The 144,179-nt window shown below is 42.7% G+C and overlaps 2 protein-coding genes across 2 annotated transcripts; one reads left to right on the forward strand and one right to left on the reverse strand.

Annotated features, from left to right (window-relative positions):
• Nucleotides 1-18,956: 18,956 nt before the first annotated feature.
• Nucleotides 18,957-22,281, forward strand: LOC147884639 (Acyl-CoA N-acyltransferases (NAT) superfamily protein). Its single transcript, XM_087397643.1, has 4 exons — nt 18,957-19,592; nt 19,682-19,734; nt 19,823-19,987; nt 21,842-22,281. The coding sequence occupies exons 1-4, from the start codon at nt 19,137-19,139 to the stop codon at nt 22,071-22,073; spliced, it is 906 nt and encodes a 301-aa protein (XP_087253769.1). The 5' UTR covers nt 18,957-19,136; the 3' UTR covers nt 22,074-22,281.
• Nucleotides 22,282-55,047: 32,766 nt separating this feature from the next.
• DRL1 (KTI12-like, chromatin associated protein) lies at nt 55,048-117,979 on the reverse strand. Its single transcript, XM_087397611.1, has 9 exons — nt 117,759-117,979; nt 117,397-117,500; nt 88,373-88,429; nt 88,200-88,285; nt 56,607-56,692; nt 56,177-56,292; nt 55,971-56,021; nt 55,739-55,827; nt 55,048-55,627 (listed from the first exon to the last, which is right to left on the reverse strand). Exons 1-9 carry the CDS (start codon nt 117,904-117,906, stop codon nt 55,462-55,464), a joined length of 903 nt encoding a protein of 300 aa, XP_087253737.1. The 5' UTR covers nt 117,907-117,979; the 3' UTR covers nt 55,048-55,461.
• Between the last annotated feature and the right edge of the window lie 26,200 nt (nt 117,980-144,179).

Genomic DNA, 144,179 nt, shown 5'->3' on the forward strand with positions numbered 1-144,179 from the left:
AGCCTCTGTGAGGCTTGCCCATGGAGAGGAGTAGGTGTCGGTGATGAAGGAAGTGGTCTCTTGAGGATGCTGAGGCCGAGACCTGGGGTGCAATGAGGGTTGTCAACATGGCTTGGGCTCTTGGGTGGAGGTCAATTGTGACCGTTTCATCGCCTGGGAGGTCATCGATAAAGATGGTCTCTTATTGAACCCTTTTGCCCTTGTCCTTAGGATCCACTCGCTAGAGTCATAGTTGATGGCTTAGGAATTCCTGCATTTGTCAATCCTCGTATTGTGCGAGCAATTGACTTGGGTCCAATTGCACAAGATAGTTGGCTGGAGTGGCACTGGGCTCTGTTCTTGCTTGCTTGGGCTTGACCTATGCTTCTTCTTGCTTTGTCTATGTCGGTCCCATGGCGGGCTTTTCGACCAACCCGTAGCTAATAGGCAGATGCTGTTGCAACATGTGCTAAAGAATTGGCATGTAGAGCATCGGGTTGCCAATGACCTCTCCGTGTGTTTTAAGATCATACCTCATTTGATTGCAGAATTAATCTGCCCAATTTGTGACTTAATGGTCTGCCAGTCGTAACAAGATATTCAGCATGATTGACTGGTGGCAGTTGGTGTGCCTTACTTGCGTCAACCACTGTAGGGCCGTTACCAATCTTTCCACCTCTAGCTTGATAATTTCTATGAAGTGGATGCGCCCTTTGTTTTTCTTACGGTCGTAGTGGCAAATTTTGCTGAGGGCCTCCATCTTCTTCTTCATTGCATACTTGTCGATGATGATCGGCAGGCCCAAGGTGGCTCGTACCACATCCTGATTGACGTGGTAGAAGTGGGAAGTGCCTGTTGCATCTCAAAGGACGCCCACATCTGTATTGGAGTTATAGGCTTGGAGGAACTATCCAAGAGCCTCATGTCCAAGTGGCATGGAAGGCGATTTGCCACTGCACTCAGACCTGCAACTGCTAGTGCTTCTTGCACCGTTGGCTCCTTTAGTGCCGCGCATAAGCTGCTACTGTGTGGTAGTGGAGCATGTAATCATGACCCTCATCGGTGTAGCACGAGTGAATGGCACATGCATCTAATTCTTGGAGCCAGGCCTCCCCAAGCGGTGAGTGCATTTGAGAGCGCACAACTTTCTACTGTCCTTCTGTAGGAGTCGGGGTGCGCTTTCTTGATGTCCTTTAGGGGGATTTGCCTAATGTTGTCGGACCCTCCTGGGTAGCCGGTCGCGTAGATACTTCCTCCTCCCCTTGCAAATACTCGATTGGAAATTTGGAGGGCATGTGGATTGTGGCCGAGGGCGTGCTTTGTGAGTTGGAGGGACCAGTGGCCTACAGAATAGGGGGTCGAGGGTGGAGTCCCAGCTCCATCTGGAACTCGAAGATTTCGTTTTCCAGATCCATGGAGAAGAATGAGGGTAATCGGGTGATGAGGGAATCGGTGGAAGAGGAAGAGTTTGAGGACATAAACTAATTGCTGAATGGCTGTGTGGAAGAGGGAAGGGGGCTATGAGAATTCTGATAGAATTTTGGCAAAGTGTGGGGAAAACTGCTATGGTGATGACCTGGTGGGATAGGGCCGCTTTATTTAGATTTTTTAATCCCCATGGTCGGCAGGATGTCATAAGGCGACAGTCAACAAGATCTGTGGATGGAAATGGTCGACATGATCTATGGATGGCGACGGTCAGTGGGAAACGCTTATGGTCGTGACCGGCGTGAATGTGGATGGCAATGGTTGACGGGATCTATGGATGAAGACGGTCAGCAGGATCTTTCGATGGCAACTGTCGGTGGGGCATTGTTATGACGACGGTCAATGGAATATTGTTATGGTGACAATTGGCGGGATACTATTATGGCGACGATTGGCAGGATAGCGCTATAGCAACAACCGCCAGGATACTATCTGAGAAGAGTAGGGAAAGGGAAAGAGGGGAAAAGTGGGAAGGAGTGGGGAAGGTGGAAGAGAGGAAGGAACGGGTGGGGTGTATAGGTGAGAAGTGGGATGGATTGTGAGGTCAGCATGCGAGATTGCAAAAAAAAGCAAAAGTGTTGACCATGGATGTGCATATTTGTATGTGCAAGGCAGTGACTTGTGGGCTCGGGTGCGTTGGGTGATATGCCTACCATTTAGACTCACCTAGACCTGCACTCGATGATCATGAGGAATGCGATGTACTAGACGGAGGTCATGCTGCCGCACATAGCATGTTAAAAGCTATGTAGAGAATGTGTCTTGTGCCTTACCTTGGATGCCAAAGGTACATTGGCGTTATGACGAGTTGTTGTGGAATGGTCCTTTGTTGCAGGAGAAGTGGGTTCTTGTGGGACTTCCTTTGACGCATACATTTTCTCTCGTGAGTCGGACGGCACCGCCGGAGATGGTATGATCACAACTACCCTTGAGGGTTCCGCCCTCAGATTTGGAGGGAGGTTCTTGTGTGATGTGCCACATTGTAGGGGTCAGTTCTTGTGTTGCTCGTTTGCTACCTTGGGCGATTTTCGTGTTAAGTTGGACGATTCGTGGTAATAGAGCATGTTCAGGATTTTGGGGCTGGTTTGTTGTGGTCAGTTCATCTTGGTAGGTTCTTGTGGTTCTGCATCTCGGGTCGACATAGGTTCTTGTGTTGCTACCTTCAGAAACTCCGGAGTTTGTAACTTAAACTTTGGCACCCAGACGACTTGCTTGCCTTTGGGGAGAACATAAAAGCATATTTCTACTGCCTAGTGAACAACCGTTAGACTTAAGTTCACAAAACCCAAGGTGCTTATGAGTTGTCCATTGATAGCCCTTACTGAAGTGATGGTGAGGTTTAGGGGTACCTGTAGCTTTTCCCATACCTCGCAGGAGAGAGAAAGTTGTGGCTCGCTCCCGGATCCATGAGTACTCTGATGCGCATGCGCGGGCCTTGCAGTTGAACATGCAACCTAGCTGGTTCTATTGTTAGCTCATCTGCTAGTCTTGGCTATTTAAGTGTTGCCTTAAGTAGTGTCATTTGCTTACACTGTTAGGGCTAATCGGTTAAGGGCATCATGTCCACCTTATGTGGGATTTGCACACGTTGGCAAGGGTTGCAACGCTTGATGAATTCTGCTACGTCTCTGAAGAGAGTCGGCCACCAAAGGCCATCTTGGAGCACCTTATGTGTTGTAACATCAGTGGTGTCAAATGCCCTCCTACAATTCCAAAGTGGGCTTCCTCGAGCACCTCGATGTATTTGTGCTCGCCCACACATCTTCGCATGATGCCATCCTTGCCCAAGTGGTATAGTTGGCCTACAATTAGCTGATACGACGGTGCATCCTTAGTGAGTCTGTGGGCTCTATCTTTCTTAAGAGCTTGGCTAAGGGGTAGGCCATTGGCTAGGTAGTGATCGATCTCGGTGGCCCATTCAGGTATGCTATCGATGAAGAAGAGGGAAGTGTGTGTGAGGTCGTCTTCGATTCCCATCGGGGATTTGCCGTTTGGGATTCTCGATAGGTACAGTGACGATTGTGAAGTCAATCTCCAAGAGGATTAGCATCCACCTGGTGATGCATCCCGTCATGCATGGCTTGTTGAACAAGTATAACGATGCTTGGTGGTCCACAAAGAAGACGAACTTGTTAGCTAACAAGTAGAGCCTAAACTTCTTGATTGCATAGACCATGGCCAAACCTTCCCTCTCAATTGTTGAGTAGTTGACCTCAGCCTCATTCAGTTGTTTTGGCAACTCGCAAAGTACACTGGGTAGTCCAGGTTATGCTCCCCTGGTTGGGCTAGCACACACCCAATAGTAGCAAAGTTGGAAGCATCGATGTGGACGTGGAATATTAGATCCCAGTCGGGTGCTCGTAACACCAGTGCGGTGGCTAGGGCTAGTTCGAGGGTTTTGAAGGATTTTTGGTATTCCTTGGTCCACTCAAAGGATACTAGTAGTTTGTATAATGGGTGGGCTATGTTCGCGTAGAACAAGATGAACCATCTATAGTAGCCTATGTGGCCAATAAATCGTTGGACTCCCTTGGCATTGGTTGGGGGTGGTAGGTCCAAGATGAGTTTGATTTTAGAGATTCCATTCCAAGAACTACACCATGTTTGACCTAGAATTGGCACTTAAGAGGGTTCAGGGATATGCAGTATAATCAGCACTTCTCCAAGACGAGTCTAAGGTATTTTAGGTGATCATCCCACATCGATTTGACGCACATGTCGTCTAAGAAGACTTCCACAAAGTCTCTTAGGTACTCCTTGAATACTATGATCATCATCTCTTGGAAGGTGGCAGGTGCATTGGTCAACTTGAATATCATTACTCTAGCTGCATACACACCCCACTCGGTTGCAAAGGCTGTTTTATGTTGATCCTGTAGGGCGATAGACACGATTGTAACTAGAAAATCCGTCTAGGAAGCCACAGGCTTCCTTCCTGGCTACCCTTTCCAGGACACGTTCCCTGAATGGCAAGGGGTAGTGGTCACACCTAGTGGTGGTGTTAACTTTTTTCAAATCAACGCATACTCTAATTTTTCCATTTTTCTTCAGGACTATCATGATGGGTGACACCCAGTCCGTATGCTCAATCCCATAGATGAATCCCGCATCTATGAGTTTTTGGATTTCCTCTCTCACTATGAGTGTGTACTTGGGATTCATAGGGTAGGGGTGTTGATGTACCAGCTTGGCATCGTCTAGCATGGGGATCATGTGCTACACTACTTCAACAAGTACCCCTTTCATATCAGTGTATTTCTAGGCCATGCAGTCATTGTATTCTTGTAGGAGAGCTATCAAAGCGTTCTTCTCATTGGGGGTGAGATCGTCAGTGAATGAATACAGGTTGGGGGTCCTACCCTTCTGGAGCTAGGTTTACCTCCTTGATCGAGGCTGGTCTGTCGTATCCTTAGGAGCACCCATCTTCTCGAGATCTCTTGGCCTGTTGGTATAAGATCTTGCGATCCTTGATCCTGTGGGCCTTGTAGTGGGCTCGTACTTGTCGTAGGTCTTCTTTCTCTTCAACCTTCTCCTCTATTTCTACAAGAGAAGTGGTCCTTTTGGCCTTAGCCGAGCATTTGGATAAAGGGAGTTTCGGACCTAAAGGGGGCTCTTTCATTGCGCTTATAGAGCGAACGGGGGAGGTTATCTTGCTCACCCTAGCTCCCCAATTGGAAGAGAACTCATGGTGAGCGGTCGTGGCACCTACGTATGATAGCCCCTGATCTGATTTGACCCTTACTATTCCTTTGTTCACCTCATGGGGTCTGAGCAGGTTAAACATTCTGAGGGGGACCACCAGGGTCAGACCCTCGAGCTCGAGGGTAGTGATCTGGAACCCTATCCTCTATGGAACATCAATGTTGGCTAAGATGTGCATCTAGCTCTGAGAGAATTTCGGCTCAGGAAGAGGTGCATACTAGAATTTGTCAGACTCTTTTTCATCCTCTTCCCTTTCACAGGGTTGGAATAGCTTCATGGATGTGGTCCGAGCAGTTGTGTCAGATTCCATGGCGAAAAGGTGTCCTGACAATGGGTGGGCCTTGTAGGTATGCAAGTCCACTCGCATGATTTGTTCCTCGTGCCGCAAATATATGTTATCGGTACGCCAGTCGTGTACGAGCCCAGACATTTGTAAGAAGGATCTGCCTAGGATAGCTTCATATCCTGGCTACCGGGTGAAGTCCATGACTATGAACCTGATGGGGTACATGAATCCGAATACTTTAATGTTAATGCTAGTAAGGACTCCCAAGGGTTCTACAATTCCGCCATCAGCCAACTTCTCTACCAAATAGGTTTGCTCGAGTGCAGGTTTTCCCCACTTCACCCAACATTCCTTGGTACAGACACTCACTCCTGCCCCCCCATCTAGGATGGCATCAACCTTGTGGTGAATCAATGAGTCAAAATGAAAGCACCAAGAACTCATAATGAACAAATTACATACAAACCACAATCTTACAAACTTCTTTCTCAAGTATCCTTATCTAACTTTAATCCCATTTTCAAATGGATCTTTGTGAAATACTTGGGACAAATAGATAAGGTCAGCCATCCTCAATAGAAGATGATTGTTCTTGATAGATTATGGGAATAGCAGCATTCATGCCATCACCCTCCAAGTATTGTCCTAGCTTATTAATGGAAACCTTGGGTAAGTTCTGCCCCTTCTCTGTCGATGATTGGTTGGTTGGTAGGGCCTGGGGGTAGGAATGGTCAGTTCATCTAGTTGGATAGGTCTTGCCAAAGGATGGGATTCCCTCTCAGCAGGGAGACGATTGGCCTTTTTGACCTCGGTCGATAGGAAGGCAGCCAGCGCAGGACTATCGTAGGGTTTTGGTGAAGACTCTCCTTCCATGGATAATAGGTCCTCGAAACCATAAAGGTCTCCTTCTTCATGTAGGTTTTGCAATACTGGGTCCTCCTAGAACATTTTTTGCATCAGATCCAGAGCCTCTGACTGATCGAAGCTGAATCCTACCTCTTCTTCCACCTTTTTCGGCACTTTGAGTGCTTTTGCCCCTTGGTGGCCTGTCAGATGGGCTGGATGGATAGTATCCGACCCTCTACTCGCCTTGAGTCTATGCTCAAATTTTCTTGGCAGTCCCGTACCAAGTTTTGAGCCTCTAATATGCATTGCTTCTCTAGGACCGGGTCAAGATAGGTTTTCATATAGGAGGGCGGGGGTGCTAGGCCTTGGGGCTTGCCTGGGCTTGTTTACCTCTGAGCTCGGTGGTACCTCTGGGTCACCTTGGATAGAAGCATGTTCGAAGGCAGAGGAGGTGGCAAGGGTGGCTGTCTCCTCATCGGAACTGTCCTGGATGAGCACCTGTTCAAACCCATCACCTACAGGAGAACTTTGGAGGAGGCCAGTTTGCTGTCCTAACCTTCTCCATGCTACATCAAAGCCTCTGCTAGGTTTAGGGTTCTTTTCTAGCATCGTCACTAGAGCAATGGTTAGCTTTGTTGCCTTCCTCATCATCTTTGTTGTTTCCTCTGATGATGCGGTTCTTGATTTTCCTCTTTCTCCCATGGATTTTCCTCTTCTCCACTACTTTGAGAGATCTTCTACTCAGGAGGGAGTTATTTCAGCAACTAGGTCAGGTAAGGCTTTCCAGCCTTCTCCCTCCCACCGATGAGAATTGTTAGATGGAATGTAAGGGACTTAATGGTTGGCCTCATCACCACCAAATGCAGCTGATCCATAATCACCTTCATCTAGGTGTCACTGGTGGGGGATTTGTCGATATTCTCTTTATTCAAGAACACAAGTTGGATGCTAGAGATTGTGCAAAGTCAAGTACACTTTTTCTTGGTCAAACCTTTTCATCTCCTACTTTGGGAACTAGGGGAGAAATGTGGATTTAGTCTTAGATTTCTTTCTTCCCCTTGTGGCTGAAGATGGTATCATCACCATAGTTACCACGGAATGGCATTCTGACATATGGAATGCCATCTAATGGTCAAGTCTCCCCCGCAAAATGATCTGATGATCTCATCCATCCTATGTGTGAGGAAGGCTCGTCTCTTGTGGCATATCAATCGCCACTGAAAGATCCTGTGTGCCTGAGGTGATGCCAACAGACCCAAGGCTCACTCCCGTGTGAGGTGGGCTCAAATCTCTCTACACTCATCATCAAACCAAGGGTTTTGAAGCATCTTCCCATCTCGTACCTGTGAAGATTGGGTCATAGGAAAGGATCTGGTGGCAACATCCTGTATCACTGTGATAAGGGTGATTGAAGCGTGGGCGAGGTCTAAATCACCCTCCAATATAGGGTTAGAAGCTCTCTGGCTAAGTGGCACACATACACTAGATCAAGGGCATGGCCAAAGTGGATCTAGGTATGGGCTATGGTAGGAACTCTCCTTGGTGACTGGTGTAGTAGCAAGAACACCAAAGGCCAGATATGAGTGGTCGGCTTTGAGTGGGGGGGGAATAGTGAGGTCATGTATCCATGAGACAAAAGCCAATGGACCCAGTAGCTAGTCCACTGTGCTAGTCCCGCCTCCATGTGGGAAGCATGTGAATCCCTTAGATGATGGCCATCTCTAAAGGCTATTATAGATGATAAGGTCATGGATAGCAGCTCCCAGCTCAAGTAGGTGTCACCCGTATGTTGTCACATGTGAAGTATCTACATAAAATCTCAGAATCCCAAGCTCTGCTGCATCTAACTCTGGCATCATGTGGGGGTCTCTCTCATATGTGAAGTCAAGTAAGCCCACTTGCTTATCCCTCGTCCTTGCATTGAAATCCCCTAGAAGGAGGGTGTCTCCCTGTCTGGAGAACTCTATCGTCTCATAAGGACTCTGTCCTCTGTAGTGACATCTTGGGCATATGATGATGTGTCTGGAGGGAAATAACATACTGCAATGAAGATCGGTTGGACATCTAGTAGTTGTACTCGTATCCACATGTGACATGCATGTTCCTCTCTTCGTACCACAGATACGAGTGGTCTCAAGTGTGTTTTTCTTTCAGAGGGGAAGCCATCCATCCCCATCACTGATCGGAGAGTGTGGTACACTGATGCATGCTCCCTATATGATGTCTTGAGGCACACACTACCAGACATGTCCTCTAGGCTACACATTCTAGCCATAAAGCCTTACATATATAGCTTAATTGGTGCACTAATTATTACCACCATATCATAGGAACCACTACTATGACAGTTAAAACCATTGTGATCATACAAAGTGCCGACAATCTTAACCATATTAAACTATTTAAACCACATGTGTAACATTTAGAATCACAGAATTCTAACCATCAAATGCTAGAAAACCGTGATTTAGGAATTAAACCCATTGTATATATAAAGAGCATCTCCATTCATCCATAGCTACATTATTTCTAAGTATATATAAAGGAGCCCATAAAATTATATGTATATAATGATCAAAGGCAAGCAAATTAAATGCAAAAGGGTTATAAGATTAATGACCATTTAACATAAATGGAATTACCCATACAAGTGAGGGACTCTTACAAGAAACATTTGACATGCATATATATTCATAACCAGATAACCTTGCAAAGTGTTTCTAGGAAATGAGATGCGCTCTAAACCTTCCTTCCTAGCGTCAAATAAATTCTTCTAACAAAATGTTATGTTGGATGGTGTCAGGTTAGTATCTCTCCTTCAATTAATATGACAAATTTCACAAAGTTTGATGAGTATACTAGGGTATTAATATTGTTAGTGTTATTTCAATTGATATCTAGATTTTTGGAAATTTTTGTAAAGATAGTACTAGAGAAAGAAGTTTATTATTCGATTGAAATGCTGCTTATGACAATTTGAAGCATTATACTGCTATACAAAATAATGCTTAGAATTTGATGTGTATTGAATAAATTTGTTGAATTAAAGTTCAACAATGTAGAGAAGTGGTTAGCATATGTTTTCTACACACACACACAAACACACATACACACACATTTTTTTTTGTCAGGGCTAACACACACACACACACAAATATTTTTTTGTCAGGGATACATCCTCTCTCCCTCTCTCCCCCCCCCCTCTCTCTCCCTCTCCCCCCCCCAACACATTTTTTTTGGTTAGGGCTACATCCTCTCTCCCTCTCTCCCCCCCCCCTCTCTCCCTCTCCCCCCCCCCCCCTCTCTCTCTCTCTCTCTCTCTCTCTCACACACACACACACACACACACACACACACACACACACATGCCCACATGCATGCATGCACCCACGCATGCACGCACCCACGCATGCATGCGTGCATGCGCACACACACACATGCATGCACGCACCCACGCATGCATGCATGCACCCACGCATGCACATGAATGCGCACACTTACACACACATGAATGCGCACACACACACACATACTTTCTACTCCTTCCTTTTCATTGTCTTTTCTTCTTTTACCCCTCCCCCACTCTCTTTTCTTTGCTTGTTTTTCCTATATTATCTTTTTTCCTTTTGCTAGAGCTCATATTTCTCCAAATTTTTCAATTCATTTATAATTATTTACCTCACTTTTCCCCTTTTTCCATCAGCTCCTTTATTATTGCTTATTATTCCCTTTCATTGTGCCCCATTTTCCTAAAATTTTCCTAATTATCTCCTATTTTTGTACTTTTTAATATCCTTTATTTTCTCGTTACTCCTTTCTTCTTCTTTTTTCTTTTTTCTTTAACTGTCTCTTATTTTCCTTAATCTATTCGTATTTCCCCTAATTTTTACTTATTTTTCTTCCTTTTTCCTAAAATTTCCTAATTGTTTGTCGTTTCTGCTTACTTTTCTTTAATTTCTTCTTAAAATTTTTCTTATCCTCTAATTTTCCTTATTTATGACCGAAAGGTTTTTTTTTCTCTCTCATTAATTTTTTCTAAATCCCTTTCTATCCTAAACATCTCATTATATCTTTTTCTCTCCCTTCCACACCCCCAATTTATTTCCTATTTATTCTTCTATTATTCCTTGGTTTTTTCCACTAATCTACCCCGCTCCCCAACTTTATCTAACTATTTGGCCCTTGTTTTCCTGAATTTCTTTGTTATTTGTATTTTTTCTTTCTACATGTCTCTCCCTAACTATTGTCTCTCTCTCTTCCCTGACTAAATGACTCCCCTACCTATAAAGCACCCTGGCTTCCTAGTTAGCTCTCACCTGCTCCCTCTGTGCATACATCTCCACTGATGCTGCCTCCCATAGTCCGCGTACCCACCCGTACCCCCATTGCCCATGTCTTACTTAGAGGGCCTCCCCGCGCCAGTTAGTGGTGTTTGGGGAGCCCTACTAGTAGGATCCTTTGGTAGCCCCATGCATGTAAAATGCTGAGTGATGCCATTTTCCTAGTAGTGGACTACTGCTATGGTTGCCTAGATTTTCCAGATTCCAGCACAGCATTCCACTACTAGACTACTTGAACTAGTAAATTGAAGATATCATTCTCTGAAACTGCCCAGAGCGGCCTTCATTCCCAAGTGTTGAAGACTTGCATAGCAAGTTCCAGGAGGTGTAGCTTGTTCACTTCTGCCTGCAGCTCATCAACTCAGACACGGGGGGACATTCTTCCCTTGAAACGAGCTGATGCTGAATGGGCAGCCTCCCCAGCCTCAACGAGATGTGGGAAGGCCCTCTTACTCATGCATGCTCCTAATTTTACACTGACTGCGATGGTGCCCCAGCTCTTCTCTCTATCACACAGTCTCTGTGCCCCCATGCCCGCCTCCAAATTTTGCGCGATCTTTAACTGACTTAGAGACTCTTCCCGTGGACCATCAACTGTCTCCTCAAACTTTGTGCCCTTCTCACCGAAGATTATGGACTCTCAAGTCTGCCTCCAAATTTTGTGGTCTTAACTGACTCAGAGACTCTTCTTGGCAGACTGTCAACCGTCTCCTCAAACTCTGTGCCCTTCTCACCGAAGATTGACTCTCTCCCTCTCCCTTTCTCTTCATATTCTCTCCCTCTCCAAACTCTCTCTCTCTCTCTCTCTCTCTCTCTCTCTATTACTGCTCTACTCCATGCATTAAAACAACTTCCCTTGCTCCATGCATTAAAATCACTCCCCCCCCCCCTCTTCATTAATTTCAAGAATCCCTTTATAAATTACTTTTATTTTACCCCTCAATTCTTCCTCCCCCTCCCTCCCACTACCCCTCCCCCTCCCCCTCCCTCTTCTCTCTATTATAAAAATCCCTATTCCCTTTTTTCCTCCCTCTTATATATTTATTCAATTTCCTCTTATTATATCCCTTGATGATTCCCCCTTATCTTCCCTTCAAAAACTCCCTTTGCAATTTCCCATAAGTATTTTTTCCCACCTTCCACATTCTCGTTTCTTTGATCAAATTTTCCTATGCCTTTCCCCTTCCCTCTTTATTTGCCTCAATATTAATTCACCCTACCATTTTCACTGTTGTTGACTCACCCCATTCCACAAGTTATAAATCCCACCTTTTTTACTCCTTTAAATACCACATCGAGCTGTTTAAGTCTGTGTTTAAGCCATTATTTTATTGTGAACCTGATAACAAGGGAGGGGTGTTTATGACACTTGTCTTCCCAATCAAAGTTAAGCTGGTTCTTACCATGTTTTCTTGTTGGATGGTGGTAGGTATGCAAACTCTCCTCTTCAATAAAAGAAATGCTTTTGTCGGGACTTCACCAAGCTCTAATTTTGTGCTCTTTTTTTTTGCAAAAACATTATTGTCATTTCTTACCAAAACTCTTATATACTTTTTATACAATTTCATAGGTGTTTTACCTACACAATCAAACACTTCCTTAATTCTATAAAGTTCTCTTTCTATCCTTTACGCTCACTCCTTTGTCTTTTCACTATGCAAAAGAGGTGTTTGTCTTGTCTTCCACACACATGTCCTTTCCCCTGCAACTCTGGATGGTTGCACATAGTTCACTTTAGTCATCAAACCTTTTTGCCTCTTGACTCCTTTCATTAAACTTGTTTTACTTGCAATTTACATAAATCTTGTTACTAATCCTCTTCTTGTCTTTGCAAAAGTATTCATGGGATACTACACTTCAGTCCAAGTCACTCAACATCCCACTCTAGACACCTTCTCCTATATCCCAAGTAGTACACTCAACTATCACAACCCCTTCACTTAAAATAAACCTAACTCTTGTTAACTCCCCCCCCCCGACTACTCCTCTTCCCCTCCCTCGACTTTCTTTACAAAGCCTTTAAAAGGCATCCTTCCATGCCTCTACTCATAACTTGCTCTTGCTCTAAGCCATTCCCCTCCTGTTGTCCATACTACGCAATCCCTTGCCGCCCTTGTGCCTACTGTACCTACTACCTATGCTTCTCCAAAATCCTCAATGAGCTCGTTCTCTCTCACTTGGAACTTTGCCCACCGTCAGCTATCTATTCCATCTTAGGCCACTGCCCCCACACCGATTCTGGCTCTTACCCACTCCTTCTAGTTTGCTGCTCTTTGCCTCGACTATCGTGTCACATGCTCGATTGCCGCACTCATTACTCCTTACCTCCATTATGTTTCACGCCTCACTGCCTTGACTATGTTGTCTTATCATCTCCTCGTACCTTAGTCCTCGAATGCAGTGCCTTCTTCGCCATCTGCCTACAGTCAGATAGTCTCATTGCTTAAGCACTACTCGACTGCAGCTCCTTAATTGTCGCTTCTGACCACGCAAATCACTGTGTTGCCCACGCTTTCAGTATTGATACCCTTCCAAATTATTTGATTTATAGGTACCTTTACATTTGCCTTTATATTGATTATTTCCTCACATAACCACAATCCCCCCCCCCCCCCCCCCTTCTTTTCTTTTTCCTAATCCTTCTTTTATATTTCTACTCCCTTTACTTGTGCCACCTCACCCCCTCTCCCCCCCCCACACACGTTTCTTTACATTTTCGAATTCCCCCATCTTTTAAAAAATTTTAACACGCCTCCCCCCCCCCTCTTTTTCCTTTTTTAAATTCTTTAAACTCCTAAATCTCCTTCTTTAAATTCGTAAATCTCCTTCTTTAAATTCTTTACACTCCTCCTTTAAATCCCTTTGAAATGCTAAATCTCCTTCGTTAAATCTTTTAAACTCCTTTAAATCCCTTTGAAATGCTTACATTCATTCTTCTTTCTTAAAGTAATAACCTTTTTTGCTCCTCTTAAATCCCTCTCTCCCCTTATAATTACCTTTTAAGTCCATTATTCTTAATGATTGTTCCTTCCCTTTGTAAATTTCCCTTCACATTAAATTTATTTGCATAAATTAACTCTCTTTTTTCCCTCTTTCTTCTTTCCAAAATTTTGTACAAATTTCCCTCTATTTTAACAAAAATTGTCTTGATTTTTTATAAATAAGCCCACCTCTTCTCAATCATTATAGCTTTATGGTATGTAGTTAAGTGGTAAATTTTATTGTGACCCCGATAACAAGGGAGGGGTGTTTATGACATCTGCCTTCCCAACTAAGCTCAAGCTGGTTCTCACCATGTTTTCTTGTTGGATGGTGGCAGGTAAGCAGACTCCCCTCTTCAATAAAAGCAATGCTTGCTACGACTTATCAAAGTAAAACTTGTTTGTATTGTCTAGCATTCTACAAATCTTTTGTAAATTGTGCACCTCTTAATTTTGTTGTGATGTTTCACGGTAGTGTTCTCTTTTGTGTCCATTACCGAAATTATGTTCATTTCACTATGAAATGGGGTTTGTCGAGTCTTCACATACACACAGTCATGTTTCCCTTATAGACTAAAAGTGATTGACTATAGACTTTAAGCCATGATAAATCATGGGCATAAATCATGAGCATTAAACATATTCAATATTAAAACACTTAATAAACATGAAATGAGTTGTCAAATTGGAAAATACATTATATCTGATGACAGCACACTCATCAGCAACTTCTATATCAAAGTGAAACAACAAAATGGCATTGGACAAGGTACTCTTGATGACACAAAGAATGGGGTATACCTAGTAATATGTTATTGTAAAGTCACAATACATGACAAGACAAAAAACAAATAAATTTACACTAGACGGAACATTAGTATGTGCAAATTTTGTTATACTTAATTGTGACATGGATAACAATTGGGGAGATGCATTCTAAACCTTCCTTCCAAGCATAACATAAATTGTTCTAACAAAATGTTATGTTGAATGGTGGAAGGTTAGTATCTCTCCTTCAATTAATATGACAAATTTCACAAAGTCTGATGAGCATATTGGGGTATTTATATCGTCTGTGTTATTTCAATTGATATCTAGATTTTTGAAAATTTATGTAAAGACAGTACTAGAAAAAGAAATTTACCATTCGATTGAAATATTGCTTGACAATTTGAAGCATTGTACTATTATACAAAATGATGCTTAGATTTTGATGTGTATTGAATAAATTTGTTGAATTAAAGCTCAACAATGTAGAGAATTGGCTTGCATATGTTTTCTAAACGCGCGTGCACGCACACACACACACACACACACACACACAGTACACACACACATACTATCCCCTTTTTTCCTTTTGACCATACTCATTACTTTTCTTCCCTTCATAATCCTTTGAAAACCCTTTTAAACTACCTTTCCCCCTTTCTCACTCTCTCTCTAGAATTTTTCCCTATCTCTCTCTACCCTTCTCTCCCCTCTCTTTCTCTTAAATTCCCCTAAAACCTCTCAATTTATCCCACTCTAGCACCTTTTTTAATTATCATAATTTTCTCCTAATTTTTTATATTCTCCCCTATTTCCCTATTTTTTCTTTCATTTTTTTCATAATGTCCTAATTTTTGCTAATTATTTCCTAATTCTCCCTATTATTTTCATTTTTTCTCATTTTCTTTACTTTTAAAAATTTTCCTAAAATTTTTTCTAAATTTTTCTTAATTTTAACTATTTAATCAGCAATTTGCTGATAACACAAATCTTACTATGAGAAATACTTCTCAAGATTTAGCTTTGGCCCTAAATTGCTTGGACACTTTTTGCTTAGCCTTTGACTCTATATTAAATAACTCCAAAATAGCATATGCAATATTGTCAGGTAGTACTGATCAGATCTTACTAGATCAAATAGGGTCTAAAAGAAATCCCAAAGGCAAAGCCTATTTGGTATACCTATGGGATTTGATGTCACAATGAAGGAGAGGTCAAACTAGTTCCTGAAAAAGATTTAGGAATAAACTTGACAGATGGAGGGGATTCCAAGCTAACTTAGCTTTAAGAAGGGTAGCACTGAATCATTGTATCTACCATATATCTATTTTTAATCTCTCATGTCGGTGCCCTTCAAGGTTTGGTCCGGAGAAGTTTATTGGGTTGTGCAGATCATTTCTATGGGGAGGTACTGATACTGGAAGGAGGATTTCCAAGATAAGATAGTCTTTTTGTACCAGACCAACACTGAGGGAGGACTGGGGATAATTGACATCCAACAAGCAACCTACAAATTGGCTACTACTTGGGTGTTTAAAGCAATTGTGCAACCTGATTTGGACTGGGAAAATCTCCTTTTTAGAGATTCCAACTATATTAGGCCCTTGAGAGTTTCCAAATGGAAAAATTATCGAAGACTCTCTGTTATTTGTAATCCTAAGCCCTATTAGACCAAGGGGAGTCATCTTTGGAAATCTCTATGGTAAGCCTTTGAACAAATACAGTGTCAAATTTTATTCTCTGGAAAGAAAGCTTTTATTAGACTAGACTCAATATGGGTTTCTATCTTTTTAATCAAAATCCTCTTAGTGGTACATATATGATTAAAGCATGGATACTTTTCAAAAAAGGCCTACAAACATGGGATTAGGTCTAGCACAAAAGAGATTTTAGGTGGAAAAATTGGCAAGAAATCAGCAGAGAGTTTAAACTTTCAAACCGAGATCAAGGATTGGTTATGAACAAAATTTAGTTGTGTGTGGCAACAAGGCTTCACCTTGAAAGGAGGACATATCCTGAACTTTCGAAAAAAATTCACTTGGATTGGGAGTTCTCATCTTCTTCCTATCCCAACTCCTTATAGTGACATAGAGGATAATGTTAGAACCCTCAACCTTAGGTGGAAAATATCAGATAATAATTCAAGTGTTTCTTCTCATTTGGAAAAAGAAGATTCTAAAAAAAATCTCCACCTTGATTTTGCTTATCCTTCACAAAAGAGTCTCGACTCACTGCAAAAGTGGAAAGATAGCTATCACTTATTTTTGCTTCAAGGTTTTGTCTGTTTTGCTGCAAGATTTCCCTTGTTGAGACTCCTCTAGACACTATAGTCTAAATGGAACTTTACTGTATAAATCTTCTCTTAATGTAAATGCAAAACAATTCTCTTCCCAAAAAAAATTATAAATTTATTATGGAATGAAAGGTCTTTTAAGCCTCATCATGTGTTATATGTTAGTACATAAACTCACATGTAAGACATAGGCAAAGGGAGGGCTTTCTTTTCCATAATAGTTTTGGCTTGGGTATGGGTAGTTCTACTCTACCTGGGTCAGACCATGACCTCATAGTCACTATGTCTATAAAGACCGACTCATATCAAGGTAGCTTAATGGCCAACTATACTTACAACTATTTCTTTACCTTGCTGATTATGCCACTATTGGATGGGGTGGATCTGCTTCTTGAACACACACCCTCAAAAGCTAGTCAACATATTTTAACTTGCTTTAAGGACACTAAAAGTTTGGACAAGATTCTTTCTACTACAAGCTCGAAACTCTTTCCTTTGGGCTCATTGCTACAACTGCTTTCGTTTAATCATTGGGTATGCCTTTTGGCCACCCTAGATCACAATGCTAAAGATTGTCACAGAGAAGTCAATGAGGTACTAGCTCATATCCTGAAGCCCTTCATCAAAGATTTTTACCAACTTTTGCATTAGAAGGATCTGCATTAGCTAATGCACTGCAAACCTTCTATGAGCTTGATCCTATTTTTGTCTTCACTCTGGTGACTCCTTCCACACCACATATTGGTATCATCTTTTGCATAGACTCAGCCTCGTTGGCAGCTGTCAAGGCCTTCCAATCGGCGAACCTATATACTGGAGGCTAGTCTAACTAGAATTGTCCCCAAGGTTTCTAAAGCTTATCCTTTTCTTCCGCCCTGACAAATTGAGGTGGAATTTGCTAGCATAAATTGTGGACCTTGACAAATAAGAGTTTGTTGGCTCCTATTATGGCAGAGACTTAGGTGTTCTTAGCAAATCTCCTGGCTAGATGTTTGGAAGAATGCAAAACACAAGTGCTTAAGGATATTCGACATTTGGAAAGGGGAAAAATCCTCAAGGCAACATTCACTATGAACTTCCTTGACACTTCCAAGTGTTCTTTGCCAGTAGGCATCTATGGACGAACAAAGGGTACAATGATCTTCAAATAGCAAGACAGTGAGTATTACGTGTGTAGAGGCCTTATCTCAAGTGTGCTTGCAAGAATGTGTATAGGCCTTATCTCAAGTGTGCTTGCAAATTCTTGGATAGTCGGGCACATTGCGAGTCTAGTATCACAGGGTTTGACCATGCAGTCTGGTAAATTGTCAGCCATTTGGATCTTTTGTTCCCTGACAGGCCCATTACTTTCCACATGCCTCTCCTTTGTTCCTGCTTAGGAGGTTAGGCAAGGAAACTGGTCTTGGTGCAGATATCTTTCTTATATTTTAGGGAATACATGCTAGAGGGTCTCAAGGAAAAGAAAGACAGTAATCCAGACACTCTTTTCACCACGTATGGACAATAATAAAAGGGAATAAATAACATCTCCACTATGATAAGACCTTGTACTAACTCTAACACCATCATGTCACCCCCACCTAAAAGGCTAGCACTTCCACTGGGCACATCCAACTCCTTTTCTTTCACCACCTATTGTCATCATTTTTCACATTATTGCACTTTTTTTTAAGAATTCGGACATCATATACGTACTACTAATCTAGATATTATTGAGCACAAGAGTTCAAGGAAACTACTACAGAAAGGGCTCAACCATATACCTACAGTACCCATAAAGATTAACGTTGCTCTCATTGCTATCTATGATTGCTTAGCGAATCCAACTGCTTTGTCTAATCCCACTAGGAAAAACTTATTTTCCAGTCATATGATAGAATCAAGGCACTCATCATCGAGGTATTCTGTTTCATGAGATAGCCATTGTATTGGTATATTATGTACCTTTTGAAAAAAGAGTGTAGAGATAATCTTTTTTATCTCTTGTACCTAACAATGTTTACTCTTATGTGCAAAAAACTAGCATATGGACAACATATTGATTGATTTACCTATGATTATTGACACACACCAACTCTCTCTCTCTCTCTCTCTCTCTTTTGGGGGTGAAAACACACTTTTTTTAAAAGTGAAAACTTTGAAGGCTTTATATTACAAGATAGCTATACTAGAAAAATGGGTAGGCCAAAAGATTATGGGGTGAAAAAAAACACACACTTTTTCTTCTTTTTTTGGGGAATGATTTATATTCGTGTGTGTGTGTGTGTGTTTTCCTTACATGAGAGTGATGTGTGTAAGCAAGCCCTCGTCTTGAGACTGATGGAGCATGCTCTCACCATCATCTACTACAATCCATTGAGCCACCATTGGCTTGGAGTTGTGTCTCAACCGAGTCGTTTGATGCTTTTGCGGAGCTCGCCATGTGACACTCCCCCATCACGATCGTTTTCACCATGCATTGCCACTCCCTTCACTTCTGTTGCTTCATCCCTCTCCTTGACCCTTCATTGCCTCATCCACAATTCGCTTCTAAGCTTCCTCCTAAACGAATTCGCCCCTTTAAAGATTTCCTTCCGCACCACTATCACAAACACACTCCTTTTCATTTCAGCACTCGTTGTGCTGCTTCGCGCAATGTTGGCATCGAGCATCGGCCTGAGGTGGACGGGGACGCCAAGCCCCTTTCCGCTGGAACGGACATTCAAGTTCTGAAGCCAGCCACGGAAGCTCTCCCGGAGGAACAGCAAGGACGGAAGCCGCAAGGTTACTTGATCAGCGCGAACGGATGGGAAGTTCTCAGAGTTCATCATGATGAATCGGATTTGCTTCGACAGTTTGCAGAAGTGCAGGCTAAAGCGTTCCACGTTCCCACCTCCGTTTTCAACGATTTCTTCTTCACTCTCTTTAAGGTTGGCTCATTTACTGGGAGCAATTATGCGTAAGTGTTGTTTGCGGCCCAGTTGACTTTTGTCAATTTATGAAGCTCCTGATGCCGCAGGCTGAAGTCTTGAGCAGTCTTCTCTACAAGATGCGGAATGCAACTTCAAATAGGTGCGCAAGCATTACAAACGCCTGGATTTAAGCTCTTTGTTCACGCTTTGGAATCGGCCATTGTTATATATCTTGTGGACTCCGACAGGTACGCATGCCTCGTTGCTGTTCCTGAGTCCATGCACTTAACCAGAAGAGAGGTTGTAGGCGTAGTTGATGCAGCAGCCATGGCAGACAGAGATGTTCTCAGATGTCTCCCTGGTGTTGACGAATACTTATATATAAGTGGTATGGCCGTGGATGCCAAATACAGGTAGCTGTGAGTACTTTCCCTTTTGTGTGTGCATGCACTTTCAGGTTTGAATAATTTGCTATAATGTCGTTGTTACGGGTAGTTTTAATTGTGTGACGGTAGCGCATGCTTTTATCCGAAGTAGTGCTTCTCAAAAGAGTTAGGGTGAATTGGGAGTTTTGGAAGGTAAAGATTCCCAATGTGTGGTTTTTGAGCTGGAGAATTGGGAGTTGAAAGTCCATCTCTACCAACCACTCCATGTGTATACGGTTAGTGAAAGGTAAATAAGGAGTTAACCTAGTTGAATGAAAAAGAAAGAAAAGAGTTAATTTAATGAAAGGAGTAAGGGTTAATCAATTTGAATAAAAAAGAGAGCATTATGTAATGGTCCAATGAGGGTCACTGCAACGTTTCAACGTTTCCTTTTTCTGTCGTCTGTTGTTTCTCATTCACGATATATATAATTTGCTCAGCGTATAGTATATGCATATAGTTGAATAGGTAGACAAGGAGTCAAACACCAAGGAATTAATCCAAGCTATATATAAACTACACAGTCGTGCTCTATATGTATGGTAAGCAGTACAATTATCTTTATGCATCCAACATATGTATAAGCATAAGTACGTAGGCATAAGTCATGACTATACATAATCATTTTGGCCTTGGCCCTAATGACGTTGGTGCCACATGGAATGGTTCCTTGATGGAAGGCATGGTTTACCTTGAGGTGACTATCATGAAGTAGAAACTCTACTCTTTGGTTTGCATGCATGCACACACGCCCACTGTTTGTGGTGACATCCATATAACTTTATATTACAATTAGCAGTTACCAAAAGGGGAACATGCAATTACATCAACAAGTTGAATACATTCAAGAGGCCTACCCTGGAAAATTGAAAGCTGAGAGAGAGAAGAAGAAGAAGAAGAAGTGAGAGAGAGAAAGGGGGAGGAAACTATGGGGACAGAAATAGCAAGCACCAATTGGATGTGGACAATGTACTGTTGCTGATGTCAGTATTGTACTGCTGACATCATTGGTGGCTGCTGCTGCACTGCTGTCCTGTTGTCCTGTCAGCCCTGTGGCTGCTGCATATGGCTGGCAAACAGCAAATCATGGCCTTAGGCCTTACATGGGGGGGGGGGGGGGGTTTAGATGGTGGTCTGGGGGAGAGGGGAAGAGGTGGTTTGAGACGGGGGATGGGTAGCTATGACTGTGACTGATTCCAGGATCGGCCTGTGGAAAGGGAAAAGGGAGGAAATAAAAAGGCGGAGAAAGGGAAGTACGGAAGCAGTCGAAGGAAAGAACAGAGAGAGAAGAAAATGCCCAGAAAAGCACTTGCTAGCTCAGGTCCTGCTCTCCTTGAGGACTTCATCAAATGTTTTGCTTAGGAGGTCAGCAAAGATAGAAACTGAAGGCTCATACCCCAAACAATCTCTTCATTATGTGGCTCCTTATAGGGGAGGAAGCTCATCTACCTACCCTCTACAGTCTACTCTTACCTCATTCTCGGCCTCCTCCCTACTTTTTCGGTCGCAGAGAAACCTTGTCTAAATTATGAATATATTTAAGCAACTTTTTTAATAGTGCAGAGTGTTTGTTAAGGGATCCTCAGGAGACTGGGGGAGAGGTGCGCTTGTTCACAAATGCTTCTGGGGTGTTTTTCTGTTTGTGTCTTTCCAGGGTAATAATTGTGTGTGTGTATTTTCTTCTTCTTCTTTTTTTTTTTTGGGGGGGGGGGGGGGGGTGCGGGGGTGTGGGAGTTGTGGATTTCGAGGTTGCATTCATGATGTTTTTGGGGAGAGGAGACTGAGTGACGTTCTGTGAACTTTGCAACTTGCTCTCTAAGAATTGCTGAATCTGGAAAGCAGGAGACAGAAGGTCGGCACGGTTCTACTTCAAGCATGTGATTTGACAGCATTACAGTGGGGGTTTGAGGTTTTGGTGCTTCAAGCATATGAGGATGATACAGCAGCGAGGAATCTCTATTCAAGAGCTGGCTACAGAGTAATCTCCAGTGATCCGTTGTGGCTGAGTAAATTGTTGGGAAAGAGACGGCGAGTTGTGCTGGCTAAACAGACTCCCAGAGTTACTGTAGATTGATCCATTCATTATTGAATGTGATTTACTCCTGCCTTGTCTTGATAGCAATTGACATCTTACAAAAAAAGATTAAATTCTCTATGATGCTTCAGTCATCTATTCCATGAGGAAAGAAATATCATGTATTTCTAGCAAAGTCCTGTGCTGCTTCTAATAGTTTGTTGCTTGCCTTGTTCTCAATAATTTATATGTAGCTGCTGCTTACCAAATCTCCTTCCCTCTGTAAATGAAATCCCAGTTGTTTCTGTTGTGAGTTGGTACTGATGTGTTGATCAAGTAGCTTCATTGATTTACTTGTGGAAATGTGCCCGAGGGTACTAATAAAGAAGGTAACTTAGTGAGTTCGTGATTGCCCCTCTAAATTCTCTCCTCTGGCCGCATTTTTGGAAATAAACGAGGCTACTGGAAAAATACGAGGCAACAGTCACCTCTTTTCCCTATATCCTAACTTCAGGAAAATAACGAACAGAAAACCGTATATGAGTGAGTTGCACACAGAAACAAATGGTGTGCAAGCACATGGAGTGTCTATTCGTGCAATCAATGGACAAACCTAACTGCACTAGTTTTGCAACCTAAGAGATGGTGCTGAGTTCCCAAGGTATGTCACATCTAGAAATCGTAAATGTGATTTTTTATTATGGCAGTGATACTAAAACATGGCATTCACTTAGAAAATGCAAGCATGTGAGTGCATGTTGACTTTGCAAGGTGAGGCCTTGACATTATACATAGGTCTCAAACAGAGTATCCTTAGGGAGGAAAAATTAAGGATGTCTTTAAACAAAGATTATGGAGTATCCTCTAAAGAGAAAAATATCAGCCTAAGTGAGCATGGAAGGTTTGGAATGTTTGATTGAGTGAGTTGATATATATGTGTGTCTGTGTGTGTGTGTGTGTGTGTGAGAGAGAGAGAGAGAGCCCAAAAAAAAAAAAAAAAAAAAAAGTGTGTGAGAGAGAGAGAGAGCGCGTTTCGTGAGCTACGGTGTTTTCGCTTCTTTTCTAGCTACGGTGTTTTCGCTTCTTTTCTAGGCTTCCATACAGCCCCCCTTTTAGCCCCATATCTTCATTGTACAGTCCGTATGCCCTTCTCTACTGTCCCGTCAGCTCTCTGTACAGGGGCCGTGGAGTCTTTCTCCGGGTTGCTTTTTTCTCCGTACATACTCGTGGAGGCTTTCTTGTACGACCACCGCACAGCTTTGCACTCCCTCTGTACTGCCACCGTATAACTCTGTCCGTACGCTCATTTCTCTGTACAAGTCCGTGGTTGCCTGCTTGTACGACCACCGTACAGCATTGCGCTCTCCTTCCGTACTGTCACGTTGCCTGCTTATACGACTACCGTACAGCTCCATGCTGAAGGTTTTCCGTATAACTCTGCAGGGACTTCGTACAGTCTGCCGTCGTTCCGTACACTTGACAGGGTTTCCGTACAGCCTGCACGACGTTTGTACAGTTTGCAGGGATTCCATACGTTTTGCTTCTGTTGCTTGTAGGGATTTTCTACAGTCCTTGCTGTCTTTTTCAGTGCATCCTTGAACAGGCCTCTACCAAGTTCTCTATACAGTCTTTCAGGTATTGGCGGTTTTGGAGCTTTCCGCTTCTTCAGATAGAATGGCAAACTATGCATATGAGAAAACCTTTCAAATGTGTTACTCTCAATGTACAGGGTATGTGTGATGGTAGAAAATGGAAATATGTGTGGATGCATCTCAACAAATTACAACCAGACGTAGTCGCATTATAGGAGCATAATCGACACATGTATGTGGGTCGGATTGGACATTTTGCTGGTTATGATATTTTTTATGCTGGGAAACACTTTCTTAGGGGTGGCATTCTTGGTGAAGCATGATCTTCAGTCGCTTGTGGCCCTCAATGATCATCAAGGCAGATGGATTATCATACAATGCCTCATTCAAGGAGAGATTTTTGAATTTGCCTCAGTCTATGCTCAACAATCTTCGTGCGAAAGGGCTTTGATTTGGGATGCTATGCAAACTTATCCATGGAGACATTATGTTTTCATCTGTGGTGACTTTAATAATGCTCCATAACAGGGAGATAATACCTCGGGTAACACTCATATGTTAGCCTCTCAAAAGCAAGCATGGTCTCAATTTTTACTTCAGCTTTAGCTTGGTTGATCTTTGGAAGGAATTACAACCCATGCTGCCAGGCTACACCTTTCAGCATAATGCCCAATCTTCTTATTATGCACGCTTGGATCGATGGTATCGAGTTGATTTGCAGCATTGTGATAATGTTACTTGTAAACTTTGGATTGATTATGCCTTCACACATTCGGATCATGCGCCTCTTTGGTTAAGGCTCTCCCTACATGCTTTTCTAGATGACATATTGCCTTGTAGAAGGCTACAGTTGATAAATAATAGTCATTTGGAGCATGCTGATTTTAAAGCATTGGTTTGTGATGCCATTTAGCCACTTTCTCATCAGACACAGATAAATCTTGATTATGCATGGCAAGCTTTTGTTGCTAGAATATTCAAGATTATGGCAAATCTCATATGCGAGCAATACGGGAGTGTTGCTCATGTCAAATACACTTGCCAAGATTTGACAGAGCTTGGTCATCTTAGGCTTGTGTCTTCAGAAGAAAACATGTTTCTATGCTAGGCCAGATTTTTCTTCAATCTAATGATAAAAGAAACCTCATTAAATGGGAAACACGCTCTCGATAGAAAGCTTTTCTTGATAAAGGTTGGTCCTCAAAGCAATTTTTTAACAGCTTGCATTACAAGCGATAGGCACCAAATATTTGCCAGATACGGATGCCTCATGGTGCCTCGTCTGCATCTCGCTCAAAACTTGCTCTTGCTTGTGTGCAACACTTCTCCTTTAATTTTGGACATGTGGTTCCTCCTCCTCAAATTGTTTCTGCACGGCAGCTTCTTTTACAGCATGTTCATCCTATCCATTCTGCAACACAGGCTTTGGAACTGGAAAGCCCCTTCACAGAAAGTGAATCGTCTTATGCAGTTAAATCTTGTGGTAGATGGAAATCCCCAGAATGGGATGGTCTCACTGTTGAAGTTTTCCTGGCTTTTTGGGATCTTCTGACATCTACTTTGCTGCGCATGGTTAATTCAGCTTGGGAAAATTAGCACATGCCAATGTCATGGAAAAAAGGACTTGTAAAGCTCCTTCCTAAGAAGCAATTATGTGATTCACTCTCTAATTGGAGACCAATCACGCTTATGCCTGTCATTTACAAAATCATAGCCAAAATGCTTGCAAACCGTATCAAAGGTTATTTGCATGAGGGGCTGCATCCTTCTCAATATGGGTTTATCCCTCGTAGGCATACTCACTGACAATATTGCAAATGCTTATGTTGGGATGGAATATGCAAAATACACGCAGCAGGATGTTCTACTCTTGCAGGTGGATATTGCAACAACTTTTGATACAGTTCAATGGGAATTTATCTCGCAAACCATGTGAGCTTTGGGGTTTGGAATAAAAATGCAGTAGGTTATCTAATGGCTCTATGAGGACATCAAAGCTGCCTAGAGACATTTCTGAAGAATGGACTCTTCTTTGTTCGGTCCATCAAGGATGTCACCTAGTGCTTTGTTGTATTCCACTGCTATGCATCCTATGTTGCAATATATGGACCATCTGGTGGATACAAGAATCCTTCATGGCTTGGAAATGGTAGAAAATCACAGCATGGTTGCTCAAGCCTACGCTGATGATTCCTTTTTTACCCCAAAGAATACTCAGAATGATCTTTTCGCTTTGATGCAAGCTCTTTCGCTCTATGGCTTGGTAGTTGGTTTTCATGTGAATTTTCAAAAGTCTAAGGCTTCTCCCCTTGCATTCTAAAGACTGGCATGGTCTCTTTTGGGCCAGGGGAAATAATTCCACCCACTCAAATTGTTCGTCATCTTGGTTACCCTTTGGGTTGGGGGATCACCCGTCATCATCAGCAGATTGATTGAGTGCTTGTCAAGCTCAGAAAAAAGATTGAATATTGAAAACTAGCAACCTGGCCATTGCATGTTTGACTTCGAATAGTGCAATTCATTCTAGTGGCCTATATTCAATTCTATTTGCCTCTAATCATGTTCAGTAAAGCAGATCTTGCTTCTTTCATGTATGTAATCATGGAACTCTTTTGGTGATCCAAGCATGGCCAGAAAAGTCTAAGACTGCTTTTAGTGCATTGACTATGTTCACAAAAAATGCATGGAGGTCTTAATATCATTGACATCCAAGTGCACATTCTTGCTCACAAAGGGAAAATGCTGTTGCAATTTATGCAAGGTGATCAGCCTAGGGCTATTATGATTCGCTCTCTATTACAACAAATCAATACTTCTACCTTTGGTCATTGGCAACCCACTCAGTGGGACTTCTTACTTGGTTGCTTTGATGGTACATTGCATAGTTGCCCTTTGATCTCCAGCTTGCTTCTTGATTGGAAGCACGTCCTTTCTCACTTGGAATGGCATGGCTGGGATTCTCTTATAGGAAATTCCTTGAGGGCTAAAAGTATTCACTAATCAAAAGCTTTTCAGCCTCCGCTGGCTTTACAGGAACCTAGACGTTCCTATTTTATTACTTTCAAAGGAATTACTTCTTGTTGCGGATGTCATTCATGATGATGGAACTATTTTGCCTTTTTCTCTCACAACCACACGGTATGGCTTGGGATCTCATTGTCCTCTATGGCAAAAAATTACTTGTATGCTTTCACCTTTTGTCCCAATTCCTCCTTTAGAACTTCAGGATAGGCTAGAGGATTGGATTTTGACTTCCCAAGAGTCCTCCTTTCGTCCTTTGAGGCTATCTCATATTACAGTGTCTGCATTATATAAAATCCTTTTGCCTCAGCCTTGGGTGTCAGATAAGGCTAATTCTATTTGGTGAATGCATCAGCCAACTAAGTGGTGGAGAAAAAGACTAAGGCAACTTTGGGCGTATAAACGTCCTCTTCGGCAACAGGTCTTTTTTTGGAGAGTTCTTTTGGGGGGTTTTCCATCTAGTCAACTACTGGCATGTAGACACATTGCTCCTGCTATGTGTCACAGATGTTTGGCTTCTCAGGAGACCGTGCTTCATTTGTTCTGGTTTTGCACGTCCTCCCCTGAGTTCCTGGATTTTCTTCGATAGCGGCTAAGAACGAGAGTCCCGACTCCTGCTTTTGGAAAATTCTTATGGCTCTTTGGTTTTCATCTGTGCACTCAGGAGTTTGATCTTTTCTTTGTTTGGTTTCGTTATTGGGCATTTTGGACTTTGTGGATAAATAGGAATTGGAAAGTCTATGGTGATCCAACATTTTCTTTATTTGCTTTCTTCAAGCGTTCTCTGCAACAATCTTTTATTGACTGCTTGCAGACTTGCTACATCGATCATGATGTATATTTAGCATATACAAAGGTTTTCAGCACAGCAGCTGATGTAATTTGTAGCTCCTCGCTTTGAGGTGGTTTTTCTTGTATTATAAACAATCATGGCTTTCACTATAAAAAAAAGTGTGTGTGTAGAGAGAGAGAGAGAGGTAGGTAGGGTTTCCAAACTTGAGAGTGAGAAAACAAGGAGATGGCCAAGTGGAATCTAATTATAACTAATTCCAACTTTTTCATATGATGGAAACCTATTCACTCCTACGACTTCAAAAATTCACTTCATCCAATCTATTCACGATTTTCTCACCAATCACTCGCATCGCTAGAGGAGGTGAGAGAGCCTTCTTGAGGTTTCGCGAATTCGCTTCTGCTTCTCGAATTTGGAACCGCCTCAACTTTTTGCCCTTTTGCTTACCTTAATCGTGTCTCACCCGCCTCGCTACAAATACTAGTACCTATTTTCCAACATCGTGGGCATCTATTTTCCAACTTAAAACCGTCTTTAACAAGTGATGTTGAAAAATCGGTACTAGCATGTTGATATGTCTACACTCACATTTTATATTTAATGTTACAATTCATTTAGATACATTGGAAATTGTAATGGCACATAAAAATATAGTAGTCATTCGAGTAACCTCTACAATCTAGATAAGTATTATATGAAGCATTTCGAACCCTTTCAATTATGAGCATGTGTCAACAAAGTGATGCATCCAATATATTGAAGTGAGGCCCTTTTCTCTTTCTAGGTAGATGGTAAGAGAGCATTGGCTAATACAAGTGTGAATGATTTTAATTTTCCCCCTCTTTTTTCTTTTTTTTTTGGGCGGGGAGGGGGGGGGTAAATTTTATTGCTCTTGCTTAGACTTTTCTCGCACACTACTCTTTGAATTCTCATGGTGGCAGAGCAGATTAGGTACACTAGTGGATGTGGTGAGGCCAACATGTGAAATGTAGAACTTGTCTATATTTTGGCATGTGGAGTTCATGTTAGAGCAACTGATGGGAAACCTTAATTGCAACATTATTGCAAATTAAGGAAAAAAAGAGTGTTCCCAAGATGTTTTACAGCTAAAACTGATATAAATGTGTGATTTTTATGAGTTTATATGTGTTGTGCTATAATATGGCATCCTCCATGACCCTTGATCTGAGAGGGATCTCATGGTAGCTTCCTTGACTCCCTCAACCATTAAGGTTCTACTTTCTGCAGAGGACAAACAATAAGTGGGCGGGAGTATTGGACTCATGCCCATGAAGAGCCAAGTTTGGGATTGGATTTAGGCGAGCTTAGGGCTAGATGGCAACCACATTCAGGAGGCCACCATCTATGGGAGAGGATTCTTTTTTCCCCAGTTGAGTTCTCGGCCCTAGTGGAGCAAAGTCTAGTATTTTGTGGCCCACACCTTGTCTCTTTCATCCCCTAGTACCTTTGTTTCACAATTGATGCCACGGATGTGACGCATCATGTACCATGTTTCTCATTGATGCTCTACTTCCCAGGGCCTCTAAAGAAGTGCTGACCCATCCCCCAGTGTTAAAGTCACCATCAACTCAGCAGCCTTTGTTGTGTGGCACAAATGATGGGGTCCCTCAAATCAATGTGATTGTTGAGTGCCCTGAGACCCATGCAGAGGAGATCCTCCTCAAGACTCTTGATGGGGGAGAGCTCCAAAAAAGGGTTAAGGTTTTTGGTCTACCAGGTCAGTGCCTTGTCGTCATAGATAGATGGTCACTTGGCATGGGCTTGTCCCAAAGGACAGGGCAAGGCTCCCCCTCTTTCTCAGGCTTGCCAGGGGCAACGGAGAGAGTTTTGTACTAGACCACCAATAGGAGTCCTAGACCCCCTAGGTGGAGCCTTTCAAGGAGGCTTGTACTAGGGTGGAGAGGAAGAATCCTAGCTAGAGGGCTGCAAAAAATCGCAAGAAGCAAGCTAAACTTAAGCAAAAGATGATGGCAGATTGGGCAACAACTTCCTCACCGTAGGGGGAGCAAACAAATGGATCCCCCTTAGGACATCCGCAAGCTCCTGAGGGTGAGATCTTCTTTGATTTCCTAATAGACCCACAGGAGGCAATGGCCCTAAATACTCAGGCTTCTACAGAGTGGCATCCCACAAGAGAGCTTGCCGCATAGCCCCCCCTACCCATTGCATAGAGCCCCAAATCCCTGCCTACCCCCAAGGATATCCTCTGCCCCCTCCACCCCCCCACTTCCCCCTTTGCCTTTCTCCACACCCTAGCCTCAACTCGTCCCCCTTGTTGTAGTCACTCTCACCACCTGCCCTCCGCCCAATTCTTGTCTGTCCCTCCCCCCATTGCAGTGGTCCTAGGTGTGGCCCACCACACCTAGGTGGTGTGGTGGTCACTCTCACCACTCGCCCTCTGCCCACTTCTTCTCTATCCCTCCCCCCATTGCAGTGGTCCTAGGTGTGGCTGCGTGGGGCAAAGTTGAACTAGGCCAAGTAGTTGGATTCCTCATAGTGACTGAGATTTGGGATTTGTGATTTGGGGTAGTACTTGGCTTTTGATGGATTCTACGAGGGTGCATAGCGAGATATTTAGGCTGTCAGGTGGGCATTGATATTTGATGAGATACTTTCCCTAATGCTAGAAAGTGTGGGTCATAAGGTTCTCTATACTAGGGCTCAACCTAAACTCTCTTTAGCAGGTAGGGCCCTAGTGGCCAAGTAGGTCCTCCTAGCTATAGCTTGGTATATAGCCTCTTGTTGGTGCTTTCACAGAGGCTACATTAGTTAGCTAAAGTGCTTAGTGTGCGATTTCCTATGGCAGGTTTGGATGGTGTGTGGAACATTAGAGCTAGGGGTGCTTGGTAGAAGATCCTACCCTAGGCACAAGGAGGGCTTGACATTATTGATGTTGAGATGCAAGTTAATGGTATGCAATCTCACCCTAGGCTCTGAGTCTTGGAAGCTCTTGCTTTAGTGAGGGCTTCTCAGGAACTCTACCCATCCCCTCATGGGGAAGGGCTTCTTCCTGATGAGGATCCTTTAAAGGGTCTGGAGGGTTTGTATGGCGAACTCATCCACAGCCCAGTTTGACATGCCTAAAGGAGTTTGAGAGGCATCCATTCATAATTCATCCAAAGGTTCAAGATTAAGAGGGACTCATGCTAGGGTAGCGGACACACATCTAGTGGGAGAACGGCCTAGCTAGGTCCTTTGGAGACTTGGAGCTACCTTCCTATGGAGGCAAAGTCATGTGGATAGGATCTTGCTCATCTAAGGGGAGCTAGCAGCCAGATTGTAGAGATTGACACGATGATCCCTAAGGCATGGTGGGAAGGACTGTGCAGCCATGTACCCCCTCATTGGTATGGAAGATTTCGAGTACCGAGGTGCCTCTTTGGATCTAGATTCTACCTATGTAGAATTTACAAAGAGGGACCTGGAGTCCTTCTTTAGCATGAGACAATGGGGACCTTGATGTAGATGACGTTGTGGACTCGCTTTAGTGATAGAGGATTAGGGTAGTGGGCCACTTGGGTGAGGACTGGACCATTGACCCTTTCCTAGTAGTCACGATAGAACATGAGGGGGCAAATTGGCACCTTTGGTTATGGGAGGGCCGATGTCTTTTAGAGATTCGGTGGGATTTGGGTGAGTGGTTTTAGCTCACATCATGCACTAGGAAAAAGAGTGAGTTGCAATTGAATGAACGAAATGCCCAAAGTGTGTGGGTTCTCACTATCCCATGGGATACTTATACGTGAGCCTTGACACTCCTGTCTCTAGTACTATTAATTGAGCAAAGTGAGGATGGAGGAAGTGAGAAAGTTGATAGAAAGGCAAAGGAAAAAGGGGCATTGTTGGGTGAGAAAGAAAGAAAGAGAGAAATTTTACCATAGCCTTTGAAAAACTGAAGGGTCTATGAGACTGCCACTACATTAGATAAGGATCTTTTATATATATATATATATATATATATATATATATATGTATGTATATGTATATGTATATGTATATGTATATGTATATATATATGTAGAGAGAGAGAGAGAGACATCTGCAAAAGACCTCATGGGTCTATGAGTCAAAGTACAAACATCATACTACATTTGGATAACTAGAGAATCGAGGGTGCACAAATCTAGCTTCTCTTGAGTTATTCTAGGGAATAGCTACATTCTAATACCACCATAAGGTGGCCTTGATAACATTAGTTTTAACACTCAGAGTCTTTGGGTTTGGATTTGAAGCTCCTAATCAAGGCTTGACCACAGAGAGAGAGAGAGAGAGAGAGAGAGAGAGAGAGAGAAGGGGGGGGTCTGAGCTTGAGAATTCAAACACAAGTGAGCAACATTTGACATAATCTAATTTTAACCAATTTCAAATTACATATTCTTTGACTAGCTTCATTTATACTTTGAAACACGAATAGAGTATTTGGATTTTAAGTGCAGAAGTTGTGAGAATGTGATCTCTACCAATGTCATCTCCCAAAATAATGGCTTGAATCGAGTACTTTCTCTCATGAGGATTTTAAAAGCTCTTTTCCAATAGGAACAAACAATGATGTGTGTAGCTAAAGTATGCACCTAGAATCTATTCTATACAAGCAACAAACAATGAAGTGCAAGCCTAGAGTATGCACCTAGAGTATGAGGGTAGGTCTAATAATTCATGAAGTATCACAAACGGCCTTGTGAATTAAGGTTAGAGACTCCATACCTAGTGCCTTAGTAAATTTTTTTGCTACATAAGTTATAGATTGTGAACATATACAACAAACAACGAGTAAGAAGGCTATCTAGTTCCATACGAAATTACAAGAAAAACATAAAGCGACATGTAGTGTGCAAGCTAGTGGCTTGTAAGTGGAGTGTGGTCAAAACCCTTCTTAATATATTAGTTCCCATTAAGAGCCTCGTTCTATTCACATTAGCACAAGGATCTACTTTTCTCTCTCCTTATGGTGTAACCACTACTACTTGCGCAAAATTCCTCATCTAACTCTCTTGAGCACCCCAATAATTTTTTGATGACTAGCTATACTTACTACATCACCACAATTAATTTTTGATGGAGTAAGGGGTAATACTCCTAATACATGTAATCACTCCTCCTTACTCCTCTTGCTTTCCATCTCCTATGTTTCTCCTACATGAGAAACCCCTCCCCCCCTAAAACACATGCACCGCCCAAAAAGATCACCACTTTCTCCTTTATTTTTTAATGGGCACATTCCCCAACCTACTTTCATGTGTCCCTTGAGATACTGTTAAATTCCCTCTCTTGCCCTAGAGTGTTGGCATTTGGACTTGGATCATCTTGGTGAGGGCATGGTGCTTTATGTATGGATGAAAAGCATATTGTTGGTGCAACACTTGAAGTGACCAACAAGGTAGCATTGTCCCATGATGAAAAGTATTCTACATTGATTTAATCTCAAGAAAAGTGATGGCTACTATCAAGAGAAATGGGTTATGAATGACATTAAAATTTGCAATATCATAGTAAATTCTAAAGGTTATTGATGAGATCAAGTGATGCTTTGGTTGTAAGAGTCTAGGAAACACTCCAACTGTAGCTCAAGGAAGTTCACAAGATTTATCAATGTCTTGGTGATAAGAAATCAAGAAAGTCCCTGATCATACAATAAGGATGGTTACCTATAGAATTAGAATGTTAGAAAACCTTCATGGTGAAAAGAAATTTTGTAGTTAACATCATAGTCTCCATAATAGAAGAAGAGCAAGTTGAAGAATTTGTATTAAGGCAAAAGAAAAGGGCAACATAGCACTAAGGTTTCATGAATATGATCAAGAATTTACAACAAGAGCCATGAAGTTGTTGTCTCAAGAAATAGGTCTTTGGAAGCATTGATATAAACCAAGAGTGTAGCTTGATTTGTGTTCCAAAAAGTTTAAGAGAAGGAAAAAGAGCTACAATCACAAAGGGAAACCCTATTGGGGTTCTAAAGTAACGTCGAGACAATAGACACTTAGCAAAGGTTTCCCATAAGTAAACTTAATCAAGGAAGAATCCACAAACTCATATATATACAAGCCAAATGAGATATTGAGAAGATGAGCAAACACCTCTAGTGCATAAGACCCAACAAGGCTTACAATGGATAGTGAAAAATATCCATTATTCCACAAACTTACCCTTAAGGGCTTTTAAACTTACCCTCAAGGGCTTTTAAACTTACCATCAAGGGTTTTCAAAATTTGCAAGACTAACATTGCAAACCAATAGCTAGTGGAGGAGAAGCCCATAAGGGCATCCCTTTTGACACATCCAATTGATATATTTGGGAGGCAAGACATACCTAATGGGAAAATCAAATTCAAGTCAAGGGTAGCAAGTTGCTCAATGCTTAGTGGGTCCACTAGGGAATATGTAAGATAGCACATGCATTCATCAGAAGGGATTTTTTAATTAGACAAATTTCCTTTTTTTTGTAGAGTTATACTTATAGAATAGAATTTCATAATTAGACTTTAGAAATTGATCCCTTGAATGCATGTGTTGTTGTATAGGGTTTCTACATAGTGAATCTCCAAAGGCTCAAAGCAACCATCATGTAAGGAAATGGAAAAATATGATTCATTCCTTTAGGACTCATTTTGTCTTATATGAGGAAAAAATGTGTAGGTGTCCTGCATTTCACAAAGTTTGTGAAAAACGGTGTTATGCAATAGAGTATTTTCATATATGCTGAATAGTCTCCATTCTAGCATTTTATTATCACATATCAAAGCCATGACTCATGTTTCTTTGTCATGCAATATAAGAGCCATCATTTATATTTATGTTCTCATTTTGCAATAATTTTGTTCTACCTTTCAGTCCCTTCCATTTGATGATGATAAATGACCACTTCATTATTTTTCTTACCTATTGCTTGTATGAGTACAAAAAGGCCTACATACATAGGCTTGATTATTGTGAAAGCGTGGCCTTGTGAAGGGCCTTTGAAAGAAATTGAGAGCAAAATTCTCATTGGAAAACCCTCAAGATTAGCTATGGCAAAGAAATGGCATGATGTAGTCCATGAATAATAGATTTAATGACTACAACTTTTATATGTAGTACCAAAAATATCGGATGTGATGGTAACCGACTGTGGTAATGGTACCATAATATCGAGTATGTGCATGTGAGAAAGTTAGATGGTGTAGACTAAAGTAGTTAAATTACATAGCAAGGAAACCAAATAGCTACGATAGCTTGCAATAGTTGAAAACCATCAATGCATGGTAATATTGGAGTAACAACCCTTGTAATAGAAATATTAAGCAATAGTAGGTGTGTTGGTGAGACAGCCTAACCAAATTCTATGTGACCATCTCATAGCCATACCTCAAGGCCATCCTTCTCTTCTTCTTTTGTTCTCACCTTGCATTAAGTAAAAGGAATGTTTTCCATGTTGATGTACTTTATATATTAAGGTTTTTAAGTTTTCTGATTGTAAATGGGATGATTCCCTCATACTTGACACATGGACTTTTCTTTTAAATCCTAGATAGGCAAAGAGCCATATACTTATTTGTATACACCCAAATTAAGCCCTTCATGCAGCAAGCTCTAACACATTCTTTGACCTATTGAATATCTTGCCTGTAAAAGATATAGTCCTTGTTACATCTAAAACCACTTCTTGTATAGAAAAACAACCATATATTTCTTTGTATATAGCCAAATTAAGCCCTTCTTAAAGCAAGCTCTAGCACATTATTTGACCTATTGAATAGCTTGCCTTGAAGTATCTTTCAAGAACTTTCTATGTAATCCTTATTGCTTCTAAAAGTGCTCTTTCTAAGAAAATTGTGAATCCCAAAAAGTGTGCATAGACATTTTCTTGTCAAGACTAACCATGGTACCTTTCCAAAAGTATTAATTTTGCATCTTTATTGACAAAATGGCTTCTACATCAAGCTCTTTCTTGAAAAGCACGAAATTGGGTAACACGGGAGCTTCAAATGAAGAATGTCCTTATTAACAATATGTTGTGGAGATTTATCATCAAAGATCAACTAGATGCATTGGAAAAATCGAACAAGGAGAATGATGAACCTTTTTTAAATGTCTATTTGCCACCTTTTGAAGCTATTATCCATTCACAACAATTGTAACTCTTATATGTATTGCATGGAAGACATTGAAATATCACTTAACTACATTCTCTTCATATGAAATACATGAAGCTATCACTATTTATCTGACTAAATTTTGAGGTGTTAGAATTTAATTAGTAGATATTGGCAAGATTAAGACTATAAGACAATTAGCTTAACAATTAGAGACTTACCAAAGCTGCTTCATGATTCAATTACTTCTTTAACAATGAAAGGGGTTAATATAGAAGAACATAAGGGAATCTCAAAATAAAAGCAAAAAGAACTTTGTGAACAAATAAGATGAGTCTCAACAATTCCAAAATCAAAATAATGACTATGAAGTAGGTAATAAAAAACAAAGCTAAAAGATCAAAAAATTCATGCAAAGAAAAGGGATATATTGTAAAAGAATGTCTTACGCATCAAGCAAATGAACTAAGAGTATAGGTAACCATAATTTCCAAAATGTTCAAAATAATCATTTTGAAAATAATATTGTGAAAAAGGATTCTGATACTAAATCTTCTATACTTTGAGACAATTGTAGATCCTTGGCATCTAAATTCTAATGCTAAGGACATGACAAGAAAGGAAGACTGGTTATCATCCTTTTAAAATGTAGGTGGAAAATGGAAACATAACTTTCATAATAACTCTAAAAAATATGATACAAGGCAAAGGCACTATAGAAATTGAGGACATTATAGGCATGAAGAAGGAAATCGATGATATCTTATACATTGATAGCATAAACAAAAAAAATGATAAATGCATTGATATATACAGGTAATTTTGTTTGACAATGGAAAAGTCTCTAATTTGACAATATCCCTACAATATCAAAGGTAATAAAAATAGCTGAAGGCTATTAAAAATGAATCTTTCAATCTTCATAGAGTTCAAGGGGCTTGTTTCAAACCATAACATGACTTGTTTAGTTTATAGACAAATTTCACTTTTCCTTCGACAGTGATATCTCTTGATTTTAAAATATAAACATTGTACTATTAAACAAAATTGATCTACATTTCAAATTATTTTATTTATGACGAGCTTCCAATAAATAAATAAATAAATGGAATTCATTTCTGCTATGGACCTATATCTTGACGTATTCCATACCTTCCTCTCGAACGTAACATTTTTGCAATTAAATATGCATTATATTTATCAATAGAGCCATATCCATTATACTTTGTAGGATATATCCACTTCTAACCAATGACTTATTCACTTTATAGATAGATTTCACTTTTCCTTCGATAGTGATATCTCTTCATTTTAAAATATAAACATTGTACTATTAAACAAAATTGATCTACATTTCAAATTATTTATTTATGATGAGCTTCCAAAAATTAAATAAATAAATGGAATTCATTTTTGCTATGGACCTATATCTTGACGTATTCCACACCTTCCTCTCAAACATAACATTTTTGCAATTTAAATATGCATTGTATTTGTCAATAGAGCCATATCCATTATACTCTGTAGGATATATCCATTTCTAACCAATATTTATTCAGCCTATTGGAAGGGATACTAGATCCCAAATTAGAATTTTCGCAATAGAATTGCTCTTTGCATAGCTTCTTTCCAACAAGGAATTTAAATGTTGCATATATATTAGGTCCTTCAAGAATAGGCATAACATGAATGAATGCTTCATCAATACTTATATTGCTAGAGAGTCGGGTCCTTCAAGATTTTATAGTATTTTGCACTCTTTTGGAAAAATTTCTAGCTTAAAATAATGACACACTATACTTAAATCACTTGACCTGCATCTTTGAAAGACGATGTATTGTATGCATGATTCACCTAATCCTAGATTCCACTACTCATCATCATAGTCCATCCAAGATCCTATAACCTTTTGTATGTTCATCATATCCAACAAAGATATGTATTGCTTTGTCTTCTTTTTCCACATAGATCTACATGTCTAATTCTCAGCTTTTCAAGTGCTCTTGAAAGAGAGTTTTCAAGGGATCCCACTAGTGCTCCTTGGACCTCCATAATACAGTTTTCACAAAATTCTTTGCAAAAGGAAACTTTTGGCAATCCGTGAGATTTCTTCTTTGAATAAAGGATAAATTTTGGATCTTTTGTGCAATAAAAGAATGAAGATATGCATGGTTTTAAGATAAATATTATCTACGCCACTCTTTATGTGCTTGAAAATGAAACAAATACAAATATAATCATTTTTGATGTGGATGGATTGATCTTAATAGGAAATGATAATGATTCTATTGATATTGTCAAGGTTCACTTGGCCCAATAGCTTGAAATGATATATCTTGGATTGCTTCATATTAACATCCACGAAGTATAGTCGCCAAATGCAAGGTAATTAGTGATTGGAGGTGATTAGGCTTCATGATTTATTTCAACAGTTGTAGCCATGGAAGGAGTACAATACAAGCTTAGGGAGTTTGAGCCCCAAATACCCCAAGGTCAAAGATTACAGGCAATAGCACAAGTTGCAGGTTCTAGCTCACAAATTGCAGGTTCCAGTTGCAAGCTGTGGTTAAGTGTCTCGCCAAAGTCAAGCCTTGCCACTCCAGGTTTTGAGCCTCACACAGGGGGTTTGAGCTCCAAATAGGTTAGGGCTTGGAGGCCTGCGGCTAACACAAGTGCTATTTGGGAGCCGATTAGGAGCACCTCCTAATGCCAGGCTTGTCCCAAGCGCTCTCAACTAGGAAAAAAGGGAGCTCATTTTGGGGCCCCGTAAGAAATTCACTATTTTCTCTTTTCTCTCTCTATAAAAGCAAGAAAATATGGATACTTGCATGAGAAATGTCAGTGTGAAAAGGAATAAATATATTCTTTCACATGCTTTACATTCAATGTTCATATAAGAGCAACACTTTTCTGTGCAGGATTTGGCGATTCTGACACCTGCAGACGCATTCGGAACGGCCCAAACCCCTAGAACGGCACTGAAAACGCTGGAATCGGACATCCGGAGGGCCGGAAACGGCCAAAAAAGGCCGAAAAGTGAGATTTTGCGTTTTTCTACAAATTAAATCGCGTTTTTCTGCAAATCTCACTTTTCGGCCTTTTTTGGCCGTTTCTGGCCCTCCGGATGTCTGATTCCAGCGTTTCCAGTGCCGTTCTAGGGGTTTTGGGCCGTTCCGAACGCGTCTGCGGTGTCACAATCACCAAATTCTGCACAGAAAATAAAAATTTTAAAGATTCAAATTAGATCATCTCATTAATGTGACATGCTTCTACGAACATTTAGTACTATTTCTTTTTCTTATTTTCATCTTCTTTTGTTGAATTTTCAATGTTATGTTGGCCCACTCCTGATTGGTTGAGAGCCTATTTTCTCTCTCTTCTAAAAGGCCCCAAAATGAGCTCCCTTTTTTTCTAATTAGTATATGGTTAACACAAGTTCTATTTCCACTAGTAGGCACAGATGGAAAGGTTAGCAATATGCCTTAGCTATGAGCCTAAGAGTCTTTTAATGTAAAGAAAGAAAGAGTGCTAAAAGGAAAAGGGTTGGCCCTCCCTTCAAAAGGTGACTTGTATAAAAGGCCAAATGGTTGACTTTGGTCTTCATTGTTGATTGCACAAGTTGGAATACTCTCCTCTTCCCTTCTCCTTCTCCCTCCGTTTTCCCCTCTCTTCTCCCATCTCCCCTTTCCCTCTTTCTCTCGTGGAAACACATTGCAACAATCCGAGAGCCACTTGAGTGACACATGCAGATGGCTCGTGCCTTGCATTGCTTTTACAAGGAGTAGCTTGAAGTGGAGGCTCCGTCGGCATCCCTTCAACATCCCCACAACATGTGAGTCACCACCGTCGAGATGACACATGTTTGGCACCGTTGCCAGGGTATGGAGGTATGCTTTTGCATTACACTTGCCTTCTTTTGTAATCTACCCATTGCACAAGGCTTCAAGCTTAACTTGGAGCTTTGTTAGTGGAGTTGTAGGAGAGGAAAGAGTGAAGAAGGGTGAGTTTGGATGGAAAAGTTAGGAAAACTGTCATTTTTTATTGGAGAGTCTTTTTTATCTTTTGAAGCTTGTTTTTTACAATTTTAGTGTTTTGAGTTGGTAGGAAGATAGTTTGAAAGATTGCTAAGGAGTGTATGATGTCTAAAGTCACAAAAAACAACCAAGAATGATGAATCATGCTGAATTTAGAAGTTGTTTTGTGTGGTAAAACTCACCCCTCAAGAGATCTTGCATTTTGGCATTCAAAAGTTGTTTTTCTTTCAAGTTTTTTCATTGAGTAGGTCCCCCTAGCACAGAAACTCAAAATCCTTCAAAAATCATCAAAAACCAGTCAGCAACATAGCATTTTTCTATCCTCACGAGTCGGCGTGATAGCGTTATCCCACTAACTGTTGCCATAGCCATATCCTACCGATCAAACTTCATTGACCCGATGCCATAGCCGTATCCCGCCGACCTAACTTTTGACCACGGTCCTAACCCATTACCCTAACTAAATGCATGTCAAAGTTAATTATCCCATCAGGCTGACAGCCATTGACCCATGGCCATAGCATCTATCCTTGCCACCGTCGCTATAACATTATCCCACCGATCGGTGCCTTCAGTCATCCCCACGTCTATGGCCATATTCATATCGCGCCGATCCATATATTCCATCGATCGGCACAGTAAGCTCATCCCCACGATTGTTGCCATCTTGCTATCCCCGCACCCATCGCTGTAAATATTCCATCGGCTAGCACAGTAGTGATTATCTCGCTGACCCCATTATCCCTCCGAGCATTGTCTTAAGCTCATCCCTACATCTGTGGGGATAGCACTTGCGTCCTATCCGACCGAACACATGGCACTACCTATCTCGCCTACTGACGTGTTACGTCCTATCCCGTCGCTCGATGCTTTATTGATATCTTGTCGATCGGTGTGATACCCTATCCCTATGACTGTTGCCATAGAATACCTTTGGGGGGTAGTCCAGAATAAAAATTAAAGGACTACAATTCAGCCTGAGTGTGCCTTGTTAGAGGTCTCATACATGCACTTGTCGTCCTGGAGAATTCCGTCCAAGGATCTCGTGTCGAAAGATAGTGCTTCGAGCTACGCTCAACCCACCTTTCGCCCTAACTGGAGATTAGCTAGATTCCTAGCTCCCACTCGGTAATAGGACCTTGAAAGGAGGATCTATCTAGCTCCGATGAGATGGAGAGCTTGGACGAGGTAATGCAAGACCCTTCGAATCCAAGGGCTTCCAAAACCCCCTTCACTAGTGTGGCCTCTCCCAACTCTCACGCACCTTCTGTAGCATCCAAGTTAAGAGATACATTCTCCAACATGTTCGGACGTTTAGGCCAAACAGAGTCGGCAGACATGAAGAACCCCTTTGTTGGCATGTCTACAAGAAGGGAAGGTGAACAACATCCAGCTTTCGAAACGCAGACCGGGACGAAAACCAGCTTTGTGGACCCAAGGCCCTCCTCCTTCGCAAAGGCACCCTCAATGGGAATGCATGGATGATGAAGATCCATGGATGAAGGACTTTCTAGGGCAAGAACCTAGTCGAGGGGATGCAAGAGGTTCCAAGGAGGGGCGTCTTATGAAGCCCCAACAGTCCATGTGCCACCAACTTTGGTTAACTATGTGGCTCCACAGGTTCCACCCTATCGCCCATTGCATGGAACCATCGTGCCCATGCCACATGACCCACCCCCTCTTGGAGTACGATCGTTTCCATCCGTACCTATTGCTCCAATGAATGCATGCCCGGTACCAGCAACTACATGGATACCACCACCAAGGCCAGGCTTAAGGCCACCGCTACATCCTGTTAGGCCCACAACGGCACTACCCCCACCAGCTACCCAAACAATGTTAACTGGTGAGGCAATGCGCATCTTGGTGAATGCCCTAGGAAGGGGGGCCACACCACCTCCACCTGCCCTAGTGTTTCCCTCGTAGGGATTATGAATCCCTCAAGGAGCCGACCCATAGCCATCTCCAAGTTAATGACCAAATTCCTTGGGGAAGGAGACACGGTCTCCCACGTGGAGTTATTCGAGCAGATATGTGAAGCCTTTGGAGCTCCTGGGGATCTAGAAATGGCCAATGCATTTGGTCTCAGCTTGGATGGCAAAGCATGCTAATGGTATAGGGCTCTCACCTCAGAAGAAAAAGTCAACTAGGAGACATTGAGAAAGGCCTTCATTGTGGGGTTTACCCCCAATCGACATAAATGGAGCCCAATTAACCAGTTGTATGAGGTAAAGCAGAACGACAAGGAATCCCTTTGGGATTACATAGCCAGAATCAAGCACCTCAATTCCCATTGCGAATCGTACGAGCGGTGAATGATTGTTGCCCCGCTTTCTCATCGGATTGGCAGACCCGAAGCTACACGACCACCTGATGGTGGTGATGAGAATCCTACCTCCTTCGATCTATGTAGCAAGATGGATATCCATATAAGTGACAATATGATGGACAAGGCTAATGTGGATAAAACCCTAATTCCATCAGAAATAGCACCATCAGTTAGGTCTTCCACTGTGGAAACGATCAAGAAGGAGACCAACAAGGCCAAGGGCTTGGATATGAGTGAGCTAGCCTCCAATTTACTGAATCAAGTCGGCCAACAATGGAGGTCAGGAACCTCCAAGGAGGCACCAAGCAACCCCCACTTGTTTCCATGAAGAGTGTGGGGGGGGTATGCAATGGCAACCATCCCTCCAATGAGTGTCCTCTCTTGAGGGCAAGGCCGGCACTCTACTACGCACACTTTCATAGATGGGGAGACCATGATACCTCCCAATGCCGATTTCCGAGGTCCATGCCCCAACCCATGTATCAAATGAGACCCCCATTAGCCCTGACGGCTCCACCTAATCCCTTGAATGCACAAGGTGGCCCTTTGGCTAGTTCAAGCCAACTAGCTCCATTACCACCACCCATACTGGGCCCTCAACCTCCACTACCATGTATAGCTTCGGTCAATCAAGTATTGGTAGAGGAAGTGCCCAATGACTCGGAGGAGACAGATCCGGATAATGGGCCCCTCAACTACTACCCTTGCAAGGAAGGAAGTGGCACCCTAAGTCACTACCTCCTGCAAGAGGATCAGCAAGTCCCCATGTCCTAGACCACCACTCCCATGAACTCAAGGGATAGAGACCTAAACTCTGTCACTCGAAGGCCCCCAATCCAATGCTGTACCTGCCAAGGCCCCCATAGGGCAAGTGAATGCCCCTACAAAGGCACTTCAAACCCTCCGGTGTCATGCTTCAAGTGTCAGGGGCCGCATTTCTTGAAGTATTGTCCCTATAGGGATCTTACCCCACCGCTCCTCTAGCCCCACGCCCTTGTGTCTGGGGTGTGGAATCGAGCATCTATTCAAGGATTGTCCCTTGAGAAGACCAACGACCCCAGTCACCCCTCCTAAGAGCACCAGCCTTAACTTGCTTAGTACCGAACAAGGCCAGGTGGCCGCAGTACCCTTAAAAGTCATCACAAGGATGCAAGCCAAAGCAATAGGTAAGGCAATGAGGAAACTGGCAAGGAAAGATAAAGGCCCTTTTCTGCAAGGCCCTGAGATCCCTCAACATCTGCAGACCTAGTCCAAGAAGGCCATAATAATAATGACCATGTGGAACCTTGTAGAGAAGCGGTGGATTCATACTTTTTTGGGTGGTTTGTGGGGTGGGAATCACCTTATACCTAATCTACTCAATCTTCTCCACAGTCTAGCTCTTATGCGCAATGCCCATCTCCACCTAAACTTTTCACTAACTACAAGCTCTTCTGTCAGTGGATGAGACCTCTTGTTCTAAGCATTGTGGGCTCTTGAAGTGCTAGTACTTTGTTCTTTTCCTAGGATGAGATCAAATAACCTCTCTTCTCACTCATTGTGGCATCCCAGGTACGTAGAAACTAACCTTTGGTGATGCACAGTTGCTTCTCTTCTATCTTAGCTTTTGGTGCATCGGCTGTGGTGTATTCCCTACTTTGTTCTCACAAGATTGCATGCTCACATTGTGGGATATAGTTGAGTACATATGTTATGTGGCGCTCATCATTTATGTGGATGGAACCTCCAAATCTCTTCATGGCTTGGCCGTGTTCGTATATAAGGTCTGATTCTAAATAGCTCTTCGGGCCTGATGGCTCAATACAGGCCTAGCCTTTGCGAATTAGTTATATGACTATCTTTTCTCGAGTATCGACTGGTTACTTCAACGCACCTCTCGTGATGTGTTAGCTGGATGTGGGTTCCCACTAGTTGATACGCAATATGGGCTACTATGTTTATATGTCACACATGCTTACTTTCATGGTACTTTGAAAGGCTCGTTACATTTAGCTTAGACTGATTACTCTACCATTTACCATGGATGTGTAGTAGTGTTGATGCCGCCTCTATGGAATGATAAAAGATACTATGCAAACCTCCACACTATGGGTTCTCTCTTGCATGCTACATGCTACTTGCTTTATCTGCTCATGTCCTATTATAGTTTCCTTGCATTGTGTGGGAAAGACTTTGCTTCTGCTCTGGGGCATAAAAGTGTACTTAGGGCTACTGCAAATGTATACCAACAGTTGGTACATGCAACAAAAGTAATGCACTGAATGCCTAGGCATATGCACCCTCAATCTCTAGTTCTATGACACACTCACAACACATGAAGAATGAACATCAAATGCTCAAGAGTACTAGCTCTAGCATTGTCTCCATAGACAAAAATGATCTAGAGTACCAATCAACTTAACCCTATACACATTCTTGTTGTTGAGTGGGGTTACCTTCTCTGTATTATGAAACTAAATGCTCATGAGTTGAGGCTTTATTAACTCTTCTTCACTTCTAGCTTGCTTTACGTCATCAGTAATGTGGGGTGGGGATAGTCACTTACCTTCAACTGTCTTTGCCAACAATTAGCAATACAGGCACCATCTGACTGTTCGCTCTCTCTCGATCAATCATGGTGTCAACACTTTACCACTCTCTTTCCCCTTAATGCTTTGTAATTATCCCTATGTCCCTTTAAATAATGCTATCTATAGATTACCTTGGTTTACATGTATAGTCTACCATATGCTTTCCCCTTAATGCTTTGTAACTATCCCTGTGTCCCTTTAAATAATGCTATCTATAGATTACCTTGGATTACATGTATAGTCTATCATATGCTTGACCGTACATATATTTATATTTTTTGTGACATTAATATATTTAATATAATTTTTATATTATTTCTTCTTATGTAATGGTAGATTTAAGTTTTCTTATGTAATGGTTAATTTAATTTTTATGTAATATTCAGGCTTTCCAGTATGCTTAGTTATAATAGTTAAATGATTGTTGGTGGTCTCCTTTATGCTTAGTTCTGGTTGTAATTGATGTTCCATTTTATTTTTTATTTTTTCTTGCTTGCACCTATAGTTGATTAAGCTGTATCACAACACCCTAGAGATCCATTAGATGGCTTAGGTACAAGTACTTGATTCACATTTGAGCCTTTTCTCCTACTAAAATGGATTGTTGCTTCCTTTCTCTAGGGTTAACCTTTAATTTTTACATGCATGAATCTTGTTTTAACTTTCATACATCCCTCATCAACACCCTTTTCCTCCTTAAAATTTTGGGCTTTATCCTTGGCACTTAGACCAATTTAATCAAGTGCTAGTAGTGTATATGAGTCTAAGTTACTTTTTCCTTTAGGTGCCTTTAATTATATATATATGTATGAATATTTATATCTACCCATATGCACACACTCGCGTGCACACGCGCGCGTACACACACACACACACTCATGTAAATACTCTTATCTATACATGGATATTCTATTATTTAAAAGTAATGATATTAGATTTAGCTCCGTGTGAGTTTTTATTCATTGTTTTGGGTTTACCAAGCTTTATATTTCACACTCCCACACCATAAGCTAATTTTTGTTTGTGGCTGGCCTTATAGAATCTAGTTAGTAGTCTGGTCCCAAGTAAAGCAATAACATGCCAGGGGAACATGCATTACCTGTCTTTAACTAAATAAATATCTATATTTATGTGTGTGTGTGTGTGTGTATATATATATATATACTTATTTATTTATACTTATAGTTTTTTATATATGTGGCTATATAAGTATGTATACATATATTTTTTGGCTCTTTTATTTACTTATTCTTATCAATTTATTGACATGGCTTCTCTATTGTGTTCGATTTTTGCTTCTATCATATAAATGTATTCTACTATATAGGCATTCATAGTACTCTCTCTATATATGTTTAATTTACATACATGTGTGTGTGTGTGTGTGTGTGTGTGTGTGTGTGTGTGTGTGTGTGTGACACACACACACACACTCTCTCTCTCTCTCTCTATATATATATATATATGGATTTATCAATTGCTATTCTATTTCTGCTCATTGGTCTTTAAGAATTGGAATCCTCTTTGGATTAACCAAAAGTGATTGACTATAGACTTTAAGGCATGATAAATCATGAGCATTAAACATATTCGATAAATCATGAGCATTAAACATATTCAACATTCAAACACTTAATAAACATGAGATAAGTTGTCAAATTGGAAAATACATTGTATCCAGTGTTGACAGTACACTCATCAACAACTTCTACATCAAAGTAAAATAACAAAATGGCATTGGACAAGGTACTCTTGATGACGCAAAGAATGGGGTATACCTAGTAATATGTTATTGTAAAGTCACAATACATGACAAGACAAAAAACAAATGGATTCACTCTAGACAAAACATCAGTATGTGCGAATTTTGTTATACTTAATTGTGGCATGGATAACAACTATGCCCTTACCCAAAATGTATAACACGACTATGTCAATAAGCTAATGCATAAAGCAACAATCGACACCAATAAAAAGTAGATGAAAATAAAATCTCCTTGCCACTATCATATTGCTAGTATTGCATCCTCAAGTAAGTTCTCCTAGTAGATCATTCATCAGACAAGCTAATGGTACCCTGCATTGAATATCACATGCACATAGTCCTGTAAGTGTGAATACTAGTAACCAATTAGTAGATAGCTAAAGAGGGAAATTAAGTTTATGTGAGTGTCCATTGGTATACTACGAGCATACCATGTATGTACATGTAAGAATGTGTGTAATTGTGTATGTGTGTGTGAGTGTGTGTGAGAGAAAGTGTGTATGCGTGTGTGTATGATTGGCAATATGAAATCCTTAATAGTGTATGTGTGTGATTGGCAATATGAAATCATTAATAGTGTATGTGCATGTGTGTGTGTGAGGGGTATGTGGTCTGTGTAACAGCTATCTAGAGCACGATCAATACAAGGAAATGGTTTATGATGCCTGTCATTAGCATCTCTCACATCAAAGCAATATTGATATGGATTATGTCTGGGATGCCTTTGTTGGTCGAATGCAATCAGTTATTTGGGATTGTGGTAAATAATACATGAAGATATTGAGACATACTGTTGCTCGGGCCAAAAACACTTGTCAATCTTTGACTGAGCTCAGTCATTTTTTGCCTTTGTCTTTTGAAGAAAGCACATCTTTATGTCAAACTAGACATTGCTTGCAAAGCAATGATCATAGAAAAATTACTAAATGGGAGACAAGAGCACGAAAAAGGGCTTTCTTTGACAAAGTTTGCTCCTTGAAGGTATTTTTTTAAAGTCTGCACTACAAGAGACAGTCTACAAATATTTGTTGGGCCTATAGGCCTGATGGTGCTTGGACTTCTTCTCGATCCCAACTTGCTACAACCTATGTGGATCATGTTTCCAAGCAATTTGGAACTTGCAGACCCTCCTTCACAAGAGGTTCTTGTAGCACAACCTCAATTATTGCAGCATGTTTCTCCCATTGTCTCTCCTGTTCAGGCTCTAGAGCTCGAAAGTCCTTTCATTGGAATAGAATTATCGGATGCAATAAAATCCTATGGCAGATGGAAATCAAGATGGTCTTACAATTGAATTCTTTCTTACATACTGGGACATCCTCAAGTTAAATTTGCTGCCTATGATTAACTATGCATGGGAAAAGTAGTACATGCCGGCTTCATGGAAAAAAGGGCTTGTAAAACTTCTTCCTAAGAAGAAAATATGTGAATCCTTGGCTAATTGTTGGAGGCCCATTACCCTTACCCCTATCATTTACAAGATCATCACTAAAATGGTGGTGGATTGCATTAAAGGGTATTTACATGATGGCCGTCATCCTACGCAATATGGTTTTGTTCCTCATAGGAACATTACTGATAATATTGCAAATGCCTACGTTGGAATAGAATATGCCAAATATACTCAGTAGGATGTTTTGCTATACTGGAAGTTGACATTGCCAAGGCATTTGACACGGTCCAATGGGATATTTCACAGACTATGCATGCATTGGGCTTAGGGCAAAAATTATGACATTATTTATTGGTTTTACAGTGACAGCATAGCTGCTTGCATGCTGTCTGGCAATATTTTTTAAGCATGGACCCTTGATTGTTTGGTTCGTCAGGGCTGCCCGCTTAGTGCACTCCTATATGCCATAGCCATACATCCCATGTTTTAGCACATGGATCATCTCACAGCGTCTAATGTGCTCCATGGTTTGGAAATTCAAGGGTGCAAAACTTTGATAGCTCAAGCTTATGTAGATGATTCATTTTTTACTCCTTAGAATACAGAGCGGGATCTATTTACTTTATGCAAGCTTTATCTTTATATGGGTTGACAGCTGGTCATCATTTGAGTTTCTAGAAATCTAAGTTATCGCCATTGCATTCAAAAGAGTGGCATACTCTTTTATGGCTAGGGAAAATTGTTCCACCCAATCAGATGGCTCATCATTTGGGCTATCCTTTGGGTTGGTCGATTACTCATCGTCGCCAACAAGTTGACTGGGTATTAGCAAAACTAAACAAAAAGCTTGAATATTGGAAGCCAGCAATGTGGCCTCTACATGTTAGGTTACAAATTGTTCAATCGATTCTGGTGGCTCATATTTAGTTTTACTCGCCTCTAATAATGTTCAACAGGGCATAACTTTCTTCTTTTATGTCCACCGTTCTGGAAACTTTTTGGCGTTCAAAACATGGAAAACTACAAGACCTTATCTTAATTCTAATGTATACATGTGTATAACCCAATTCTGATTCGTTGCAACATAGTGTACAACTAGCCACAATAATCTCTTCTCCTTTCCTCTCTTCAACAATGCATAACCTCAAGAATGGCAACCTTATTAACCCTATGAATCACCATTGTCAATCCAAGGACTATACCTCCAAGCTTGATTGGTACAAATACTTTGGTACCGTGTGGAAGTTCAACATCAAGCATTAGTAAGGATTTTATTACATGGTAGTCTACCCCTGGCAAACAAAGTTTCTTCTTTATGACTCAATTGTAAGAGTTCTTTCCATAGTCGTTATTCTTGTTGTCTCTTCATCTAGGCTTGTTTGATGACCTAATATCCAAGTATCCACCTCCATAAGCTACTCTTCAAGCAAAGCGAGGTGTTGTGATCATTTGTATCCTTATGCCTTGACTTTGTTGCCATGATCATGCTCTCCTTAAGGATGTTAGCTCCTATGATTCCGTTGCAATGCCTTTGTACTCCATGTTCAATTCTTATCTAAATTCTAGAATATGGTTGCTCGATCACCTTCTTGAGATAACAAATTCATGATTACCTTATTGGCTCCTTTGCAATTCCTTAGTTCATGCAAGGCATTGTCTTGCTCTTGCATTAAAGCCTCTTCATGGTTCTTCTAGTTTTCTCCTTTATATGATGTCTGATATCTTGCCTAACTACTACCTTTTCTTCTTCAAGTATTCTCTAGCCACTTACCCTCACTAAATCTTTGAAGCCAATGCTTTGATTTTCTCTTCTTCCAATCGTGAATGCATGTTGTCCATGTCGTAAGTTATCACTTGCAAGGTTGTAGTTCTTGTGTGTTCATCTTCCATTGGTTATCTACAGTAGGTGATGTTGCAATGTTCTAGGGTAAAATCTTTCCACTGGGACCTTCTACAATCTTTGGAATCATTTCTACGAAATGACCCTCTTGCCACATATGAAATGCTAACGCCTTAGGAAGCGGAGCGTCCAATTGCTTCCACATGTCGCACTTCACGTCCAAAATGAAGACGGATCGGCTAAAACCGTGTATGGAATATATTAGCTCCCCGATTGCAGAGGAACTGCTTGCGAGAACGGGATCCACCAGGGTGTCGCTGCCCATGATGGACGATGGTGGCAGCTTGAGTGACCATTCATCAGTTTTAGAGCTGTGAACCTGCATAGTCACATCCGCGAAATACCCAGTCTTTGTGATCTCGAAAAGATGGCAATTCAGACAAAGAAGACCTCCACCGACGGTCCAATCACAGACGTAAACAGAAGGACTCCTTTGGCCATCCACGTAGTAGCAATTCATTCTGGCAAATTATTGGGCAGTTCTCTTCTTTGGAGCTTCTTCAAATCTTCCAAACTATATACGGTAGCACCCACTCTAAGAAGCATTAATCCTTTAGTGCAAAACCTGTGCGGGATGGTAGATTTGAGATGTGGAGGGTTGGGCTTTTCTGTGGAGCTGCCTACGCATGCAACTTATAAATAGATGAGTGCTTGCATAGGGTAGATGAAGGATCTTGGAAGTTGAAACCGAAGAGAAGCTCTAGCATCACCCATTTAACTTTGTCAGCTTGGGATATCTACCATCAATGCTCCAGCAACGATGAAGTTGTGGGCGATTGATTTTCGCAACTGGAAGTGGAGCTAGAGACTCTCGGTTTCAATTATCAGGCTCGTATGACGTTTGGATTTCATTCAATCGTCAAATGCTGACACGTGGACAACTCCTCTTGTTAGAGTTAGCTCAAATGTCCACCTCTCATGTAACCCACCAATATTCTGTGTACCCAATGTTGTAAGGCCCCCATATGAGGAGAAGCCATGATGGGTATCAGATATTGGGAGGGATCCCCAGTTTAGACACTGGAAGGGGTCTTAGAGTAGACCAGATGGTTATGAGACGGCTTAGGAGCCAAGAGTAGATATCCGTCTGCACAAAGGGGGGGTTCGGGGGGGCGATAGCCCCCCCGATAGCAGGGGGTCCGGGGGGCGCAGGCCCCCTGTGGGGGTCTGGTGGCAAAGCCTTCATCTGCCCGACGGCATGTTTTCTGAAGGGTCGGTGGTCTTCCAGGCCGACTGTCTATTAGGCCGACTGCCTATTACAGGGCCGACCGTCAACCACTTACACTATATAAGTGGCCACCCCCTATCATCAGATCACCAGTTCTTCACGCTCATAGTCCTCCGTCCAGCATCTGTCTAGATCACCATCGAAGCTCTGTCTGTAGAGCGCACGGGTGGACAGCCAACCATCAGTTGTATCAGCAGTTTGGTATATCAGAATTTTTTGTATTCTCTCCAGCTTTTCCATCGTGTACTTGCGTTTGTTGTTATCTTCCGCTGCGTACTATTTTCTTACACCTCTTTCCTCGATCCTCCTTTTTTTTAATCCTTGTGCGTGGTTAATAGGTTAAAGATAAAGCACTACATCCTTCAAGAAATGAAAATCTAGTGAAACATCAGAACGCTCATTTGTTAGAGCTCAAAGCATACCCATGTTGCGATGCTTTGACACCTGCTTGTGGATTAAGATTCAAGCTCAACCCTACACTCTTAGACTTGTCAATTTATTAAGTCTTCTCAACATCGTTGCCTGCACCACCTATAGAGTTCCACGATGGTCTCTTAAGGAAGCATCCCTATCCTAGAAATAGGATACAACTTATAAGATGTGCACTAGGTAGAGTAGGTAGATCACAGAAAATAATGACTGATGTATGCAATTGCCTTACTTGACTTGGGCACGTGTGACTCGAGCTCGATGATTTGTTGATCGATGTGCCCGCAGAAAGGCTACCTTATTGCCTTGCTACAAAAATATATCTTATATAAACATCAATTTCCCAAACTTGTCGAAAGTACATTCACGATCATCTTTATCCTTAAATTCAACAAGCTTCTTCATCACTTTGTTTTGTTTTGCCTACACCCACTAGACATCTCATGGAGAACTCTTTTCCCCCATCTCAAGTGTAGCCTCCCTAATCCGTAAATAACCAAAGGGTGGAGAAGATACCAAAACCTTAATGGACCCAGGCATGGCCCCATCATTACTCTTAGGCACAACTACAATCCTTAAAAAAAGATGAATGATTTATAGCATTCAAGAGGCCTGCCAAAAAACAAATAAGTCTAACGCAAGAGCTGTGCAGGCATTTAAAGAGGGGATCCTCTACACATGTGGCACTCTCAATGACCAATCAACTATTTCTACCTAGCATGTCCTTAAATCAAAAGAAAATTATTTTACCTTTCAAAAGTTGGTGCATGCATTTAAAGAGGGGATCCTTTATACATGTGGCACTCTCAATGGCCAATCAATCCTTTAAAAAAGATGAATGATTTATAGCATTCAAGAGGCCTGCCAAAAAACAAATAAGTCTAACGCAAGAGCTGTGCAGGCATTTAAAAAGGGAATCCTCTACACATGTGGCACTCTCAATGGCCAATCAACTATTTCCACCTAGCACGTCCTTAAATCAAAAGAAAATTATTTTACCTTTCAAAAGTTGGTGCATGCATTTAAAGAGGGGATCCTTGATACATGTGGCACTCTCAATGGCCAATCAACTACTTCCACTTAGCATGTAGTCCTTAAATTGAAAGAAAATTATTTTACCTTTCAAAAGTTGGAGAACCATCACTATACCCTTCCGACGCATAGGGCAGGCCAAAAAGCTATGTCCGGAGCATTCAGACGCCTTCAAAATCAGAGGTCTTGGCTATGGCGCTGCAAAAATTGCTCGTCACCCCTTACACTCCGTTGGCTCTCTTCCATGGACAATCATTTGTAAACGTTTGAAGGCATTGGTTGGATGAATGTGTTGCTGTCCCTCTCTTTGTTGTTTTGTGAGTTGCATGCATTGGAGCTATCATAAATCGACCATGACGGGGTCGACATTGTTGATCAGATTCTGGTTGGGTTCATGGTTTTGCATGACTGAGTAATGACGATATTGGGAATGGATTCTGCACAAGGTGCCTTGTGTGCAAGAAGTTGTGAACAAATCTGGATATGCGATTCATGTAGTGAGAGCTTATCGATAGGTGTTTGAGAATTGCGACTTACGAGCTCAAATGAGCGAGTGGGGAACAACAATTGCAAAGCTGAAAGACATCTTGGGTGTCAAGGCAGCTCCAAGAGCACCGGCAACTACCATTGGAAGCTATTCCACCAGACCCTGCATTGCCCTCCTAAAGGATTTGGGTGCCGATGAATGAGATCTTTGTTGATGAGAAGGACCCGCTTCATGCGTCAGATCCACACGAGGCACTTCCCTCGTCAGGAACTTCATCGAAACCTCCACAAGAATCACGAGAGGAGGGCGGACGTGTTTGATGGCAATCGTTGTAGCTTTTCCTCAGTCCTCTACTAGCATCCATCCCTCAATCCTCTACTAGCATCCATCCCTCCATGGCCACACTGCCAACGCAACAACTCAATTGCATATGAAAGTAAACAAAAACGTTATTACTCGCTCTAGGATTCCCATATTCATCCCTGGATGTGATCATATTGGACACCTGACCCTTAAGCTTAGCAGATTGCACCTCCTCTCCGATGTCACCTCCACCAACATATGCGCCAAAAGGGTAACATGAAGCAAAAGCCACATTTTCATAGAAATTTGACAACGCCCGAAATGGAGTGGACTTCAAGTTGCATTTTTGGAGGGGGTTTTCCGACAATCCTTGCAATGCTAGACGTCGTTCACATGAATCTTCAATAAACTCTTACCTTTCTGTTAAGAAATTGAATCGTTCGTGGGCTGCCGATATAAGTGAAGTTGTAAACCACCATCTGACAAACCAACCGCTTCATCTTCAACAGCTCTGCCATTCTATGCGATCTGTTGTGGCAAGCACACAATCTTTTGAAAAATCGAAGTGTTCAAGCTTTGTATCCTCATGATGTATGCTACTTGAGAGGATGTCCTATAGAAAAGCACAAATATGATAAAAAAATCTTGCTTGACGATGAAGGTGGAGTCCAGACTTCTGTGAAATTCTTCTCGAAGCTCTCCTTCTAGGCTTCTATAGATGCGATCATGCCTGTCGTGGCATTAAAACGTTCATCATGAGAGTTCACACCAGTTGAGAAGACAAATATCAAATGCATAACCCACTTCTTGATCATGTTCCTAATACTCGTAGGACATGCCCTTCTCCTCGAGGAGAATAAGGACTTGAATGCCGAACATGCTCGAAGACTAGGAAAAGAAGCTTAATCACAAAGAATGCAAGCCCTTTGATCATAGGAAATCGTATGGTTGAAAAGTGTACACATGGCTCAATATTTGCTTAGATAGCCAAAACTTGGACTAGGATGGTCATGTAAACAAACCACAAGCACGAGCAACGAATCAATATAACTCTTCATGCATAATTCGTGGCCAAGACAACAAAATACTTGCAACTGCACATACAAACTCGCTCAAATCTACAACCGCTCTATTGAAAGACGTGGCATCAGCAACGAAACAAATGGAATATTAAGGGAATTGTCTAAAAAGCTTTTATTCTTACATATTTATTGCCATTAGTATATCACTCATTGCACCAAAAGAAAAAAGAAACACATCTACAACATTCGTTATTACACTATTTGGACACCCATAATTTGCAATGATTGCATGCGCTTGCATAGAATAATAATGCAACACGCTAATAGTAAAATGCCTGGTAGAATTTGCATTCCAATGCAAAATTCACATGGCAAAGCATACACACTCACTCATCACTGAAACACAAAATAAAATACCTAACGAGTAACCTTAAGCTCACAACTTGCAAGTGTAGAGTGGGGTATCATATTCGGTTTGCTCTGTGACATAGTGCCAGATATTTAGATGAAATAGGAAGACAAGGGTAAAGCAAAGAGAGAAATCCTTGGCAATCTTACATGTTTTAAATCATTTCCGTATTAATACATTGAGAATGCTAGTGGTACAATGACAGTCTACAACAAGAAAACAATCCTTGTGCAAGCAATTGATTTTAAAATTCAGAGAGAGATTAATCCACTCGCCAAGATTAGATCAAAACCATTATCTACCTTTGATTCTTAAAATATCAATAAGCAACCAAAGGATACCAATACATGGGTTCCTTCTACAAAAATCTTGGATTTCTTGTGTGTCAAATGCATGATACACTCTCCTTTATCGATACAAATGTGCAATAAGCCACTAAAGGAGATGTGGTGAAATGCACAAAACGCATCTATATGAACTTGCCAAGATCTCTACTCCTATTTAAAAATTAGAACATGAGGCAAGGTGCCCATTACATGCTTAGCATGTGTCTCTTTCACACACGCAAACCCACCCAACCACCCATTGTAGTAAGTTTGATTCGGCAATGCTCATGAATAGTAGCAAGTCTAGCCACACATAGGAATGCAGGTTTAAACTCCTTTTTCCAAGCATTGCAATCTGCTGAGGATCAAGACTTTCATATTGAAATGAATTCGAGATCCAAAATTCCGTACAACTAGGTAGCTAATGGTCGTACTTTATTAAACCACCTGCATGTCATAAACTACAAGCAACTAATCACAATCAAGTATGACCAAAAGCCCCCTTGAGAAGTAAAGGTTTTCTTATATTCCATGGGAAATCATGCACAGCATGACCATGAAACACAAAACTTTATTGAAGGCCTATACACAACAACAAAATGTCTCAAAGTTAGATTTCACACTTGTAATTGACTATCTGCACAAGCATTCACAGATTATTGCTCACTATAATCAGGTGACTCATTTTTGTATCTTTCTAATGCCTGAATTGGTCCTTGATTTCATCATGAGGATGAAAGTTCTCTATTCAAATAATCCGCAAACATTCTCTTTGCACTAAGCGCATCTGAGGGTGGTGGAGGCCCTGAGAGACTCGTTTGTCCTGCAAGTTTGAGGAAGGTCCTCTTATGTCGACGAAGTTCTGGGAGTCCAACAGTCCTTTGCATATTGATGTGCATCATCTTGTGTTAAGAAACATTTACATTTATATAAAGACGACTAAACAAGCAGTGATACTGAAGAGAGAAACCATTGAGAAACCAGAGAATTCGAAAGGAGGATATCAGGGGTAATCCTTCACCAATAACAACTCGTCCCATAGCACCACCTAGCCCTTGTGCCTGAGCCTGAACAAGGGCAGTGATCACCTCCTGTATTACAAGGCTTATATGAGAAACAAAATACAGACTACGTTTTTCAAAGAGGGAAAGTACCCTTACTAAAGACCATATAAATCAAGGAAAACTACTTAGGCAGCATTACAGAAAACAAACTGAAACGAAGTAGCGCTTACTTGAGTTGCTCTGTCAAGCTCATATAAAGAGTTCGTCTCTGAGGCGCGTGCCTGTTTGTTGTAGAAAAACATTGGTCATCCTCATTCCACAAAACTGAACTGCATTCTATATCTAGATACAGAAAATAGACCTTATTGTTCAATTCAAAACACAATAATCTTGTAAATAAAAATCGAATCATCCAAGGAAACGACAGCCTGCGCACATTTTGAGTGGCAACCGTTGGCTGAAGAAAAGATAACTTCCTTCCTGCAAGATCATTGGCACCCTGGAGAAATGCCACAGCTTCTATGACGGCCAAGGATGTCTCACTGACGACTCCTGTTACATAACAGATTACCTTATGAAAGAAGACTACTTCTTAAAGAAGGGAGACCTGAAGAACATGGAAATTTACACGAATTCTGCATGAAAGATGTGGTTCTTACACTGCTATTCACCCAACCCTGGCATGTTTTACTTGCCCCTCTATCTATAATCACTGTGTATTTTCTCTCAGTTCGTCAGTTTTAATCATTGAACAAAGCTTCATTACGAGACACAATAAAAGAATAAGGAAAGATCAAAACATCCAAGACAGAAAAGTCATGCCAATCTATTTCGCAATTCCATGCGCTGGGACTGTATTTAAAAACCTTCTTCAAGCTTGAGATGGAAAAGTGGCGAATCCCAACGATTTCGTTTATCAGGCTCCTCAAATCGCCTCACCAAGTCATCAAATCTGCATTAGCCACACGCAATTGTAATTTGGACCCCGTGTGAATACCGTGGAAAAATCTTTTATGCTGCCAAAAGTCACGAGTATTTTTCATCCTTAAATGTGTGATTTCAACGCTTAAAGATTTGTTAGGTATACTCAGGCTAGTCCATTCTCCATAAAACCAAATTAGATTTTGAATCTTCTAAATCACAAAGGGCTCCTTAGTTGCACTAGCAGGATTTTTGGCTCTCAATTTGGAAGACCCCCTAGAATTTACTTACAAAAAGATACAAGACATCATTCTTAACTTTATGCTCATCAGCCATGATTATTCTTCTTTTTTTTTCAAAGACAGCCATGATTCTTCTTTTGTGACATTGTCTTGGTTCTCCTACATGCTTCTTGAGAATCCCTGAGTGGCACAAAAGGTCCAAGATTCTGAGTTAGAATTGGAAGTAGAGGGCAGTCAAGATGACAGCAAGGATGGGTGCCTTCCTTCACAAACAAAGGTGACACAGTTTGCAGAGCTTCTAACATATGAGAGGCTGAGCAACATAAGTTATTCTCATGCGTGCTTGGCAGAGACATTGTGACTCCTACAGTTGTTAGATTAAGAGCAGTGTGATGTGAACACAACCTTTGGGGCACTTTCCCCCCAATCAGGAGGTTCTCACTAGGGTTAGTATTAGGGTTAGTTTCGGACATATTCCTCATTTTGGCTATTCTTTGTAACATAACTCTTGCATTCTCAATATAACCCCACGTTTTGGTACTCTCCTCTCATTCCAAAATCCAACATTTCGCATCAGGGCCTTACATCTTCCTTTCAAGGAAAAAGGGTCGAGATGGGAACCAGCACGATGTGCGACAGAGAAGGGTGTGAGTGGCTTCTGGTTGTTTATGCAACCATTCGTCTGGGGTTGGACAAAATACATAAGACGCAAAGTCACCCACCTCAGTTCAATGAACCTTGCTCTATTCATAACTTCCTGTGCACCATCGCTCTATTCATCGTGCTTCGTACTACTCATCCATGATGTTGCTGGTGGTCCTTACACACCCTTGTTGCCCGTCTGTAACAGATGCATCATCGTTCGTACAGCTTGTCTAGCTTAGCCTAACCAGCCATACACAAGGTAAGACAAAAGCTAGAATTGAATTAGGTCTAAATCCCCTTTTAACAAGAATTTCCAAAATTCGACTTTCGTACAGGTTGCACTGTACAAATTCAAACAGCATCACCCCCGTCAAATCTTCTGCTGCCATACACGTGTAGCTGTGCAAGATCTCACACGTCTAGCTGTGCAAGATCTACCATACAAATGTCCGTACAGATTCACCGTACACTGTTTGCCATCATTATTGCTTGCCGTATGCTTGTTGTCTTCTTTTCTAAAGGGCATTTGCAACATTGTGCCTTGTTGGCATTGCATTTTCTAGTTGACTTCTACAAATTTCAAACAGATCTGGCCATTTATGCAATTGAAATCACTCAGATTGAGTGGAAATGTCGGGGCTTTTGTCAATTTCAGCTTATTTGTTTGTAAAATTTGGGACTTTTGCCTCAAATCTATTTTTTGCAAATTAACAAGTTGACATTTGCAAGAAATTTCAGAATTTAGAGTCTAATAGGTTCTTCTACAAGAGGTCACGAGCACTATTTGTTTAGATGCCCGCCCAACTATGAGATTTAAGGGAGATTTTATTCTCTTCCGGGATGCTTCAGCCCCCTCTCAAAGGTCATGCAGTATGAGGATGAGAGATGTTTAGCCATGTATTTACTGAACCTTGGTCATCATAAAGAGGTATTGTTGAGGTAGCAATTTGAGAGACAAAGCTAGTGAGACACATCCTAGTCCTCCATCACAGATTTCTTTGGATCATAACCACCGAGTATAGTGGCCTGACAGGAGCAACAGCATGACCAGCCTGGTCCAGGATTTTCAGAGCCACTTTCCACTCTGCAGGTGTAGACCTAGGATATCTTTTGATATGACAAGCTCTCATCACAAAGAGAAGATGCTATGGCTGATTTGCATTCTATTCTGGAGGAGCATGATCATACATTGTCATCCTTAGCATCACATGGATACTTCAGCTTATGTGGCTAGCTTCATACAATTTTTTCCTTTATCATGGTTCAGTATTTGTTATCCTTTTTGGTCACACAGACCCGTTGTTCTTTTAAAGATGTTAACATATCTTTCTGTCTTTCTCTCTTTCTCTTTCAATTCATCTCCTCCTTTGTGTTTAGGGTTCCGTCTCAGTTTCAAGTCCTCGCTTGCCTCAGCTCATTTCCACTATCTAGCTGAGAGGTTAGGTCCCAGCCTATGGGGGGTAGGCTAGCTACACTTCCTTCGCCCTGAATAACGCAGCTGCAGCACTCAAAACACACAACACCTCAATGGCTAACATAGATGCAGGCAAATGTGTCTACAAGCAAGCAGTTGCCTGGCTCGTGGTCTTCACCGAGCACACAAAGTGAAATTCCTAAGTTTTACGGAAAAACATTCCCTCGTACCCAAAACTCAAAGTTGACTTTGCCTAGCTTAAACAGGGAGACACGGCTTTAGCCTGGTCTAGTACCATATTAGATAAGCTCGGGACTTAGTGACCACAAGCAGCAAGTATGGCGCCCTGCATAATGCCTTTCGATTTCAAAGACAAAGAGAGTGGCATAGCAATAGACCTGGCAGTTTATGATCTTTCTCTTGTCTAAGAACCCTTCTGACTTTGCCTAGCTTAAACAGGGAGACAAGGCTTTACAGCCTGGTCTAGTACCATACTAGATAAGCCCGGTACTTAGTGACCACAAGCTGCAAGTATGGCGCCCTGCATAATGCCTTACAATTTCAAAGACAAAGAGAGTGGCATAGCAATAGACCTGGCAGTTTATGATCTCTCTTCGGTCTAAGAACCCCTCTACAAATAGGCACATACATACATACATACATTCATATATATATATATATATATAGAGAGAGAGAGAGAGAGAGAAAGAAAGAAAGTTTATTAAAGTCTGCTAAAGACCGATGGCTCTATGAGATTGATAGAAAACCTGATACAATGAGCAAAAGGGTGGAGCTACTAAGCGAGCATCCTAACCCATGCTAGAGAACTATGTAGACATAGTCAATAATATCATCGTTATGTCACCATAGTCTGATCCAATACAATGCATAGGAAAACGTCAAGATACACCCGATGACGGACTAGGCAGCGCAAGCAAGAAGCCCCTGATAGATCGTTGTCTGCTATCTGGATGAGCAGTCCATCGTGCCCTCCTGGCAGCTACCTAACGCCTGACAAGTGCCACAATAACCCCGGTCGGCCGTACCCCAGGTCTGAAAATAGAAGAAATATCGGTGAGTGTGCGTCTGTCCTCTGTCTAGTGCTGCATCTCGGTCTCAGGGTCTCTGTCTCTCCTGCTATCTGTGACCCGGGGGCATGCTCTGCCTGGAAGAACTCTGTGATCATACTCTGGGATGGGCTAGGCAAGGCCCTCTACTCCTGCCTCCGTGATTTGATGAGACGCTCTCTATGTCGGACTGCCTCGTGGACGAAAGCTGCCAGGCATCTCTAATCTAGGTATAAGAGGAGTCAAGAGAGGCCCTCGAATCCATTTTGAAAAGGCAGTGGTATCATCCATGGATCTCATAGTAGACTGGGCAATGGAAGATAAAGTGCTCCTCTAACTCCACCTCGTGACGCTCACATAATGTGCAAATACAACTCTCTCGGGGGATCCCTCTACTCGCCCTCGCCCTCGTTCTCAATACTAAGTCGGTGCGATGACACACGGAAACTGTGCAAAGGCAATCCTAAGTGAGTGTGGTAGGTGGATCTGCGTGTGCCCTGGTGGGATAATGAAACCCTCGTCGGAGCAGTGGTCCCGATAGAAACTGAGCTTCATAGGAAGCTCTGTCTGTACTAACCGGGTCCTAAATGTGTGTAATTGTAGGAGATCCTCCTGGATGATTGGGTTGAACTGTTAGAAATGACCCAACAGAGGGTACGCACAACGGAAGACTGATAGTAATGCCCAGGAGCTCACACAGTGTGATGTGGGGTGTGGAATCACAAACTTCTTAACTTATGTGCATAGATGTGCAAGCCAGTAAATAGACAATGCTCAGAGACAAATATAGAAGCAACACTTTATATTTCCGTCCGTCTAGAAACTAAGACGGGATACAATACCAAAAGGTCCTTCTACTACAAGCCTGGCACTTCTAGAGCGTACGCACAGCGGAAGATTGATAGTATTGCCCAAGAGCTCACACAGTGTGCGTGTGGAGTGTGGAATCACAAACTTCTTAACTAAATGTGCATAGATGTGCAAGCCAGTAAATAGACAATGCTCAAAAACAAATATAGAAGCAACTCTTTATATTTCAGTCCGGCCACAAAATAGGACAGGATACAATACCAAAAGGTTCTCCTACTAGATGTCAAGCACTTCTAGATCTCTGAGCCCGCATGCTCCACCTCTTGCATATGTAGACACTCTGTCTAGATCCCTTCCACCTTGCTGTCCGGAAGCCAGCCTAGGTGGGCAGCATCTTGAGCTCAGTCTGCAGCCCTATGTCAGCCTCCTTCTCCTCCTGTGTGTAGGTCCAAGGGTGGGCCTGTGGCTGCTGCTGTCTGCTCCCCAACTGCTGCTTCAAGTGATGATGAATGAGGGCTGGAGGCCCTCCTTTTATAGGGCACAAGGGGCCCTGAATTGGACTGACCTGATAGGGCCGACCCTTAGGTCTGTTTGGGCCGACCAGTCTGCCCCCTCCCAGTCTGTGAACCGACTTGGTTTGGGGGCTGTTCCACAGAGCCGCCTGGCCAAGTGGCAGCCCGCCATTGGCGCAGGCCTCTGCCCTTCTTCTGGCCCTGTTCCAGCCTTGTTGCAGGCTCCATACAAGGCCCAAAGGCCCTGCCATACAGGCGCCTTTGGCCACTGCAGGTCCCGCCCTCTGTCAGTCTTCCAACAGCCCTGTTCTCCATCAAGAAGCCTCCATACAGCCCCGTACAGTGGGGCTGTACCCTGCTGATGTCAGCACACCCTTCACAGGGCCCTGTTGCAGGCCATATGCCTGTCCTTTGCTTTGACAGCTGCCCACATGGCAGCTCATGTGCTGCCCATGTGACAGCCCCAATATCACCAGGTCTACCTCTCCCATGCTCTCCTCATATGGGGGCTTACAAATGGGGAGTTGACCATTCCAACATGAACTTGTTGCCCTGAGACGGGACAAATAGAGCATCAATGCTATAATGGAAGGGTGGCAGCCTGTCTATATGAAAACACAGTCTCTCAAACCATCTGCATGTGTGCGCGTACCAGCATCTCTAATCACCCTGAATAGCTAATGCCATAGAAGAGGTATTAACATCCGAGTGAGGCCTCGCGGGCCTATGGGACAAAGTATACCAAAAAAAAAGCTCATACAAGCCTCAATGGACTAGAGCAAAGGGCGCGCTAGGGCCCTTGCTGAGTACTAAACTATGCTATTCTAATGAGCTCAAGTGTCAGGAGGATGTGAAATTATGGGACTCTTGATTTGCGACTCTCGTAAATTGCGCGTGACTGCCTTGAGCCTCTGGGGCGCGAGGGTCCGGCCATGGGGTGGGACTTCGGGAATTAAAATTCCTAGTGGGCCCTCGGAAATAGTGAATGTGCGCTCAGTTACTAGGCAATTAATTCCTAGGGCCAAAGTGTGCAACAGGGGACCCAAAAGAGTGGTGCAATTTAAAAAACACTGCTTTTTGGAGCCTAGGGTTTTAAAAGGGGGGGGAAGCCCTTCTTTTAGAAGCAGTTGGCCAAATCAGTTCCAAAGGAGCCAAATCATTAGTTTGGAGCTTCAGAGCCTACCAGGTGCTGCTAGAGTCAAATCGCTTTTTACCAAGAGGTTCCAAAGCCTGCCAGGGAAATTCGTCTTTACCCACAAGAATGCTAAGCACGTCGTCCAATTTTCATTAACCCCCATTTTTCTTTTCTTCCCATTTCATGACTAGTATTGAGTTCACTAGTGGCAAAGTCTAAGGAGGAACATGTGACAAATGAGTTGTTTAAGGGGAAAGCTATATCAAGGCATCTTTTTTCTTTGCCATTTGAAATTGCTTCAACATGCCTCAAAGGAAGTTACTTTTCTCATGTGGCATGTTTTGACAGTGGCGCGAGCATGGTAATACCCAAATACGTCAATATCTGCAATTTATAATTTTCCCAGCCTTTCAAAAATTATTGGCATTATCAGTAATCAGCTGAATAATATTGTCACAGGACTGATATCTTCAATATATCTACTTAATTGTTCTGCAATGAAAGTTTCAGGTGATCCAAAGCCTGCCAGGGAAATTCGTTTTTACCCAAGGGCCAATTTCAGGTGATCCAGGGCCTAGGAAATTCGTTTTTACCCAGGGGCCAGTTTCAGGTGTTCTAGAGCCTGCTAGGGAAATTCGTTTTTACCTAGGGGCCAGTTCCAAGTGATCCAGGGCCTGCCAGAGCAAATCGCAATTGATCCAGGAGTCTGTTGCAGGTGGCAATTTCTGCCAAGGTGTCTGTTCCAGTTTGCGATTTGCTTTTGGGCTCTTCCACGCTGTTCCAAGTGCCTGCGATTGGTTCTAGGGCTGTTCCAGGAGTTCTGGACTTGACCAGGCTGCTCCGGGTGAATTGCGACTTGCTTTTTCAAGCTTTTAGGCTTTGCAGGAGATTTCGACCTAATATCTGGAGCTTTCTGGGTGTTGTGGCTGGTTTTGGTATCTTTCCAGGTGTGGGTGTTCTATTCTAGGCTGCTTCTGGGCTGTGCCAGGGCAGAATTAGCTTATCTCCGCAAGATCTAGGGTTTTCCAGCCAGGGTGACCTTTCTTCTGTGGATTCCGAGTAGAAAAAGGCTTGTCTTTGCCTGTTTTTGCCATTTCCTGATTGGTTGTTGGCTAGTTATTGCGTTTGGGTTTCTTTCCTCGTGAAGAAGGGTTGATTTATGCTGTTGGGTAGTGGCCAGGGAGGCTATAGATTGAAGAAACTCGCGGGGAAGTGTTTGGTTGTTTGATTGCACCAGAGTTCAGCTATTGAGGGCTTTGTCTTGCAGTTGTTCAGCCGTGTTTGGCTGGTTGGGCACTTGGATGTGCGATTGCACAAGTGGTTCAGACAGTGGATGCTATTGGGGTCTCTGTTGCATACTTTGGTTGGCTGAGGATATAGGATTGTCTAGTGATTGGATGCTGTTCACCGTTTGAAGTTGAGCAGGAAATTACAGGGTGGGCTGGACGGGGAGTCTACGGGCGTTGGTTTGCCTGTGGTGCAGCTTCCCAGAGACCTTTGTAATCAGTCGCTTGGCTTCAAATAAATGTTAAATAAATACCGCAAGGGGCGCCAACGTTTGGGGCCAATCGGTGTCTTGTTTCTGAGTAGGAGCGTTCTAGCTCCCCTGTGATTTGGTCTGTGGTGCATATTTACTTGTCTATTTACTGTGTATATTGTATTTAAGTGGATCCTACCACCCTTTACATTGTTGAGGCTGGTTTCAGTGGTTCCATTGCCGGAATCCACCTAACTTCTTCAAGAGGGGAGCCTGTGGTTGGCTTGGTGCAAGTCCAACAGACTAGGTGAAGAAGACAGCATACTATTTAGTAAATATGTCACACAGGGAGAGATCTGTGAGCCTTACTGAGGAGGAAGAGCATATGTCTAAGTCTCTTGGTGGTGACCAGAGTGCAAGATAGGAGACCTGGCATGTTGCAGAGCATCAGGATGATCGGAGGGATGAGGAGGATGTGGAACTATTCAAGGCACAGATGCAGAGTTTCACGAGTGCTTTCACGCAGTTCACACAAGATACTCGCTACCAGAAGATGATGAACTCAGATGTGCAACCGAAGAAAAGGAAGCCTGAGGATGGGAATAGGGATGTTGAAGCTAACAAGCGACCACATGTCACTTTTCAGGATCAGCCCTCTCAAATCCCCTATGGTCAGCAGCAGTCTAATACGATTCCGGGACCGACTCAAGGTAATAATTTTCAGTCCATGGTTTCCGGACAGCAAGGAGTTTTGGCAAACCCAGTGCAGCTAGGATATTTTGGTGGTGGTTCAGTGTTTCACGCTATGGTCAGCCCACAAGCCCAATTTTCGGGTATGCCTGCTAGCCAAACAGTTGGGTTTCAGCCTAGTTTACAGCCCATGGGACAGAACATGATGTATGCAAATGTTGGAGCAGCCCCAGGGATGCAAACAGGTATGCCTAATGCAGCAAAAGATAACCTTGCTTTGGGAAATATGCAAAATTTGGGTGCTGGTCTGAATAGTACAGATTTTCCTAATGCTGGCAGTGTGGGGGATAGAGTGAGTGCTGCTGTCCCTTTGCCTAGGCACCTGTTTATGACAATTTGGCACCTCAAGGGAAGTTGAAGGACTTTAAAGAGGCAAGTGCAGCCGTGAAATTTGAGACATTCAGTGGGGTGCAGGACAAACTTGAGGCTTTGACCTTTTTGCAGCAGTTCGATGCAGCCTACACAAAAGGGAATTTTACAGAGTCATCCAAAGTACGCCGGGCTGCAAGTTTTCTAAAGGGGAATGCACTTCAATGGTGGACCACTATGCTTATGCGAAACACCGCACCAAACACGTGGGTAGGTTTCAAGCAGGTGTTTTCAGATGCGTGGCTTACCACGACTTTTGAAGTTGATATTATGACTGCTTGGCATGAGCTGAATTCCATTAATTGCCGCAATTTAGAGGAGTATAACAGCAAGTTTTGGGCGACTTTGTTGCCCGTTAGCTCCTACCGGCTTGTTCCTTTGACTGAGCAAGTTGAGAAATATTATTGCGGGCTGCCTAAGGAGTTGAGAGACTACTGCACGAAGACTCAAGTCTAAAATATGTCTCAGCTTATCGAGAATGCTAGCACGGCATATGCTTTGATGCAGGGGAGGACTTTTGGGTTCAAAGGTGGACAGAAGCAGGAATCTAAGAATGGATCTCATGGGGTTAAGTCTGATAGAAAAGCTAATCGTCAAAAGAATGAACGTAATCGCTTGTCTCCAGAGGAACGACACGCTTTATATGAAGCTGGCAAATGTTTTATTTGCAAAGACGAGGGACATCAGTCTAGAGATTGTCCCAACCATAAGAGGAAGGAGCCGGCTAGTCACACGGATGAGCCACGGAATGTTCCAAAGGGCAAGAGTTCCTAATTCCACAGCAGGTTGTTTACGGCTGGTTTTGTATGGCGCGGTATACAGGTACTTGTAAAAAGACTTTTGTATGGCAAAGTCTGCCACTCTTTTTGGCATCCGATTCTCGATGATGTATATGGTTTGCAGGATGGTGTTTTCCCTGCTACTTTTGGATGCTCTTTTGTCATGAGGTTTCGACAAAATGAGATCGCTATTTTTGTCATGAGGTTTCGACAAAAATAAGAATGCTATTTTTGCCATGAGGTTTTAGTAAAATATGCATGTTATTCTTGTCATGAGGATTCGACAAGATGGGAATGCTCTTTTTTGTCATGTGGTTTCGACAAAAAGAGAATGGATTCCCCTAGACCTTGGTTCCGGATACGCAATTCCTGGAAGTGGTCTATGTCGTGCATCGTTGGCTGCGATGTACGTGGTGTACTAGTCACAGTGGTGTACTAGTCGCTTGGTTTGCAATGCTATACGTATTTGTTATCTGCAGCTCTACAAATCGTATATGCATTGTTGGTGATCTATTGGCGGCATGGTTGGCTGTCCACTCAGATTTGGATTTGATATCTCAGGTACTTCGGATGTTCATGATGTACCGTGTGGGTCTGAAGAGATGGCCATACGTGGGTAAAGCATGCATGAACTATCCCTGGGAAGTACAGCCTGAGTATCTATGTGCATGCATTAAGTGTTTACATATGCTCATGATGTACCACTAGCAGTGGGTCCTTAGGGATGGCCATACGTAAGGTGGATCAGACATCTTGGGGAGCATATTGTTTGTGTATGAATGTATGCAGGTATGTGGAATGTTTGCTTGTCTTTTGCCTAACAAACATTGTAGTGTTTCCACTTGGTTTTCTTTTGCAGGCAATCGAGGAGGTTTGCCTTCTTTCAAGAGGGGGGTCTGTCATGAGGACGTGAAATTATGGGACTCTTGATTTGTGACTCTCGTAATTTACGCGTGATTGCCTTGAGCCTCTGGGGCGCGAGGGTCCGACCATGGGGTGGGACTTCGGGAATTAAAATTCCTAGTAGGCCCTTGGAAATAGTGAATGTGCGCCTAGTTACTAGGCAATTAATTCCTAGGGCCAATGTCACCTACCTCTTGATTTTTCTCTGATCAAAGATCACGGGAGTAGCACCTTTCTTTTCCTCCCAGCCAATTCTGCCAAGACTTCCAAGCAAGAGAGAGAGAGCTGTCATCGAAATCACGTCAAAAAACCAATTCTTTTTCTTCTCTCACTAGCCTTGACAGACCCCAAATCCCTAGATAGATCTAGATGCCACATGTCATCCATATAGGGCCTTCCTAATGCAACATTTCACCCCTCTCTTGGGATGCAATTAATTCCTTGCCCCTAGGCACAATCTTTGCACTAGGCCCTTGGTCTCAGATCTATCTAGTCTGGTGCTATCAGCCCTCACCTAGGACCTTGACATTAATCCCTCCCGATCATTTACATAAAGCGCAAACACATATATTACAAAGATAGATCCTATAAGGGAAATGTCGACTGATTCTTCCGAGGTCATGCTACCTCGGCTAGAGCGTAGCATTCCTTCCCTCTTCAGACATCAGCGTCCTCGATGATAAAGTCTGGGAACACTCTCCGCAACTGATATACGGATTCCCAGGTAGCTTCGGATAGAGGCTGACCATGCCATGCAACCAACACCGTGGGTATCTTCCGATTTCGTATTTGCATTGTTCCTCGGTCCAGGATTCTTGTTGGTTTGCGCCTTGCAATATCCTCTATCTCCTGAAACAAAACCACACCTTCGATTAGTGAGTCACCAGTATGTAAAAATTTCTTTAAACGTGAAACATGAAAAACCGGGTGCACCTTACACCCCTGTGGCAATTCTAATTTATAGGCTACACTGCCTATTCTCTTTAGAATTAACCACGGCCCACAGTATCGAGGTGATAACTTAGCACACTCTCTTGAAGTCAACGACTTCGAGTGCGAAGGAATTCTGAGAAAAACTTTTTCTCCTTCTTCAAATACTCTTATAGACCGATTTTCATCCGCATACACCTTGGCTCTATCCATAGCCTGACGGATATTAGCTCTCGCAAGTGCTAGCATCTCCCGCATCTGAACTACAAAGTTCGCGGCACTAGGCACTTTCTGAGGTACTCCAACTATAGTTGGATTGGCTGGTCTATAACCATAGTTCAGCTCAAACGGACTGAACCCAGTAGATGAATGTTTCCTATCATTGTAGGCAAACTCCAACAATGGCAACCACTTGTCCCATGTATGTTGCCTCAATGACACATATGCTCTCAGCATATCCTCTAAAGTCTGGTTGACTCTCTCCGTCTGACCATCCATCTCAGGATGATCCCCACTACTCATTCCCAACTCAGTCCTTAGTGTCTCAAATACCGCTGTCCAAAAATGACCGGTAAATCTAACATCTCTGTCTGACACTATGGATCTAGGCAATCCATGCAGACGAAATATATGTCTAATGAACAAATCCGCCACTTGCGGGGCACTAACAAACTCTCTAGTCGGAATGAAGTGAGCCATCTTGGTTAGACGATCAACCACCACAAGGATAGAATTATACCCTCTTTGTGTTGCAAGTAGCCCTACAATAAAATCCATGGAGATGCTCTCCCACTTACTTAGTGGTATTTCCAAGGGCTGTAAAAGTCCGGGTGGCTTCACCCGCTCGGCCTTACTTACCTGACACGAGAAACACCGTGTCACATATTCATGAATATGCTTTTTCATCTTTGGCCAAAAGAAATCTCGCTTCACGAGATCATATGTCTTCTCGACACCTGGATGTCCCGCACACGGGCTATCATGGCATTGTCGAATGACTCTCTGCCTGAGATCATTCTGACCAGGTACTACAACCTTGCCATTTCTAACTAGCATACCATCCCTTATGGTATATCTTGCATAAGTTTGGCCTTTTCTGGATGCCAGGTCATCCTTTTCATTTTCCCCGGGTTTTAACACATGAGCCTTAGGCCATAAGCTCTGGACAAACTCGTCCACCTTTTGAGTTTCTCTGATCTCGGTCATTAGAGCACTCTCTAATACCGTGAAACTCAGGTTGTGCATAATGCGAGACAACGCATCAGCTACCTTATTGTCTTTTCCTCTTCGGTACCGAATCGTTAGATTAAACTCCTGCATGAGCTCTGCCCACCTAGCTTGGCGGCCCCTCAAGTCAGGCTGTTTACAGAAATGTTTCAGAGTATCATGATCCACATCCACATAAAACTCTGAACCATACAGATAATGCCTCCATGTTTTCAAAGCATGGATAACAGCATACAACTCCAATTCATGAGTTGGCCAATTCCTTTGAGAGGGTGAAAGCTTCTTGCTTTCAAAGGCTACTGGCCTTCCCTCTTGAAGGAGGACTGCTCCTACCGCAATGCCACTTGCATCGGTTTCTAGGAACAACGGTTTCTGGGGATCAACTATTTTTAACACCGGTCCTGTGACCACAGCTTGTTTTATGGTGTTAAACTTTCCTGTTGATTCTGTCCCCAAATAAAAGGTACTTTATCTGAGGTCAGATCAGTCAATGGCGATACTATTTCGGAATATCCTTTGATATGCCTTCTATAAAACTGGACAAATCCCAAGAATGATCGCAAAACGCGGTCAGACTCTGAGGGATTGGCCAAGTTAGTATCGTAGCCACTTTCTTCGGATCCATTTCTACCCCTTGTGGAGTAATTATGAACCCTAAGTACTCAAGCCTAACCATACACAGTATAGTTTTCTTTTTATTCACATAAAGACTGGCTTTCCTCAAAGTACTGAACACTATCCTTAAGTGTTCACAATGCTCAGTAACACTTTTATTGAATATCAAGATATCGTCAATGAAATGTACTACGAACTTTCCGATATACGGACGTAGTAAATCATTCATAAGCATGACGAAGGTCGCTGGAGCATTGGTAAGTCCGAAGGGCATTACCAAAAACTCATAATGACCAAACCTGCTTCTAAAAGCGGTTTTATGCACATCCTCGGCTCTAATCCGGATCTGATGATAGCCGCACTTAAGATCTATCTTGCTGAAAATCACGGCTCCATGTAATGCATCTAGCAAATCATCAATCCGAGCCATCGGATACCTGTGCTTCACAGTGATATTATTTAATGCTCTGTAATCTATACAGAGGCGAAACGTATCATCCTTTTTCCTCTTTAATATCACTGGTGAAGCAAAAGGTGAGAAACTTGGTTGAATCTGCCCCAACTTGAGGTATTCTTCCAGTTGCCTACGCACCTCCGCTTCTTCAGTAAAGCTCATTCTATAGGGAGGTCTCTATTTACAGGTTCTGCCCCCGGGATCAGTTCAATCTTATGCTGAACTTTCCGCTCTGGAGGTAACCCATAAGGTAGTTCATCCCTAAAACATTTAGAGAACTCCTCTGTTATAAGGTTAGCCAGCTTGGCCATCTCACCACTTTGCGTAACATCAGTGCTAGCCGAAGACTCATCTACCGACTCTACCGATGCTGTGCAAAGGTATAAAAACTCTACTTGAGCCTTTCTGATTTCCATCACGGAAACCAACGGTCCCTGAGGCATATCTCTTTCACCTCGCAAGACATAAAGCACATCATTCATCTTGAATTGATATACGTGCTTTTTCCAATCAATGGCTGGATTCTTCCTAGAATGCCACGCCATTCCCAGGGCTATATCCGCATGAGCAAGCTTGGTTATTTCAAAATCAAGCTTCTCAGCATAGTCCTGAATCCGAAGCTCCAACTAGGTAACCCTTTGGTCCCATACTTCAGTTGAACTTCCATCGGCCATCCTGACTGTATACGCATAGTCAGATGGACTTGTCTTTAATTTCAGCCTCTTCACGAGCTTGGAGTTAATCACATTGTGAGTTGACGCTGAGTCAAACAACACAATGACATCATGACTGGCCACTTGCCCTTTCATTTTGATTAACTCCGTATCATTGAAGGCTGTATACCCCGTTGATGCGGGCTTAGATAGGATGTTATCGGGTGCACTCGTCACTAACTTAGTAACAGACACACAGAACAAACAAGGTACTAACCTCTGAGAAGATCCCGCTAGCTGAATCTGCATCTCTTCCGCTCTGGGACTTCCCTGCATCTCCACATCGCACTCTGAGATCACCATCTCAGCCATCCGACGATCTTTATTACGTGGACAATCTCTCCACTGATGAGGTTGAAGGCAACCAAAGCATAAGCCTTCTCTCCTCGCTTTTTCCCACTGTTCTAGGTTCAAGGGAGATTTAGACCAAGCCCGGGCTGCCATTGGAGTTACTTTCCTCTTCACTCCAATGGTGGTACTTGGTTTAGGAGTTTCAGGCGGTCTCGCCTGCTTGGCTTGACCACTCGGCTGCGAACCACTCCCTCTACTAGCCCACTTCTTCTTAAACCCAGATTTCTTCGGATACCCATACTGGGTTCCGACCTGTGCAAACCCACTTGGCTTGCTGCCCTTGGCATCCTCGTAGTTCAGGGCTATAGCTATTGCATCATCTAGCGTGTTCGCGTACTTAGCCCGAACTTCCATTTTTATTCGATCATTCAATCCAAATATGAAATCTTTCACTTGGATTGATTGAGGCAGGGGTTCGTCAACCTTCATTACACTCTCTCGAAACTTATCAGTGTATTCTGCCACTGATAAATTTCTCTGACGCAGGTTCCTATATTGATCCCAAGCTCGGGATGCCTCGTCAGGAGGTAAGAAGTGTTTCCTGAACTCTCTTTTAAACCCCTCCCAGGTAGTGGATGCTATGCCATCTTTTTGTTGTTTAATCCACCACCGATCCGCAGCCTCACTAAACATATGGGTGGCCTCGCGGATGTTTTTGATGTCATTTCTGATCTCACAAATGGCGAACGCCTCGTCCCATTTGTGTAACCAGGTCTCAATGACATCGGAGCTACGGTCGTTCATCCGACCAGAATACTTTTCCGGTCTGTAATTAGCAATATTTGGCACTTTAGCCTTCCTAGGCTCGACCGTATGGACACTAGACTCCAGTTCCATTGGAGCCTTTCCCTTCTCTTCTCGAGAAGGTCTGGCAGACATACTCTGTAGCACTCTCCTAAGTTCAGATTGCCCTGCGTTGGCTTGTAATTGCTGCGCTAACAACTGTTGCAAGGCATCTTCCAGCAATGCAATCCTGCCAGATAAAGTGTGAGCTACTGGGCGCGATCCCTGCTGGGTCGGCCGGACTCCTGATTCACCAGGGTCCCTCCTGGAAGCTCCTTCTTCTGCTTCCATTTAGTTCAGTAGGTGTTTTGTTTTGGGGCTTTTTTTTTTTTTTTAAATAAATTTTTAAAACACCCCTAGAACACTGTAATCACAAGCTGACACAATTCAGGGTACTGACACTCTGAACACAGTTCCCTATACTAGGGAATTCCTGCAATCCCACATTCACACTGATCAAGCATTTAATACAGGCATATCTCACAGATGGCGCTTTTCCCTATACTAGGGAAATTCCTGCAATCTGACTCCGACTGAAGCACACAGGCATAATCTGTCCCTGCTACAACATTAAAGCCTCATGCAAGCTGATTACTCTCAAGATCCGTCTATGAAAGCAAAGCATCGCCCGACTAATTGAAGAGAAAAAAAAAACAAAACAAAAGTATTGGAGTTCGAAGAGAGCTCCCTGGTCGTTAACGAACAGCCACGCTCCCTTTTACGACCAGTCTGGAATCACAGCGGAGGTACAAGCTTTGGTCGTTGGGCTAGCGTTTTATGTTGATCAGGCGCCTTCATAAACTAACCAACGTTAGACCCCCTGCTTTCGATCTGTCGAGCTATTCGGGCCACCTGGTTTCCCTGCTCACGGAATCCTCAGACGGATCCCTGCCCACGCGACGGGCTACCAACTGTCAGCTAATTTCTTCGTTAGACTCCCAGGTGTCCGTCATGGTTCCGCTGCAGTCTGCCCGTCGACTTGCGCTCCACCAAGTTTCGTCAACTATTTTTACACCTGCGCTTCACGTCTCCTGTGCCTGCCTGGACTCTCCGTTGATCAGCGATCGATCACGGACCGTCAACGTCAAAGGCCTTACAAGAACCCTCCGTTCCAACGTTCTGCATAGCCCAATCGTGGGTCCACGTGAGCGCCGCGATTGATCCGTCACCAGCTACCGTCCGTCGACGTAGCACTTTCACGCACCACGTATGATCGACGACTCTCTCCCGCCGTTAGCCCGTTACTGTTCGTCGACCAGCCAGCCTTCTGATTCGTTTCTTTCTTCCGCTGACTAGTGTCGATTCGTCTCTCTCCAACCTTCTGCTCTGATACCAATTGTCACCTACCTCTTGATTTTTCTCTGATCAAAGATCACGGGAGTAGCACCTTTCTTTTCCTCCCAGCCAATTCTGCCAAGACTTCCAAGCAAGAGAGAGAGAGCTGTCATCGAAATCACGTCAAAAAACCAATTCTTTTTCTTCTCTCACTAGCCTTGACAGACCCCAAATCCCTAGATAGATCTAGATGCCACATGTCATCCATATAGGGCCTTCCTAATGCAACATTTCACCCCTCTCTTGGGATGCATTTAATTCCTTGCCCCTAGGCACAATCTTTGCACTAGGCCCTTGGTCTCAGATCTATCTAGTCTGGTGCTATCAGCCCTCACCTAGGACCTTGACATTAATCCCTCCCGATCATTTACATAAAGCGCAAACACATATATTACAAAGATAGATCCTATAAGGGAAATGTCGACTGATTCTTCCGAGGTCATGCTACCTCGGCTAGAGCGTAACAGCCAAAGTGTGCAACAGGGAACCCAAAAGTGTGGTAAAATTTTAAAAACACTGCTTTTTGGAGCCTATGGCTTTAAAAGGGGGGGGAAGCCCTTCCTTTAGATGAAGTGGGCCAAATCAGTTCCAGAGGAGCCAGATCATCAGTTTGGAGCTCCCAAAGCCTGCCAGATGTTGCTAGAGTCAAATCACTTTTTACCAGGAGGTTCCAGAGCCTGCCAAGGAAATTCGTTTTTACCCAAGGGCCAGTTTCAAGTGATCCAGGGCCTGCCAGGGAGATTCGTTTTTACCCAAGGGCCAATTTCAGGTGTTCCAGAGCCTGCCAGGGTCATTCGTTTTTACCCAGGGGCCAATTCCAGGTGATCCAGGCCTGCCAGAGCAAATCGCAATTGATCCAGGAGTCTGTTGCAGGTGGCGATTTCTGCCAAGGTATCTGTTCCAGTTTGAGATTTGCTTTTGGGCTCTTCCAGGCTGTTCCAGGTGCCTACAATTGGTTCTAGGGCTGTTCTAGGAGTTTTGGACTTGACCAGGCTGCTCCGGGTGAACTACGACTTGCTTTTTCAAGCTTTTAGGCTTTGCAGGAGAGTTCGACCTAATATCTGGAGCTTTTTGGGTGTTGTGGCTGGTTTTGGTATCTTTCCAGGCGTGGATCTTCTATTCTAGGCTGCTTCTGGGCTGTGCCAGGGCAGCCTTGTCTTTGCCTGTTTTTGCCGTTTCCTGATTGGTTGCTGGCTAGTTATTGCATTTGGGTTTCTTTCCTCACGAAGAAGGGTTAATTTATGCTGTTGGGCAGTGGCCAGGGAGGCTATAGATTGAAGAAACTCGCTGGGAAGTGTTTGGTTGTTTGATTGCACCAGAGTTCAGCTGTTGAGGGCTTTGTCTTGCAGTTGTTCAGCCGTGTTTGGCTGGTTGGGCACTTGGATGTGTGATTGCAGGAGTGGTTCAGACAAAGGATGTTATTGGGGTCTCTGTTGCATACTTTGGTTGGCTGAGGATTGTCTAGTGATTGGATGATGTTCACCGTTTGAAGTTGAGCAGGGAATTACACGGTGGGCTGGACGGGGAGTCTACGGGCGTTGGTTTGCGTGTGGTGCAGCTTCCCAGAGACCTTTGTAATCAGCCGCTTGGCTTCAAATGAATGTTAAATAAATACCGCAAGGGGCGCCAACGTTTGGGGCAAATCGGTGTCTTGTTTCTAAGTAGGAGCGCTCTAGCTCCCTTGTGATTTGTTCTATGGTGCATATTTACTTGTCTATTTACTGTGTATGTTGTATTTAAGTGGATCCTACCACCCTTTACGTTGTTGAGGCTGGTTTCATCAAGAGCTCAAACAAAAACAAATACAACTAAAGCAAATAAAGAGCTAGGACTCAGAAGCCAAATCCCAGCATCGTGGTGGCTCTCAGGTGAGCTGTGAAAATATCTCGGATCTGCATCTATCGGGCTGTCTCACGTTGTAGTGGGAGGTATGGTCTCCTCAATCTTTGAACTTGTTGAGCTATGTCCAGAGTGACCCCTCCTCCCTAGCAGTGTCCTCTGAGGAAAGATGTGATAGGTCATACCTCAATAGAGTGTGCCCTAGTCGCTCTCCGAGTCGCGAGTAATCTCTGCATCCCTCTCTCGACGACACCATGTCAGTTCTCTTTGCTGATCCAAACTGCCCTCATATTAGCTAGCTCCTCCTCCTCCACTCCACTGTGCCATGGAGCTGACTCACATGCATAGAAGTGTGTGACACGTCTATGTGCTCCGTCAGCCTCTGTATCCTGTGATCCGGTCGCCTCCTGCTGCTCTCTAATCTGTCATAGTAGTGTCTCCTTGTGTCGGTGCATTTCAAATAGGTAGAGATCAATGGAGATTTGGTCATGGAAGAGAATCAGTCGTGAGAGTAGATCTCTCCTGGTAGAGACAGTGGTATCGTCCCCAGATCTCATAGTAGGTTGGGCAGGCACAAAGAAAATGTTCCTCTGTCTCAACCACCCCCAATGTGCATAGCATACAGATCCGCTGCCCTCTGGGTATACCTGCTGCTCTTCCTGTCTCGATCCTCAGCTGATGGGACGAAAGCTGCATCTGTCCAATGAAGATCCTCAAATGTGAGACTCCTCTGTCCTCAAGATACTAGGGTCTAATGATGAATCCCTCCTCCAATACTCTCAGAAAGTGGTCTCAGGAAGTGCACTAAAGCCGCTCCCCTCCTTGTAAAGACAATGGTATCATCCCCAGATCTCATAGTAGGTTGGGCAGACACAAAGAAAATGTTCCGTCTCAACCACCCCTAATGTGCATAGCATACAAATCCGCTGCTCTCTAAGTATACCTGCTGCTCTCTCCATCTCAATCCTCAGCGGATGGGGTGAAACCCGCAACTGTCCAATGGCGATCCTTAGTGCATGTGAGAGTCCTCTGTCCTCACGATACTAGGGTCTGATGATGAATCCCTCCTCCAATACTCTCAGGAAGTGGTCGCAATATAACTGGATCTTGGTGGGGAGCTCCTGGTCTCCCCCCCCTGAAGCTAGAGGAGATCTAGCCATATGATACAATTAATCTCCTCTCGTGGGATCGACTCAAGTGGTGCGTCCATGCTCTACTGAAAGGGTGGAAGCATGTCCATCTAAATACCGTGCCTGGCAAACCATGTGGATATATGTTCATACCATGTGTCTATCCCATTCTCTACTAGTCGCCTGGATGACTCTAAGGCCAGCCTCGGTAGTCTCCAGTAAGGCAAGTCCCAAACTCAGTGGATAAATGTCACTATCTGAAGGATGGCATCAACTTGGAGAGGTGTCATGGCTAACTCTGCTTGTATTATCTCATGTGGGAATGAGGGCTTACTCAAATCATCTTAGCTCAAATCTCCTCCACTCTGTGATCGGGAGATCTCTCCCCCAAAATGGTGCTGCATACATGGCAGTCAGCTGCACTAAAGTGTCGAAAAGCCAGCCCTTCGTCGATGGATCCTGAAAGTTTGACAGGAACCGTTGTCTCTTTAGTCAGGCTAAAGCACTCTGTCCCTATGTGAGTCGTGCCCTAGCTAAATGAGTCATCGTGAAGACAGGTTCTGTGACGACTGCTCCTAAGTATGTGTAGGACTGCACTATCTCCACTGGCTCACCTCAATAAGTGAAGCTACATCGGTGAAGCACTACGCGTGAGGTGTTGAAGATCATAACCTTGGTCTTCCCAAGGTTGACTATCAAGTCTCTCTCTTTGCAGAACACCTCTAGGGCATTCAAATGCCTCTACAACTCTTCCAATGAGGATGAATTGAGGACTTCATGAGGTCAGCCAGTAGTGATCCCTCACTCCCTAGGCAGTCTATGAAGGATGTGATCTCATCAAAGTCACATTCGAAAAGAGTCAGTGAGAGGAGACAACCCTGCTTCAATCCTATCGTGCTCTTGACCCAATCCGATAAATCACATGGGGCACAAACCCTACCTAATGAACTCATATAGACTCACCACACAGTCTTTGGAATATGTATTCCCTCTGAAAGAAAGAAAGATATGTTAACATCCTTGGGAGGCCTATGGGACAAAGTACAAAAAATGGAAAGAAACTCATACAAGCCACAGCAAAGGGCGCACTAAGGCCCTTGCTGAGTGATATGCTAAGCTAAGCTCATGCAGATCCGGTTCTCTCTAGGTATGCCTATTGCTCTCCCTACCTCGAACCCCAGCTGATGTAAAGAGACCCGCATCTGTCCAATGGAAATCCTCGGTACATGTGAGACTCCTCTATCCTCAAGTTACTAGATCTAATGATGAGTCCATCCTCTGACACTCTTAGGAAGTAATCATGATAGAATTGGATCTTGGTGGAGAACTCTCCGGTTCTCTCTAGGTATGCCTATTGCTCTCCCTACCTCAAACCCCACCTTATGTGAAGAGACCCGCATCTGTCCAATGGAAATCCTCGGTACACGTGAGACTCCTCTATCCTCAAGTTACTGGGATCTAATGATGAGTCCACCCTCCGACACTCTCAGGAAGTAATCATGATAGAATTGGATCTTGGTGGAGAACTCTTGGTCCCCTCCCCAAGTCCAAGATGTATAAGCTATAGGAGGTTTAACCGTATGATATGGTTAATCTCATCCCGAGGGATAGCCTCAGGTGATGCATCCACGCTGTATTGGAAGGGGGCAACTAATCCATCTGGATACTGTGACTGGCAAACCATGTGGAGACACGTGCATACCATGTATCAGCCCCGCTCTCTGCTAGTCGTATGGAGGACTCTAGTGGCAACCTTAGTAGTCTCCATTGAGGCAAGGCCCATACTCCGTAGAGGAAAGTCACTGTCTGGAAAAGGGCATTGACCTGGAGTGGTGTCATGGCAAACTCTACCTGTACTATCTGATGTGTGACTGAGGACTTGCTCCGACCCATCCGTAGCTGCTCAAACCTCTTCCACTCTGTCGCCGAGAGGTCGCTCCCTCGGAAAGGTGCTATGTACATGGCAGTCGGCCTCACTAGGGTGTCAAAAATCCAACCCTTCGTCGGCGAGTCCTAGAAGTAGGCCTGAAAGCATTGCCTCTCAAGTCGGGCTAAAACTCCATGTCCTCGCGTGAGTTGTGCTTTGGCCGCATGTACCATTCTTTAAAATGGTCCTGTGAAGACTCCCCCAAGTGTGTGTAGGGCTGCACTATCTCTACAAAATCACCCCGGTAAGTGAATCTATGTTGGTGTAGTACAGCACATGAGGTGTTGAAGATCATAACCTTGGTCTTCCCAAGGTTGACTGTCAAGTCCCTCTCCCTGCAAAATGTCTCTAGTGCCTCCAGATGTCTCTGCATCCCTTTTGTCGTAGATGATATAAGGACTATGTCGTCCACACATAGCATCAACTTGGTTAGTGATCCCTCACCTCCTAGGTGGTCAATACCACGTGTCATCCGATGTAGAGACCTTAGATAAACAAAAAAACATCCATGGAAATACGATAAGAACAGACGCTAATGAAAGATATGATTTCGTCAATGTAGAGCCCAAAGAGGATCCGTGAAAAAGAGCATCCATGCTTCAATCAGATGGTGCTCTCAACCCAATCTGATAGACCTCTCAGGCACCGAACTCTCCCTCTGACCGAATCGTATAGGCTCATCACTCCCCAAATCAGAACCTCTCAAATCTGCTCTCCTGAGCCGCCTAATCATGCGCGAGCGTGAGACTGTGTCGAAAACCTTCCATAAGTCTACAATGTACCCTCTTGAACAGGGTTATTTACAGCAGCCTGCTGCTGCATATTAATGGGCATTCTTTGCTGTCCGACATCATCATAAACAACCCTCCTGTATTCCACAGGTTGCATGGGTTCTTTGTGTACACTATCCTCTTTAAAGATGACGTCATTGCTGCGTATAATCTTCCGTTTGACAGGATCCCATAACCTGTACCCCATTTCACCTTCGTCACCGTAACCCATGAAGATGCATCTGAAAGACTTTGGCTCCAGTTTGGTGCGCAGTTCTTTGCGTACATGAGCAAAGCACTCGCAGCCAAACACACGTAAGTGCTTATATGAAGGTGGCTTGCCAGACCACACCTCCTCTGGCACTTTCAACTCCAAAGCCTTGTTCGGCGACCTGTTAATTAGGTGAACTGCTGTTTGCACGGCTTCTGCCCAAAAGCCATGGGGCAATGCAGCATAAGACAACATACATCGAACTTTCTCCTGAATAGTTCGATTCATCCGCTCACTCACACCATTTTGAGATGCATTATGAGGGGCTGTGAGTTCCTGTTTAATGCCCTTAGCTTCGCATAACTATACAAAAGCATGTGACACATACTCACCCCCATTATCGGATATGAGGCATTTCAGCCTGCGTCCTGTCCGATTCTCAACCTGAGCGACAAACTTCTTGAAAGCATCTAAGGCATCGCTCTTATGCTTCAAGAAATAGACCCACACTTTGCGTGTGGCATCATCAATAAAAGTAATGAAATACTTTGCACCCCCTAGTGATAGCTGTGGCATCTCACCCAAATCAGTGTGCACTAGATCAAGCGGTGCTCTATTCTGGGGAGTTCTCCTCTTATGAGGAGTCATAGAATGCTTTCCAAAAATGCAATGATCACAAGTAGGTAAATCTGAAAATGAAAGAGACGGCAGATAACCCAAACGTGACAGTTCTTGCATTCCTTTAACGGACATGTGTCCCAACCGGCTATGCCACAATGAAACCTTTGGCAGCTCGGTTATGGCAACAACATGATTACCTACACTGGAAACATAAAGAGGGTACAAGGTATCACTCTTATAACCCTCAGCCACTACAACCTGGCCATCAGTAATCACCCATTTGGAATCCCCAAATGTGGTGTGGTAACCACTGTCATCCAACAAGCCAGTGCTAATCAGATTTTTCTTGATTTGCGGCACATGGCGAACACCATCAAGCATAAATATGCGTCCATCACGGAATACTATCTGTATACTGCCAATCCCTGCAATCTGACATGCATAGTTGTTCCCAAGGTGAACAACTCCATGAGTACCTGTGTAGGAAGTAAACCACTCCCTATGAGGCGTAACATGAAAAGAAGCACCTGAATCCAAGAGCCAGGTGTGCATGTCATGGCCATCAATAACCAATGTATGTGCAATTACAGCAGAAGAACATAATACATCATGTCTGTCACTGTCATTGTCACTGTCCTCAACTGAAAGCACTTAGACTTCACGTGTCCCCTCTTGCCACAGTAAAAGCATTCAATATCCTTTTTGCCACGGGACTGACTGCGGGATTTGGACTTGCCAGCAGATCTCCTCTTCTGCTGAGTCCTACCTCTTTCCTGTACCTGCAAAGCATTGGAAGACTTGCTGCCCATATTATTCTTCCTGCTCATCTCCTCCATAAGGAGAGAGCTCTCCACATCAGCATACATAAGAGTGACATTTGAATTTGACAGAGTGGTCTTGAAAGTGTCCCAACTCTCAGGGAGGGTACACAACAAGAAAGTAGCCTTGAACTCCTCATCAAGGTTCAATCCCTGTGCGATAAGCTGTGTAAAGATGGCATTGAACTCACTCAAGTGTGAGGTCATAGCTGTACCTTCCTTCATGCGAAGGTCGACAAGCTTCTTCAACCAATAAACCTTACTGGCTGAACTCTTTTGGGCATACAACTCTTCTAGCCTCTGCCATAGGCCATAAGAGGTCTTTTCTGCCTGAACATTGAACACAAGAGAATCAGTGAGAGTAAGCATGATAGCTGCCCTTGCGGACAAATCAAGCTCCTCCCACTCATAATCTGCCATCCCAGATGGCTTGACACCTTTCACCCTTATGGGCTTAGAAATCTTCTTTAGCAGAAGTACATTCAAACACTGTTCTGCCCATAATGCATAATTGTGTACCCCTTCCAATTTCTTTATGTTCAGTATTGAGGATTCACTTCCCCCTGATGCCATATCAGACAAGGAAAGTGCCTGACTCCCTGTAAGTCAAAAAATGACTAAATAAAATTCTGATTTCTCAGAAAACCTGCTCTATCAAGAGCCAGGAGCACTCACAATAGTGCTGTTTTTCACTGTCAAAAAATCCTGCAGCAAAACAGAAAAATTTTCCCTCCAGTCACTGTACCTTCTGACACACTGTACCGTGCTCAAATAGGCATAAAACAGTAACTACAGAATGCTGCAGCTGTTCCACAAGTGCTTTACAAGTGCATCATCATCTGACGAAACACAAAACACTGATGTCCTGATCACTTCTCCCACCTCAGATGAGGTATTGCACTGATTTTATATGCATAAACCACTTGTCATACACTGTTTTGTCCACTGCAAAAAGGCTCCAAACACCTCAGCCTGTCACAAAACCTGCAACAAAGTATGGGACAAATCCCAAACAATCACCCTTCTGCCAAGGGGATAAAAGGCATTTGAAGTTCTCAAACAGTAACTCAAGTGCTCACAAGCAAAATCTGGGCAAAAGCCCCTTGATTTGACACCTGTACCAAGTGAAAAACACCTCAACACTGAGGTAGCATACAAAATTCAGCACTCTCCTGGCACTTTCACCTGACAATGTAATGCATAAACTGCCTGTGTGCACAGTAGCAACACAGATCCCAACGTACAAACACCGAAAAGAAAATCTTTTGAGCACTGTCAACGATGGACAGTTAGGGACCGAGTAAACTTGATGCGCCCTGGCCAAGCGTGGCTCAACTGAGATTTTCTAAGTGCTGTACACAAAATGTGACCTGCAAAGAAATGTCACTGATACACTGCGGAAAACAAGACCAATGTGGGCACCCTGGCTCCACACTGCCTCAAGGCATACACTGCATACACTTCCAGGCAAAAGCCCTTTGAAATTGTCACCCGAAAACTGAGATTTGCACTCAGCAAAAGCATAAAAGCCCTCTGCAAATTAAGGCATCTGACCTTCCCGAAAAAATAACTGTGCAACTACCACACACTGTGGCACTAGTCACCTCAAGCACGAGGGACACGAGTGTACTTGCTGTACCTCAAACACACAGTTTTAGAACTGAAAAATTTCCGGGAATGCATCCAAAAAAACAAAAAAACCTCGTTGTACATCTGTACCTGCATGTACTTGCAAGTACCACGCAAAAGAGCAGAGTGCTCTTCACTCTTTTCTTTCTTCCCCAAAAAAAAAATTCTGTGCCTGCTATACCTTGGCTGAGGGTACAGCCGGTACGGCTGTACCTGTACGTGCACGAGCCCGCTGATGGAGGTCGGCTGCCTGTGTGCAGCCGGCTGCTGCTGGTCACGCGACCCGGCAGCTAACAGCTGCACGGCCAGCTTGGTCGCTGCCTGTGCAGCCTGGCTGCGCCTGCCTTGGAGCTGCGGCCGCCAGTTGCTGGTAGCAGCTAGCAGCAGCTAGCTGCTGCTGCAGCTATGGCTGCTCGCGCGGCGGGTCGCGCACCTGCTGCGCGCGCGCTGCTGCCCTGCTGTGCGCTGCTCGCGCGCTACTGCCCTGCTAACAGAGGGCACGAGGCCCGAGGGGAGAGGGAGGGGTAGACCGGAGTGAGAGGGAGAGAGTGGCTCTGATACCACTTGTGAGAGAAAGAGGGGAGAGTGGAACGTTAGGAGAGAGAGACACCAAGAGTGTGGGGGTGTGAAAAATGTGTTGAGCCACACCACAAACTCGAAGGTTTTATTAGGATTAGGCATTCACCCTATGACAGTCTTAAGTCATAGGGGTCGTAACATTTTAAAGGGTGGCAATGTGCCTTTACCCCAACACATGGGCTAGCATATGTGCGCACTGCTGCTGCGTCGTTGACCTGCATGCAAGACTCAAGCTAGCTGCTGCTAGCCACCACCAATACAAGGCCTAGAAGGGAGACCTGCGCCTAGAACAGTGATGCCATCAACTTTCATCATCAGAGTTTACAGCTCTCTTTCTCCCTATGCCACTGGAGCCACTATCTATCCACTTCACGACCTGCCGCCTAGCATGGACGCCATCAACGACCTGCACAAACAGGCTACAATCGACGCCCACACCTAGGGCCTACTGCCACCGACAATCCTCCCACCGTCCCCTTTGCTGCTGTTTTTTGTTCTGCTCAAGGAGCAACAGCCCAATTTGCCCCAATTCTCTGTTTCTTTCAAAATTTCAGGGCCTTCTCCATCACTCTAAACTTGAATATAACGTGTCTTATTTGCCCCTATCCTTGTATATATCAAGTATCATTTCGAAACCTATCCGTTTCGTCTGAAGATTCGAAACGAAACAACACGTGTCGAAACCTCAAAACAACGAAACAGACGAAATGTTTCTGATGACTATGGATACGAGTTGCTCTGGGCTCATCGTCATCGTCAAGAGCATCATCCTTATCGACTGTCCAATCTATATTAGGCATGGCTGCTTTGACGTGTGCTAAGGTGTTGCTGAAAGAGTCCTCTTATCAAATGCCTTACGAAAGTCTACGAAGCAAGTGTAGACTTTTTGATGTCTCAACTTCGCCTCCTCAATGATAGCCCTCAAGGTGAAAATGTGGTCCAGGGTAGAGTGTTGTCTCCGAAAACCTGCCTGCCCAAGAACCCGCTGTCCGTGACCCTCTGTGTGGCTGTTGATCTCCCTCTCTAGTACCGACCCATATATCTTAGCCAGAGTGTGGCCAATCATAAGAGTACAGTAGTTCCTAGTGTCCATGGGATCACTTGCCTTGTGTATCGGTACTATGGTGGTGGTGATCCAGTAGGCGGGACGCCATGGCATACGGCATGGTTGAACGGTTGTGCAAGGACCGGGGTCAAGACCTCTTGTCCATGTGCAAAGTGCTCGGTGCGTATTCCCTCATGATCTAGTGATCTCCGGTTATGAATCCGAAGAAGGGCAGCCCGTACATTCTGTGCTGTAAACAAGTGACACCTATTGGGTCTAGGCATAGAGGACATATCAGGTGGTGTCTGACCCGAGACATCATAGAGAGAGCATGCATATGTATGCCAGAGTACTGGGTCGGTGATGGGGATGGGTGACTTCCCCTTAGACAAGAGCCCCCATCCCATAGTAGGGTCTCCTCCACGAAAGGATCCGATCATCTCATCCACCATGTGTATGAGAAAAGCCCGCTTCTTATGCCGTGTCACTCGGCGTGAAATCTGATGTGCCTTTGGTGAAGTCAAATGTCCCAGCACTCACTCGTGTGAGGTCGGGATCTCTCTGCAATCATCATCAAACCAAGGGTTTTGGGACATCTTCCCATCTAGAATACGTGCAGATCGAGTCGTGGGAAAGGATCTAGTGGCAACATCCTATATCACTGAGACAAGAGTATCTGATGCATGTGCAAGGTCCATACCCTCTTCAAGTAGGACTAGGAGCTCAGAGGCCAAGTGGTTCATGTATACCGGGTCAAGAGCACGATCAAAATGGATTTGAACGCGAGTGAATGGCGGCAAGGCCCTTCTCATGGCTGGCATGGCGGACGATATACAAAAAGCAAGGTATGAGTGGTCGGCCCTGAGTGGAGAAGGAGGCACAATAAAATCGCGTATCCGTGGGATAAAGACTAGTGGACCCAACTGTACTTTTTCCCCCGCCATGTGAGAAACAAGTGAGCCCACCAGATGATGGCCATCTTCGGAGGCCGCTATATATGATCAAGTCATGTATAGCCCCGAACTCGAGTAGGTGCCTCTCATATGCTGTCATTTGTGCATTTGCATCTACCGACTGTCTCACAATCCCCAGCTCTGTTGCATCCATCTCCCGTATTGTAAGGAAATCCTCATCGAAATCTAGCAGGACAACTTGTCTGTTACCAATGCGTGCATTGAAGTCACCAAGGAGGAGAGTGCCCCCTTGTCTAGAAAGCTATGTGATGTCATCCTGAATAGTCTCATAAGGATTGTGCTCGTCAATGGTGACTTCTCGTGCATACGATGTGCGTCTGGGGAAAAGTAACACAGCAATGAAAGTTGGACGTGTATCTGGTAGCAAAACTCGCACCCACATATATCATGCATGCTCTTCTCTCCGGATCACAGATATGATTGGTCTCAGATGTGCTCTGAAAAGGACAGCCACACCTCTTGACCCTCGTACCCCACTTCCTCTCATCTCCTTCTTGTGGGCCGATTCCCAGATATATCCCGTCACTGTCGGCAGCCCTCTCTCCAGACTCTCATGTGTCTCGGTGTAAAAGATCATGTCTCTGCTAGTGTATGTCTTCAAGAAACCACCTAGGTCGGACCACAGAGGGTGCCATTACAATTTCATACTGCCATTTTCAGTCCATTGTGTGCACTCGTCCCGTGGGTCTGATGCCATCATAACTCCCCATCTTCCTTCTCTTCTTTCTCCTCCCTGTCTCCTCTCTCTCAAATGACCACCCTACCATCCCTGTATGCAGCCCATTTCCATGCTTCTCTTGCTGCCATTACTCGTACCATACCCTCTCTCCGGTGCACTTGTTGCAAGAGAGTAAGAACATCATCCAAGTAGATCTTGGTTCCCTTCAAGGTTGCCCTCATGCTCATGGGTGACCACCCTACCATCCCTCTATGCAGCCTATTTCCCTACTTCTCTTGCTGCCATTACTCGTACCATACCCTCCCTCCAGTGCTCCTACTGCAAGAGAGTGAGATCATCATCCAAGTAGATCTTCATTCCCTTCCAAGGTTGTCCTCATGGTCATGAGGATGGACCACAAGTGAGATTGACTCCCATTTTAGTGAAAACAACCTTGGCATATTCCATTGGTCTGTCTCCCAGTGGTAGGCCCCTTACAAGGACATTTAGCACCTTGCTAGCTCTTCTCTTTTCCTCCTATAAAGCTTCAGAGATAAACTCTTTCTTTGGGGCTGTTGTGCCTTTTTTGACTACATCCTTCCATTCTAGCATCTTTGCCTTACCCTTGCTGATTTGTTGCTTGAGTCCGGCATGTGTGCCTTGCATTGTTGCTTGCATGGCTGCAATGTCCTTCCTGAGTATAGCATTTTCTGTTTTAAGTTCTTCCATAGCCTTGCAATTTCCCTCAGGAGCCACCTTCATGTCTTTCAACAGTTGCACTTCAATCCCTAAGGTATGTACCTTGTGTTGGAGCTTGGTCCTTTCAGATATCCATTTGGCCTTTTCCTTTTCCCATTCACCTTGCTTAGCCTTTTCCTTCCTCCATTCCTCTTGTATTTTCCCTCCTTGTTTCTTCACCTCAGCTAGTGTCTTATCCACATGCACCTTCTCTATTAAGAAAGCTACATTTGTAGCTTCTACATTGTCAATTTTCTCAATCAGTGCTAGGCATACTTTTGGAGGCTAGCAAGGACAGTACATGTAGCATTAGGAGTTGCTCCTGCTGTGTAAGCTGTCATAGCATTTTCAAGTGCTTGTTTCCCCCAAATATCCTCAAAACATCCACATGTCGGCATTGTGCTGGGCATTGTGCAGAATCTCTACTGTCCCTGCTTGTTTGTTTGCAGAAAAAAATACAGAAATGAAAAGATATCTCACATATCTACTGTCCAGAATGATTCTTCAAGCATGCTGGCATAGTTTTCCTGTCTCTTCTGTCTATTTTCAGTGCTGCATTGTATTAGGCCCTTTGTGGGAGCTGTTTGCTGCATTAAAGTTTGCTGGGAAGCTCATGTGTAAGTCTTCCTGACACCTTCTCGAGTTATTGGTCTTCTTGATGGTCTCTCCGTCATTCTTGATCTTCTTGATGGTCGTTCTTGCTGTTTTGTGGATGCAGGGCTAGCTGGAGCAGCTCACCTGGGCAATGCAGGCCCAATCGTTGGGCTGGTGAAGTCGGGAGACTGTGAACAGCCCCGTGGTGACCCTGCACAGTGCCGCGAAGTAGAGGAGGGACCTGCAGGTCCCGTGGAGCAGAGAGGGCCCCTTGCAAAGCAGGAGGGACCTGGGGTGAGGGCTAGGTGGTGGCGCGGGGGGCTGAGGGGTGGCGTGGGTGGGCTGAGGGGTGCCGGGGGGGCTGAGGGGTGGCATGGGGGGCTGAGGGGCGGCGTGGGTGGGCTGAGGTGGTGGCGCAGGGGGCTGAGAAAGAAAGAAAGAAAGTTTATTAAAGTCTTTGGAAGACCGATGGGCTATGAAACTGAAAAACCTGATACAATGAGCTGTGGTAGTGGAGCTACTAAACGAGCATCCATACCAATGCAGAATGCAAAAAAATGCAAAATGGCAGTACTAAGTCCTAAGTACAACATAGTCATATCCCGACTATATATATATATCCATCTCAGCATCATCGTCGGCATCACCATAACCATCATCATCATCATCATCATCATCATCATCGTCAGCAACAGGACATGACATGACATGACAAGACATCAGGATGTATGAGGTTGTGGAAGTGGAGGCATGAGGTCAACAATAGAACAATGTCGCCCCCTCAAGGGTGCAGTCACCCCCTCAAGGGTACGTCTCCTGGTCGTAGCTCTGCGTCTAACCAAGGCCACTGTGACCCCCATCGGTTGGGCTCCAACTCTAAACAAGGACGGGATGTCCCCAAGTGTGATCTGTGAGTCAACCCTCTGTCTGAGCTGTCAGGTCACAAGCTACGGGACACGGTTGTGTCGGGGTCTCGCCTCGAGGGAGTCTATGTGATCTGTCTGAAAGAACTCTATGGTAGAGCTCTGAGAGGTATCAGGGAGAAGGCTGCTCCTGTCTCCGTGCTCGGAGTATCCTATCGCGCTGTCTGAGCATCTCATGAATGAAACCAGCCAAGCATCGCTGGTCTAGGTAGGAGAGGACATGGGCCAACATCCCATAACTATCTCTGAAGAGGTAGTAGAAACACCCTCGGATCTCATAGTAAACAGGACACCTGAAGATAAAGTGCTCCTCTGTCTCAACCTCCTACATGTCACACAGTGTGCATATGCGCCTCTCCCTAGGTAACCACTCTGCTCGGTCGCTCTCAATACGAAGTCTGTGTGAAGAGACCCAGAACTGCCCAAGGGAGATCCTAGCAAGTGGGGTAGGTGAATTTGCATGTATCCTGGTGGATCAATGAAACCCTCCACTGAGAGAGAGAGAGAGAGAGAGAGAGAGAGAGAAAAAAGCATGTTGGGGGGGAGAGGTGAGGGGAAGGTGAGAACATACATAGCATCATCGTATGAAGGCTTTCCTTGTTCAGAACGTGCCTTATTCCATATTCGGCAAGTGCTTTCTCCTACATCACAATACAACTGCCAAACCTCATGTTGCTGCAGTTAATAAAAAAGATGCCTCTGCAATTAGCCAAAAAAGCTAAAAAACATGTTAGAATTGCTTACTAGACAATAGCGGATTGCCGCAGCTCGTGCAATACACCAAAGCTCATACCTGTAACCCTGAGAAAGTCAAGTAAGATTTTAAAAATGCATGTGTTACTCCAAGCAATAAAACTTCACTGACATTTTAGTTTCTAAAAAGAGCAACTCGCAAAACATATATTAAAAGAAGGTGCTTTCCCATATACAACGATGCACAAATACCACCACCAAGTTAGCCTATGAACTCCACGAGATACATGAAACCAAGTAGTAGCAACAATCCAATTTTTTCCAACAAATCTCTCCCTCTACTAGGACTAGCATTCTCTATTGATGTTACTATCTCATTTGCCAACAGTCCGATACAAAATATGAAACATAGATTTCACATACTCACATAGCTAAGCATAGCATATTTTTCAGCATGTTCTTGGCCATCCCCTTTAGTATAAGTTAAATAAACTGAAACGGGCCTTCAATAAATTTAAAGGGCAGTAAAACTAACAAGGTTACATTAACAATTCAGCAAGTATACAACTAGCAGACTCCAAGCTAGAGTGTCCTTGCTCAAAAACAAAGACACAGAATGGCCCCAAACCTTGGCGCCCCTTTCAGTATTTCTTTAATTAAGTGAGAGGCCTTGAAATCCAGGCTACATAAAGGATACATTCTTTTTTACATCTGGGGCATTTCACATCCCATTAGGCATTCACATACCTTGCATAGCCTTTTCTGTTCACCGCTCTCACTACTCCTGGCAGTAAGTGTCCATCCCTAATCCAAGACGCTTGCACAGAGCCCGAAACTGTCACTAGTAACCACACTTGGCCACACAGTTCCCCATAGCTGTGACTAGTGCCCAATTAGCCCATCCATCTGCACATTGCAAAGAAAGAAAGCATAAAAGAGCTTTCTCCACTGTTTAGGACCGCCTCTACCTATAGTCTCTCACCCTATGGGTCGCACATATCCTGATGCATCAACTTGTTTCCCATAAGAGAACTGCATCTCTACACAACAAACAATATGGCAGTCACACTTGTACGACTCTTTCTCCGGGGTCCAAGGATACCTTCCATTCTCAAGCATGGATACTCGACCCCTATCTATTTGACCCACAAGGCTGTACCAATCATGTGCCCTCTGCCTAGCAACCATTGCATGTATATACACTATCTCTTGGGGAAACCATAATCACTACTGGAATTGTCCTCCTTCAAGCATCTTTAAAAAAATCCATTTCAGTTCCAAAAGGCTTACACTCAGCCTGAGATTGTTTTCTAGCAGCCAAGACTTGGTCACACAATCTCCTGCAAATGCCTCAAGTGCTCGCTTGTACACTCACCAGCTCACTGCCGTCAGAAAAGGCATAAACACCCCCAATCGGAAGAAGCAGCTGTCCAAGGACTTCTTGCTGCCCATCTCATTCACACAGAAGAACAAGGAATCAAGCCTGACTGGCCAAAACAGCTCGTGACCTTAGACCAGACCTACATGGCCAACCAGCTCCACCGGCAACAGCTCACAAAAGTAGAAGGGACCAATCGGGCAGCCCATGAGCTCCGTACGTGACTGACATACTTTCCCAAAGAAAAGAGATCGCAATATGAAGGCAAGGCCTTGAGACGAGCTAGCCTTTCTTAACCAAATTGCAACGACAGGCAAAAGCCTTATTACTAGCCTCCAAGCTGCACACGTGTGGGCAGGACAGGGTGCCAAAAAGGGCCGCAGCAGAGGCGGGTGTACCAGCAAGAGGGTCGGCCATCCTGGTTGAGATGGTTGGGCTGGTTGGAGCCAGCCAACCAAGCCTTATATAGGCAGACAGAAGGAGCTGGGACCCTACCTTGGAAGGAGGGCTAAAGCCCTTGGAGTGTGGGCCAAAGGCCTTGGAAAAGAGGGCCCTAAAAGGGGCTGCCTACAGCATATATTCCTACAGACCAGGGTCGGCCCAAACAGACCCTAAAAGTCAGCCAGACTGTTCGGTTTTTGCAGCAAGGCCTTGGGCCTATAAAAGGAGAGGCTTTGGGCCTTATTTCTCATCTTCTGGTGTAGCAAAAGCAGGATCAGTAGGAGCAGCAGACACCAGCACACTTGGAGCCTATCCTGGAGGACCAAGGGAGTTGGAAGGCTGCAGACCTAGCTCAGCAAGGTGTTGCACACCTAGGCTGATTCACAGGCAGTAAGGTGGAGAAGAACACTCTAGACAGAGAGTCTACATACACTCGAGGTGGAGAACGCGGGCTCAAAGATCTAGAAGTGCTTGACATCTAGTAGGAGAACCTTTTGGTATTGTATCCTGTCCTACTTTGTGGACGGACGGAAATATAAAGTGTTGCTTCTATATTTGTCTTCTCTAAGCACTGTCTATTTACTGGCTTGCACAATGCACATTAAGTTAAGAAGTTTGTGATTCCACACCCCACACCACACTGTGTGAGCTCTTGGGCAATTCTATCAGTCTTCCGCTATGCGTACCCTCTGTTGGGTCATTTCTAACAGGGCTGGCCACGTGGCAGCCCACGTTTCCATTTCCCCACCCCCAAGCCTTCTATGTGGTCACTCCAATGACCAACTTGAAATGCATTTGCCCCTTGCCCCCTCTATGGGGTCCATTCCAATGGCCCAACCTTGGATCTTAGGGCTTTTTGCCCCCTCTTGGATCCAACTACCATTTTGACCCCCAAGCATTAATTGCTAGAGGTTCTAGCACACCAAGCAACCTAGGACTTTGCTCCTTGCTTTCCCAAGGTCCTACCCACATGCAGGCCAACATGCATACGCCAAAAATCATGCCCTGGTGATACAAACATGTCCTCTCTCCCAAGAAATCTAGATAACAACAATTTCGGGACATGGAAGTTTAAGATGTGTTGGGAAGCAATGAGTAGGAGATCTCAGAGATACTTGGAATTTATGAGATGGTTACACATGTTCATCCAAAAGGATATTGCAATCTATGGAAGTCTAGGGATGATTATCATGTAACAAATGGAATCAAGTGTAAATCTACCCGACAAGCTTCAAACTTAGGTCATGGAAGCGCTTTGGTGATGATATCTGCCAAATTGTCTTGCCTTGGAACATAGGCCAATTGAATATCTCCTTTGAACACATTTTCCATGAACTTAGCAGTTACCATAGAGGCTGAATACTGTGTCTTGGTGGGAATGAAGTGTGATGCCTTTGTGAGCCTATCCACCAGAACAAAGATGCTATTCCAGCCCCTAGCTGTCACACGAAGGCTAGTTATGAAGTCCATTGAAATGTGGGTCCACTTACCCTTTGGAATGGGTAGAGGCTGAAGCAACCCTGCTGGCCTGAGGTTCAATTCTCTGTTTTGTTGGCAGAGCCTACAGCTTTGAGCATACTTACAAATACCCTTCCATAAACACTTCCATATAAAGCTCTGCTTTTCCCTTTCATAGGTCATGAACAGTCCAATATGGCCAGCCATGGGTGAGGAATGCATTTCTTGCAGGACCAACAGTTTAGGTAGAATTCTCCACCAAAAAAATACTCCCTTTGTACCACAATAGGCCATTGTACAGCTTGTAGTTGGGATGGTCCTCACAAGAGGGATTTTGCAGGTCTTGAAATATGACAGCAGCTGTTGGATCTGATAGGTATTCCTCTTGAATTCTGTGGATCCATTCCTTGTAGATTTTTGTAATAGAGGAATAAGTGCATGCCCACATCCTAGAGAGTGAATCAATCACTATGTTCTCCTTCCCCACCTTGTATACAATGTCAAAATCATGATTTTGTACAATTGACAACCACTTCCTTTGCTTGGGAGAGAGATTTGTTTGGGATAGAAAATACGTTAAGTGCTCTATGGTCAGTCCTTACCTTGAAATGGCTGCCATATACATAATGATGCCACTTTTCAATGGCATGGAGTATGGCCAGCATCTCCTGGTCATATATGTGATATGTGAGCTCCTTGCCATCCACCTTTCTACTTTCATAGGCAATTACTCCATGGGGCTGCTTCAACACTGCACCAATGCCTCTCCCACTAGCATCTGCTTCAATAGTGAAGGGTAAGGAGAGATCAGGGCATACTAATAGGGGTGCTGAGGACAGGGCTACTGTCCAATACAAAAGAGTCTTTTTTTAGCAGGTCAGTGAGAGGTGTCTATCTTAGCAAAATGTTTCATGAACCTTTTATAGAAGGAGGCAAGACCAAGAAAGCCTCTAACTGAGTGACATTGATTGGTTATGGCCAGTCCATAATGCATCTCACCTTGTTGGGATCCACCGGTACTCGTTTGCTGCCCCCCAAATGTTCCACCTCATTTGCCATGAAGGTGCACTTATTTGGCTTAGCATAGAGCTGGTGGGTTCTCAAAACCTCCAAAATCTGCTTCACATGAAAGAGATGGTATTCTTTTGACTGGCTGTAGATGAGAATGTCATCAAAGAATACCAAAGCAAACTTAAAAAGGTAAGGCTGTAAAATCTTGTTCATGAGGGCCTGAAAAGTAGCTGGGGCATTGGTGAGCAAATGCCACGACCTTGAGTTGGTGTAGGCTTCTTTCTGTTCTGAAGGCTCTTTTAGGTTCAGCCTCCTTCCTCATCCTAATCTGATGGTAGCCTAATCTTAGGTCAATCTTAGTGAAAATTTTAGCTCCCTTCAATTCATCCAAGAGATCAACTCTAGGGATAGGAAACATGTCCTTTATAGTTATCTTGTTGAGATCTCTGTAATCAATACACATCCTGAAGGGTCCATCTTTCTTTTTCACCAAAAGGACAGGTGAGGCAAAGGGGGATTAGCTGTGGGAGATGAAGTCTCTATCCAGCAACTCTTTGACCTGCCTAGCCACCTCCTCTCTCTCCACTTTTAACAACCTGTAGGGAGCTTTAATGATTGGTTTAGAACCTGGTCCAAGAGCGATGGAGTGGTCGATGTCCCTTTGAGGTGGGAGATGATGGGGCAGATCAGCAAACACGTCTGAATATTGATGTAACAACTCCTGCATGTCATGATCTTCAACCCACGCATCCTTGGTGCCTTCAGATTTAGACAGGTGGAGGGCATAGACTGCACAAACATTCTTGAGGTCCCTTGCCAGCTTCCTAGAAGAAATAACAGTCAACTTAGGTGTTTCATAACCCTTCAAAGTACCTCCTTACCTTTGTGGAAAAACCTCATACACATGTGATTGACATCCATAGTAATCTCTCCAAGAGCTCTCAGCCATTCACATCCAAGTAAAATGTCTAATGGCCCCATACCCAAAGCAAACAAGTCTCCTTGGAGGGTATGGGGACATCTGAATTTGGGCGGCCTAACAACAATATCTACTAATGGAGTGCTCCCCGTTGACCATTTGAGCCTGCAGGCCATGCTCAATCTGTGTATGCTGTAGTTTAACTGATTGAACAGACTTAGAATTAATGAAATTGTGGGTGCTCCCACTGTCAACCAATATGTGAACTGGTCTGCCATTGATGGCCCCTTTCAGCCTGAGTGTTTGGGTGCTTTGGGAACCCATAAATGCCTCCGGAGAAGTGCTATAGATCTCATATTGGGTGCCCCAGAACAGAATTTCATCAAGGTTGCCTTCAAGTTCTCTATCATTCTCCATTAATCATCAAGAATTTCCACATTCCATGATTAATGTGCTCTTGGGAAATTAGGCTGGTAGTCACCACTTATCTGGGTGTTTCCCAAGGTAGAACCACCTGGGTCAAACAGAAAAGAAGTCTCCTTTTTGCACTCATGAGTGTTCACATCATTATCCTAGATATCATTAGTACAATCATGAAATTCAGAATCTGTTTCTAGAATATCAGAAGATATATCACCATCAATCTCAAGAATCATGCTCAGTTTAGCCCCTGTTTTTGCTTTGCATATACTCATATGTTCTGGGGTCCACTTCCCCCCACACAAATAAAACAAATATTTCTTCTTCTTTCTGTATTCAATGATGGCCCGTGACAGTTGCTTGTGTCACCTTGAAAGGCTTGAGGGTACACACATGGCTGCCATAAACTGATGGATATCTAGGAATAGAATTCACTATTGTAGAAGGTAGCACTTGCTTCGTAACCACCGGAGGACGGCTGCTCTTGTTAATAGGTTTGATGTCCATGTGACCAATGCCCACACCCCTCTCCTTGAGATTGTACTTAGGTTCATAGAGCTCAGCCAACCTCATGGCCTCCCTCAAAGTGCTTGGGTTTTGGGCTAATACATCAGCTGCTATACTTGGATGGAGTCCATGAATGAACCTAAGCGACATCATTATGGTCCATGCCATCATCTTGGACTCCTTCATTGGAGCCATTACCCAGTCTGGTTGGCTCCATTAATGCTTCATCCTCTGGAATGGGGTCCAGGTCCCCTAACTGATGCTTCTTACTGAGGTTACTAGGCCTCCTTGCAGGCATGATGGGCAGCCAATCAATCTCACTATAAAAACTCTATTTAGAAACTCTAATGAACAGTGATTTACTGCCAAAAACACTGTCAAACACTGTGGAAGGTCGGAAACACTGTTTGAACAGAATATATTGTCTGATCCTCTATAGAAATACTGTCTGCAGAATTTGAACATTGTTTGTAAATCCGCTGTCAGAACAATGTATACGACTCTGTGTGAGATTCAGAACTCTATTTGAACCACTATGTAGAGAGGTTCTATCTAACAATGAATATTAGCTGGCCAGTTCCGAAATTGCCCAACTTAACCAATTTAGGGCTCAATCCTTCAACCAAATGTCCACACTAGGTCTAAATGGATTAGAATAGGGCAGATTAGCAGGAAAACCCCAAAAGCCCCAAAATTAAAGTGAAACCATAACTGCTGATGGTCAGAAATGCTTCTGTTGGAAGTGCTTGAAGGGGTAAATGAACCCCAATCCAAACCAAACTTGGTACAAAGCTTGTAGAAGTTGTATATTCAGAAAAATCCAGATTTGATACTGTAAATGTCCAGATAGCAGCAGGATTTGCACTTCTGCTGCATCAAAAAAACCTCGGCAATTTTGGTCCAACTTTGGGAATTTCAATGCAGTACCTTAGGGCTTGTATCTAGGAGATCATTGCACTCAGAATGATGTAAGAAACTTGCGATACCTAAGATGCCTTGTACTTTGATGATGATTCAGCACATGAATTCCATTGTTTTCATGCTGTTTGACACATCTACTACTGCTACATTGGTATCAGAGCCCTTTTCGGCGATTTTTGTGGGAAAAACAAATCGTTTTGTTTTGAAATTTGGAGCATGGCATCTTGAGCCTTTCTCTGCAAAATATAAACCATGGCTTGTGAGGGGCTGCACAAGCTACAAACTAGGAAGGTCATTCCTAAGCTAGGAGTCTAAGTCCTAGTTGAGTTCAGCTCAGTTTCAGTCAAAAGCATGGATGCTCAGCTTGAGATGAATGTTTACTTGATTGCCAATAATGAATGAATCAATAGAACAGCAGGAACCCCCCCATGTTATAGGTTTGGGCTTGGCAACATTTACAACATGAATCATAGAATAGCCGTCCTAAAATGCCACATGGTAACGTTTGGCTTCCCTACAAAAGTACTACTCAACTACAAAGCCATCTAAAACCCTACTAAACTAAAAATGACCAAGTAAAATTCACCTTTGTTACGCCAGCTAAGGGCAATCTTGGAGAATACTGGTGCAGCAAGGGAAGTAACTGATTGCAGCAAACAAAGAGCTCAATGTCTTCATCAAAGGAAGACGGCAGGATCAGGGAGGAACTTCTGCCTCACCATTGGCTGTCTTCAGAGCAGCAAAGAGGTCAAGCATCCATATCAAAGCACTGCAATACGAGGGGCTGTCCAGGAGGAACAGCCGGAAGGGGTGTTTGCAGAGCACACATACGAGGCCCACATAAATTCTAGGAGAGCGATGCAAGCGAAGTGTTTTGGAGGTGCCAAGAAGGTAGGAAAACAGTCTTTTGAGTGTGCAGGGGTCCGCACAAGTGAGGGAGGGGGCCTATAAATAGGCACTCCACCCACCCAGTTGGCTGATCAAACAGGCCGACCCCCATACCCCCTATAGGGGGCTGCCACGCAGCCCTATAAAGGACTGAACTCCTGCCTCTAGAGCCGCCTGAGCTGCTCCAAGGGGCCGACCCCCTCCTGCCCTAAAAAGGGCTTCCACACACCATATAGGGGGCTAACCCCCTGCCTAGCAAGCTAGGCTAGGTGGCCAACCAGCAGGTTGGCCCACTTCTGCCTATAAATGGTCTCCAAGGGACGGGTCTGCATCTCCAAGGGTGGCCACACGGGCCTCCCACATTGGCTTGCACAATGCGCCTCCATACATGCTGCCACACGATAGCATGTAGGCCTGCAAGGGCCCCAAATAGCCACGCAATCCCCAGGTGGGACCACGACACAGGCAAATGTCCCACTACCCTCACAGGGGGCGGGCACACCCACAACGCAGCCCTCACTCATGACCTTCCTAACCATGGTACATCAGGAGATGCTAACCTCCACCCTCTCAGCTCCTGGATGTAACATGATTTCCAAGGAGCTGCATGTGCTGCTGGAACAACTGGAGGAATCCGCCGTGTGACACTCCATCGCTCAAGACTGCCACAGGTACTGTCGAAGAAGCCCAGAACCCTCGTATTGCTGCTCCCAAGCCACAAGTGCTAGGCATACTTCTTTGGTCCGATACAGGAACAATAATCGAACTGGTACAACAATCCCATCCCACTGCCCTCGGTGCAAGGTCTGTTTCCCCGCACGGGCACTTGTATTACACAGTTATGCAAACCCCTCTGAAGCCCCCTCTCAAGTCCAAACTGGTACACTGCCTCCAAATCGATGAACCTATGTGCTTCCAGTAACAATGGGCACCTAACAGCTCACAAGGATCAACTCTACGGTGTCTAGATTTCCGCATTGGCAATCATCTGACCCATCCAGATCTCCAACAGCTTATCAGACAGTAGCTACACAAGCAGAACACAAGGAAACCCCCTCTGGATCTGCCAGGTCATTACGTCCAAACAAATACAAACTGGTAACATACTGTCACCTGAGTCAGCGAGAATAACTCCACGTGGCTCAAGGTCCTGCTTGAAAAGCTGCCTCGAACAATCCACCACTGCACGTGTCCAGCAGCACCTGCTGTCACAAACAAGCAGACAATCCTCATCTGGAACCAGAAGCCTGCTTGCAGTACACCCTGCCTTGTGCCACTAGAAGGCTGGAACAATCAATGTGACGACAGCAGAACCTTCCTTCTGCTAACTAGTCCCCTCAATGATCCTCTAAGTACACTGCCGCAATGGTGACCTTTTTGGCCATAACAGTTACACGTGCGTGAAGCCTTTAAGGATTCCCTTTCCTCAGTTGTTGTCATCTTCTTCCTTCCCTTTTGCTCACCTGTCAAAGCCTCTGAGTGAAGGTCATACGAAGGATTCAGAAAACTATGCTCCTGGTCGAGCACCATTGGTACCAATTCCCCCCAGGTCAATCTATTCATCCTTCCACTGGTTATCAAGGACAAATAGAATGCAGAGTACTGCGAAGACAGGTGGGACAACAATGTTATGGCCATGTCCTCAGATGATATCTGCTTCCCTGCCTAGAGAATCTCTTGCTGAAGTTCCTATAACTTGTTGATGTACTCCCACATCGATGCTAGACTTCCCAAGGCACTCTTTATACGAGCGGTTCTGTTGTATAAGGAGTGGCCATCATGTGCTTCACGTAATTAATCACCTGAGGAGTATAGTTTAGGAAAATAAACGACCTTATTCTCACATCATTGACACGGTCCCACAGCTGAGATATGATCTCGACCTCCTTTTGCTACTGCAGGATACCTAGGTCGAAAGGGGATCAGGCCTCTCAACTCCCACCAATATGAAGTCTGCCAAATCATATGGCTGCAACCCAGACTCCATCATGACCCGCCAGACAATGTAATTGAGTCCATCCAATTGACGGTCTATCAAGAAGGTGAGCAGAACAGAAACTTTTGCCTTGCTCTCCGCCATCTCAGCCAGGGTAGACATGTCGGAGTGAAGAGAGAGTCAAGCTGGGACAGAGGGTGGATGGGAAAGAAGATAGAAAAGGGGATTGACAGAGAAAGAGAGGAGAGGGCTATAGAAGATGATGAAGAGGCTTGAGGCCTAGGTACCTTTACACCTTCGTTGTCCCATCCCTCGAAGACACCTCCTTTCGAATCTGAAAACACCCTTCAAAGAAACCACACCTTCCTTGACACCTATATGGTCCACACCTCTGCACACTCCTCAAGAACACCTCCGAACAGCAGCCCTAATACTCCTTTCAGTTTGCTGGTTCCAGGCTCCCTCCACGTCTCCGGTCTCTAGCCAACTCTGGCTGTGATACCATGTGAGAAGTGCAGTGGAAGTGAACAGAAATGGGAGAGCAAACCAAACAACACACACTGAATTGAAAGAAGAGAAGGAGAGACTGCAAGGGATCTCAGGGAAATGCTAGGCACAACCTCTTGCAAAATGCTCAAGTGATGCTCCACTGAGATGCCAAAACAAGTGAGGGAGGGGGCATATAAATAGGCACTCCACCCCCCCAGTCGACTGGTCAAACAGGCCGACCAGCAGGCCTATCTGGACCAACCCACCTGCTCCTAGGGCCGCCCCCCCCCCTACTGCATATAGGGGGCTGCCACGCAGCCCTATAAGGGGCTGAACCCCTGCCTCTAGGGCCGACTGAGCTGCTCCAAGGGGCCAACCCCCTCCCACCCTAGAAAAGCCTGCCACAAAGTCATATAGGGGGCTGGCCCCCTTTGCCTATAGGCCGACCAAACTAGGCTAGCAGGTGGCTCCCCTCTGCCTATTAATGGCCTCCAAGGGGTGGGTCTGCAACTCCAAGGGTGGCCACACTATCCAGCAAAATGCGCCTCCACATGGGCTGCCACACAGTAGCATGTGGGCCTGCAACGGCCCCAAATAGCCATGCAATCCCCAAGTGGAACCACCACACAGACAGATGTGCCTTGAGTCCTACTCTACGCTACCCTCACAGGGGACATGCACACCCACAACACGGCCCTCAACCTAACAATGGTACATCAAGAGATGCTCGCTCTCTTTTCTAACACTGATGAATTACACACGAGATGCTAAGAATCAATAAACCCCCCTATCAATGTGGAGTGTGACCAGCTTGTGTGCACTTTCATTCTCAGCCATAACAAGAAATTGTTTGAAACATGCAACTTGGATTTTAAAATCAATAAACCCCCCTATCAATGTGGAGTGTGACCAACTTGTGTGCACTTTCATTCTCAGCCATAACAAGAAATTGTTTGAAACATGCAACTTGGATTTTAGTTGATAAACCCAAGTATGACAGGTGAAGTCAGCCACAAAAGTGACAAAGTATGAATATCCACAATGCATGCTGTCCGCATTGGACCACAATCCAGATGCAATTTGTGGGCTCCACAAACACTTCCATCTTTAGGAAAAGAAAACCGATGCATTTTTCCAAGTAAGCATCCCTCACAAACATGTTTGGATAATACATGCACTTGGGGGAGATCAACAACCATATTTTGTAAATGGAACCTGACCAAACTGCTATAGTTAAGATGCCCAAAATGCTCCACAAATGACGTTTGCAATGACTGAATCCTTTACTGCAATTGCTTCAGTGATTGTCTAATGTAGCAATAGCTGAAATGGATATGAGAGTCTTTTTAATTCTTGGAACATATAAAACATCATGAAGAGAGACTGAATCACCAAATGCTCAAGTAAGATCAACTTGGCCAATACTTCTCGTGGCATATGAAATATTATTGGCAAAAGTCGTAGTGCCCCGCTTAGGTGCATCATTCAAGGAAAGAAACAACATTTTGCATGAACTTATGTGCTTGAAAGCACCAATATCGAAGTACCAAGTACTAAATGCATCAGTGAAGCCATGCATGAATCATGAACCAAAGGATTATATACCTAGATGAATCCAGGAATATTCCCAAACTCATCCTCTAAAAACACGGCATAGTGCAGTTTCAATCTCATGATAGTCACTAATAAGATTGAAAATCATAAACTCCATCACGCATAGTAAGGACTAGCTACTATGACATCCCCACTGACGTCATCAGCGCCCAACAGTGGGTATAGACCATAGTATAAAAATATGCTCTCATACATACAAATCCACACACCACACATACTTGAGCATCCTTTTACACAAAGTCTTCGTACTGAGTTTCTGTCAGCACTCCGGAGGTGAAGGGCAAACTCAGCCATGACGAAGGCTAGCACTAAAGGAGAAGGCTAATCAAAAAGTAGTCCAAAATCTCTTCATTCAAGCTACAACTACTTGTGAAGTCTAAACGATTTCATTTTAGTCTCTCCCAAACGAGCATCTAATAGGGCAACGCACCATTCAAGATAGAAAGAATTATCACAATACCAACAGGCCGCAACTTGGATGAAAACTTCACAAGGTGAAATTTGCATGTCCGCTAATATGGTAGAAGCATATACCTAGATGAATCCAGGAATATTCCCAAACTCATCCTCTAAAAACACAACATAGCGCAGTTTCAATCTCATGATAGTCACGTGACAACAAAGGATTATATTGGCAAGTGACAACAAAAGCCCCATCATGATGAGCAATATTTGTTAATTCATCCTTTAGACGTGAAGATGAAGCATCAATAAGTACAAGGCTAGATGTTATGCTCTAGCCGAGATAGCATGACCTTGGAAAGATCGGTGGGCATTTTCTCTTAGATGACCGACTTTTGTAATATTTTATGTGCGTAAATAAAATGGTCAAGGGAAGTAACTGCCAAGGTCCTAGGTGAGGGTAGGGTGTATTGGCATCGACTAGGTGGTTCTGAGTGCTCAGGCCTAGGTGCACCTAAATGTGTAAAAATGCCAAGGGGCAAATGTTTAAATTGTGCCCCAAGAGAGGGGTAAATGGTGTACCAAGCTAAAGGTCTAGAATGATGACATGTGGCAGAGGGAACCATCTAGGGAACTGAGGGCTTGTGGATAAGCATGAATGAAGAAAATTACGTATCTTTTGATGCTTGTAGTCTACAAGAGAGGCTGGGAGGAAAAATATGATGCCAGCGCCTGTGATTGTGAATTAGCTAGGGAATCAACGAAAACCAGAGCGTTTAGAAAGTGTACGTATCATTTGGTATCAGAGCCTCAGGTTGGACGAAGGGATAGCGCAGAGAGCTGCTTCCGTTGATGAAGCGGCTGAGCCGTTGATGGATTCGCTACAGGAGCGGGTACAGCTGTCGCAAGGCAAGGTTCTCGTAGAGGAAGAGCAGGCTGAATCCGTTGGACCTGGGAAGGTGCGTGGCTGACTGGCTTGACGAGGTACAGCGAGGAGCGCAAGGCGTGCATCACCTACCGTAGCTACACAGCCGTAGGCTTGTAGTGGTATTACGCAACGGAATTCGGGATATTGCATGGACGTATGGCTCACGTAGCCAGGCTAAGAGCGGAATTGGTTCGGTCGACGAGCCATCGAGCAGTTCTTCAAGGTGGTTGCGCATCTGGGATGTGGTGTCGTCGTTAGAGACGTGGCTACGTATTGGGCGCTCTGTCAACTGTGATCAGCTCAGCCAGTTTGCAATCGAGTGGAGTAATCGACGGGTCCCAACAGATGTTGCTTGACACGTTTCGCATCTAATTGAATAGCGACCGTGTGAGCCAGAAGCTCACGCAGTGGAACGTGATCAGTAGATAGCATGTTGTGATTGATTTCACTAGACATTCCGGAAACTTCAAAGTATGGAATACTGACGAGGGAGCGGAATTCTGGGTTTGTCAGCACTCTTGAGGTGCTAGAGCGAGTCGGCGATGTTGAAATGGAGCTGATATAACTCTTCATCAAAGGAAATCGGGACATCTGCATTACGTGGAGCTTCCAGGGAGCATCATTTTTTTTCCTTCTATATAAATTTTCAGTTTCCAGTTTGCAGTCGATTTATTTCTGTACAGCAGAGGGAAAGTTGAAGGAAAAAAAAAAACTATTTTTCCTTTTAAAAGAATGGAAGCGGAGGGACAAGATTCCAGGGTAAATCCTGGTGAATCTAGAGCGCTAACGCAAGAAATGTCCCATCACACAACACCTACTCTGGTGGGTAGGATTTCTGTATTAGAAGATGCTTTACAGCAGATCATGAACCAGCAGCTTCAAGTGAACGCTGGTCAAAATGAAATTAGGGAGATGGTGCAAGCCTTGTCGGCTAGACCATCTAGAAATGAAAAGGGCAAAAACCAAGCACGTGAAGCCGGTTGAGGGACAAGCAAAAACAAGTATCACCGTTGGGGTGAAAAGAAAAGTAACTCCAATGGCAGCCCGAGCTTGGTCAAAGTCCTCATTGACCCCTGAGCAAAAAGAGAAAGCTAGAAAAGAAAGATTGTGCTTTGGCTGCCTTCAGCGACATCAGTGGAAGGATTGTCCACTAAACAAAGACCATCGCACGGCCAATATGATAATATCTGAATGCGACACGGAAATGCAGGAGAGTCCCTATGCAGATGCAATTGGCGGGACCTTCTCAGTTGAAAACTAGCCCGTCTGACTATGCTTATACGGTCAGGATGGCGGACGGAAGTTCAACTGAAGTATGGGACCAGAGGGTTACCCAGTTGGAACTTCAAATTCATGACTATGTTGAGAAGCTGGACTTTGAGTTGACCAGGCTTGCTCACGCAGATATAGCCCTAGGCATGGCTTGGCATTTTTGAAAAAATCCAGCGATTGATTGGAAAAAGCATATTTACCAAATCAAGATGAATGGGGTAGAATACGTTTTGCGAGGTGAAAAGGATTTACCTCGAGGACCATTGATTTCAGCCATGGAAATTCGGAAGACTCCGGAAGAGTTTCTGTGTCTGTGTATAGCATCGGTAGAGTCGATTGATGATGCATCGGCTAGCACTGAGGCTACCCAAGATGGGGAAATGGCCGAGTTAGCTAAAGAGATATCGGAGAAGGTCTCTGATTGTTTTAGGGATGAGTTACCTTATGGGTTACCTTCAGAGCGGAATGTTCAGCATAAAATTGAGCTTATCCCGGGGGCAGAACCTATAAATAGACCTCCCTATAGATTGAGTTTTACAGAAGAAGCTGAGATGCGAAGACAACTGGAAGAATACCTCAAGCTGGGGCAGATTCAACCCAGTTTTTTACCTTTTGCTTCCCCAGTGATATTAAAGAAGAAGAAAGATGATACTTTTCATCTCTGTATAGATTACAGAGCATTGAATAATATCACTATTAAGCACAGATATCCGATGGCTCGGATCGATGATTTGCTAGATGCATTACATGGGGCCGTAATTTTCAGTAAGATAGATCTTAAGTGTGGCTACCATCAGATCCGTATTAGAGCCGAGGATGTGCATAAAACCGCTTTTAGAAGCAAGTTTGGACATTATGAGTTTTTGGTAATGCCCTTTGGACTTACCAATGCTCCAGCTACATTCGTCATGCTTATGAACGATTTACTACGTCCGTATATTTTCTCTTAGATGGCCGACTTTTGTAATATTTTATGTGCGTAAATAAAATGGTCAAGGGAAGTAACTGCCAAGGTCCTAGGTGAGGGTGTATTGGCATCGACTAGGTGGTTCTGAGTGCTCAGGCCTAGGTGCACCTAAATGTGTAAAAATGCCAAGGGGCAAATGTTTAAATTGTGCCCCAAGAGAAGGGTAAATGGTGTACCAAGCTAAAGGTCTAGAATGATGACATGTGGCAGAGGGAACCATCTAGGGAACTGAGGGCTTGTGGATAAGCATGAATGAAGAAAATTACGTATCTTTTGATGCTTGCAGTCTACAAGAGAGGCTGGGAGGAAAAATATGATGCCAGCGCCTGTGATTGTGAATTAGCCAGGGAATCAACGAAAACCAAAGCGTTTAGAAAGTGTACGTATCACTAGACTGCTTCTTCTTCCTTTCTGATTCAATGCACTTCTTGCATTCAGAAATGTCATATCCTAGCTTTCTACAAAAGTTGCATTTTTTCTTTTCTTGTTTGCATTTTTATTGGCATCAGAAGTGTTACCAGAATTATTCTTGGGGTTTCCCACATGGATTTGTTATGTTTCCATTACCCTTATAATGGATAGCAAATGCTTGATCACTATTGCTAGAGGCATTTCAATTTGCACGGCTTCGCTTTTCTTGCAACAATCAAGTGACAAATTGATCAAAGGTATAGTGGTTGGGATTGGCAATTGCCACCAACCTCAAAGTAGTTGCAAACCCTAGATACAAGTCAAGAGCTCCACTACATGCTAAGAGTCATATGCTGACTAACTGGACTAAGTGTCCCAAATGAACCGAAATCTAACTAGAACTAAGAGGCATAGGCCTACAAGGCTATACCGGTGGTAGATCTAACAGATGGAGAACATTCTTGGACTCAAGAAGCTCTGAGGCATCGTCAACAGCACAATTGCACGTCCTACAATTAATATTGATGATTATACATAATGAAATGAGAAAGGGAAACAGGTCTAAAATATGAAGTCCATGACAATAGTCCAGTAAATGCCTGAAACGCACTTGCAAATAGATTTGCAGCCAAAATATTTCCAGAGTTCTCTAGCTTAAGAATAAGTTTATATATACCTTTGTAAGACTAGAATATGTCCAAAGAGAGGTTCACAAGGTTGACAACACAAAATTGGTCCGATTATATATGGCCTTGGCAAAGAATATGACCAATTTGTAACTGCCATGGTTACAAGGGAGAATCCCCCTACCTTCGAGAAAATGGCTGATATGCTAATGCAAAACAAATCTGCAGGAGAATCAAATGCAAATAAGGTTATGGACAAGCTTTTGTAGTAAAAGGCCGTAGCTCTCAAAGAGAAAGAGGCCAATTTAATGCCCAAAGAGGTGAAGGATATACCATAGGCTACAATCAGCCATCAACCACTGATAGAGGTCAGCAACAATCAAACAACAGGCAAAATTTCAATCAGAGATCATGTGATTATCAAAACAGGCAGAACATGCCTAAATATGCTCGAAACAATCAAGGAACAGATAATGGCAAAAGAAACAATCAATTTAACAATAACTTAAGCCACGTGAGTATTAGTGGAAATGCACCAAGAAGACCAGGAAATTGCAATTGTTGCTATGTACCAAATGTTGGGATGTAGAATGCAATAAGAAGCGCATAGATCAATCACAAGGACATACTGCAAACAATCCGACAACTATGCAAACCATGATATACCTTTGTAAGACTAAAATAAGTCCAATCATACAAATTTAGAATTTTTGTTGTTCTAAAGATCAAAAATCTACAAAGAAAATAAAAGAGAAAATGAAAGAGAAGAAAAAAGAGGTAAACAAAAACTTTTATGAAAAACAAAAGGAAGACATACTTAGCAAGCAAAGCAACACTTATGTCGTCATCAATGCCCAAGCATAAGCAGCTATACTGGGTTTCTAAAGACCCGCGGAGTCCTTGGGCAAACCCAATGCTTACTAAAATACGTTAAATAAACAAAAGAGAATGAAAACAAGAAATAAAGAAGAAACGAAGCAGGTGGCAAGCAAGTCAAGAAACAAAAACTTCCAAAAAACTAGAAACTCTCTCTCTATCTCTCTCTCTCTCACAGCAGAACTCATTAAGTGGTCCAATGAACACACGCAAAGGCACATAGTAATGGCACTAAACCAAGCATTCGTGTATGGTTTCCCAACCGATTGGCAAGAGAACTGGATCAAGCCAATTTACAAGGGAGGTGACCGCGATCAAGTGTCAAACTACAAAACCATTATGGTATGCTCTACTCTAGCCAAGCTATATAGTACAATAGTAGAGGCAAAGCTGAGTGCTTGGGCAGAGAAAGAAAGGAAGAGGGCAATGGGACAAGCGGGTTTCAGGCCCAAACACTCCACTGTGGATCATCTAGTTACTCTCCGAGTGTTGGAGGACAGCCGCCTTAAGGGGAAGGCACTCTTTTGTTGCTTCATTGATTTTAAGAAGGCATTCGATACGGTGCCTAGGGATGTGCTATGGGAGAGAATGGAATGCATAGAAGTGCCTCAGGAAATAAGGTTTGCTGTCTTTAGACTTTATGAGAAAGTAAAATGTCAATTAAAATGTAAGGATGGGATGTCACAAGAATTTTATAGCAATATGGGGGTCAAACAAGGATGCCCACTCTCACCCACCTTGTTTGGTTTATGCATTGATAGACTTGAGGAACTGATGCACACAGAAGCAGGTAAAAGAGGGTTGTCCAGCCTCTACCTAGCAGATTTTGAGATTCACTTGCTTCTTTATGCGGATGATGTGGTTGTTTTCACTAATAGTGAGGGTAAGATGCAACAAATGATGGATATCCTCAGCATGTTCTGTTCGGAAAGTGGGCTGGCTGTGAATGTTTCCAAAACTAAACTCATGATAGTCAAGACTATACAGCAAAGTAATCCCCCTTCAATCTCATATATGGGTCAACTTGTTGATACAGTGCACTCATTCAAATACTTAGGCATTGAAATTCCAGCCAATAACAAATGGAGCAGCTGTGTGCAACGGAGAATTGATGCAGGATGGGGAAAGTATTATCAATTTGAAAATGACTGCAACAATACCAACACAAGAAGGTGGCAAGTACGAAACATGATTTTTGGGGCATATGTGGTACAAACAGTGCTCTATGGGGTAGAGGTGTGGGGGGGAGTATACCATCATCAAAATGGAATGATGTAGAAAAAATGCAGAAATCTTTCATTAGAAGACACCTTGGCATCAAGGCTACCACACCCTACTCTCTCCTACTCCTAGAGACAGGATGCATACCCATAGAGTTGCATGCCTTGAAGAGAGTACTCAGATACATCACAAAGGTCAAGCGCATGAATAATGAAAGGCTGCCAAAGAGGGCATGGGTAGAAAGTCAAAAGTCCCAAAAGACGAATAAGGGTAAGATTTTGGCATCTGGATGGGCACTAGATTTAAAAAAATGGTTCCAAAAATGGGAGGTAGAGAGGTACTTGGACTACTCTCCAGAGGAGGTAGATGAGGATGCCTTTCATCATGACCTGCTGAATGCACTACACAGGAAATGGCAAACAGCTGAAAACAGAGATAAGTTACCGTACATTTATCAACCCCGAATATTGGGCTACTTATACAGGAAGAGAAACAGCCACGCAGAAGTACATTTGCACACCTATGGCAATACATAAGCAAAGAGCTTTGGCCTCACTTCGCACCCGATCACACTAGCTGCAGATTGAAATAGGAGGATGGAAAGATATGCCAAAAGAGAGCAGAATATGCCAATTATGTGACCAGGGAATGGCAGAAACTGAAGAACACATGGTAATGATATGCCCTTACTATACTCACATCCGGAAAGCATTTAGCTCTCTTCTCGAGGGACATAACAGACTGGCTGATATGCTACATAGCGGGTCACCCCCAGCTTTAGGAACATTTGTCTATAAGCTTTTCAAGCACATGAACTCACCTAAGACATAAAGGTAGTTTCTCTTAATACCCTCCCCTCCAAGGGAGGAGTCTTTGTGTACGAGGATTTTGTATTGCTCAAGTCCCATAGGCCGATTTTTGGTCTTCAGAGGACGATAATATATTCTTCTTCTTCTTCTTCTTCTTCTTCTTCTTCTTCTTCTCTCTCTCTTATTTAAAACATAAAAAGCTAAATGGCCCTTTACACTTATGTATCGTTTCTACAAAGAGGCAAAAATACATTTCTAAAGCACAAGCATACTCAAACAAACTCTCTTTTGATACTAAAAGAAAAACGGGCTATTCAGCTCCCCGCTTTTTGTTTTCAGCTTATGTTCAATCATTCTAAACAAACCTAAGGCCGAAACACCATAGATAAAAGACTTCATATCTAAGAATGTCCGAACTTTTTTCATTATTTTCCTTGGATTATACCTCTTGTGTAATAGTAAAGTGATCAAATTACTACATTGAGTGATAAAAGACTCCTTAATTGTACAAAGGCGGGAAAATCTATGGAATTGGGAAGAAATGACTCCATATTTTGCCAAATCAGAAATGTTTTGAGTCAATGTGAGGCATTTTTATAATGTGTAAACCACTATATTCAGGTTGTTCACGTTTATCGTATATATCAACCTCTAATCCTATGGTAGATTGAGAAAGTCTAAGATCTAAGAAAACACAAGAATCCCCTCTTGAAGTGCAGTTCAGTTCACAAGAGTCACGAGGATAGATTCCTTCTCCAAAAGCTCTAGCGTCTTTGTACATGAAGTCTTGAAAGTTAGGAACATCTGGTACAAATAAATCATCTATAAAACGCCTAACTTGACTAAGCTTATGTAAAATGATAGGGCAGCTATTGATAGAAATAAGACGTTGCATAAACTCAAATTCATAAGTGAAAAGATAAAAGTTTGCTAAAAAGACGGCACAATTAGTACCCATGGGGATTCCTATAACTTGTTGAAACAAAGAATCACCTATTGTGATGTAAAGATTATCTAAAAGAAAATCTATCCAAGAGCAAACATCTTCTACACTTACTACCTTTGTGTATCTTTTCTTTTTAGAACCTATGTCATGATCTTTATTTTTTAGCCACAAAAAGTCAAAGCATGAGGCTATTTTCTCAACTTTTAGCACTTTGCATCTATCTTTGTCAAATCTCAGCTTAAAAACTTCAACCACTAGCTTTTTAATTCTAAACTTCAGGTCTTCCACCTCAATCTTTGTGTAAAGCGTGGTAAAATCATAGGTTTGAAAGAGAATAGGAGACTCTTTTTCCTGAATGCTTCGAGAGGAATTAAAAAATCTTACAACAGGAATCACTCCTACAGAGTCATTTAAAATCCAGCTTGAGTTCGAGGGGACATCTGCCTCTTTTAATAAGTCCCTCCAAAGTTCATGGACACTAGGCAACATGGCTTTGAAGCAATAGCTTAGCCATTTAGAGACATCCGTCAAAGTAGTCTCACAAGCAGCTGCAATAAATCTTGGCTTTTTTGGAGTTTTGTGAAACTTCCAAGCAGCACAAAGAAAAGGTATGCTTGGATTGCAAACAAACCCAGAAGACTTGCAAAAACTCTGATGTTTTGAGATCAAATCCTTTTGAGAAACTAAGGCAGGGGCGTAAGTTTTGGCAGACGAGTTCACTTCTCTCAAAAGACATTCTAAGTAAAACTTTTTGCAAATAAAACCAAAGTTATTGGTACATTTGTCCACATAAGAAATGACAAAATTCCTATGGAATTTTCGAAGAAGAGTTTCATCTTCTTTAGAAAGATGGTTACTTTTCTTTGAGCAATTAACCAAAGGGACTTCTTCTAGTTTCAAAGCAACTTTCTTCAAACTCTTCCCTTTCCATTCTAATAAGATATTTTTAACTCCTAAACATTCTTCTAATTGCAAAACAAACTTTGAGATTCCCTTATCGATAGCTTTTAAAAGGCAAGACTCTTTAAAAGAGTACAATCGAAATTTCGTGCCTTTCATGAAAAGGTCTCTTAGGTTACTAGAAAGCAAAATTGAGGTATCAATTGTGACTACATGTCCTAAATCAGCATCAATAAAGCTTTGGAATCTCTTACTTTTACAACAACAAGGTTCTTTACGGATAGAAGATTTTGAATGCTCTGAAAGCCTTTTACCTATCTCTCCATAGTTGAAAGGCTTTTGTCCTAAAGGTTTTACATACTTCCAAGCTACTACTGGATGCTTCCCAATTCTTCTCACAAAATGAGGGAGAGAATCCATTACTTCAGGAGACTTCAAAATGGAGTTTAAGCCTATCTTGTCAAGTGAGGGAGAAGTAAAAATACAAATCAAGAGTTCCTTATTTAGATAGACTTATTTGCTTTGAAAGGAAGCTTTTACTTTTAAGAAGTGATCCAACGAAGTTTTAAGTTGTATATAATGGAGCTTATTTGATCAGAATGGTTCTCAGCAGTGTGAAATGTATATTTACATGCAAGGAAATCATGAACTTGAACAACCTAATCAACAAAAATGGCTAGTGGATTCACGTGCTATCGTGCACATGACAAGCCATAATGAATGGTTTTCAACGTTGCAAAAGAATCAGAACTCAAAGAACATGTGTTCCAATGGACATCCATGCAAGGTTAAAGATAGAGGTTCAATGTTGATTCAAAGTAATCCCAGTCACACCAAATTTATCAAAGATATTCTATATGTACCAAACTTAACTCCAATTTTGTTGCCAGTGGGTCAAATGGTTGATAATGACTATGGCATCTTATTCAACGAAGAAGAAGTCTTCATGTGGGATAAATAAGGTCAATGCCCCACCTGTTAACCCCCATATGAGGAGTGCAATGGGTCTTGATACCTGTAGAAGGATGGGTATACATTTTGCTATCTGGGCATGTGGAGAGGGAGGTAGAAAGACTGCCACATGGGCAGTCGACAGGCTGCCACGTGGGCACAAACAGATCATCCTACATATGTTCAGTTTAGGACAGCAATATATGGCTGCATGCAGCCATCCATGGGCCTATGGAGAAGGGCCAATGGGCTGGGCGTATGGAAAAGGGCCAATGGGCTGGGGCAGGCCAGTAACAAGTGCAGCTCTCAAGGGCTGCCAAAGGGCAGTACAAAGAGCAGGCCAGCAGAGCTGCTGCAGTCTGCAAAGCAGCCTCTGCGGTCCATGATTCTGATTGTTGAAAAGGATTTGTGTTGCTTGCCCATGCAATAGGATTCACACACTTGATTTGGATAGTGCAATCGCAGTAGTCCTTGTATTATGTTGTTTCGCTTTATGAAGCCAAGAATTGCCAGGAATCTCTCTCCTTGTGCTGCTCACATGGCAGCCCCAAACCTAATTCTATTGTCCTATGGTCCAACGCCCCGATGCACTCCTCATTTGGGGGCTCACAGATGGGGAGGTGACCTCTTAATCCCAACAGGGCTATTGCAAGGGCAGAGGGGGCCAGAACAGTGTGTCAGCATGTGGCTTGTTATAGGCTAGGAAAGCCTCAGTATTACACACTGCCAGTTCGCAGTCCAGAACAGGTTCGGCTGCATGTGGGTGTTAGACTCTCAGTGTGCCCACCTGTGAGCCCCCGATTTGAGGGGACAAGGGGCAGTGAGAGGTAGGAGGGCTGGGGAGAGACCCAGGCCGGCATCAGAGGGAGGATCGCATGGTAAATATAGGTGACCAGCACACGGGCTGGTCGCAGCCTGCAACAGCAGGTACGAGGGGGCTCTAGGCCTCACATGGAGGCACCAGCAGCAGCACAGACTGGCCGCCCAGGGCACCCTTATATAGGGGCCTGTGGCTGGCCAAGTCGGCCCAGGGCCAACCCTGGTCGGTTTATGGGGCCCCTATGGTCGGCCACCAGACAGGGTAACCGACCCTGCTGGTCGGTCATTTGAAGGGGCCTGGGCAGAGCCTATAAAAGGCCCACTTCTGCATTCAGCCCAGCATCCAGTGCAATACAGAAAGCCCTTCTCCAAGGCCATGTTCAGCACTCAGATCTGGGACAGTTTTGTGAGAGAGAGTTCATCAGTTTTCTCCAGCACCCTGCTGTGATTTGTATTGCTCCCTTGGAGCCATTTTCTGCCCACCATCCGGTGGATGAATTTACTCTCTCTCTCTCTCCGTCTATATTTGCTGTTATTTCTGAGTGTGTTTCTGTCGCATCTGTGATCATCTATCTAAGTTGAGTGTGTAAGAGTTGGAGAGATCTTGGGTGGAGGATTGAGTGATTCATTCCCTCCTCATTTCTAACATGGTATCAGAGCACTAGGCTCTCAACTCTTCTTCATCAAAGCACTCTCTGAAGGAAGGAGTCCCTTGGCAGAAAGGCGATTCCGTTTTCAGCTCAGCGTAGCACGGGAGGTCAGTACTTTTTTTTTTGCTTCAGTTTTTCAGTTTGCCATTCACCGAGATGGATCAGCATTCAGAAGCCTCTACACCCACTGCTTGTCCTTCCTCCTCCTCTAGTCATCTTCCTTCTTCATTCATTCCAATTTTGGTGAAGCTGGAAAGCTCGATAGGACGAACTATCCAATCTGGAAAGTCAAGATCCGAAGCCATTTGGTGGCACGGATCCGAAGCCATCTGGTGGCACGGAAGCTGTGGAAGATAGTGATTGGGACCGAGGTGAAGCCGGAGGACATTGTGGACAAAAGAGGTGATGTTCTATTTGAAGCAGATGCGGATGAACTCAGTGCATGGGAGGAGAGGGATGCTCAAGCCTTCGCAATGCTAATCGGCATGACAGCAGATGCTGTGATCCCTCATATCCAGTTGGCAAAGACATCTCAAGAGGCGTGGGCCATACTGAAGAAGCTATATGAAACCGACAATGCAGCCCGTATCATTACTCTTCAGCATCAACTTTATAATCTTGATATGAACGAGGGTGATACTGTGCATGACCATCTGACAAAGGTGAAAGTCGTGCCGGACCAGCTCGCAGCGGTTGGTCAGAAGGTGGACTCGAGTCAATTGGCGTTGCTCACACTCCACAAGTTGCCACGGAGTTTCAAAAGTTTTGTGACTACGGTCACTGCAGGTCAACGGACTAAGCCACTCACCTTTGAGGAGCTTGGCCCACTACTGCTTCAGGAGGAGGCTCGAGAGAAACTCTTTACGCAAACCGATGAAAAGGCATTAGTGACCAAAGACAAGCCTGGAAAAGGCAAGTCAAAGGAATTCAAGAAGTCTAAGGACGCAGACCGAAAGAAGAAAATGAAGTGCTTTTACTGTGAAAAGCTTGGCCACTCCGCCAAAGAATGCCGAAAGAAGAAGGCAGATCAGAAGCGGAAGAAAGAAGCCAGGATCAAAGAAGGGCCTAAGAATCATTCTGCCAATGTGACGACAGGACAGTAATTTTTAATCAGTGAACATTGTTCAGCGTATGCAGTCAGTGAAGGAAAAGAGGGTTGGTATGTTGACAGCGGAGCTTCAAAGCACATGTCTACCAGAAAAACTTGGTTCAAAACCATTGAAAGTACACACCCGCATTCTAAAGTTTCTGTCGGGGATAGCCGGATATGTCCTGTGAAGGGCATTGGTAGCATTCCTTTCATTACAACCGCGGGAGAGGAGAAGGATATCTCCGGAGTACTTTATGTACCCAACCTTTGCAAGAAGCTACTGTCCGTAAGTCAGATGGACAAGAACAACATGTCAGTTCTCTTTGAGGACGGAAAGGTCACCGTGACATCCAAAGCAAATGGACAGATGGTGGCCCAAGGAGTTGGAGAAAACGGACTGTACCGCCTCAGTGCAATGTTGGTTCATGGAAACAACGTAAAGTCCAAACTTTGGCATGAGCGCTTCAATCACGTCAGCTATGGAACCTTGGCTGAAATGTCAAAGTCGAAGATGGTGGATGGACTTCCACCCATTACAGGCAATGATGGTGTCTGTAGGGCTTGTCTAGAAGGCAAGCAACACAGGGACAAGTTCCCACAAGAGGCCTCGTTTCGGGCCAGCAAACCACTTGAGTTGGTTCATGCCGACATTTGTGGCCCAATGTCTACAGCATCATGGGCAGGATCTAGGTACTCACTTCTCTTTGTGGATGATTTCAGTAGAATGACCTGGGTGTATTGCTTGGCTAAAAAGTCACAGGCTTTCGAGAAATTCAAGGACTGGAAGGCCAGAGTTGAAAAGGAGACAGGGGAGAATGTCAAGATGTTCCGTGCAAACCGGGGGGAGAATTCACCTCCAATGAGTTTAACACATTTTGTCGCAAGCATGGGATCAAGCGACAACTCACCACAACATGTACATCTCAGCAAAACGGGGTAGCCGAGAGGAAGCACAAAACCACCATGGAGACAGGGCTTGCTATGATACGAGGGAGGAACCTTTCTAAAGCCTATTGGAGTGAAGCTATCAATACAACAATACACATCCTCAATAGGACCAAGACGAAGGCCGTCAAGGACAAGACTCCATATGAGGCATTTTATGGTAAGAAGCCCTCTATCACTCATCTTCATATTTTTAATTCTAACGCATGGGTGCATGTACACAAGGAAGAGAGGACCAAGCTTGATTCCCGAAGCAGAAAATGTATCTTTGTTGGGTATAGCGAAGAATCCAAGGCCTATCGACTCTTCGACCCAGTAAAGAAGCAGATCCTTATCAGTGGGGATGTCATCTTCGAGGAAAAGGAACCTGAACCCCAGGAGGAGCCTCAAATTGAGGAGGAGATTGTCCAAACCCCAAACCCACCCCGCCCCAGGTTGACCATCCAAGAAGTGGAGAAATCGGAAGCTGATGTTCCACAAGGTACTGAGGAAGAGCAAGATGTTCCAGAAGCAGTTCCAGTTCCTCCTCCCACTGAGAAGCAGAAGAAGTTGCCCCAATGGTACCTAAGAACATTGGAAGACTCTCGGGTCACCGATATACCTGAGAGTAGCAGTTCCGGATTGCGTCGGTCCCAACGTCTTAAGCAGACCCCTTCCTTGAACTTTGCGTTGGTGGCTCAGCTTGAAGAGCCAAGGTCCTTCGAGGAGGCAAAGGACAATCCAGAATGGCAGGCTGCCATGCAGGTAGAGATGGATGCTATCCTAAAGAACAATACCTGGGACTTAGTGGCCAGGCCCCCGCAATGGAAAGTCATCGGCACTAAGTGGGTATACAAACTTAAATTCAAATCGGACGGCAGCTTGGATAAGTACAAAGCAAGATTAGTGGTCAAAGGTTTTGCTCAGACTGAAGGCATGGATTTTGATGAAACTTTTGCTCCCACAGCTCAAATGGTTACTATCCGGACAGTGATTGCCCTTGCTGCCCAATTCCATTGACCTATTTTTCAAATGGACGTGAAGTCTGCATTCCTTAATGGAACCCTGGAGAAGGAGGTGTACATAGAGCAGCCACAGGGCTTTCAAGATCTAGGGTCCCCATTAGAAGTCGGCAGGTTGAAGAAGGCCTTATACGGGCTGAAACAGGCCCCCAGAGCTTGGTACCAAAGGATAGATGTATTCTTTTAGAAGATAGGGCTAAGTCGGAGCCCTTCTGAGGCAAACCTCTACTTGTTCATTGAGAAGGGGTTGCGATTGGTATTCATCCTCTATGTTGATGATCTTATCTTGACAGGTGACCATGTCAAGAAGATTTCCCAGGTTAAGGAGCTACTCATGACTAAGTTTGAGATAACTGAGAAGCAGGCCAAAGACAGGATCTTCATTTCACAGGAGAAATACTGAAGAGATTCCAGATGTAGAATTGCAGGGCAGCAGTAACTCCCATGGAGGTCAGACTCAAGCTAAGTGTTCACGACACATCTCAGCCGGTCGATACTCCTTTGTACCGACGATTGGTAGGAAACTTGCTTTACCTTACCAATACTCGACCTAATATTTGTTATGCAGTTGGGCTATTATGCCAGTTCTCTGCTTCTCCCAGGAAGAGTCATTGGGATGCAGATTTACAGGTGCTGAGGTATCTAAAGGGTACTTGCACCTACGGGATCACCTACGGCATCAAACTAGGCAGGTTCTGTGACAGTGATTGGGCGGGTGATGCTAACACCAAAAGATCAACAGCAAGGTATTGCTTCTTACTTGCATCTGGTGCCATCTCTTGGCTGAGTAAGAAGCAACCCACAGTGGCCCTTTCATCTACCGAGGCAGAGTACAAAGCCGCATGTACAGCAGCTTGTGAGACACTGTGGTTGAGGTGGATTCTGGAGGACATGGACGTGTGTCAGGAGGACGCAACAGTGCTGATGTGCGACAATCAGAGTTGCATAGCCATTGCCAAGAATCCAATGTTCCATGCGCAGACCAAACACATCGAAGTTCATTACCAATTTGTTCGAGAGCTCATCATCGACGACGTGATCGAGCTCATGTACTGCCCGACCGCCGACAACTTGTCCGACCTCTTCACAAAGGCACTCCCTCGAGAATAGATGGAGCACCTCATCAGACGTATGGGGATTGGCCCACAGTTGTGACATTGAGGGGGGGTGTTAGAATCTCACTGTGCCCACCTGTGAGCCCCCGATTTGAGGGGACAAGGGGCAGTGAGAGGTAGGAGGGCTGGGGAGAGACCCAGGCCGGCATCAGAGGGAGAATCGCATGTTAAATATAGGCGACCAGCACACGGGCTGGTCGCAGCCTGCAACAGCAGGTATGAGGGGGCTCTAGGCCTCACATGGAGGCACCAGCAGCAGCACAGACTGGCCGCCCAGGGCACCCTTATATAGGGGCCTGTGGCTGGCCAAGTCGGCCCAATCAGGGCCACCGACCAGGGCCAACCCTGGTCGGTTTATGGGGCCCCTATGGTCGGCCACCAGACAGGGTAACCGACCCTGCTGGTCGGTCATTTGAAGGGGCCTGGGCAGAGCCTATAAAAGGCCCACTTCTGCATTCAGCCCAGCATCCAGTGCAATACAGAAAGTCCTTCTCCAAGGCCGTGTTCAGCACTCAGATCTGGGACAGTTTTGTGAGAGAGAGTTCATGAGTTTTCTCCAGCACCCTGCTGTGATTTATATTGCTCCCTTGGAGCCATTTTCTGCCCACCATCCAGTGGATGAATTTACTCTCTCTCCCCGTCTATATTTGCTGTTATTTCTGAGTGTGTTTCTGTCGCATCTGTGATCATCTATCTAAGTTGAGTGTGTAAGAGTTGGAGAGATCTTGAGAGGAGGATTGAGTGATTCATTCCCTCCTCATTTCTAACAGTGGGGCCCTTATGCCCTAGGTCAGGTAATCCTAATACTAGATAGGTCGGGCTGACAGACTGGCCAGTCGGCCAGTACAGGAGGGGTTGTTCCCTGTATCCTGAATGTTTCTGAACTGTAACTTGTGTCAAGTGTTTAGTAGGTGTGGACTTCTCTATTCTGGGCATCTCTCTCTCTACTTCAATGCACTCCTTTTGGACCACGTAATCTTCTAAAGGTTTGAACTTCTCTATTCTCGGCATATCTCTCTCTTCTAAGGTCCAACTATACATGCAATCCACTCAATTTGGACTACGTGATCTTTTAAAGCCGTACGGTATAAGCAAAGGATGTCATTCTTCTTGAGGACGCTTGTAATTATGATCTAATATATTTGCCAAAGACGAACAGGTTACCTTTATGTTATTTAAGGAGTCGACCACAATGATGCTGTCTTTTGAAACAGACCTATCCACTTCAGACCTCAATACACCCCGCAAATTCTTTTCAGCAGGCATGCCTGAGAACAGAACCAGAGGCTCAGGTTCACCGCAAAAAAAACTACTGCTGATCAGTAAATCTTTAGCAAAACTTTCATCGAGAAAAATCCTACGAATAAGAAGCAAGTAGGGCTTATCCTACGAATCAGAATGCCAACTTCTCCGAGTCCATCTTCGGCCGATTTTAGTGCCACTAAGGCAATACCACGATAAAAATTTGCACGAAGCTCGATTTCATAATTCGGAAGAGAACGACGAGTCTTTGAATAGCTGCTTACTACGATAACTTTGATTGCGATCAAGGTTAAGAGAAGGCTCATCGATGAGCTTGACTGAGAATGAAGTGTCGCCAAGAGCTTTGATTAAGCAGGCTGCAGCTGTGGACTTGCCACTGCAGGGCTGTCCACAAAGGATCACGAGAGCCATTTTCTTCGTCGGAAAAGATACGACGGGAAACGCAAAAGTATCAAAGCTTCTTGTGATATTAGTGATAGTTATTGCCTAGTCTAAAGCGGACTAGATGCACGCATTAATGGAGACACTTGGCTCAATAAGTCCTTCGTCTTAGGTCCACTCACATACTAAAGTAATATAACACGAAATAGTAGATGGATTTATAGACGTAGATCTAATTTAGTGGTAGCCATAGATCAAGCCACCTACTTATCTTCTCTTAGGGTTAGCGTTGAGCAAGAAGTCCTCATTGTTCCGCTGCACTGCTCAAACTCCAAGACTCCATGTTGATGTGACCTTTCTTGAAGTTTTCATTGTTCATACTTCAGTTGCAAACTCCCACTGTCCAGACTCCACACTGTCATAGTATCTTGACTCTTGAGACTTGTACTCTATACTACATAGATGATCGTACAAAGTTCTACAAATTACAAAGTTCAAACCAACTTCTCAAGCTCTCGATTTGCAAATCTGGAGTCCTAACTCCCGAGTACCAACTTCCAAGTTCCAAGTTCATGCAATCAACAATCTCCAGTGTCTACAGTCTATACTCCAGGTATTTTGAAGTTTGAACTTTCAACTTTGCTATTCGGTATCTGGTTGCTAGTTGCTTGTCGCTTGCTCAATGCTCGTTCCCCCCAAGTTCCAAGTTCCAACCAGCATGTTGCCTCCATGCGTAAAAGGCTCTAGACTCTAGAGTCTAGAATCTACGAGACACTTGTCCAATCCGCCCACACTGCACACTGCGGTATAGTGGAAAGTTGAAGACGGATCACTCAATGTGCGGATCTATAATTGGTGAACATTGAAAACTATGAGCTGAAGATTAATCAACGAGGCTACTGATCGTTTGAAGATTAACAAAGTGTGAATGATCTACAAGCCTCCAGGCTGCTAGCGAGCTTGGTGGCGAATGACCATGAGAAGACAGGGCAAAATGTCAATTATCTCCGATGTATAGCTCTAGCTAGGTTGCGAGATTAGCCTTATGAGATCTTCCCCAAAATAAGAATCTTTGGAGCCTGCATCCCAAAATAAAGATCTATATAAAGTCATCGTCTTCTCTAGCTAAATCTCGGCCACTAGCTTCTAAGAGTCAGTATGATGTTGGCCAAACTACAAGCTACCTCTTGAATCCCATGTTAAGGCTGCTTGCCTTAGGTACGTCCATATTTTCTCTCATTTTATACATGCCCATAAAGCTAGTACATTTTAAGAGTGGGTGTATACTATGCAGATCTCGTTCTTTCCCTTTCGCGGAGTATTTCAATGGACACTAATTATTTCATATTGCATTCTATATCACTTGAGATTGAAATGAAGACTAAATGCCACACTCAAGTGTAACCTTGTTTCTTCAACCTTCTTTATTTATGATTTTCTCTTTAAAAGAAAAATACATGATTTGAAAAGTAATTTTACGAACATACTCCATGAGTCATCATGTAAAAGAAATATCATTATCAATTTTTATTTTCATTCACATTTCTTAATTTCTTTATTTAATAGTGATTGTTTTAGCTTTAAAAGAAAAACTTTCATTAGTTATAAAGTTCTTTTGGTGAATGAATAATTCTTTTTTGTGTTCTTTTTTTTCATGTGAAGGAAGCATTATGTCTTTTGTTCAATCATCTTTGCTGGGAATGCATCAAAGAAATCTAAGGAAAGAAAATCATTGAAGCACACATCTTCAATCATTGAAGATGAAATTATAGAAGTAGAGAATGAACAAACGAAAGATAAAGATGATGATGTTGGAAATGAGGAAGCTAGTCCTAGAAGAAGGGCACATCATGAGTGAATTGAGGAATGGATGAGAGTGTTTGATTGGGCATGCTTTGATAGGGAGTGGGTAGGATTTTTTGCACCTTTTGTAAAGAAGATAAAGGGTGCAAGAGTGAGTTTGGTAAGTCTCGATCTATTAATATCTAGATCAGTGCTACAGAATATGCAAAGACTCGAGCACATAGAATAGCATCATACTTAAGTGGAAAAGCTTTTTGCATCTTATTGTCTATGCATCCTTTTTGGAGGACTCTAGCCAAATAACGATTTTTTAAGGCAACAGTGGAACATCTAATTCGAGAATTGTAACCTCAAAATGAGAACTCTAGAGGAATCTTTCAAAGATTCCCTTCTTTTCATGTGAATTTTACATATTTTTTAAAAAGATGGCCATTTTGCACAATGTCTTTTCACAAAAGACATAAAAACCATCTTTTTTTGGAAAAAATTCGACAATGGTTTTTCAGAAAACATGCATGAAAACCTTTACTTGAAATACAAAATCCACATAAAATACAATAATGTCTCAAAACCATTACAATATGGACCTATGCATCCAATGCAAATAAAAGGACCATGGCATGATATATTTCAAAAGTCTAATATGCTAGAAATTACATTGCTTCACAAATATACATGCCATTGATTCTACAAAGGATAGTACTCATCCTCGCATCCTATACCTTCAAATGCACTAGAGCTAAAGCTTTGTGGGGTAAAAGTTGTAAGAGCCTTCCTCCTCTAAACTATCCACTAGAACATTCTCTGAGTCAACCTAGCTAAGTTGAGATGCCACCCTCTTTCTTGCATGGCATGTCTTGGCTTTAACTTACGCATTGCATCCAATCAATGTTTTTGGAATCTTTCGGGATAATGTTATGTATTGTGTCGCCTTTGGCAATTGCCCTACTTGTCTCAATTAAAATGCATATATCAAAATATTTAACCCAATTGCTCAGTCAATGATATCATCTACCAAGCTCTACCTTGCTTGCTTTATGCAACCAAACTATATGCTTGGTCAATGATATCATTGACCGAGTGAGCCAAAACCTTTGAAAGCTCTAAATTATTTGAGGAAAAAGGTAAATTTTTTGTAGATTCATATTTTGGTACTTTTGACATCAAAAATGAGCTCAGAAGGCCTCAAAACAGAAATGAGATCAGAAGGCCCCAAAACCCAAAAAACGATTGCAAACACGGATACCTTTAACGATTTTTTAAAAATGCCCAGAGGGAAAAGCATGCACCTATGTGCTAGGTTGATGATATCATCGACCTGGCACGGCGTGCCAAGTCGATGATATCATCGATCAAATGCATGTCGGGTCGATGATATCATCAACCTAGCACGTGGGCGCATGCTTTTCTCTCTCGTCGGAAGGTATCCGTGTTTACAGTCATTTTTAGGGTTTTGGGGCCTTCCGATCTCATTTGTAATGTCAAAAGTACCAAAATATGAATCTTTAAAAATTTACCTTTTTCCTCAAATAATTTAGAGCTTTTGGCTCACTCGAATGAAAAATTTTAATTCTTTCTATATGTGATTTAAAAAGTGGGTGAAAAGTCTCGTTTGGACAATAATGAGTAGAACATGCTATTAGGTGCAACAAGTTAAGATAATAAAATTTATTTCTTAATAAAAATACAAAGGGCACGGGAAGGTAAAATCTTTAAGACTTTGAGAATATAGAAAATCGAAAGATATTTTGCGATATAGTGGAGGCGCTTTTTTATTTATAAGCATGATGTTTGAAAAATGTATGAATTTTGTAAGTTTTTAGTTTTTAACTACGCAAAATATAGCTTTTTTCTTAAAAAGTTATAATTTTAATGAATTTTTTAGGGAATCTTAAAACGGATACCAATGTTACGTACTTGAAATAGATGTTACATTGTTAGGCTTGTTAGAGATTGAGAGTGAGACATCAGAGAGTCTTCATTATGCAATCATGCAATTCTTATCTCATCTTGGTCTTGATATAAGAAAAATGATTTGTTTTGGATCTAATGGAGCTTCTGCTATGACTGGCCGTCATCGAGGAGGATTATCTAGAGCTAGTCTATGTGTATCAGATGCAATTAAAGATTCTCCAACATCACAGCATATCGATGAATATATCAGCTCAATTGCTAGATTATTCTCAAAAAGTGCAAAAAAAACCTCACTTTTTAAGGAGTTGGAAATTGAATTTGGTTGTGCCATATTGCATATGAGTCGCATTCATAAAGTCCATTGGTTGAGTGACACCAAGTGGTTCACAAAGTTTGTGAATCCCTTGAGCCATTATTGGCACTAACAAAAGTAGAGAATGCTTCTCTTTTTTAATAGATATCTAGCTTTGAATTTTTATATAATCTTCACTTTATGGCAGATATTCTAGAGAGGCTTTCTATTCTTAGCAAAGTGTTTCAAATCACCTTTGTTGAGACTTCATCTGTCGTAAGTCTCATTAATATTGAGATAGAAGCGATCATGACAGAATTTATTAGTGAGTGACAGATAGACATAAATGCATTAAGTTTTGATAATCCAAGATATCCCATCCTTCGTGACTTTGGGCCATTTATATGCTCTCCGTTCATCTCTCTGTGGTAATATGTATCGAACTATTCGCATACATAAAGAGCTTGATGGAAACTATTTAGATAGGTCTATTGCATTTCAAAGATCATTTGCTAGCTTAGTTATTTAAAACCTAAAAGAAAGATTTAGTGATAACAGTATTTTAGCTGGCTTTAAGGCTTTGGTTCCTTCTAGTTTTCCATTAACATCTCCTCAATTTCGAGAGTATTGTCATGCAAAAATTGATAAGCTAGTATCTTTTTATGGGCAAAATATATTAGGAGGCAATGGTGAGGAGTTTGAGGCATTGATTAATGCACACCAAACAAAAGAGGAATACCAATACTTCAAGCTACAACCTCAACATGAATGGAGAGAATTGGGCTTAAGAGATACATAGGTTCGGATAGGAAAAAACATTACAATGAGAGAAAAGTATCCTATGCTATTGAGAGTGGCTGGGATTGCTATGTTGTAGTGTTGTAGAACTGCATCATGTGAGCAAGGGTTTAGCACTCAAAACTTAATTAAAAACAAATTGAGAAATTGCTTATCCACGAAGAGTGTGGATGCGTTGATGCATATATCAATCAAGGGACCACCATTGAGTGAATTTGATTTCTCCAATGCAATTTAAATGTGGACGAATGGAGTGAAAACAAGTCGACATATCAAAGTATTTTATAATACTTTATAAAACAAGTCGACATAACATCAGTGAAAGTGTGAGGTAAAATATTTTATAATAATCTTATCAATCAAATCACTTGTGCTTACTTAGATATGCTAATAAGTTTCATTTTATCATTACTAACATATGGTTGTGTAGGCTGAACGACGATCATGCGAGTTTACATATTGAAATCTCTCTCTCTCTCTCTCTCTCTCTCTCTCTCTCTCTCTCTCTCTCTCTCTCTCTCTCTCTCTCTCTCTCTCTCTCTCTCTCTTTTACGTGAGATAGATTAAGGTACAAAATTCTGAGGCCAACAATATACAATCATTTAGATTGTTTTAAGAATTGTATTGTGGATGTATTGCATTATTATTTGCAAAATAAACAATCTTGTAAGTTATACCTATTATTGATTATAACTTTATGTTGTTTTATAGCTATAGTTCATGGATGGTGAGGATAGTCTTGTACTATTTAAGCTAGGTAAGTAAGGTGATTGCAATTCCTTTTACCCTTTTTTTGTTTGAATGTTATAGCTTGATATATCTTGTAAGATATTTAATTTGAAAATTTGGTTCTTCTACTTTAGGAATCATCTAAAGAACACAGGAGTACACAAAACCTTCAGGTCAAGATAGAATTGTTCCAACATGAAAGGTGTGGGATTATTCCAGGTATGTACTATGTAGTTACATAATCTTGTTTTTAAAGATGCCATGGTTTTTTTATAATTTTGCAAGTTCCTCTATTTAAATGAACAATGAATATCTTTCCACATTCCAACATTTAGTAATTTAAATGTTAAATGTTAATATAATGATTCTTTGCTTTTATAATGGAAGTATGAGGTATGGGATATAAATGAATCACTTCATTTAAAAAACGGCCACTTTTTGAAGTAAGCTTGAAATTATCGATTAATTTTTGAACTAAGCTTGAAATTATCGGTAAAAAAATGTTGAAGCCTTTGAGGACTGGCTAGGATTTAAAAATCCTGGTTGAGTAGAAGAGTTGTAGGTTTTTTGATTGGTTCAAAAAAAGGGTTTCCTCTAGCACTATTGCACAGGAGGAGAGGGATGCCTGTCTGGCACAAACTTCGATGTAAACATGGAATGCCATTGTATTGGCACCTCCATTCTAAAGGATGCAAATTTGAGCATCAGTGTGCGATTTCTCTTCCATATGGCTCTAATTTGTGCCTTCATTATTCCTCCAAGAACCTAAAGCTGACAACTTGCTCTCTCCAGGCAATGAAAGAAGACCACTTACACTTTGCAGGTCATCCTTGCAACTACTCTGATGGTCCTATAACCTCACACAAGCTCTGTCAAATGGATTAATGCCAAGCTCATTTGGTTCACATGAGATCATTCATCTTTCACTTCAGAGTCACAGCAACGATGCTTTGGTGACCTCGTGGGCATTGACCCTTTAAAGGAAAGGTATAATCCATGGTGGAAATGGCCTTCATGAATTTGGAATTCCAATTCGAAGCTATCTCCATCCTTGGGTAGTAATAAGGAGCTAATTTTTGTTTTTTAACTTTCCAAAAAATGTGTGGAACATGGAAAATTATGAGAACTAATGCTTAGGTTGGGTGAGGGCAATACTAATGTATTCTTCGTCCAAAAAATGGTGAAAGGAGAGCTTGACACATCATATTTTTCTACGAGGAGTAATAGGTAGCAATTGCCTCCCTATTGGGGAGTTGTTGACATTTTAAAGGCACCTATTTCTTTATTGTCCCCTTTAGTGTAGTGCCTCCTTAGAGGTAGTGATATAGTGGAGGATGTAAAACAAAATATTTTTGAAAAAATAATTAAGTTGTGTGTTTTAGAGATAATCCGCTGAAAATTGCCTTTAGTAGCCTAACACACATCCAAAAGTGCTTGCTTTAATATGAGGCAATGCCCACACACACTTGTGTACTCTTGTTTTATTTTTATGCATAGCCATGCGTTAGGGTGCACTTTAAGCACAACAATGGGAGCAAAAATTTAATAACTTTCATTTTCCCAAGCCTAGCCTAACCTAGACCAACTTATCCTAAGGTAACCTATTCTAACCTAGCCTAACCTAATGGCCCAGTTTAGTGTAGCCTAATCAAACCTAGCTTAGCAGGAGAGGAGAGGAGTGGAGAGGGCGAGAGGAGAGAAGGGAGGGAAAGGGGAGGAGAGGAGGAACGGAATATGGGGGGGCTGAGCGGCAGAAGGGGGAAGGGAGTAGAGAAATGGCAAGAGGGGGGGCTAAATGAGGTGGAGAAATGGGAGAGGGGGGGGCTGCTTGCTAGAGCAACCGTTCAAGAGAAAAGAGAGCAGGGAGGGAGAGACTAACGGGGGAAGGGAGACATAAGGGGGAAAGCGAAGAGAGAGAGAACGCAAGAGGAATGAGGAAAAGAGCACACACACACACACACTTACTATCCTCTTTTTTCCTCTTGAACATACTAATTACTTTTCTTCCCTTTATAATCCTTGAAAATCCTTTTATACTACCTTTCCCCCTTTCTCCCTCTCTCTAGATTCTTTCCCTCACTCTCTCTCTACTCTTTTCTCCCCTCTTTTTCTCCTAAACTCCCCTAAAACCTCTTAGTTCAACTCACTCTAGCACCTTTTTTATTTTTCAGAGTTTTCTCTTAATTTTTTCTATTCTCCCCTATTTTTCCCTAGTTCTTCCTATATTTTTTCCTAATTCCACTAAGTATTTCCTAATTCTCCCTATTATTTCCATTATTTTTAAATTTTTGTACTTTTTAATTTTTTCGTATATAGTTTTCTAAAATTTTCTTAAAAATTTGCCTATTTTTCCCTATGCTCTCTCTCTCTCTCTCTCTCTCTCTCTCTCTCTCTCTCTCTCTCTGTGTGTCTACTTTTCTAACTTCTTCAAATGAAACTTTAAATATTTACCCCCCTTCTTGTACCATAGTTATCCTTATTGTTCTCAAATTTCCTAAAAAATCGTTTATTATATTTTCTCTTATCTTTTCTTTATTTGCTTATATCCCTCCCCTAAGTTCCCTTATTTTCTCTCTCCTAAATTTTCCTATTTTTTTGCCTAATTTTCTCCATATTTTTTCCTACCTTTTTTCTAATTTTCTTCCTAAATTTGTCTCCTATTATTATATACTTTTGCCTATTTTCCTCCTATTCTCCTTAAAATTCAATTTCTTCCAAGATTTCTTAATTTTATAATTTTACTTTTTTAAATGATTTTTCTTAAATTTCTCCGAATTTATCTATTTAGTTAACCCTTCTCTACCTTACTCGAAACCTTTTTAGACCCAAACCTCGACTTCTTAATCTAGCCCCTAACTACCCCCTAACAATAACCCAACCTCCGATTCTCCCACATTTAGTGTGTGTTCCCAACCCTTGACCTTTATATGCACTTTTACTTCCCCCTATGCACCCCCTCCCCTTTTATAACTATTTTAACTCCCCATCTTCCCGACTCTCCCTTCCTCGACTACCCTTCTCCCCTAACTATAAAATGCCTAACTATCAACTACTTCTACCCTTGTGTTACTCTTTACTCTCCTCCCCTACGATCTGCTACTTTGTTGCCATGCCTCGCTGTGTGCTCGCCGCGCTAACCACCTTTCCCTTGCCATACCCCTTGTCCTCACACTCTCCTCCCCTACGAGCTGCTACGTGCCCTGCCACACCTCGTTGAGCACTATCCACCTTTTAGTGATGTCTGCCTCATTCCCCACTGTTATGGCTATCCACTCACCACTATGCAATGTCTTGCAGTCCTCATTGTGTGCTGCTCACGTTGCCATTGTGCACGTTTGAGTTTCCGATCGGCAACCCCCCTAGCCCGTACAATCGACAACAGCCACTGTGCAACTCCCCGATCCGTAGATGCTTGTATAGTTGGCTCCTCAACTATTGCACCATCGACTACACCATGGACTCAAAGGTCCATGTCTTTATTCCAAACCCCCCGCCCCCTCTCGCTAGCGGCCTTGAATGACTCTCTATCCTCTCGCTCTATTTTCTCCACCTATATAATTTCTCTTTCTCCCCTTTTATTATCTACCTATATAATTCTTCCCTTTCCACATTCCCACCACCCCCAACGCCCCCCTTTTCCCCCCTTTCTTTCTACTCTTACTATTGAAATTCACTCCTCTTCCTCTTCCTCTTGTTAAACCTCTTTTCCTCAATTTTTTCTAAATTTTCTCTCTTTACTTTTTTAAACGATCTCTCTCCCTACCTACCATATGCTGTTAATGGTTAGGGATTTTTTCATACAACTTACTCTCCCTTCCCTTTTAACTTACTCCCCCTTCTTTCTGTGTCTTTCAATTTAAAAACTTTTTCTTAAATTTTTCTAAGTCTTCCTTGTTTAATTTTAAAAAAATTTTATGTTAAGTTTTCTTTGTTAAAATTTACACTTAATGATATAAAGTATTAGTTTAAGCTCCTCTTTCTTATAACTTCTCCTTCCCTTACGTTCTAAGTCTTAATATTACATTTATTGCTTTAAGTCTTAAGTTCTCTGCTCCTCCTTATCCTTTTGCATTCTCATACCTAATACATTAATTTTTCCCTCCCTACATAACCATTTATTCACTTTTTCTTCAACTCACCCCAATTAATTTTTACACTTAAAGCATAATATCAAAATTTAGTTTTATAAGTCTGTAGTATGAGCAAGTATTTTTATTGTGATCTCGATAATAAGGGAGGGGTGTCTATGACACCTATCTTCCCAACCAAGTTAAAATATGGTTCTTATCATTTTACTTGTTGGATGGTGGCAGGTAGGCAGACTCCTCTCTTCAATAAAAGAGATGCTTGCTAGGACTTATCCAAGCTCAACCTCTATACATTTTCCACAAAGTCATTTCTGCAAAATGGGCCACTACTGGTTTCCTTTATAAACAGGGATTCATCGACTTGTACATACTTTTCCATTAATGCAATTAAGTCCTATTCCATTGTCTAGCTTTGCTCTTTTGTGCCTTAGGACCTTTTCACCTTGGTCCACGTATTCCTGTTTTGAGCCAGTAGATGCTTTATGCATTAGGCTTCTTGCAAAAGCCTTATTAACTATTTTTTTTTCAATATAAGTTAGGCAATATAAGGAAGGTTTTTTTATGGAATGAGAAGTTTCTTAAAACGGAAAAGCCCTAACACTTTTTTGTGAAAAGTACAATTATAGACCTTTACTTTTTCAAATGGCTTCCTTTTATTTATATGGCTATTTATAAAAGGTTTTTGTACATGTGTAAGGATATTTTATATGTGAAAGGATAGAAGAAATTGTCAATCCCGATATTTGTGTGTTCATGGATTATGAAAATTTCCAAATCCATTTAATTTTTTCCATGGATTAATCTTTTACTTTTCTTTGGACATCGATAACAAGTCCAGCTATGCTATGACACCTGTCTTCCTTGGTGGTTTAAGCTAGATTCCTAACTTAAGCTCGTTGGATGGTGGGAAAATCTCTTTATAATCCTAGAAATATTCTCTTTTTAGGATTCAACCATATTTTTGTCTTTAGTAATATCTTCTTCGTATATCATTTGATGTAGAATTGTTGTTCATATATTCTTGGGCCTTCTTGAGGGGTTCTTATCTAAATCTTAAACACACACACACACACACACACACACACACAGAAGAAAGAAAGTCATATTAACGTCCTCGAGAGGCCTCACGGGCCTATGGGACAACATGCAAAATGTCAAAATGACTTACAACATCTAGATAGACCAGAGAGTTGAGCAGGCAGCTCAGCTCGAAATTATTGTACCATAACTACATTTTAAAAAGTACTACTTTGAAATCAGCCTGAATTACATCAATTTAAGACTGAGAGTCTTTGGGTCTAGGTTTTAAATCTCAGATGAGTGCTTGCCCATCTCGATAGACTACCCATTTGCCCTCTTTGCATGCTTGCTTCATTTTGTTGAGCTCATTTGTCCTTTGCTTGAGCTAAGTCAGAGTGAGCTCTTCAGATATCCAGACTCTAGTACCCTTCAGCTTATTGGTTTGTCTGAGAATCTTGATTCTTGAATTCTTTTCTTTGAAATAGAGAGAGAGAGAGAGAGAGAGAGAGAGAGAGGGGGGGGGGGAGGGGGAGAGAGAGAGAGAGACTTCAACGATCGCTATTAACAAATAGTGATTCTTACATCCAGTGAAATAAAAATATTACAAAGTTGCTATGTAGTGACTACTTGTAGGACTAGCTTGTGTGCTAGTCCTAGTGCTAGTGATCCTTACATCTAGTGAAATAAAAATATTACAAAGTTGCTATATGTAGTGAGTGCTTGTAGGACTAGCTTGTGTGCTAGTCCTAGGATCCTATTGTGGTGTTCCAAATTTTCTTTTAAGTAGCTTCCTAGCTTTTTGCTTGACTGCTCTAATAGATTTTTACATCATCTTTGCTTTCCCCATAGCCTTCTCTGATGTATGTGTAGGCTTTACATCTTAGAAGTACATGTTGCTTATTTTCTACCTCCCTATGGGGCAAATTTTTTTGGTTCTGTCCTCTCTACGGCGGAGGATCCTTTGTCTTGCCCCTCTCCACCCCTAGATCATGTGAATTGGTTGTAGCTTTGCACATTAGATGTCTTTTAAACATTGACATGTCTTCCCCGATGTATATTTGCATTCAAAAGCTATCCATTGATATAATTTCTTATTTATAAAACTCCAATTTTGCCCCTGGGTTGTGCCAAATTTTTTGTAGCATTTTTGCATTAATATTACATTTATTGCTGTAAATCTTAAGTTCTCTGCTCCTCCTTATCCTTTTACATTCTCATACCTAATACATTAATTTTCCTCCCTACATAACCATTTATTCACTTTTTCTTCAACTCACCTCAATTAATTTTCACTTAAAGCATAATATCAAATTTTAGTTTTATAAGTTTGTAGTGTGAGTAACTATTTTTATTGTGATCTCGATAACAAGGGAGGGTGGTTCTTATCATTTTTCTTGTTGGATGGTGGCAAGTAGGTAGACCCAAGACTTATCCAAGCTCAACTTTTATACATTTTCCACAAAGTCATTTCTACAAAATGGCCCACTACTGGTTTCCTTTATAAACAGGGATTCACTGACTTGTACAAACTTTTCCGTTAATGAAATTAAGTCCTATTCCATTGTCTAGCATTTCTTTTTTGTCTTTTCATTATACAAAGGGGTGTTATCAAGTCTTCCACACACACACACACACACAAGTACGCCTGTGTAAGCTTTTTATGTCGGAATGGTAATCAGAGCTAAACCATGACTATCTTTCCTCATTCAAGAATCTGCTAGTTCGTATTGCTATCAAGCATTAGGAAATCCGTGATATACTAATAGGTTATACAACCTATGTTAAGACAATACATCAGGATTAATTACAGACTCATAATATGTTAACGACAACCGTCTGATAGTGTATATTACTTTGAAAGGGCCAAAAGCCCAAAGGACATTGAAATAATCTCTTGATGTGTATTGCAACCCATGAGGGACATCACTATCAACAAATAACATTGATATATAAATGGGGGCCTATGATGGATATTTAAGAGGATTAGTCATCGGGATTCTTCTTCCTTTTTGGTCCAAAGTACATTGCAAAGACTATCTAAAAAGGTGCTGAGTTTTATGTGGTGTAAATGCATTAAAAATATCAAAAGCCTTTTTCGTGAAAATGCTCACGTAATGGATCGTCACATTGAAATGAACTGATTGAGTCAATCTGTTACATGAATTGGCTATTTAAGCCACCCATTCGGACCATTTCTACTCATCGCATAGTCTCTCCCTCACATGATTGAGAAGTATACACCTCAATTCGCAATTCTCTTTGTCCCTTGCCACAACCGATAGTCTCATTGGTTGCACTGAGTGCCAGTAATCTGTGCTACACGTAGAAGCAACCACCGTAGCTGCCTCCCGAATGCGCCTTCTACTCTTACCTTGAAAGCAACCATAAGGATTTTCCAAGATTATGGATGGACACACAACCTTCGTAGCTTAGTATATGGAAAAAGAAAAGACCACAAAAAGGTCAGAAATGGGGAGTCATGGCAGCGTAGCGTGGAAGCTAAAATAGCTAGCAAAAGCAAGAACGAGATTTGGAATGCAATTACATACGGTATGATCGCTTGGTTGTGAATATTTGTAGTCAAAGAGTAACTTTCTATGCATCTAAATATTTCAGAATTAGCTAGTTAGAGTATACTATGTACTAAGAGTAGTCGGGACATTCTGACAATGCCTTTTGCCCACTCTTCATGAAAGACTTCACAAGTATGGGCGTTATTGTCTTACTTATAGAATTTAGGAGCTTGGTAATACACACACAAAGTGTGGAGGAGGTCGAGCCAGCAAATCAGGAACAACCACGGAACATTCTGATTGAGGTTAGTCGCTCCCAAAGTTACCAATTCATAGCTCCTTATGCTCATTTCTCTCTTCGGCACCTTATTTACCTCTATGTCTTTAGGGGACGGCTCATACACTTATGTAATTTACTACGTATATGCTATCTTACCATCCTACTAAACAAGTGACTATGGAGCTTCTTGGATATAGGAAATTTGTCCTAACTTGGTTTTTATATCGGATGATATGTGTGTGTAGTATTAAATTTGAATGGCTTGTCTAAATATTTGTCTTATTGCTTTTTTTAAAAAAAGCAAGTGCCTTAGCAAAAAAGATGCGGTTAGGAAAAACAACTATGACCTCCACATAGGAATATGATCCTATATTATGATGACCTTAACTATCTTTTTTTATATACTGACAAGATGGCCATTTTTTCTTAGGAAAATTTAACATTCAAAAAATGACGTGAAGTCTCTTATGACCCCATACTTGGAAAATTTGTGATATGACAATCCAGAAAGAAGGAATTACATACATCATTCACATGGAGCATCTCGATACCTGTGAGTCAAATATTGAGATGCCACACAGTGCACCTCCATCGAAGGTCAATATATTTTTACCATTATAAATGGCTTATGATATTGTGACATCGATAACAAGTGGAGCTACACTATGAAGCCTGCAGTCCCACAAGTAAGGATCCTTGTTCTAACTTGTCTTTGTTGTGGATGGATGCAGGTGAGTGGAGCTCCTTCAATGTCATTCGGTATTTATAATTGAGAAAAATTACATGTTCTTTTTTCTTGGTAAAGATTATCTTATCACAGATTGTCTTAATTGATAGTCTAAGATGGATAATGTTTGTCTTGAAATTGCACACACACACTTGGGGGATGGAGAAGGGAGGATAACCCTCGTCTATTGCCATCCATAACATTATCCTATCTTTTTCTTATTCCTTCTTGATCCATATGTACTTTCACAAGACTATACTTGGCATGGTGATCTACACAAAATGGGTTATATTGATTTCCTTCTGGCTCCTTCCATTGGGATCCAAGGTTTTTTATCTATTATTTCTAGCAAGGAGATCCATAAATTCATCCAACTACATGACAATGGATTGCTTTCTGTTTATCCAGAGAACCAACAATTACTATTGATCGAGCTAAGTATTTCAGATTGGTGCCGCATCTGGGAACTTTCTGCAAAGTCTTCTTACAATGCCCTTTCCACTATACAAAAGCTTTCAAAAGTTATTGGTAAGATCATTTCCAATGATCAATCATAATATGAAGAATATAAAGAAAATCTGATGGGGTGATTAAATCTTTTTACCGCTACCGGAATGTGGAGTATCTTTTCGATAATAGTGGAGGAAGGAAACGTAACGCCACAATTACACCTTTTTCCACAAAATTACACTCTTTGATTCCTTTTGACACTTTATCTCAAGAAGAGAGAAATGTCCTTACACAGAACCTCCCTACCCCAGACACTTTGGCTCTTAATAGCAAGGATATTTCTGTTAATCCCCTTATCCCAAGAAGGATACTAGAAGGGACATTTGCACATCAAGTGGACCATACTCAATGAATTAAGCATTACAACTCCCTTCACATTTGAAACGTGGGCAGTTTTGGTTGGAATTACTGAAAATATTGATGCTGTTAAAAAAGAATACAAAAACATGGCTATTGAAGGGAAGACTACGCATATGAACAACATTATCTTGCCATAACTCTTTGCAATAAATGATTTAGAAGAGTCATTTTGCACATCAAAACAAGCCACAAAACGTTATTACTTGCAAAAAAAGTACTGGATGTTTGGAATTATATGCGACCCTACTTAAAATGCAACTGTAACAATATAGGGTTACGATGCCCTAATAAGGTAATGTGGTTTGACCATGTTATGTGGCACATACTCAATCATGTACACCAATTTATGCATGGCAACACCCTTACAGTCGAAATGTATGCCTTCATACAATGGTGCTCTTCTTTTATTCAATTCTCGGTTAAACAAGCCATAATTTTTTCTTGCTACCGGGATTTAGTCAATGAAGGTGTCAGGGCCATAGTAAATGATCTAGACATTGATCCATTTCAAGGGATTAATGGAAGAGGGATTAACTTTTTGGTCAAGTCTCTTAACCCAAAAAGGGCTAGAGTTATAGATGAAAGGCAACCCAGAATTTCTAGAGGTATAAACAACTCAAGATGTGGTGGAAGGTGTGGTAGTGTGCCAAGAAGAGGAGGCTACCGACCCCCCATGGGTAGAGGCAGAGGGCAACATGTAGTGGACTCCTATGGGTTCAATAGGGGTAGTGACATGGGGAGAAGACAAGATACTATTGATTTCTCCCCTAGTGGATCATCCGTGATGGACAGCAGCTCAAGAGATGGTAACACAAGATATGATACAGAGGAGGGTAGTAAAAACTCTCCCAAAATATCTCTAATAGAGGATGGGGATCCTACTAAAAGGATTCTTTTTTGACACAGGTTCACATATATATCTCTTTTTTCATTCACGGGAGGAAGGTGTTGGAAAGTACAAGAGAAAAGGACTTTTCACACTTCATCCATGTTCTTTTTGATAACCCCTTACTTGAAGGCATAATTTTGAGAGACTTTTTTCTAAATGCGTGTAATTTTTGCAATGTGATAGTGGAAAATACTATCTTTGACGAAATCTTGTTAACATGGAAACTCCACAAAAATTTGCTAGGGTACATTTATTCTCCTAAAGAAACATTTTGCAGTTATACTGAGTTACAATGCTCATGCCACAAATTTGATAAATTTATTAATAAAAAGTGGGGTCATGTGGTTACTTGTGATTTGAGTATAATTGACTATGAGCCATTAAGAAATGAGTTCAAAAAAGGACTTAACCATATACCAGTTAAAAGGCCATGTATATGAGATGCTCATAAAGCGCTTGAACATGCTTGGAAGAATTTATGCCACAAACTTGGCATTTCCCTACAAGCTACTTTAAAATCTTTCTATAAATTCTCTTATGATTGGCTATGGAACCAATACAGAAAGTGACCCAACCATAAGAAATTTATGAAAGATATTTGGGATGATAAATATTTTTAAGAAAATTTGAGAACTCTCAAGGACCATTTTTAATGCATGGTATTGACAAGGCTTCTAATAACATAGCATTGGTATGTTGAAAATTTGCTCATGACTCAGCCTTTGAAAGACTTAATGGTGGAGATTTTGAACTCGTAAATGCAGTAAATTTAGAAGCGAAAATTTAAACCGAACTCTAGGCATTTTCTGTAACACCTCTATCCACTAAATTACCATCTATTATGGGTATATACAAAGCCCATAAGAACACTTTTAGATGGATTACCAATGCTGCTGGTTGCACTTATGATGAAATTGGACTTATCAATACATGCATATTAAGAACATGCATTTCACAACTTAAAAGTAAATGTGCTAAAATGCAACATGAACTCTTTCTCAGAGGTGGAGTAAATTGTTCTTGTTGGTGGGGGATTGAATCCCTCTACGACTACACTCTAAATCTTATTTCAGTTGAGATAGCACAATGCTATGAAAGCATTCCCCTAGAAAGGGAACTTGGTCTAATTAACATCATAAGGAAGGTAATCATTATGACATTCAAGGATAGTAGCTTCAATTTTATCTCTTTTCAAAAAAAGCCACGTTCTCCAACTGAAGGTATATGGACTTTAACAGGTGGACTTGAGCTAAACTATGATATGGAGGCAGTCATTAAAATTAATTATTAGCTCATTTCGAACATGTACGTTCAACTTAACAACATGAACTAGAGACAAAAGAAATAAGGAGAGAGAGAGAGAGAGAGAGAGAGAGAGAGAGAGAGAGAGAGAGAGAGAGAGAGAGAGAGAGAGACTTCAACGATTGCTATTAACAAATAGTGATTCTTACATTCAGTGAAATAAAAATATTACAAAGTTGCTATGTACTGACTACTTGTAGGACTAGCTTGTGTGCTAGTCCTAGTCCTAGTAATCCTTACTTCTAGTGAAATAAAAATATTACAAAGTTGCTATATGTAGTGAGTGCTTGTAGGATTAGCTTGTGTGCTAGTCCTAGGACCCTATTGTGGTGTTCCAAATTTTCTTTTAAGTAGCTTCCTAGATTTTTACTTGAGTGCTCTAATAGATTTTTACATCATCTCTGCTTTCCCCATAACCTTCTCTGATGTATGTGTAGGCTTTACATCTTAGAAGTACATGTTGCTCATTTTCTACCTCCCCTATGGGGCAAATTTTGTTGGTTCTTTCCTCTCTGCGGCGGCGGATCCTTTGTCTTGCCCCTCTCCACCCCTAGATCATGTGAATTGGTTGTAGCTTTGCACATTAGATGTCTTTTAAACATTGAGATGTCTTCCCTAATGTATATTTGCATTCAAAAGCTATCCATTGATATAATTTCCTGTTTATAGAACTCCAATTTTGCCCCTGGGTTGTGCCAAATTTTTTGTAGCATTTTCTCGTCATTATCCCCCAAATTTCACATCCTCTGGTATATCAGCGATTGTTATACCCCATGATTCCATCACATTTGATTCCCTCTCTATACAATCTTGTGATTTTTGTAGCTTCCATTACTTTATGTGGTGTTCTACCGATGTCCATCCTCTCAACTTTGTTGAGGAAATCCATAAATTGACATAATGTATCTCCTTCTAGAGGTATCATACATGTTTGATACTCACAGGGATTATCAATCCATTTGATCATTCTACTCTCATCCCTTTTATCGCTTCACCATTACACCCTTCATGATATATTGTTTTCCATTTACCAACATGTTAACCTATCATTTAACATCTTCTAGAGACTGGAATTGAGCAGAGCCACAACTGGGCACTGTGAATGGAGGGTGGCAAGTGTGGGAAAAGTAAATGAGCAGCAAAGTGGGAGGAAAGCAGTCTTTGATGAAGCGGCTATAAGCAGCCAAAGAAGACTGGACATGGTTTACGAGATTGCACAACAGCAGATAAACTACCAAGGGGAGAGGATGGGTGGGTGCCTGTGGGTGGGTGCCTGACCAGTTGAGCCTTGTAGGTAGTGCCCACACTTCCACCCACTTGGTGCAATAATCTGTGGCTGCCAGCACATAGCAATTCGGGGCTCGTGGAGCCGTGGGCTTGAAGGGACCCATGAAGTCCATTTTTGACTTTTGGAAAGGGGCCAAAGGAAGCACTGGTTGCATCGGCATGGGGTCCCAACATGTCAACATCCTTATGTGCCACATCGGCCCTAGGTGCCATGTCACCATCATCTGCCACCTCAGTAGCGCTACATGGCACACCCTCCAGCCAAGCACACAGGCGCACAACATGTGACATACAGTGCCATCTAGATTGGATTTTTGTGTTGGATGACTCTTTGTGCACCTTGAAGGATGCTTTCCAACAAGTGGTGCCAACGATTGAATTCAATATCTAATTGAAATTGCAAGATTTTGATTCTATTCTAGAAAGAGAATTACAGAGCATGATCACTTGACTTTATAGGTAAAGCTTATTCAAAGAAGCCACAATATATGGAATGCGTGGTCATCCACTTTGTCTTTGGTATCTGTAGGAGGTGAGAAATCATGCGATGGGAAGGAAAATATTTTTGTCGAGGCATCTAAACGGCAAGAGCAAGAAGAACATAAATGATACTCTTGAAAAGAGAGGTTCCTCAAACTTGCAAGTTTGCCAACAAACGACCAAAGTCAATCTTTTGGCCTTTTATACATAGCATATTTTAAAGGGAGGGCCAACCTTTTCATCCTACCACTCCCTCTATTATCTCTCTTTACAACTTGCTTGGGTCCATTCGGCTCCAAGACATGGTGCTACTCCCTTTCTTCGTCTCAGCTTCTTATGGCTCTGCTTTCATTGTTTCTTTCCCATAATTGTTTTTCCCTTAATAGATTCAAATGAGAATTGAGGTGAGGGATGGAGGACTCATATGGATAGCCCATCTTCTCCCCCCTCTGCCTCAAATGTCAATCATGCAAGCAAAGCTAGTTTTAGTTTGATTGAAAGGAAGGATAAGATCTTGACACGATGCTTATGCCTTCTCTAGATTCTCAAATGATGATGCGATTCCCCTATGTCCCTTTTGACTGGGAGAAAAATTCTAAAAGTCCTAGCTAGCTTTCCACCACTTGCTTAGCATTTGTCAAATGTCTTTGGATTCTATGAGCTGCATAGATCCTCAAGCTTCTAGCATGGCTTTAGTCTTTAAGGAGGAGCCCTTCATGGATATCAAAGAGGATCTAGTGAAAGGGGATCTCCCTTGGTAGACGTGGAAAAGAGATGGGGACTGATACTGGAGGAAAGGATCCTCCTCGAAATCCATCCCCAACTTCCACTGACCACACACAATGTGACCTCCATGCATGGATTCTCTATAGTAGACGACCATCATCATAACGAATTCTAGAATCTGAATGTCGACGTTGATATACCTTGAGTCACTTCCATCCACTTTCCACCACTGAGCAATATGAACGACTCCCCCTTGAAGGAGTATGAACCACGAGGAACTAGAACTTTGCTATCATAGTCACCAGCTTTTGGCAGTCGACCTCCCAAAGCCGACAACAGCAAGGCCCTCTTACACAGGCATTGTCTAGGAATTCAAAGGAGGCCTTTTCACCCCCGTTCAGGTGCCGTTCTTTTGGCACTACCAGCAACAACGGTGGACAAGAAGATACAAATGAGAGACTCAACTCCTCCCAACAACAAACCTCAAATGGAGATGCCTGGGGCGCAACAGGAGAACTCGGAGGGACCGCACCTAGTGGTGGTCGAAGTCAAGCACCATAGACATAGTGCTTTAAGGGAGGGGAGAATTTTGAGCCACGAAGAAAAGAACATGCAGCTGCCCTCCAAGAGTGCCGATACCCACCCAATAGATGGGTGTAGATCAAACAACCACACAGGGAGAAGAACAGCCTCCCCCTATGGTATCACCAGTGATGGCATAGATAGAGGGACCAAGCAAGCAGACAACAGAAATCAAATTAAAGGAAATACACTAGAGGACACACAACCACATCGGCAAGAGAATCACCAATGTGAAGATGAGGAGAAACCATCTACTAAAGGTAAAGTGGCTGCTTTCCTGGATGAAGATAGATTAGAGCAATCCATTAATTGGCTGTCATCTCATGCTTTAATTGGGTATCTCCTAGGACCTAGACCTCTAGGTGTTTTTCTTGAGGGATGGCTGAGGAATAATTGGATTAGAAAAGGCTTAGTGGTCACTAGTGTGAGATTTCTGAGAAGAAGCTTCTTTTTCTTTTTATTTGAGACTCATTTTGCTAAGCAAGAATTCATTTCAATTTAATAATAGTGAATCTAATTATGAAGCTTCGTTCTTGGATTGGATCTCAAGAAAAGCTAAGGTTATCTCAAGCCATCAAGCTATTCAACAAGGATCATAATCAACTTTTCAAAGAAGTCAATGAACATGTTGCGGCTTATCAAAGCAAATATGTTGGGAGAATGTTAGTATAAGGACATTGTGCACTATGCAGATGGCCTCTAAATCGAATTCAAAACGACTTTGAAGTTTAAGTATTCTTTCTTTCAATGTAAGGGTTTTTAATCTACCATTGTATTTGTTGGTCAAATAATGTTGTTGGTGTTTTTTCTGCTACTATAGTATTCATACATGCCACCACTTTGTTTTTTGTAGGCATGGATAGAGTATGTACAACTTTTCTTTTTGTTGTGGTGATTTGCATATTCCCTCTAGCTAAGCACGTCTTTCAAAGGAGCTTCATGTACAAACTTTTCTTTTATACTATAATACAAATATCCTCTTTCTGCTCATCTTTGTCCAAAGCATCCCATTATCTAAACTAATTAAATTACATATGCTGTACTTAGGCTTGCTTTTGTGAGCACATATATAGAGAAAAACTTGCACCATGACATAGTGTCATACCCATGGGCGAAGCTTCAAGCATCTAACAAATGTAGGCACTTGGAAATAATGCAAGTCATGCATCTTCAATGAGATGAGCAAGCCACGCATCTAGATAATAATAATAGCTAATTGACCAAAATGGGCACTAAATGTTTTACGGGATATATATTCTGAATCACTATTAGAATCATGAGCATCAGCATGTAAATTTCCAAGTCCAAGTGGTACTACTAGACCCTTAGCTAAAGTTATCGAGAAATGTCTAGGTTGCGCCCATTTGTGATCAGAATAATAGGACAAGGCAAAATTCCAATCAAGCTAGCCATCAAGGATGCTCCCATCGATCTACCATTAGAGCTACAAGAACCCAAGCCCTTAGAGTTGAGAATGTCCTTTGTCTTAGATTGAGTTTGTGAGACCCTATTGTAAATATTCAAATGGACCATGAAGAGGGCCTCTAAGCTCATTGTCTCCTACCTAGAACCACTATCACAACATGACATTGGGGAGTTGGATCAACCGTGCTTTCATTGTTGTAAAGGAAATAATGAGCTATAGATATCCATGCAAGAAGTAGAAGAGAACACCATACATTAAGTTGTCACCAAAAAGGAGAGGTTATGTCTCCTAATCGCAATGAACCACCCTCCCTAATATGGAATATTCTAAACGGGAATGACACTTTCAAGACTGAGTAAGAGGCTCCAACATGGCACTATGATTCTCTTCTTTCAATGCATACAGTGATGAAACTTTGGTTTTTGACATGAGGGTTTCCAATATTTAGAATGCATGGCAATATACACCAATAGAATTTGATCTCTACTTCCAGGTCGCTAGTCTTAGGTCACTACAAGAATTATGCTATGATAGAGAGGCCTAAAATAATTATAGTATAATAGGCAGGCCTAAAAATGTGTTTTAAGTCTAACTTAGGCCACTATTTAAAGAATACATTACTTTATAAAGCCACACTCTCTCCATAAAGGCTTCTCTAGGGTGCCCTATTATTGATACGAATGTAAGAAAGGGAGGCCAAAACTAATTGCTCTTTATATTGAACTTTAAAGCTTGAATCCACCATTTTTGCAAGATCATCCATCTCCGCTTTTTTGCGAGGCAAAAAATGATGTTGCTTATTGATTATACTTTGAGTGACTATTCAACTCAAATTTCAATAAATCACTTAAATCCAATGTCCTACTAATATGGAATCAATAGCAAAATGGATAATGATGCAAAATTTGGGGAGCAAGTATTTGGGTTGCGCCTGAGTAAGAGAGCTAGCCAACAATTTTAACAATCCGAGAGAATTGATACTAAAGACTAAGATATTTAGAGGCATCCCATTTCACAATATAAAAGATAAATCTTTTGTCAAAATAGCCCAGGTGCTCCGCTTCCTAACAAAGGTGGATATGTCAGATCATCATAATGTTGTAGTAGCTAATCTGCCCCTTTGCCTCCTCTATCTGTTGCAGTTCCACACCAATTGGGTTGACTACTTCTACAAAGAGCTCCACCTTCAATGTCACAAGCCTTAATAAAAAATTAGCAATCTCATGCTCTTCATGCTGATTATTAAGCATTTCCTAAAGCCCCACTGGCCGACCAATCACTATGGAGCGATACATCATAATTCACACCCTGTCCAGCCAGCACCATCTCCAATTCCACCCCCCTCAAGCACAGAAGAGCAGGTGGAATATTAGAGATAATAGGAGCATTCTAGAACAGCCTCTCAATGGGCCAAGAACATACTAGAGAGAGCCAAAGAGAAGGCCACCATCACACATAAGCAAGGCTTGACAGTGTCTCTAATGATGACACAGGTGGTCACCCCCCCATCATGACCACTCATATATTGGAGTAGCAACAACATGAGTCATTCGAGGACCCGTAATATAATGATATCTTTGTTACCTTTGACCATCCTGTGGCCCAAGTACTCAAATACAACTTCTAGATATCTCAAAGCAAGTGATGTCATTGTTGTCCTCCTTCAAGGGCAAGACCTTGATGCCTAAATCGACAATATCCTCCTCAACAAATTGGATTGATGTTCAAGAGGACCTTAAGCACTATGGAAACCTTGCTAACTACTTGCCGACCAAATATAAATAGCTAAGGAAGTAGGCGTAGGCCAAGGTTGCACTCACAGAGGAGTGATTCATGGACACTCAGATGGCCCACATCATCTTCAAGCACTACCAGAAGACCCTCCTAGAGGAAGTCGTGGCACATGCCCAAGTTTGGCAAAGGATCGATCAGCTCACATAGGAGCTTGAACTTGAAAAGGGCAACGTAGTCAGCCTTCAATTCATTGGCAAACTCTTGGAAGACACAACACACAAAGATCGGACACTGGCCACATCCCTCCTCAAACAGAATGAAGCTCTTAAGAAAAATCTCTCAACAAAAATGGCACGAGCAGACATGCTCACAATTCAAAGTGCCGACGAAGCCAAGCAGGCCCTGGAACAATATTATATGCATGCAAAGAAAACCTAGGCACCCCATAAAAGCAAATCAAAGCTCTCCATGCCACTCTTAGGGAACAACTAGAAAAATATTATCAATTATATCATTAATAAAAGTGACCAAAACTTAGCAAAGTGAAGAGCTTGAGATGGACATCTAGAAGGGGGTGGAATACGAGCAAGTCCTGGAGGCTTGAGCATGCACGATCTCAAGCTGTGTACAATTAAAGACACCTTCCACTTTCATTTTATTATGCTTAGTCTTGCATTGCCATTCCTATTTTGGCCTATGGCCTTCTTCAGCGATGACCTAAAATTTTATTGAGGACCATGACATCCAACACTTCCCACTTCATCCTATTATCCTAAATTTTTGTAGTTGGTGTAGATGCATAATGGAGTCCTCCCTTTTTTCCATTGAAACTAAGATCCTTAAACTATTTAAGCCCAACAACCTCCTCACGTGGGCTTGCACTCCCCATTCCGTGGCTGAGGGACTTAGGTGGCTATGAGAACATGGTAGGGAGGAAGCTCAAACAACCCACCAATATCTCGTGGCCAATGGTGTCACTCAATACCACCCAGGTGTTTTCTTTGTGCCAACATGGACTTAGGTAGTACAGAATGTGTGTGTAGAGTAGCGGCAAAGCTCCGCTTGTACTTGCATAAGGCTAGGAATAATCTCTCTTAGGAATCCTCAACATACAAGTTCTACTTGAAACTCCTACCTGCAAGTCCTACATGCGATTCAACCATGCATGTTCTACTTGCAACTCCTACTTGCAACTCCTACATGCAAGTCCTACATGCGATTCCTACATGCAACATGCAACATGTGAATTCTACATATGCAACTTCTACATGCAACATGCAACTTGCAACTCCTACATGCAAGTCCTACATGTAGAGAGAGAATGTCTTACAATTCCTACATGCAGAGAGAGAAGCTCTCCAACTTGTATAAACAGCCCATAATGCAATCTTTGGGGCATTGTGTTGAGTTCTACTTTGGTATTCCAAGCAATTGTCTCAACTGTCCATGCTTCCTTGCACTCCATGTCCAAAAGCATGTCCTAACCTTGCAACTCCTCCTCCCCTCTCCTCCAACCTTGCAACCCATCCTCTCCCTCTCCTCCTCTCCCTCTCCTCCTCCCCCCTCCTGCTCCCTCCTCCTCCTCCCTCCTCCTTCTCTCCTCCCTTTTCTCCCTTCTTCTCTCTCTCTCCTTTCCCCTCGTGCTCTTACATCTTCTTCCTCTCCCACTCCTATGCTCCCCCTAAACCCTTAGCTCCTCAACCCTTAACCTCCATGAACTCTACCCTGAACCTTGGATCCTCCTTCTAACCCTTGAACCTCTTCTAAACTCTGGAACCTCTTCTAAACTCTGGAACCTCTCTCTGAACCTTGGAACCTCCTTCTTAACCTTGAACCTCCCTCTAATCCTTAAACCCCTCCTAAACCCTTCAACCCCCAATGAAGGTGAAAGCCTTCATTACCTCAACCATGATGATGCACGTTCCTTTCACACATGCATGTACTATGTTTGCTTACCACACTTAAGCCTACGTCTCTCAACGAAATACGACTCGAGGTCCTAAGCTACATGTATACTACAAACGACAACCTCGATATACCTGTAGGTGACAAAAAGCCTCGGAACCTTGCATACTGAGAATACCATGCTCTTCTTGTGGAAGGCGTGGAAAAGAGCCAACATTTGGCGTCGCTGCCAGGAAGACTAGCATCTCAAGTAACGAGTAAACATACGTAAGTATGTGTTAAAAAAAAAGCGATCTACTATGAACTTTCACAAACATAAAACTCAAGGGCAAGGAGAGTGAATTTTTTTTTTCTAACTCTAGCCAAACATGTCAACCCCAAGCATCAACCTTGGGTTACTAGCTTAAGAAATTTTCTTTATTTCTTAAAAATAAGACACTTGATAAAAAAATTAGGCCAGGTAGTGGACATGATTGCGTAGAGCTTGCAATTTTGATCATTTCACCTTTTTACAAAAGAGCGATCCGAGCTAACCATGAAAAGTTATGGCTCGGGAAGAGTTTAGGGTTTAACCCTAAACCTACACCAATTTCCTATAAAAAGCCCACTCCACCCCCTCATGATTCTTCTTTCACATCTAGCCTCCATCCTCTTTCCCATTCCGAGCCCTATGCAAGACACTCCTCCCTCTCCATCGACCACCACCCTACTCCCATCCTCATACGGTGGGTTATTTTGAGCCCTTCTCGTAGCGATAACCTAGCCATCCACCCAATTTGCCCTCAACAATCGTGTTACATCGGAAAAGACTTGGAGAGTGTTCACGTGACCATCTCTTCCTCCCTTTGGATTTTCGTCAAAGCTTTCCGTCCATCAAGTTTCCTCCACACACCCCCCCCCCCCAACCCCCAACCCCCCCTCCATCCCCTCCACCCCCA

This window comes from Dipteris shenzhenensis, chromosome 26, assembly GCF_047967505.1.
Source record: "Dipteris shenzhenensis isolate YYH24624 ecotype China chromosome 26, Dip_SZ_1.0, whole genome shotgun sequence".
Lineage (NCBI taxonomy): Eukaryota > Viridiplantae > Streptophyta > Polypodiopsida > Gleicheniales > Dipteridaceae > Dipteris > Dipteris shenzhenensis.

Coding starts and splice junctions, on each gene's coding strand:
- LOC147884639 (XM_087397643.1), top strand. CDS start 19,137: ATGCATTGCCACTCCCTTCACTTCTGTTGCTTCATCCCTCTCCTTGAC. Junction 19,593..19,681: donor TCTTCTTCACTCTCTTTAAG/GTTGGCTCATTT, acceptor CTGATGCCGCAG/GCTGAAGTCTTGAGCAGTCT. Junction 19,735..19,822: donor CGGAATGCAACTTCAAATAG/GTGCGCAAGCAT, acceptor GGACTCCGACAG/GTACGCATGCCTCGTTGCTG.
- DRL1 (XM_087397611.1), bottom strand. CDS start 117,906: ATGGCTCTCGTGATCCTTTGTGGACAGCCCTGCAGTGGCAAGTCCACA. Junction 117,501..117,758: donor TCGCAATCAAAGTTATCGTA/GTAAGCAGCTAT, acceptor TTCTGTTCTCAG/GCATGCCTGCTGAAAAGAAT. Junction 88,430..117,396: donor ACTCCTTAAATAACATAAAG/GTAACCTGTTCG, acceptor TGACTTTCTCAG/GGTTACAGGTATGAGCTTTG.